The 136,012-nt window shown below is 46.2% G+C and overlaps 3 protein-coding genes and 1 long non-coding RNA gene across 9 annotated transcripts; 3 read left to right on the top strand and 1 right to left on the bottom strand.

Annotated features, from left to right (window-relative positions):
* Nucleotides 1-6,013: 6,013 nt before the first annotated feature.
* Nucleotides 6,014-13,426, top strand: LOC308581035 (UDP-glucuronosyltransferase 1A6-like). Of its 2 annotated transcripts, none has more exons than XM_081183474.1 (2): nt 6,014-8,043; nt 13,269-13,426. In XM_081183474.1, the coding sequence occupies exons 1-2, from the start codon at nt 7,186-7,188 to the stop codon at nt 13,284-13,286; spliced, it is 876 nt and encodes a 291-aa protein (XP_081039600.1). In that variant the 5' UTR covers nt 6,014-7,185; the 3' UTR covers nt 13,287-13,426. The 2 variants fall into 2 exon arrangements, with proteins under 2 accessions (XP_081039600.1, XP_081039601.1); XM_081183475.1 differs by having other exon boundaries at nt 6,019-8,043; nt 13,263-13,426.
* Nucleotides 13,427-22,457: 9,031 nt separating this feature from the next.
* Nucleotides 22,458-66,081, top strand: LOC308576653 (UDP-glucuronosyltransferase 1A6-like). 5 transcript variants are annotated; one of them, XM_081176337.1, is made up of 6 exons: nt 22,458-23,331; nt 53,513-53,644; nt 57,969-58,056; nt 60,045-60,264; nt 63,168-64,880; nt 65,207-66,081. In XM_081176337.1, exons 1-5 carry the CDS (start codon nt 22,474-22,476, stop codon nt 63,463-63,465), a joined length of 1,596 nt encoding a protein of 531 aa, XP_081032463.1. In that variant the 5' UTR covers nt 22,458-22,473; the 3' UTR covers nt 63,466-64,880; nt 65,207-66,081. The 5 variants fall into 5 exon arrangements, with proteins under 5 accessions (XP_081032463.1, XP_081032461.1, XP_081032460.1 ...); XM_081176335.1 differs by lacking the exon at nt 22,458-23,331 and adding an exon at nt 29,023-29,935; XM_081176334.1 differs by lacking the exon at nt 22,458-23,331 and adding an exon at nt 44,491-45,369.
* A 3,491-nt stretch (nt 66,082-69,572) lies between these two features.
* On the top strand, nt 69,573-73,343 carry LOC308582045. The gene is made up of 2 exons (XR_014005463.1): nt 69,573-69,714; nt 70,608-73,343. It is a non-coding gene; the product is annotated as an uncharacterized lncRNA (long non-coding RNA).
* A 9,191-nt stretch (nt 73,344-82,534) lies between these two features.
* On the bottom strand, nt 82,535-120,251 carry SH3BP4 (SH3 domain binding protein 4). The gene is made up of 5 exons (XM_081207502.1): nt 120,009-120,251; nt 96,181-96,446; nt 91,242-93,595; nt 87,159-87,347; nt 82,535-85,816 (listed from the first exon to the last, which is right to left on the bottom strand). The coding sequence occupies exons 2-5, from the start codon at nt 96,296-96,298 to the stop codon at nt 85,592-85,594; spliced, it is 2,886 nt and encodes a 961-aa protein (XP_081063628.1). The 5' UTR covers nt 96,299-96,446; nt 120,009-120,251; the 3' UTR covers nt 82,535-85,591.
* Between the last annotated feature and the right edge of the window lie 15,761 nt (nt 120,252-136,012).

The raw sequence follows: 136,012 nt of genomic DNA, 5'->3' as shown, positions 1-136,012 counted from the left end.
TGCTGAACTAACTCTTAAAGTAGAATACAAGAAGGGAAGGCGGGTGGAAGTAATGAGAATAAGGTCTTGAAAGGTACCAATGTAAAAAAGTGTTCTTTTTATGCAAAAAAATTTTTCCTGTATTTTTCTTTTTTTCTGATTTTCTTTTTTGATGTTTATTGCTTGTTTTTTCTGTTGTTTTCTTTTTTGTGGATGTTAATTTCTTTTTGTGAAAATCTTAATAAAATATTATTATAAGAAAAAATAAACTGTATGAATGTCAAAATGATGCAGGATATAAAAATAATACGGCATTAGTAAACTAGTGGAAAGGAATATGAAAATAATTGAATTATAAGAACAAAGATGAAATTTGAATAATATGTCAAGCTTAAATATTTTAATATTTAATAACAAGAGGCAAAATTGGAGACATAATTGGGGAAATATATAACTTAAAACAACTTTTGAAAGAAGGTGAAGTATTGCGGAATATGATTTTTTAATCAGGAACACAGAAAAGGGAGATGTAAGGGAGTCATGAAAGAGGGTTATGGAAATGACACTTATGAAAATGAATTATTTTCTTTTTTGTGCTTTTTTATGTACTTTTTAATTGTACAGTATTCTTGTATGTTTTTTATGCTTTTTTGTTTTTCCTTTTTGATTTAAGTTTGTTGTACTGTTCGATTTGTTTAAAACCTTTAATAAATATCTTTAAAAAAAAAGAAGAAGAAAGAGTTTGGGGTAGTGTTTCGACTAAGAAGCAGTATTTAAAATGTTGTTTCTAATTAATGTCTTTTTGCACATGAAAAAATGTACTTTTATTTTGAAAGACTCTGACTACCTTGTAATGTAAATACTGCAGGTTGGAGATGGGTCTGGGGCTGACACTTCAATATCCATGAAGAGGCTACCTTGAACTGGCCAGTACAGTGGTGCCCCGCAAGACGAATGCCTCGCAAGACGGAAAACCTGCTAGACGAAAGGGTTTTCCGTTTTTGAGCTGCTTCGCAAGACGATTTTCCCTATGGGCTTGCTTTGCAAGACGAAAACGTCTTGCTAGTGTTCCCCCCCCCTTTTTCTAAGCCGCTAATAGCCTTTTAGCCACTAATCCGCTAATCCTTTAATAGCCGCTAAACCTATAATAGCCGCTAAGCCTTTAATAGCGCTAATCCGCTAAGCCGCTAATAGGGTTGCTTCACAAGACGAAAAAACCGCTAGATGAAGAGACTCACAGAACGGATTAATTTCGTCTTGCGAGGAACCACTGTACAAGACTGCATGTTACCTTACTCCACCCCTCACACACATGTTTCCCATGAGTGGGTAAATGGAGGACAACTCTGTTGTGGGAAAGTGTAGCTATGTGTTTGAAGGTACAAAATAACCCTGAAACACATTACAGGGTAGATGAAATCCTCTCCCTCTTAACCTCAGACCACCTCCTATCCGCAGTATTAGTAGTGGATTACATTACAAGGTTGTCATAGTAGGATACGGTTTCTTCCCTTTCAAATTAAAACCACATTTTTCATGTGCAAAAAGACACGGGATAGAATCAGCATTTTCCATTCTGCTTGAGTGATGCTTGATATAAAGCTAGAGCACAAGTGAAAGACTCCATGTGAAGCTGTTCAGACACACACTAGATCATATAGCTGTATCCAGTGCTATTTTTGTTAAGTTGTGGGTGAACATATCAGACGACACAGTGATTCTTCAAACAGCTCTTGTTTATTCACAGGCCAGAACAGAACTGAACTGAAGGGTTCAGCCAGCCTGCCTATATAGAGCTCCACTACAACGCAACAGTAACCACTTTCTGTAACTATCCAATCACTGAAGTCACTTTCAATCATATGTGGACCTGAGTGAAAACTATCTACAGTATCCCCCTGCTGGCCCAGGGTGAGAACTTCAGTACATAACAATTTTTCTAGAAAAAGAGGTGCCAGAACTCACCATGAACTCACCCTTGTTCTAAATGTAACTTGAAAAAAGAGACATTAGGCATACCTTTGTAAACCCAGAAATCTTTAATATAAAAAAAATGTAAAAAGTAATTACTGTAAAGTAATTATAATGGCAATGGCGCTCAGCTGAGAAGTGCTGGAACTGAGATCTGGCAAGTTATGGCCCCCCAAAAAGCCCTGGCTGTACCCATGCATGCTGCCTTGTTCTGTCACAGCATAAATTTGAAAGGGCCTAGCCCCTTCATTGAAAATATGATGGGGGGCACCTTACTTGGTGCTCTTGGCTGTACTTATTGCATCGCAGTGAAGTCATCCAGGACTTTCAGATCAGAACACATTGTTTCTAGATAGCATTGAGACTTGGACATCTCTTTTTCTATACAGTATATAAAATATTCAGCAACTTTTTTTTATTTTTCTCAGAACTCTGGTACAATTTCTTACTGATTAACAATCTCCAGTTGGGGGGGGGTGTTGTATATAAAAGATAGCTCTGGAGCTAGCTTGTTTACCCAGTTTAGAGGTGAAGGTACTTTAGCACATTTTACAAAAGCTGTTTAAAACAATAAAGAACAGGATGATGAAAGAACAAGTTCTAGTTAATATAGCTTGAGAACAGCCACTATAAAATTGAGTTAACAGATTAACCTAGCATGAATCAACACAATCAGCTTGAATTTTAAATGCATTTCTTCCTATCCATAGGGAGGTAATCAGTTCAAAGTCTGTTGTTTTAACATTTGATCCAATTTCAGGGAGATATCTACTAAAGTCCTGATGCAAGGCAACAATGTGATATCTAACCAATGTTTAATTGCTAGTCAGATATTAGTACAGTCAGAGGTAAATAGAGGACAGGACTCTTGTACCTTTTATCTATACCGTTCCTTTGAAATATGCTCACCTTAAAAGAACTATAACTTTTGTGCCTATTCTGCAGCATGAATGAAGAGAGTGCCATTTTGCCCTTCAATTCAGGCAGCAAAATGTTCCGGACCAACCATGTGCTCCCATTTGTATGAACGATTGATATTAATTAATCAGATACAGAAACTGCTGGCTTCTTTTGCAAAATAGTCACTTCAAGAATTTAGTCTTACCTAATGCACCGTTTGTTTTAAGTTGCTTTATTTTTAAGACATGTCCTCTTCATCATTGCTGGCCAACAGAAGACAAACAGGATTAGAAAGACAACAACAACAATATCCTGCCCAAGAGTGGTTTCCCCACTCTGGGAGGCTTACAGAATGTATAAAACAAAATAAAACATCCAACATTAAAAACTTCCCAACACAGGGCTGCCTTCAGATGTCTTCTGAAAATTGTATTGTTCTTTATCTCCTTGACAGTATTTAAAACATGGTAGCCCAATCCTGTGCATATTTACTTGGAAAGAAGACATTGGAAAGCAATGACTTGGATTGCATTTATACTGGGGAGTATCACTTGTACTACTTGTGTGCATGGACAGTAAATGCAGAAAAGAGGGAGTAGATGATGGTAATGGGAAAAACAAAATACTGTCCTGTAGTAATTGATGCAGAGGTAAGCTTGAATGCATTAATCCTGTGTTCAGTACCTCTGGACCTATCAGGCAGGTAAGGGCAGAGAGTGGGATCGTAAGAGAGAAAGACACCTGCTAGCGTACTAGAAATAGCTCAAAAATAACCTGCTTTTGAAATAAAGCCAAAGTGATGAGCCAGCCATCTTGGCTAAGAAATGAAGACCAAAACACCTTTATCATGAAGAGTAGGTAGATGGGGCTTTCAGGCTTAGAAGTGAGGAGGGTTATTTTTAATTTTTATTGTGTACCCTAAAACACTGCATGTTGATGTAGCAGTCACAGGGGGGAAAGTCACTTCCCTTTAAAAATGTTAAAGGCACCTAACCCAGCACAAAAACTTCTATTTATTTCTAATAATTTTGTCAAGAAATAAAAATGTTACAGGAATTAATTGCTTTTTCCCTTTAAGTATCACACAAATGTTAAAGATGCCCTGTACAGCAACAAAAACCCACCTATTAATATGAAATTTGACGGGTTTCATTCTGTCTGAATGGGTACTATGCTCCAAATTTCATCCAATTCTATCAGAAATGTTGTAAGTTTATAAATATTTATTAATTTTCCAATTATAGTCCAGGAGGAAGTAATCAGGAGCTTCAGAAAATGAGGTGACATTTCACCTCAGATGCAAACCACATAATGTCAAATCATGCTGAGGCAACCTGTCATCTCAGCAACCTGTTATCTGAGCAAACAAAAGTGAGTTCGAAGGTGAATATCTTTATTTTATTATTTATGCACAGCCCTATTAGCTAGTATAATTGGTAGGTAGTTCCCCTCTAATATCATGCAGAAGATCCACTTTAAGAGCGAAAAGGCAGGAGTCAGAAATCTCTCTACTTTCATGGCACACAAAACACACTAGACTCCATGAAATTTCATTAACTAACTCAAATTGAAGACTGCTTAACTAAAAGTCTTTTATATAGATCTTTTTAAGCTTTGCTTCCATGTATTTACTACACATGAAAAAAGATATAGCCCCTGAGGTTATGTGCCCTGCTGCCTCCATTGCTCATATAACACATACACATTCAGTGACAAGTTAGCTGTAGGTGCTCCATACTGGCAATCTAATTTATTCTGGGGAGCTACTTCCTTTTACATAAGCACACCAAGCCCAATCAACTACTCTGAAGTGAGGCCTGAGCCCTCAAAATCCAGTTTAGATTACCAGACTTTGAGAAGTATAGCTTAGGTTTTACACACACACATCTCATCTCCAGTGTGTCAAATCTCCCATTGTCATGTGTAGTTTGGCCCTTGGGCTGAGCTGATTTCACAGCAGAACTTACCGTATTTTTTGCACCATAACACTCACTTTTTTCCTCCCAGAAAGTAAGGGGAAATGTCTGTGCGTGTTATGGAGGGAATGCCTACGGGTGGCGGGGGGGATCTGCTGCAGTCGTGAGCAGAGGATCCATGGTTCCCCTTCCTTCCCTCCTCCGTGGCTCGCTTTGAAACAGCAAAGCAGAAGAAGAGCCGCTGAGTGGGGAGGAGAGAGGGACAGAGAGCCTGCTTCTTTAAAGAAGCAAAGCGGAAGAGGAGAGGAGCCTTCTCCCCTTATACCCCTCTCCTGCATGATTAGCAGCATCCTTCTCCACACACCCCACGCGTGTTCCTGCTCCCCTTAAACCCCTCTTCTGCGTCATTAGCAGCATCCTTCTCCACCCACCCCACGCATGTTCCTTCTCCTCTTATACCCTCTTCTGCATTATTAGCAGCATCCTTCTCCACACACCCCACGCGTGCTCCTTGTCCCTTGAGTGCTTTTCCTTCCCTCCCCACTTAAACATGGTTACAAAGCACGGATCCACATGGATCCTCAGGATTTTTGCGTCACCCCAAATTCACCATCAGATCACATAGCATGTCCATGGCTACATCTTGCACCAAAAAAATCATGCACCCACTGTTGCCTGGGGCCGCAGTGGTGCAAAAACGTGGCTACAAAGCATGGATCCACATGGATCCTCAGGATTTTTGCATTGGGCTACTCCAAACTCACTGTCAGATCACATGTCTGTGGCCACAGCATGAACCACAAAAATCATACATCCACTGTTTCATTTAGAATATTTTTTTCCTTGTTTTCCTCCTCTAAAAACTACGTGCATGTTATGGTCGGGTGCGTGTTATAGAATGAAAAATACGGTAGGTTAGTTTAAGCTAACCTCTGAGCATGTCCATAGTTAACAGCTTTTTGTCTGTGCAACACTCCAGTTTCTTAGCACAGAGGCAGACCAACAGATGAAACTATGGCTTATCAACTCTGATCATAGCTGTCAACCTTCCCCTTTTTTGCGGGAAATTCCCTTATTTCAGCGCCGTTTTCCGCTGCTATCCCGGATTGTTAGAAATCCCGTAGACTGTCTCCGGGACAGGTGAGGCTGCTGATCCCTTATTTTCAAATCTGAAAGTTGACAGCTATGACTCTGATATTTCACCCGACCAAAGTAAGCACAAAACATGGTTTAAACCCGCATTCAAAATCACAGTTTCTGCTACTGATGATCAAAAGCTATGTTTTAATTATTATTTATTAAATTTGTATACCGTCCTTTATCGGAAGATCACAGGGCGATTCAGAACATAGAAATACAAAATGAGAGCATAAAATACATAAGAAAAACAAACCAATACCTCCCATCCCACACTTAAAAGGGCCTAGAATGTTAAGCAGCCAAAGGCCTGGTTAAGGAGTAGCGTTTTTGCCTAAAGATTCCACAAATCTCATTGAGGGGGCACACAAAAATGGGCCTCAAATGAGGATTTCAGGGTCTGGGTTGGTTCATATGGGGAGACGTGGTCCTTGAGGAATTGCAGTCCTGAGCCGTTTAAGGCTTTATAGGCCAAAAGCTGCGCTTTGAATTATGCCTGGAAACTAATTGGCAGCCAGTGCAGCCGGACCAGGACTGGTGTCATATGCTCAAGCCATCTTGCCCTGGTGAGCAACCTAGCTGCCAAATTCTGAAGTTTCTGAACCGTCTTCAGAGGCAGCCCTACGTATAACATGTAATAATCTAATGAAGAAGACACTGACTAGAGTACAGATGACAGGAGTTAGGCTGTCTCTGTCCAGATGGGGCACAGCTGGGCTACCAGCTGAAGCTGATGGAAGGCACCCCATCTATAGCAGGCAGCCTCCTATCCATCTGGTTTAGGGAATCACCCACTAACAGTGCCTCAATCTTATCCAGACTGAGCTTCAGGTTGTTGGCTCTCATCCAGCCCCCCTTCCTTTACAGACTTATCACAAAACCACAGTTTATAATCACATTTTGATCTGGTCTCTGAACTGTCATGTCTCTTATCAGCAGCTTTCCCTAGCTGTTACAAAACCTGTTTTTACTACTTTGCACTTCAGATTAGCCTATCACTTCCTTTCCTGGTCCTTCCTAGTCAGGGCCTTTTGTTAGTTCATCAATGAGCTGTAGCATTGCACCATTGCTTATGGTGCTTCATTTTCAGGGCAAACAGGAGGGCTTTCATGGCCATGAACTTTCATCAGATCATGTTGGACTAATGATTAATGCAGACGGGTAGAATATCTGGCTTATAGACTAAAGCAAGATTCGTTTTTTATTCCTGCGCTAAACAAGTACACAATACAGAAATACACAAGGGTTTCCTCTTATTGACAGACTTTTTCTGGATGAAGAGATGGCTTATCTTTTTCACCGGCCTATCCACTTGACTGCATGGCTTCTGATTGCTATCGTTAACTTTACTGAAGCTGGGAAGCTGCTGGTGATCCCTCAAGATGGAAGCCACTGGCTCAGTATGAATGCTGTTGTCAAGAAGCTCAGTGAAAAGGGTCATGAGGTAACAGTGGTGGCACCAGAAATCAATTTGCTCTTAAAGGAATCGAAGCATTATAAACAGAAAACCTACCCAGTGCCATACAAAAAGGCAGATCTTGATGCTGGATTTCGAAAGTTTGCTTCCAACCTTTTCCGTAAGGTTTCTTTTCCTTACACAATTCTTCAAGAATATCAGAACAACATGTATATAATAAATATGTTTTTCTACAACTGTGACAGCCTTCTGAGGAACAAAGAAATCATCAAGTACCTGGAAGAGACTCAGTTTGATGCGCTTTTCACAGATCCAGCTTTGCCATGTGGAGTCATCCTCGCTGAACACCTTTCCATCCCTTCCGTGTACTTCTTTCGTGGATTCCCATGCAGTTTAGAGCATGCGATTTGTAAATCTCCAAACCCTACTTCCTATATCCCAAGATGCTATACCAGGTACACAGACCAAATGACTTTCATCCAACGTGTGATTAATCTGTTTGTCAATTCTGTAGAAACATCACTTTTTAAAACTCTGTATAATAAGTATGAAGATATAGCTTCAGAATTTCTACAAAGAGATGTTCACTTACCAACACTTTACAGAAATAGCTCTATCTGGCTTTTACGGTACGACTTTGTATTTGAGTATCCCAGACCTGTGATGCCAGGTATGGTCTTCATCGGAGGGATAAATTGTGAAGAAGGCAAAATCCTGCCACAGGTGCGTCCATTACTTTTTATTCACAAATTCTTTAAGGATAAAAATTGCATTTAAGTAAGAAGTGCTTGTGCATGTAATAGTACACGTAAAGGATATGAATAATGAATTGCACATTGTGAACGTCAATCATGAGGGTTACATTTGCGTTATTTCCATAATGAATGGAACATCATCCAGATAACATTGCAAATGAAATCAAACCGTTTAGAATACACCAAGTGATAGAATTTAAGACATGGCTCCAAAACTAATGTTGTAGTCTTATGCACACCTACTCAAGAGCAAGTTACATTTAATTCAGTGAAACTTACTTCCAGGTAAACACACATAGGATGCTAGGGGTATATTATAAAAGAATGTTCTGATTACACTTTGTGAACTAGGTAAAAGTCTGGTTTATAGTTGCATGCATGACTGGCTGCATAGAAACTATATCAGAGTTGCTAGGGTCTTCTGCGTAATTGCTGGGAGAGGTCAATGGGACTTATTCTGAATAGACATATTGTGCTGTTGGAGTATGTTTTGTTGGATGTGTTGCAGCCGGTTGGACTTGAGCATGTGGACCCAGATGTATGAGTAGATTCAGCCCTGAGTCTGCATACCCAGGTTTCTGTGGTGGTCAGAAATTTGCACAATCTTTGCCCATTCCTGTAGTCTGATCTGGCCACAATGACACATCTTAGTTACATCCTGTTTGGATTACTGCGGGGTTGCCTTTGAAATGGAGTCAGAAACTTCAACTGGCCCTAAGAGGTGCAGACAAACTGTTGACGGGCTGGTAGTAAGGAGCATATGACCCTTGTTACAGCTGCTCCACTGGCTACCAGTCTGTTTCTGGCAATGGTAAACATCTGGAATTCCTAATAAACTGCAAGTCTAATGTCCATTAGATATGTCTACAGAGTTCCCATGAAGAAGATACAAATTATGTCCTGTTTTATTAGCCGTGACCCCCGCTAATTGATTTACAAACCTCGATTAGCGGTTTATTGCTGCCCGGCACGCTTCCACTCCAGCTCTTCTTCACGCCATTAGCAAAGCTTCGCGCAGCGTTGTAAAACTGTCACCTGCTGGATTCAGCTCCCGACAAACACACAGAGTCCCGTTTGTCTCTATACAGCATTTATTTCCAACATTTCTCAGGTATTTCCAGGGCTATTAGCAGCCATACCAAGACCACGTCTTTCCCCACAAAGTTCAAAGTGGGACTGGCAAACTTTGCCCAAGCTCCGCCCGAGCTTCTAAAAATGACGTCAGAATGGTGTAGCATCATGGGAAAAGCTTAACTCGTTAAGTTCCAGCTTCCACACACCCCCTTGCTGCACCTTCTGACAAGACCCTTTTGAGTTCAACACCTTCCCCTTTGCCTTGTGCTCTTTCCCAGCATCTTTCCCAGGCACCTGTTGAACCCCTTCAACACTCCCAGAATCACACTGTGCGAACCAGGCCCATGCGCTTGTCGCCTGGTACCTGTCCGGCGGAATTCCCTTCGTTGAGCGACTGGACCTTCTGGGCACAAACTCAGATGTTACCTCTGACTCACTGCCACCAGGACCTGTGTCCTCACCCTCACGGGATTCCCCCTCTGACTTAAAACGTTTTCGGACCTTCTCCATTACACTTACCGGAGAACTGGGCTCGCTTTTGGGTGTTCTCTTAACCTGTGGAGAAACTACAGATACCTTCTCCTGTTCCTGACTTTGGTCAGTTCCCTGATCGTCATCATCAGACTCAGTTCCTTCTTCCTCCTCAGAATCTTCCTGTTCTGAATCAGAAAGACACTCTGAGAGAACATCACGCTTGGCAGCAGGTTTTGACTTTTCATCCTGCTCATAGAACTCAGCGTGTTTGCTGATCAGTAACTTACTCTGATCACCTGATGGAAATGCAAATCTCCACGCATTCGCTGTTGGCTCATACCCACAGAAGATCATTTTCCGGAACTTGGATCCATCTGGCCCCTGCAACGCAGCAGGTACTGACACAGATGCATGCGATCCAAACCTGCGCAAAAAATGAATCTGGGGTTTCCTGCCATGCAACAGCCCAAACGGTGTGTCCCCTACCATGGAATTGTAGGTGCGGTTCCAGGTGAAGCTCACATACTTGATTGCCTCCAACCAAAACCTTGGAGGTAACCCAGAATCTTTCAGCAACACCTGTGCAGTTTTAACCAGAGCCTGACTCATCTGCTCTGCCTTCCCCCCCTGATTGGGTGCAGTCACTGTGTGACGTATTCCTTTCTTGCGAAAGTACTTCTGCAAAGCAGAACCTGTAAATTCAGCTCCCCTGTCACTTGTGACAGCTTGCACTTTGGTGGAAAACTTTTGTTCCACCTCCTCAATCCAACGTTTGATCAGCTGTGCTGCATCATCCTTGGATTTAAGACCATGTGTCCAGGAATTCTGGGTAAAATTATCCTGCATTGAGAGCAGATATCTTGACCCTCCCAGACTTGGTTCCTTCACAGGATCCCACAAATCTATGTGAATTTGTTCAAAAGGCCTAGTGGTTATCCTCTCAATCTTTGGATAACTGCATCCTTTTATCTTTGCCAGCTTGCAAGTTTCACAACTTACATCATGTCCACATTCTGAAATCTTACACCCTTTAGAAACTTCCGGCAGCACCTGTAGTTCTTCTACTGAACTATGAGCCGTTCTAGCATGCCAAATATGTGCACATTGCACATGAGCGGGAATCTCAGTACACAGGGCTTGTGCTTTCTCAACCTTCCCCTCACCCTCCAGAGACGTTTTAAGAATGAAAAGATCATTCTGCCCCTTTTTAACCTTGGCAAGCATCCTCCCTCCTTTGGAGATTGTGCACACATCATCCTGAAAAGAAAACGTAAATCCCTTTTTCAGTAAATAAGGCACAGATAACAGACAGTGGTGCAACCCAGGAACGGTACAACACTCCAGCGTTTCCTGCAAAACACGAAAATGCAGATTTACAACGTTAGTCAGATTTCCTTTCTGTCCATTTGCAAACAGTACAGATTTCCCGGCAGGTATTGCCGTGCACTTCCACCTCTCTACAGCAGGTGTCTCTGGAATCAAATTGCGATTAGCAGCAGAGTCAATAACAAAGCGAAACTTGGAATTTTCCACACAGCCGTCTTCGAACAAAGCCATGCTCGCTGCTATCTGATACGTCTCGTGTTGTTTTCCACGTCCTCCTCTTGCGTTCCCAGGCTGGCCTTGTCTCCCAGACTGGTTCCCATGGAAACCCGACTGATTTCCATGATAGGTGTCCTTGAAGGCTTCCTGCCCAGCTGCTCTCGCTTTCTGTGGGCAGTCTCTTTTCAAATGACTGTGAGATCCACACACGTAACACCGACGAGCTGCAAAAGCCTGAACAAAGCTCTCATCTTGCTTCGCCCCCCCCTTTTTCCCGGTGGAGCTTGCTGCGCCAGACTTGCTCTCCCTGAGCCGTCTCTCCTGTTCGTCAGCCAAGCGTCCTGTGACGTAGGCCAAAGTCAGATCCTGCGGACTCATAGATTCCAAAGTTAGACATAAATTGTCATAACTTTTGTCCAGAGAGCTTAGCAAAATATAAACCTTCAGTTCATCAGTAAAGTTCACCTGCAACAGCCGCAGTTCATTAAACACAGAGAGCATCTCTGTAACATGTTGTCTTATGTCCCCACCTGGACGCAGCTTCATTTCAAACAACCGCCTGGTGGTATGGATTTTAGCACCAGCCGTGGTTCTGTGGTGCACTCTTTCAAGAGCAGCATAAGCTTCATGCGCAGTTTCCAAACCCTCCACATGGGGCAACTGTGAACCCTCCAAACTGAGCACTATAGCTCCCAGGGCTTTCTGATTTTTCCTCCGCGAAGCATGCGCATCTGCAATTACTGCTGCTGCAGCTCCGGCGGCTGGCTGAGGCAGTGGAGGCCCTAGGACCGCGTCCCACAGACCCTTGGCTACCAGCCAGGCCTTCAGCTTTCTGCTCCATTCTCCCCAATTTTGGCCGTTTAATTTTTCGAAGGGTACGGAGAATGATTCATGGCCGTCCGCCATCTCTTTCCGTTCTCCCAAGGGGCCCCAAGCTGTACTTACAAACGCACCAGCTCCTCCGGCTCCTCAGCTCCGTGGAGAAACGACACCTCAGCTGCTCTCAGCTCTTGGCAGTTCTCAGCAACTTGGCTCCACAGCAACGCAGGCACTTCTCTGCGTCTTGCCGCTGCCGCTTGCTTGTTTGCTTCTGCCTGCACTTCCTGCCGTTTCTGCTCGACACCGCAGATCAAAGCTCCCGACAGTTTTACAAGCGGTGATGACCCATAACCTGTCCTGTTTTATTAGCCGTGACCCCCGCTAATTGATTTACAAACCTCGATTAGCGGTTTATTGCTGCCCGGCACGCTTCCACTCCAGCTCTTCTTCACGCCATTAGCAAAGCTTCGCGCAGCGTTGTAAAACTGTCACCTGCTGGATTCAGCTCCCGACAAACACACAGAGTCCCGTTTGTCTCTATACAGCATTTATTTCCAACATTTCTCAGGTATTTCCAGGGCTATTAGCAGCCATACCAAGACCACGTCTTTCCCCACAAAGTTCAAAGTGGGACTGGCAAACTTTGCCCAAGCTCCGCCCGAGCTTCTAAAAATGACGTCAGAATGGTGTAGCATCATGGGAAAAGCTTAACTCGTTAAGTTCCAGCTTCCACAAATTATAATGACGTACAAATTCCATTGCAAACACACATTTTAAATGACCAATTTCCTTTGTTACGGACAGAGGATATAATACTTCTTGATCTATCCACTTTGCAGTTACCTCTGGCTCCCTTTCTCCAATTACAGTCAAAGTGCTCAAATATAAATGTCTTAATTAAATTAGGTAATGGGGCTTGAGGCTTTTGTAGGTGGAGCACACCTATCTTGATCTCTTGTGATAAGCATGGTAATGCTAAAGGTACCTAAAGCAGTGCCATAGCTAGAGGGGGCAGCAGGGTTAGACAGGTGTTTTGCCCCAGGTGAAGCCTCCAGAGGGGCACCACAGAGGCTCCCAGCCTGTGTGTGTGTGTGTGTACACAAATGCTTGGGTGGGTGGGGGTGCAAACTGGGTTTTTGGCCCCAGGGGAAATACAGCCTATCTAAACAGCAGTGACCTAATAAACATGAAATAAATAAATACGATTGACTTAAACATGCTAAAATGATTCCAGTTGTATGCCCTGTATTCCTTTGTGGTACTTATTCCTTTGATAAGGTATAGGTTGGATTCCTACTGTAGGTCAGGCGTTCAGCAGTTGGACTTGATGACTTGGTGGGCTTCGTTCTCATTCTACATGGATTTCCTATTCTACCTAGGCTGGAGTTGTGGGCACAAAAAAGAAAACCACATACTTCAGCATTTTTAACTGAAGAAGACAACCTTTACAGTGGTACCTCGGGTTAAGTACTTAATTCGTTCCGGAGGTCCGTACTTAAGCTGAATCTGTTCTTAACCTGAAGCACTACTTTAGCTAATGGGGCCTCCTGCTGCCGCCACACTGCTGCTGCACAATTTCTGTTCTCATCCTGAAGCAAAGTTCTTAACCTGAAGCACTATTTCTAGGTTAGCGGAGTGTGTAACCTGAAGCGTATGTAACCTGAAGTGTATGTAACCCGAGGTACCACTGTATTTCACATTCAGGTTAAAAACCAGTGTAATCCATGCTCTGACATCAAAAGATGACTGTTGCATTGTAAATGCTGTGAACCGCCCTGACTGAGAGCAGTATACAAATTTAATAAATTAAGAAATAATAGAGGATTGTTGGTATATCCTAAGCCAGTTTTGTTGAATTTATAAATAAATTAGGAGTTTATTATTCAGTTTGACCCTGATTGATTCAGCACTTCTGAAATAGCCCAATTTGAACTGACCCAATTCAGAAGTCCTGTTGTTCAGCTTGGGTCAGATTCTGATTCTTGATTTGGGAAAACTGAAGCATCACACTTTCCTCTTTACTATGGTCTTCTTCTTCTTTTTAAGGCTATAACTTTTTCCCCCAGAATTAGATGAAATCAAGTGGGGGGACGGGGGACGGACAAGAAACTGCTTTGAATGGCCAGTTCCTCTGGCAGCTGCTCCTTTGCAAAGGCTCCAAGGTCCTGATGGCAAAATTTCATTCTCACTTTTCTCCCACCCCTGCCCAGTACAGTGAAATGTACAGCCTTAAGGTTAAATTACCTGACAGTTAGAATTCCATAATGGTTTTTGATTTTTGTGCAAAGCAGCCATACATATGCAGCTACTTGGAGTTAAAACATGGCCATACTAACATGCCATTTTCCCAGTCAAAATGACCCACAACTTGCTTCTCACTCCATGGAGAAAAGAGAGATCTCCTGCTTGTGGGGTAGAGAGAGCAGCTTTCTGCTCCAGATTTGAAGCTTCCAAGTGCATAATGGAACTAAGTAATGAGGGTTTAGGGCAGCTGTCAGGGAGATAAACGTAAGGGAACAGCTACCAGGAAGTGAGTTAGCAGAAACAGACTGGGGATAGAGAAAGTTGGGGAGTTGAAAGCAAGTTTGTTTGAAGAAAGTTGGTTCATATTACTCCTGTTTGATCATTCACGTAACTGACATCATGTGGCATACCGCTTGTCAAATATCACTTGGTAAGCAAAGCAAGCTGATGCAAGCATATGTATGAGTAGTGCTGCCTGCAGTTTGACCCTCAGGGATTGATTTGGAACAGCAAGCAGATCACGCCACAAACACGTGAAGAAGAGCATCCTGTATTAAGGAGGTCACTTCCAGACAAGAAGCCAGCTATGTCTGGTACATTATTTTAGCACTTTTGGGCACCCATGCTTGTTTGTTTGTTTTTTAATAATATTTTATTAAGTTTTATCAATAGAAAAGTTTAAAATTTTTTAGAAAAATACATAAAACAAAAAAAAAAAGTTACAAAATACAAAGATACAGACATTAAACACAAAAAATAGAAAGAAAAAAAACACATATACAAAAAAACCAAAAATCCCTCTTTCTTAGTTTCTCATCTTTCATTAACTTATTTTCCTGACTTCCTCACGTCTCCCGTTTTTGTATCCCTTTTAGAAATTGGTTCAGCAAATTCATGCTGTCAGAGCTGCTTCAAGATCCTAGCTCACAGAGGATCACGCTAGCCAGCGGTCATTAAGTAAAAGTCTTTATTGAGTTACAGTTTCCATTCCCAAGCTGCTGCGTGCAACTCTACGTCTAATGGCTAGATCGGCGAAGCTCCGTCTGAGTCTCCGCCCCTTGTGCACCAACTTAATATCCTAGCCCTGCTCCACCTTTTCCGCCTGACTGTTCTCCTCTGGGTCCCTCTGCCCCCCGGGGTCTCTTCCTTCCGGGATTCTTCTGACGCCGACCCCCCGGAACTCCCTGTCTCCTTGCGCCGGGCTTTAGGACCTGGCTCCCTTTCCTGGCTGCCTACTGCGTCACTTTCCTGTGCATTTGAACTTGGCGCGCGCGCCCAACCTTCCACTTTCCGTCTGACCGTTTCTTCGCTCCCCGATGGAGGTGTGGCCACTCCTGACTCGTGCCCTCCCCCCTGTTGCGAGCTGCCAGCGCTTGATCTCTGGCGCTCTTCCTCTTCCCTGCTCTCTGGCTGTGACGCTGGCCCCGATTTCCAACTGCTCTCCTCGGAGTCCCCTCTGGCCCTATCTTCCTGGGGTGTCCCCCTAGGCTCCCCCCTTGCCCTGACCACTGGTGCTCCTTTCTGTGAATCTTCTGATTCACTGGAAAGACTCGGAGATCTCGGGTCGTCGTCATCACTCATCTTTTCTTCTGCCTCCTCCCCCTCGCTCTCTGTTTCCTCCCTTGCCCTTGCCTCTGCTCCTGAACCCCTGACATCCATCCCCCCCCTCGAAGCCCCCCGTTCCCCCCTCCCCTCCTTCCGGTGCGGGAACTGGGTGCTGCTGTGTCAGAGGGACGAACGTCGGATACAGTTCGCTTCCCGTGGCGGGCCTCCATCTGAAGTCTCCCGGTTCTGCCTCCCTGCTCTCGTCGACGACGGTCACCTCCGCTTCCATCTCTGTGCCGCCGTGCTCGAAACCAGGGTCGTCCCCGAAAACGTCCATGTCCGTCTCTCCCTCACTTCCTCCTGGCGGCGTTGCTCGTCCTGGACCTTCCAGCCACTTCTTGCGCCACTGCTCCTCTGGTCTATCGTCCCAATAATATGAGGGTTCTGAGGCAGATCCCGAGGGTGACCCCTCCGTGGAACGGGCGTCTCGTATCGGGTCCTCGTCCGAGTCGAACCCCCGGAACGTGCTGGCAGAAAGCGTTGGCGTGAAAAGCCAGTCGTCGAAAAAGTCTGCTGGCATTGGTCTATGTGGGAAAAGGGCATGAAACTCGTCTTTGAGCAGAGGTTCGTCCAAGGCGTAGCCCGGCACCCAGCTGTTCGCACTGGCCGGGGTGCCCTCCTTGGCGAGAAGGTATTCTACCCCTTCTTCCCCCCATCTGGAGTCCAAAATCTCCGTCACTTCGTTGATGCGTTCCTTCTGTGCCACTCCCGCGTGCCCGGTTCCTTCTCTGAGCAGACTCGGTGCCGTTCCGGGTTCCTGAAACCTGTGCGGTGCCTTGTAGGGAGTGAGCACCGATCTGTGGAACACCGGATGCATTCTGGAACCCTCCGGAAGCGCCAGCCTGAAAGCCACCGGGTTGACCTGCTCTTCGACTTGGTAGGGCCCCAGTTGCTTATGCCCCAGCTTCTTCTTGGCCAACGACCTGGCCGGCACTGCGTGGGCTGCTAACCAGACCCAGTCTCCCACATGGATCTCTTCGCCAACCCTTCTGTGTTTGTCCGCTTGCACCTTGTATGCATGTTTGGCCAGCTCCAGGTGTCGCCGCAGCTGATCGTGGACCTCCTGCAACTCCGACGCGAACGCATCTGCTGTCTGCGGCTCCCCCTCCCCCATCCTTTCCAGTCCCGGGAAGGTTCTGGGGTGCCTCCCGTTGTTAGCGAAGAACGGCGTGACCCCCGTGGACACGTGCTTCGTGTTGTTGTAGGCAAACTCGGCGAGCGGCAGGTAATCCACCCACGTCGCAGGCTGTTGATTCGCATAACATCTCAGGTACTGCTGCATGATGGCATTGACCCGCTCCGCCTGCCCATTGGTCTGCGGGTGTCTCGCCGACGCCAGGTTGATCTTGACGTTCAGGAAGCCCATCAGCTTCTGCCAGAAATTCGAGATGAACTGTCGCCCCCGGTCGGACAGAATAGACCGTGGCAGACCGTGAACCTTGAACACGTGGTCTATGAACAGTTTGGCGGTTTGCTCCGCCGTGGCCACCTTGGCACACGGAATGAAATGTGCCATCTTGGAGAACAAGTCCACCACCACCAGCACGGCCGTCTTGCCCCTCGAGCTGGGCAGATCCGTGACAAAGTCCAGGGCCACTCTCTCCCATGGTTCGACCGGAGTTTGCAGCGGTTCCAACAGTCCGGCCGGCGGTTTGTGCACCGGTTTGGCCCTCTGGCAGGTGTCACACCTCGCCACGTAGTCCGCGACCTCCCCTCTCATTCCGGGCCACCAGAAGTCCCTGGCGACTAATTCCACCGTCTTCTCCTTGCCAAAGTGCCCGGCAGTGGGCGCGTCGTGCAGCTGCTGCAGTACCTCGGCGCGAAGTTCGTCTCCCGGCACGTAGATGGCCCCTTTACGAATGAGCAATCCATCTCTCAGCTGGAACTCGTCGGTCGCTGCCGTGCCCCTGTGCACCTCTGCCATCTTCGCTTGCGCGAAGGAGTCATCCTGCAACGCTCGCCGCACCGCCTCCAGGTCCACTGTTGCCGCAGCGCACGCCCACACTGTTGGTGCGAAGATGTGCATGGCGGCCGCTGGCTTGGCGTCCTCCAGATATTGTGGCTTACGAGAGAGAGCGTTCGCCATGATGTTGGTGTCCCCCGGGACATACTCTATTCGGAAGTTGAAGTTCGCAAAGAACTCAGCCCAACGTATCTGCCTTTGGTTCAGGAACTGTGCCGTGCGCCAGTGCTCCAGATTCTTGTGGTCCGTGCAGACCTGCACCGTGTGCTTGGTGCCGATCAGGAAGTGTCTCCATGCTTTGAATGCTGCATGAATGGCCAGCAACTCCCTGTCCCAGATGGTGTAGTTCTGTTCGGACTTGCTGAGCTTCCTGGAGTAAAACGCTCCCGGCCGCCAAACCCCCTGCGGGTCTTTCTGCAGCAGGACTGCTCCCACGGCTCTGTCCGAGGCGTCTGTCTCCACCCTCATCGGCCTGCTGGGGTCGACATGCAGCAGCTGCTCTTCCGACGCGAAGAGACGCTTGAGTGCCTGAAAGGACTGCTCCGCCTGCTCTGTCCAGATGAACTTCTTTTTCTTGGAGCTAAGCGTGTCCGTGATGGCCGCTGTCTGCATAGCGAAGCCTTTGATAAACTTGCGATAGAAGTTCGCGAAGCCGACAAACCGTTGGACCTCCTTCCGGTTGCGTGGGCTCTTCCAGTCCAACACCGCTCGAACCTTGGCGCTGTCCATGGCGAGCCCCTTGTCAGACAACTTGTAGCCCAGAAAATCCACCTCCTTCACGTCGAATTGGCACTTCTCCAGCTTGGCGTAGAGCCTATGCTGCTGTAGCCTGCTTAGCACTTCTTTGACGTGTCTGTCATGCTCCTGCTGCGATTCCGAAAAGATCAGGATGTCATCTAAGAAACAGACGCACGTCTTGTAGAGGAGCCCTGCTAACACGTGATGCATGAACGCTTGAAAAACGTGGGAGCCATTTTGCAATCCAAAAGGCATAACTCTATATTCGTAGGTGCCCAGAGGCGTGAACATGGCCGTCTTCCACTCATCCCCTTCCCGCATGCGAATGAGGTTGTACGCCCCTCGCAGGTCTAACTTGGTGAACACGCTGCCCTTCCGTACCTTTGCGAGGAGGTCGTCGATTCGGGGCATGGGGAAGTCCGATGGCTTGGTCACACTGTTTAAGATGCGATAGTCCACCACAAGTCTTTTTTGGGGCGTGTCCCGCTTCTTAACAAAGAATACAGGACTGCCCCCCGCTGCCTTGGACTCCCGGATGAAACCGCGCTCCAAATTATGATCTATGAACTCTTTGAGTTCCTGCAGTTCGTCCTCAGACATGGAATACAGCTTCCCTTTAGGCAGCGCCGCCCCCGGCAGCAGGTCAATTTTGCAGTCATATGGTCTGTGGGGGGGTAGCCTGTCTGCCTCCTTCTCGCAGAAAACCTCCAAAAATTCTGCGTACTTGTGGGGAATCGCTTGCAGCGTGCCTAGCAGCAGCTGTGACTCCTCTTCCTCTCCTTCCTGCCGGGGAACGATGCAGTGTTCAGCACAAAAGGAAGAGCCGAAGGTCAGCTGCCTCTGGTACCAAGCCAGCGTCGGGCTGTGCTTGTCCAGCCAACTCATGCCCAATACAATGGGCGTGTCCGATAGTTGAGTGACGTTGAAGCTGATGATTTCCTTGTGATTCCCAAGGCGCATCACCATTGGTGGCGTCTGCTTCACCACTTGCCCCCCTAGCAGCTCCCTGCCATCCACCGTGACCACCTGCAGGGGCAGCGTGGCCGGCAGCAACTGTATAGCGTGCCGGTCTACAAAGTCCTGCCCTATAAAGTCCGCATTGCTACCCGAGTCAATGGTGATTCCATTGGGCAGCTGGAGCGATGCGGTGAGCCTCACTACTGGTTTGGGCGGGAGGGGGTCCATGGGCTGCGAAATTTCTGGGGACTTCTTCACTGACACGTCTGGCTGGGCCCCATTGCCTCTTCCTCTAGCCAGACATCGTCGTTTCCCTGCTGTGGTCCTCCTTGTTGCGTTGCTGCAGTTACCATTGCTGAGGCTGCAGTGTGCTTGTGGAGCCTCCGGGGACACTCTTTCGCCATATGCCCTGGATCCTCGCAGATGTAACACTTCCTGTTCCCTCTAGGAGGCTTCGCTTTCACTGTTGTCGGTGCTAGGGCTCTGGCTGCTGACTGAGCCCTTGCACTTCCAACCTCCATAGGTTCCACCCCTCCTCCTTGTGGAGGCGTGGATTGCGCACGTGCTGCTTCTCTGGGAAGGAAGGAGGAGCCCCTGGCTGGTTCGCGCCCTCCACGCCCTTCGTCCCTGCTCCATGGACGTTCTTCCAGCCGCACCCCCACCGCCAGCGCCCTCTGAACGATCTCCTGCGTGGTCCGGGGTCTCTCCCCCCTCGCAATTTCATCTTTAACAGAGCCGTGCAATCCCTCCCAAAACAGGTCTCTTACAGGGGCCGAATCTCTGTCCCATTCCAGAGCACTGACCAAAGCGAAAAAGCGGGCATGATACTGCCTTACGCTGGCCCTCCCTTGTTTCAGTCCATGTATCTGCTGCCGAGCAAGATCCACGTCAATGCTTGATAAGAAACACCCATCCATCGCTTTAATAAAGGCATCCGCATTTTGGAGCGCCGGATCCTTATCCCTCCACAAATTGCGCAGCCATGCTTTAGCTTCCCCATGCAAATGGGACATGATGAACCCCACCTTCTCTTGCTCATCTCTAAAGTCTTTTTTCAGCAGTTCCAGTGCGCACATTACATCTGCTCTAAAGTTGGGGTACTGCTGCAGGTTCCCATCAAAGTGAGAGACCAGACCACCTGTTCGTCTCGCCAACCCAATTCCCTCCTGTTTGGGTGTCAGTTGCCCGTGCTTCGTAAGCATGTCCAACCTGACCTGGAGATCCCTGCAGGCGGCAGCTGCCTCCTCCTCTCTCTTCCTGGATGCGAGAGCCTCGGCATTCAGTTGTGACACTGCTTTTCTGAGTTCCTCTATCTGCTGCTCAGCCGTCATGTTGTCTGCCGTTCGTGAGCTAGCTAGTGGGCACCTGCTTCTCTCCTCTCCTCGAGGCTGTAGATGCCCACAAACTGCAGACGGAGCTTACTGTCAGAGCTGCTTCAAGATCCTAGCTCACAGAGGATCACGCTAGCCAGCGGTCATTAAGTAAAAGTCTTTATTGAGTTACAGTTTCCATTCCCAAGCTGCTGCGTGCAACTCTACGTCTAATGGCTAGATCGGTGAAGCTCCGTCTGAGTCTCCGCCCCTTGTGCACTAACTTAATATCCTAGCCCTGCTCCACCTTTTCCGCCTGACTGTTCTCCTCTGGGTCCCTCTGCCCCCCGGGGTCTCTTCCTTCCGGGATTCTTCTGACGCCGACCCCCCGGAACTCCCTGTCTCCTTGCGCCGGGCTTTAGGACCTGGCTCCCTTTCCTGGCTGCCTACTGCGTCACTTTCCTGTGCATTTGAACTTGGCGCGCGCGCCCAACCTTCCACTTTCCGTCTGACCGTTTCTTCGCTCCCCGATGGAGGTGTGGCCACTCCTGACTCGTGCCCTCCCCCCTGTTGCGAGCTGCCAGCGCTTGATCTCTGGCGCTCTTCCTCTTCCCTGCTCTCTGGCTGTGACGCTGGTCCCGATTTCCAACTGCTCTCCTCGGAGTCCCCTCTGGCCCTATCTTCCTGGGGTGTCCCCCTAGGCTCCCCCCTTGCCCTGACCACTGGTGCTCCTTTCTGTGAATCTTCTGATTCACTGGAAAGACTCGGAGATCTCGGGTCGTCGTCATCACTCATCTTTTCTTCTGCCTCCTCCCCCTCGCTCTCTGTTTCCTCCCTTGCCCTTGCCTCTGCTCCTGAACCCCTGACACATGCCCTATTAGTTTATCTATTATTAATCCCATCTTACATTTTACCTTGTTGCTAGAACCTCTTCAATTCATTTCAATGTCATCAGCATTCAAAATTTTTACAACATTTCTGCAAATAAGTTTTAAATTTCCTCCAATCTTCTTCCACCAACTCTTCTCCCTGGTCTCAGATTCTGCCAGTCATTTCCGCCATCTCCATATAGTCTATTAGTTGCATCTGCCATTCTTCCAGGGTGGGTAGCTCTTGTGTCTTCCAATGCTTTGCGATGAGAATTCTTGCTGCTGCTGTAGCATACATAAAAAATGTTCTATCCTTCTTTAACACCAATTGGCCAACTATGCCCAGGAGGAAGGCCTCTGGTTTCTTCAGGAAAGTATATTTAAATACCTTTTTCAGTTCATTATATATCATTTCCCAGAAGGCCTTAATCCTTGGGCACGTCTACCTTCAATTTCTTTACATTTCCAACATTTATTATCGGGCAAGTGATATATTTTTGCAAGCTTGACTGGAGTCATGTACCACCTGTACATCATTTTCATAATATTCTCTCTTAGGGCATTACATGCTTGGGCACCCATGCTTGAAGAGGATTTTGTGCGAGCTACAAAATCAGGCCAAATTTCTAACTGATCCAGTGCAAGTATTTCACCAGTGTCACTGGGGAAAGTGACTCTCATTAATCAACAACCTTGTGCTTTATACCAATCATTAACAATATGGGCAGGTAAATCCAAGGTTAACGGCGCTGCTCAGGATTTAAAAGGTAGCGTTACATAACAAATGTTGGCTGACATTGAAGATGGATTCCGCCGTGCCTCGCTTTCATGGCAGTGCTGTCTGTTTTGTCTTTGTTCTCATCTGCTTTGGAGAGGCAAAGAGGCTGCTAGTGATACCTCAGGATGGAAGCCACTGGCTCAGTATGCGTGCTGTGGTGGAGAAGCTCAGTGAAAGAGGGCATGAGATAGTGGTGGTGGCTCCAGAAGTTAATCTGCTCATGAAAGAATCAAAGTATTACACAAGGAAAACATTTGCTGTGCCGTATACAGCAGATGATCTTTCCCAGCGTTTCCGTTCATTTGGCAACCAACCCTTTGATGAAGTCTCTTTTCCTGCCATGATTTTAGGAGCATATAGGAGCTTAATGCATCTCATTGAGATGTTTTTCATTAATTGCAAAAGCCTTCTGAGGAACAGAGAAGTCATGAAGTACCTGGAAGAGACTCAGTTTGATGCACTTTTCACAGATCCAGCTTTGCCATGTGGAGTCATCCTCGCTGAACATCTCTCCATCCCTTCTGTGTACTTCTTTCGTGGATTCCCATGCGGTTTAGAGAATGCTATCAGCAAATGTCCAGACCCAGTTTCTTATGTCCCAAGATGCTATAGCAGCCACACTGATCACATGACATTTGCCCAGCGAGTGTTGAACCTGCTCATTAGCTTCTTAGAGACGCCACTTTTTAAGAGACTGTACAATTCTTACCAAGAGCTTGCTTCAGAACTCTTTCAGAGAGACGTTCACTTACCAACACTTTACAGAAATGGCTCTGTCTGGCTTTTACGATATGACTTTGTATTTGAGTATCCCAGACCTGTGATGCCAAATATGGTCTTCATTGGAGGAATTAACTGTGAAGAAGGCAAAATCCTGCCAGAGGTAGGTGCTATGTATCAATGGTTTTGAGCTTAGATCTGTGTTGCTACCATGCTCTTTGCTACGAACACAGCCACACTTGAATGAATTATCATAGTGAGATGTTGATTTCTGTACTCCTGTTTGAAAACAAGTTTGGTAGGGGCATGAGATGGGACATTTGTGGCTGTAGCTCAGCAGTTGTGGAGATAAACCCTTGCTTAAAGAAAACTGCCTGGTCCTGTGATTATTTGATCTGAGAAACATGGCCGTATTGACTTGTTACAGCAGGGGTTTGTCAAAATTGCATTTCTGGTGCTTGTTGATATTGAGGGACAGTGTATAAACTATATCTACTGTTTTCCATTTCATTTGTGACTTTTAACTGTTATTATATTTTTATGTCACAAGTTAGTTGCAACCTCTTTAATAGGCCCCATGCAAGCTACACTGTTATTCAGGAGGGATGGCAAAGGGGGGGGGGGAATGAAAAAGTTGTTATTTGAGTACGATACAAACCAACACCCCCACAGAGAACTGGATCAAATTAAAAAGAGCAGTGTAGGAGAAGCTGGGGAGAAGGAGGAGAGAGAAATAGAAGAAATGGGTATGTGTGCAGTTATATCCCTGGCCTTCTTTACAAACTATATGAGAAACATGTCAAAATGGAGGGGGAACAAGAGTGCCTGGGTGGATCTAAAAAGGAAGCCATTCCTTGAGCACAATGTTTTACTGGGCAAGGATCACACGATGAGCAGCTACAGGGATGGGGCTCAAAGGAAGGAGACTCAAGAGCGTCAGCCTGCCTGGGTTTATGCCACTAACTGCTCCCCTAAAATTACACTGGTTTCAGAAGTCTAAGCTCAGTTATAGTCTTAGAAAGAAAAAACAAACGAACTAAATGCATTTGCAATGAAGTATCAAGGTGCAGAAAAGGAAAGAATTAATGAGATGTCCTTGACAACAGGGAATGCTTGACTCTAGATGGATGCGTACATTTCAAGCACCCCCACCCACCCACCCCAGAAAAATAAACCTGGAAACTGTGATTGATTAAGTGTGCTGGGAGCTGTAGCTCTGTGATTAACAAACTACAGATCCCAGGATTCTTTGTGAGGGGAGCTTTAATTGAGTTTGCAGCATTATTGGGAGGTCACAGAGGTTTCAGTAGCCAACTGATAAGTGATACAGTGTGGTTTTGATTGAATTATCAAACAGGGAACACATGACTTTCGCTCTTCCAAGTTCAGCTGTCAAGTCAGCAGCAAAAGTCTGGGGCCTTCTCCTCTGCATTTCAGTAGGGGGTGTTGACTGGAACTGAGAAATGCATCCTGTCCTAACTTGTTAGCTCTTGCCGGGGATCATTTCCAGATAAAACAGAGAATTGTGAACCAAGGGGATAGTGTGAGAAGGAACAGAAAATGGGGGCAAATTTTTATTTTAGACTTTGGCAGCCTAACTGCAGACCTGCAGCCCCCAATATGGACTGGCCAATCATGTTACATCACTCAGGAATCAGGTGGACTCTTAACGCGTCACAATACTGGATAAGGAAAGCTCTGGTCTAAAGAGTTGTGGTAGCAAGTACTTAATGCCCTGATAAGGAGTGACAGCCCCACTACCTGCCAGTACATTCCTGCATGTGTTACTATGATGGATGATAGGATATTGTGCAACTTGACACCCAGTCACAGCACACCAGTATACAGTAGGCCTGCAGCTTACACAGGGGTACATTTCAGGGATTGTGCCTGTAATAGGTATGAGTTACTCGTGCGTAAACTGGTGCCTTTCTCGGTTAATTTGCCTTGTTAAACCTTTCTGACTGCACAGCCCCTTCTCATGGCGGCTGCCTCAGTCACTGGCAGAATCCGTCAGTGGGCGTTTCTTGAACCTCTTCCAGCATAAAAGTTGTTTGACACCCAGTCTCCTCCTCCTCTCACTGCGCAGGAGTCTTCTGCTCAGGGTAGGCGTGGGTAGCGGAGGACCTGGGCTCTCCTCACTGATGTCCAGTGAAGAGTCCCGGAGCCCTCTCTCCAATTCCCCCGTCTGCCTCCCTTTATCCCCGGTGTTGCACTGATTGGCTTCCCCCTCTACTGAGCTGTTTCTCCCCCTGCTGCTGGGTCCTTCGCCAGCATCATCTGGGAGCCTCCCCTTCGCCTCTCGCTCCAATGTCAGTTCCCTGACAGTGCCTAAAGCTAAAACCATGAATAGTCAATATCAGTGGCGTAGCGTGGGGGGTGCAGGGGGGGCCGGCCGCACCGGGCGCAACATCTGGGGGTTAGGGTTAGGGGGCGCAAATCCACGGGTTAGGGGGCGCAAATCCACGGGTTAGGGGGCGCAAATTACTTGCCTTGCCCCGGGTGCTGACAACCCACGCTACGCCACTGGTCAATATACAATGGCAGGTGGTATTGCCAAAGTACTTTTTCCTGAACACCCCTCCCCTTTCTGCCCCCTATTTATTTATTTATTTATTCATTCATTGCCAAGTGCATAAAGCTGAATGCGCACAAGTTAAATGTGAGTAAGTTGTGGGCTTACTATACAGGAGAATCAAATGGGGCTATATCCCTTGGCTTATGCTGTGCATACTTAGAGCTCGCAAGGTGGGAGAACATGGGCTTTGAGGGTCATTGAAGGAGCCGTGAAATAGGCAAGTTTGCTGGTGATACAAAATCTTCAGTGTGATGAAAACAAAAAGAGATGGCATTCAATGTAAGCAAGTGCAAAGTGAAGCATGAAAGCCAAAGAAGTGTGGGTGGGACATTTTCTCCTAGTCTACTGGCCACGTTTTCTGCAGCTGGGGAGAAAAGCCTTAACTGTCTCCCCATTTGTTGCCATCTCCCCCTAACTGCACCCCATTTGGCAATTAGTCTCAGTACATGGGAACTTCCCCCAAATTGCTGGGCCAGGATGAGGCACAGGATTATGAGACAGCGGCAGCTACCTCCAAAATCACACCCTTCCTGCAGAACAATTAGACTAATGGGGAAATGTGACCTTTTTTAAAGACTAACTGCAGGGGGAGAAAGGGAAAGAAAAGAGAAATAAACAAAGAAGAAGTGAGGTGGAAGGGAGTTTTAAATTGCTGTGATTGGAAGCGAGGGAGGGAGGATGCTGATGGGTAAAGGTTTTCTGAAAGTAGCATGTATGTGTGGATAAATATGTGTTAATTGGAACTTATTTTGATTTTGGCCTTGCCCACCACTGGCATGAGGCAGTTGCCTGTGAAAGGATTGTGACCTGTGACTTAAAAAATGTTCTCTGCCCATGCTCTAGATTCTGGCAGCAGAGTCTGGCTACAGATCTTGGCAGTGGTTTTGTAAATATATATGGCTTCCCATTGTTCCGTTCTTATGGAGGCATATTTGTGTAGTATCCTCTTTTTGTTAAAGTGGAGCTTTTGCTTGGGAAAAGTCTTCCACTTCAGTGTCAGGGGTCTCTGTGGAACAAATGTTGGTCTTAGCCATTCTCATCCTCCCTCAGAATCTATACATTTATTTACAATATACCCCATATTTATGTTAACATTGCCAAAGCTCGAAGTTACAGTATTGGCTGTTTGCATTTGCAATTACATGCACATTTCTCTTTGGTGTTTTGTACAATAAGCTTGGTTTCAGATCCTCTTGTCTCATTGGGAGGGGTGGAAAGGCAAAACCTCATCAGGTGAGAACATCACTCACTGCTTGAGGATCTGAACTGGCCGCAAGCCCTTCCTGTGTCCTGGAGACTCCAGTATAGGAGAAGCCTTTTTGCCAGCACCTTTGAAACCCCAGGAGACCACTTTGCCATCCTTGGACTCTAGTCTGGAAGCCCCAGCCGAACAGTGGTCTTCCCAGCGCCATCACTCAGCTGCTCCTGAAGTAAGTTAGAGCCAGGGCTGGCCCAAGACATTTTGTCACCTGAGGTGAGCCACAAAATGGCTCCCCCCCCCCCAATCCACCAGTGAAAATCAAGAACAGAGGTGTAATAAAGATCCTCGTAGAGAACAAGGAGGAAGTAAATATCTATATCCAGAGCGGGGTGGGGGGCATCAAATCAACCTTACCCAATGGTTGAAGTGGGAATCAAAGACTATTTTGGGTTGGGGGGGCTGTTCTGCATCACATTGGGTGGGTGCAGAAGCCAGGAGACCCCAGAGGGCAACCCTCACCATTTTCTTGCTATGGGTGGGAGACGAGCAGTGCCTCCTTTTTGCAGAGAGGCCTCTGTAGAGGTGGCCTGGGGGTGGGCTGCCAAGGAGGCAGCCTCCAAGTATCTGCCTCCAAGTAGCAGCCAGCAATGCATTTCCTGGAGACTAAATCTGCTGCCCCTGTGGATCTTGCTGCTCTCTCAGCCTGAGAGTCACATGGAGCTATCCAAGGTGCTGTCTTTGCTGGTCTGTGGCCGAAATAAAATTTGATGCTGATACTATGTTTTCTTTGAATTTGGCCTTATCTGACCTCTGTGTTGCCTGACTTTGATTCAACAGAACCTGAATTATTACTTGTTTTCCTTACTAACACACAAACTCACAACTAACATATCTCCGATGTTTGTGTTACAGCTCAATTTGGCTAAGATAAATGGGTTCTTTAAAAAAGTCCAGCATTCCCTTCCTCAGGGTGAAAGCAGGAGCTCCCACATCCCTGGTGTCAGGCCGCCAGCTGGCCAGGAAAGCAAGAGTGGGGAGTGATAGGCGCAAATGGGGAGAAGAGAGATGTAGCTCAGCATGGCTCGTGATAAGGCTGGCAATGGCGGTGTTGCTGTCATAACTGCATCCCAAACATGGCACCACACAATTAAAAGAAATGTATCAGACTTTGTGAGGAGTAGGAAGGGAAATTATGGGTAAATCTGAGGCTATTGGTGAAAAAATCTCACATTATCACTGCTCAGATAATGACGAGTCAGCTCAGCAGCTGAAAGACTCCTGCAGAGCACAGTGTTATATTAGGTGGTGATGAAACTGTGCAAGAAGTTTATTTAATATGAACATTTAAATTAAATAGCGTGTCACACAAATACAATCCTATAGAGCAATGATGTTTTCAGTTGAAGAATAAATAGGATTCATTATGGAAGAACAAGAACTATCAAGTCCACACTGATAAATTCCTAGCAGGGTTGGAGAAATATCTTGCTTCCACTGGCCTGATCCTTCTCAGGGCTGACTCTGTGGGCCAAATCATATGACACCAGGGGCAAGGTGCTTTGAGTCCTGAAGTTGAGACTTAAAAACACCTTGCAGAAGCTGGTAGAACAGGTATTCCCCCTTCATTTTAGCATGGATTTCAGTGCAACCCCTTCCTGAATCTCTCAGCTGCCCACCAGCTGTACTTGCCCATCGGCTGACATCATTTATGACAATGGCATCTGATGGATGCAAGAATGGGATTAAATAATGCACTGACTCTGTGCCTGTTCTTTAGCTTTAGTGGCTCTAACCACTACTCATTCGCTCAGTTCTTTTATTATAATTACAATGGAAAGTTTTTATTGTTTTCAAACATAACAACTGCAAAAGTATTCTCTGTAACAATGCAAGCAATAACAAGAAAATGAAGGGTGGCTAAACATTTTGTGTAATTCCAGTAGTACCTTTTATGAGCTTTAGCACCTCCCAAAGTAAATGTTTAACTAGAAGCCTTGGCTTTTAGTTAAATGTTTACTTCAAGAGAGCACACAAGGTCAGACTTTGCACTCCAGTATATAAGGGGCTGGCTTGGAGCACACACCTGATACTTTCTGAGAGAGAAGCAAGCAGACAGACCAAAAAATGGCTCCTATGGCCTGCTCCCAGGCATACGTTTCCATCCTCATGCTGCTTCTATATTCTTCGAGTTTTGTTTCTGGTGGGAAACTCCTGGTGGTACCCATGGATGGAAGCCACTGGCTCAGCATGCAGTCCATCCTGAACCAACTCAAGAAGAATGGGCATGAGATAGTCGTTGTTGCACCTGAAATCAATATGCACATAAAAGCGTCAGATGATGTTTATACTTTGAAAAGTTATCCAGTGCCCTTCACCCAAGAAGAAATGGATACCTCTATTAAAGAATTTGGAAATGACAATTTTCAAGAGCTTCCTTTTTTGGTCAGGTTTTTTAGAGCAATTGAGAGAATGAAACAGACAAATGCTATGTTCTTAGCTGCTTGCACACATTTACTATACAACCAAGAACTGATGAGCTATATCAAGGAGAGCAAATTTGATGCTCTCTTTACAGATCCTATGATGCCTTGTGGCCAGATAGTTGCTGACTACTTTGGCATCCCTTCTGTCTTTTTCTTACGAGGAATACCATGTGGTTTTGACTCTGAAGCTGCACAGTGTCCGAGACCTCCTTCTTATGTCCCAAGAGGTATGACAGGAAACTCAGATCATATGACGTTTGCCCAGCGGGTGAAAAATATGCTGTTCCACCTGGCAGAATACTTCCTCTGCAGCTTTGTCTACTCTCCTTATGCAAGCCTTGCTTCAGAGTTTCTGCGGAGAGATCTGAGTCTCACAGAACTTCTAAGCCATGGATCCATTTGGCTGATGAGAATGGACTTTGTGGCTGAATATCCAAGGCCACTAATGCCAAATATGATTATAATTGGAGGGGTAAACTGTGCTTGGAAGAAGCCGTTATCTCAGGTTGGTAATGCTGCTTCTCCTCCTCCTCCTCCTCCTCTCCTCCTCCTCCTCCTCCTCCTTCTTCTTATTTTATTTTTGTTGTTAAATTTATTATGACAGGATTCTGAATTCTGTAGAATTTCTTTTATGAGTAGAAGCATGATTTTTAGACTTTCTAGTCAATCACCAGTTTGGTGCAACCAGTGCTATTTTTTCTTTTGTGGTACAGTTTGATATTAATTCCAACCACCACCATCCCAGCAAAACCCCCCCAAAAAACTCAATAGAAAACATGCAATGAGTTCACTAAATAATCTATAAATAGTCTATAAAATATACAAAATATCTATAAGTGGTAAGAACTCTCCTAATAACACCTCATTAACTGAACTGAAAATGCATGCCTGAATGAGATTTCGCCTAAAGGAGAACAATGGCACCAGGCAGCGCTTCTTGATGAGGCCAAGAGCAAGCCCCCTTTCCCCATCCATGCCTGCAGCGTGCGCTGATGTTGTGTCTAGTTTCTGGGCAGCCACAGCTGAGTCAGAACAGCTCATCCCAGCTCATCCACCCAGGTTTCAGGAACACGAGCAATATCGGTATTCTCATTATCAATCAAGTCATAAATGGCTCAAAAATTATGTTCCAATTTTCTTCATGAGCCAGATTGCAACAATGATTATCATGAACGATCTCAAGCAACTTTGGCCAAGGAATTTGGGGAAATGGCATAATTCAATTGATGCCGAGCTGAAGTTTTGGAAACACCTAAGGCTTAGTTGCCTGGACTGGATTGCAGCAATTAAGACCTCTGTTTTACCAAGATTCCCATTTTTGTTTCCAACCCTCCCTGTAACTATCCCCTCAAATATCTTTGTTAAATGGCAATTGTTGCTTAATGGATTTATCACTTGGGGAAGCGTGGTCATCAACCTTTTATTCAACCGTCAGTCAGAAAAAAAAGTACATTTGTCAATACACAGTTAAAAGCTCCAGGAAGATTTTAGAACTTAGCCAACACTAAAATGGGCTAAACAGATAGCCCCATATCAATACAATCAATTAAAGTCTTGTGATGCTTAAAAGCTAAAAAAAGAAATTTGGCCACCAAGGAAGGTATAGCTCTAGTGACGTTATTCAGCAAGTGTAAAACCTGGTTTTCTCGGATAGGAAGCTAGACTGACATAGGAGTGGGTCTATAAAATTTTGTCTAAGCTCTGCATAAGAAGGGCAAGTCAAGAGAATGTGTTCGGTGGACTCAACACACCCATGGCACAATGACAGGTTCTCTGGGCGTATGGTACTCCCCTGTACCTTCCCCACAATATCGCAGAGTCAAGGACATTTAATCTAGCCGCTGTAAGAAGTCTACAGTATTCCACATAGTGAATTTCTGCAAGGTAGGGGGCTGGTATGGTCCGATAAATCTGGTCCCCTAGGAACATCCCTGGTTTTACCTGGGCTATGTCCTCTTGTCTGGCAATGCCACTCAGTCTCCGGGAGATCACAGCTCTAGCTTGATTGTACGTCACAGACTCAAAGTAAAGGTGAGACAATCTGCTGGATTGAACCTCGTTAGTGACCTCCCTTTCCCACGATGATTGGAAATCGTCCCTCAATATCAAGGGGGCAATACCCACTGGTTTAAAACAAAGCTTGAGCCATAGCCAGAGCTTTGTCTTCAAGGCCACATGCCGTATAGCTTAACAGCCGACCTCTAATCTCATAACCGCACCCGCTACCGAGGGGGGAAGCCTAAGGATGGCTCTAAGGAATCGCGTTTGGATAGAATCCAATTTCAAAAAATCCCTACGGGAGCCTAAAGAGATGCCCACCAAAAGAAGGGGGAGGACTTTCATTTGAAAGAGTCTCAAGGCTATCTTCACTGATTGAGCCTGATTCTTAGCATATAGGGATCTAATCTGGATGGCTGCTTTAGATGCATTAGTTGTTATATAGTCTCTATGTGTGATGGCCTGGGATTCCGAGTCTGAGAGCGATTCGGAGGAATCCCAGCCGGCACAGGAGTCCCCGCCTCCAGGGCCGGCTGAACTGGGGCAAGGCCTAGATGCTGAGGAAACTCAAGAGCAGGCACCAGGTGAAGCCATTCTGGCCCCAGAGGTGCTGGAAGACTCAGTGGCCACAGGTGAGCCTCCTCCAGGGCCCAGTAACCCTTCGGCCTCTCCTGATCTGCAGAGGCTTAGGGCAGAGAGGCGAAGGGAACTGGTTGCCCCCAGGAGGAGTGCTCGCCTTAAGGCCAGAGGAGGCGGGGCTCCCGGGGGTCGGGACTGCCCCTGACCTTAGAAGAGGATAAAAGCCCACTCATCCCGGCCCCAGGTTGCGGGAGCAACGTCGTTGTTGGCTTCGGACCTTCCTGTGATCCTGATCCCTGCTCGGCCTCCTGTTCCTGACTAACCGGGACTCCTGTTCCCTGCTCGGTTTCCTGTTCCTGACTATCCAGTACTCCTGTTCCCTGCTCGGCCTCCTGTTCCCGACCATCCGGTGTTCCTGTTACCTGCTCAGCCTTCTGTTCCAGCGTTCCTGTTCCCCGCCTGTCTCTCTGCATCGGACCTCGCCCCGCTTCGTGTGGACTCTGCTACACTCACGGTACCTTACCCCCGGGACCAGCACAGTTTGCTCCCGCCACACCCGCACTCCCCCTTCGTAGGGGTGCGTTCGGGAAGAGCCAGAGGCCATGGAGGACCAGGCGGCTGCACTGGTGACTTTGGCCCAGGAGAACCAGGCCTTGACCCACACCGTGCAGCAGCTCAGTGACGCGGTCGTGGCACTTCAGCAACGCTTAGAAGCCCTACCGGCTCCTGGGGCCGACGCCCCGGCTCCTGGCAAGTACCCAGTGGCTTTGCCTGAGAAATTTGATGGAGCCCCGGCCAGCTTTCCTATGTTCCTGGCCCAGGCCAAGTTGTATATTCAGGGGCGAGCCCGGAACTTTCCTGACGACTGCACCAAGGTGCACTTTTTGATTAGTTTGTTAAAGGACCAGGCGGCCAAGTGGGCGTTGCCGCTACTCAGGCAAGACTCCCCCTTGCTAGCAGACTATACGGGATTTTGCAATCGTTTAGAGGCCGCGTTCGGCAACCCCCAGAAAGAGAGTCAAGCCAACCGGGCGATTCGGTGTTTGAAACAGGGCAAGTCCACGGTGGCCGCATATACCACGGAGTTTCGGCTGTTGGCACAGGACTTGACCTGGAATGATTCGGCACTGCGGGACCAGTATCTCGAAGGGCTTTCGGACGAGGTACTGGACCAGTTGGCCACAATGGAACGCCCCACCACGCTAGACACTCTCATTCAACGGAGTCTACAAATAGACGACCGGTTGGAGAATCGTCGTCAGGCCCGGGGTCGCCGACACTTCCAGTTCACGGCACCAGCTTTTTCCGGCAGCCCCACGGTCACAACTGAGTTAGCGGAGGAGCCTATGCAGCTCGGGGCAGTGCGGCCACGCCTTTCCCCCGCAGAGAAGGCGCGGCGTCGGGAGGGAAATCTCTGTCTTTACTGTGGCGGAAGTGGACACTTCGCTCGGTCTTGCCCTGAGAAACGCCAGCCGCAGGGAAACCGCCAACCCCAGTAGCTGATGGCCCTAGCTACCGGGGGTCCCAAACCGCACAGAATGGGGCCGCACCAATTGAATTACAACACCTTATGGTTCCGGTACATCTATACCCTCCAGGAGGGCCATGGATTCTTACCCATGCGCTGGTGGATTCGGGCGCAACCCACTCGTATATGGACGCTGCTTTTGCTGCCCAGCATCGGGTACCACTTCGGAACAAGCCAGAACCGGTGCAGGTGGAGGCAATCGACGGACGGCCCCTGCGTTCGGGTGCCGTCACTCAGGAGACCCAGCCCCTGGTCCTGTGCCTCCAGCAGCACCGTGAGATGCGAACTCTGGATATTGCCTCCATGCCCCGGTTCCCCCTGGTGCTTGGGATGGACTGGCTGGAGGCTCACAATGTGCGGATTGACTGGGTCAAACGGACTGTACACTTCCCAGACCCCAGTTCTCCTGCTGAGACTGAGATGCTAGCAGCTGCGCCCACGGAGGAGGTTGCGGCAATGCTCCCCGCTGAATACCGGGACTATCACGACGTGTTTGAGGAACGGGGGGCAGACCAGCTGCCGCCGCATCGGTCCTTTGACTGTGGCATAGACCTCCAGCCCGGAGCGCCTCTACCGGTGAGTCGCTTATACTCGTTAACAGAGCCAGAGCGCGAGGCTTTACAGGACTTCTTGCGCAAGAACCTGGAGCGTGGGTTCATTAGGCCTTCTACCTCGCCCACTGCTGCGCCAGTGCTCTTTGTTAAAAAGAAATGTGGGGAGCTCCGCCTTTGCCATGATTACCGGGCCCTGAACAAAATTACCATCCCGGACCGGTACCCTTTGCCCCTTATTTCGGAGTTACTGGAGCGGGTGCAAGGGGCGCAGGTGTTCACCAAGCTAGACCTCCGGGGTGCCTACAATTTGATTCGGATCCGCGCCGGGGACGAGTGGAAGACCGCATTTGGGACCCGGTACGGACAGTTCGAATACCTGGTTATGCCCTTTGGTTTGTGCAACGCGCCTGCTGTGTTCCAACGGTACATCAACCACGTGTTCCAGGACTTGCTAGACAAGTACGTGGTGGTGTACTTGGATGACATTCTGGTTTACTCCCGTGACCCGGCGTGCCACGAAGACCATGTCCGGACCGTGCTGCAGCGCTTGCGCGAGCATTGTCTGTACGCAAAGCTCAGCAAGTGCGAGTTTGATCAGCGGTCAGTGGACTTCCTGGGTCACCGACTCTCACCAGGTGGGGTGCAGATGGATCCTGGGAAGGTGGCAGCGGTTCGAGAATGGGCGGCACCTCGGAACCGCAAGGACCTACAACGTTTCCTGGGGTTCGCCAACTATTACCGGACCTTCATTGCGGACTATGCTCACCGCACCACCCCGTTGACCCGACTACTGCGCCCCAAGACGTCGTTTTCCTGGGACGAGGAGGCGGAGGAGGCGTTTCAAGGGTTGAAGGCCTGTTTACAGAGAGCGCCAATCTTGCAACATCCGGATCCTTCTCGACCCTTTGTGGTAGAGACTGACGCCTCCAGTACGGCTCTCGGTGCCGTCTTGTCTCAGCAGCACGGACCGGAAGCGCCACTTTTACCCTGCGCCTTCTATTCCCGCCAGCTCCTCCCAGCGGAGCGTAACTATACCGTGTAGGAGCGGGAACTACTGGCCATCAAGGTGGCCTTTGAGGTTTGGCGCCATCATCTTGAAGGAGCACGACACCCGGTGGAGGTGAGAACCGACCACCGGAACCTGGAATACCTCCAGACCACCCGCAAGCTGAACCAAAGGCAGATCCGGTGGGCGTTGTTCTTTTCCCAGTTCCAGTTCCGGATCCGCTACATCCCTAGCTCCCAAAACCAGAAGGCGGATGCCCTGTCCCGGAAACCCGAAGACAACGTAGACACGGTTCAGCAAGCAGCACCCACCACGATCCTACCACCAGCTGCATTCCTGGCCACCCAGGAGGTTGAGCCACTGCAGGCTCGGGTGCGGGAACAGCAGCGGGTCGACGCTTGGGCCCAGGAACGACTCCGGGAACTGGCCGAAGGATCATGCCCTCAGTATCCAGGGCTGGTCTCGCATCAGGGTCTTCTGCTGCACCACGGGCGCCTGTACATCCCATCAGGGCCGCTGCGGGCTGAGATTCTCCGGATGACCCATGATGCTCCAGCGGCGGGGCACTTTGGGCGGTATCGGACCACCCATCTGGTAAGCCGTGAGTTTTGGTGGCCCCGTTTGAAGGCCGACGTGGCTCGCTACGTCGCTGGTTGTGACGTCTGCAGGCGGGCCAAGGGGCCTACGGGCCGACCCCCCGGCCTTCTTCAGCCGCTGCCGGTTCCACCACGCCCTTGGCACACAGTTTCTTTGGACTTTGTAGTGGAGTTACCCCCGTCTCGTGGCTGCACCTGCCTTCTAGTTTTCTCCGACCACTTCACGAAGATGGTGCACTGTGCCCCCTGCCCATCCGTACCCTCAGCTAAGGAAACTGCGCAGCTGTACCTTCAGCATGTCTTCCGCCTGCATGGCCTACCTGAGCGTGTAGTGTCCGACCGTGGCGTTCAGTTCACGTCCCGGCTTTGGCGTGCTTTGCACCAGGCCCTCGGGACAGAGGTCTGTCTCTCATCTGCTTACCACCCACAGACTGATGGCCAGACGGAACGGGCGAACGCGGTGCTGGAACAGTACCTCCGGTGTTACTGCAGCTACCAGCAGGACGACTGGGTCGACCACCTAGCGTTGGCGGAGTTCGCTTATAACAACGCGGTGAATGCGTCCACCCAGCAGACCCCGTTCCAAGCCAGTTATGGTTTTCATCCGCGGTTGTTTCCGGATGTGCTGCCGGCATCTGCGGTCCCTGCGGTGACAGAGTGGCTTCAGGAGCTCCAGTCCCAGCAACAGCTGTTGATGGAGCAGCTGCGCCAGGCCAAGGAGGCGTACAAGGTCCAGGCCGACCGCCACCGCCAGGTGGGGCCGGAACTTCACGTCGGGGACCTGGTGTGGCTTTCCACTCGCCACCTCCACCCTTCTCGACCTTCGCGGAAGCTGGACGCCCGGTTCACCGGCCCGTTCCCTATCGTGAACCAGGTCTCGCCTGTGGCATTCCGTCTCCGGTTGCCAGCACACCTGAAGGTTCACCCGGTATTCCACAGGTCCCTTCTGAGTCCGGTGGCCCCACCCGACGAGTTCCACCCGGACCGTCCCCGACCGCAGCCAGTTTTGGTGCAGGGAGAGCCTGAGTACGAGGTGGAACGCATTCTGGACTCCCGATACCGCAGGGGAAGGCTGCAGTATCTCATTGACTGGAAGGGGTATGGGCCAGAGGACCGTTCCTGGGAACCAGCGGCCAACGTCCACGCGCCTGCCTGCATCCGAGAGTTTCATGCGGCGTACCCCAGCAAGCCGGGTCCGGACCCTCAAGTGAGGGGGGGGGCTGGGAGGGGGGATGGTGTGATGGCCTGGGATTCCGAGTCTGAGAGCGATCCGGAGGAATCCCAGCCGGCACAGGAGTCCCCGCCTCCAGGGCCGGCTGAACTGGGGCAAGGCCTAGATGCTGAGGAAACTCAAGAGCAGGCACCAGGTGAAGCCATTCTGGCCCCAGAGGTGCTGGAAGACTCAGTGGCCACAGGTGAGCCTCCTCCAGGGCCCAGTAACCCTTCGGCCTCTCCTGATCTGCAGAGGCTTAGGGCAGAGAGGCGAAGGGAACTGGTTGCCCCCAGGAGGAGTGCTCGCCTTAAGGCCAGAGGAGGCGGGGCTCCTGGGGGTCGGGACCGCCCCTGACCTTAGAAGAGGATAAAAGCCCACTCATCCCGGCCCCAGGTTGCGGGAGCAACGTCGTTGTTGGCTTCGGACCTTCCTGTGATCCTGATCCCTGCTCGGCCTCCTGTTCCTGACTAACCGGTACTCCTGTTCCCTGCTCGGCTTCCTGTTCCTGACTATCCAGTACTCCTGTTCCCTGCTCGGCCTCCTGTTCCCGACCATCCGGTGTTCCTGTTACCTGCTCAGCCTTCTGTTCCAGTGTTCCTGTTCCCCGCCCGTCTCTCTGCATCGGACCTCGCCCCGCTTCGTGTGGACTCTGCTACACTCACGGTACCTTACCCCCGGGACCAGCACACTATGGGCCAGAAAAGACCTATTTGACCGTATTACTTGTCCCAAATATTTAAAGCAGTTAACCTGCTCTAAGGGGATCCCATTCATCGACCATTGATGGAGTCTCGGTCGGGCAGAGAAGACCATGATCTTGGTCTTAGCATAGTTGGGTTGGAGCTCATGCTGATCACAGTATTCATGTAGAGCTTGCAGCATTCTCCTCAGTCCAATAGGGGATCTGGCAAGAAGTGCGGCGTCATCCGCATACAGAAGAACATTCAGAGATCGGCCTGCTAATTTGGGGGGGTGGAAAGCATCATTGGCCATGTGGGTCACCAGTGAGTTAATGTAAAAATTAAACAATGCTGGGGCCAATAGACAACCCTGTCTTACCCCTCTAGTGGTGGTAACAGGGTTGGAGACTAGGCCTTTATTGTCTAGCCTGATTCTCAGAAAGGTGTTTGTATGGAGGCTGATAATCAGATGAAGGAGACGACGATCAATCTTTGTAGCAGCCAGTTTTGTCCATAGCTGCTTTCTAGAGATTCGATCAAATGCCTGCTTAAGGTCAATAAAAGCCACATGAAGAACCTTTGGGGCTTTGCCGGCATACTTTTCCGCCAGGTGATTCAAGGTTAATATTTGGTCTGTGGTAGATCTTCCAGGGCGAAAACCCGCCTGTTCATCGGCAATGATATTGTCGTCCTCCATCCATTTCGATAGTTTGTTCTCCTTGTAGGCCTGCTAACCAAGTTTGCTGAATTTGGGATTTTCCCAATAATGCCCCTACAGTTGTTAAAGAAGCATATTTGTGGAAAGATTCCAAACCCGTTGAGACGATTTTAAAGTTTGCTCAAAAGTGCAGGAAGCCTGGGCGAGTCGAACTTGAGCAACAAGCGCTTAAATTTTGGAGTCTCTGGCAGCCATTCTAATGATAGAAGACCACCCTGGGCCAAGTAGGACCTGGTCAACCTTCGCAATGAGATCACAGCAGCTTTACAATTTCTCCAGGCATAATAGGGGAAGCAGGAGTGAGCGATGTTCAAGCATATATTGTTAGGGGTGAGTTGGAGGTTTACTAGCTGCTGCCCCCTACTTAGGCTCTGTGCCTCATGATTATCAGGTCCCTGATGATTTAATGGCGGATTCAAAATCGAGACAGGGGTTTTGGTGAAGGCATTTAGTTTTCCCTCTAACATATTGATGGAAGGTGATAGCACCTTTATTTCGTCAGCCAAGTGCAGGCAAAATTTCTGCAAAGTCCTCAGCTCCACTGATCGTACTATATCACATAAAGATTTACGATGAGGGTCGGAGTAGGGAGAGAGGCCATCTGGGCTGGAGGTCATATCCAACAGCGATTTGTCTCCTGGCAAGGGAGTATTAGAAGTCGTTGCAGGGTCACATGGGCAGTCTACCTGCTTGGAGGTGTTTAAAAGGTTGTTTGGAGTCATTGCAGGATCATGTAGGCAATCTAACTGCTTGGAAGTAACAGGTGAAGGAGGCACAAGGTTGCAGAAAAACTCCTCCAATGATGAGATAGAAGGCTCTAAGATCTTGGGTAGTGAATCCGGCCCAGTAGGCTTCGAGACCTTAGACATAGGTTCTGAGGCATTAAAGGAACGGTCTTCCACAGAAGAGGTACAGCCACGTTTTAGATTCATCATGCTAAACCCCTTGAGCGGCTCGGTTACCCAAGAGTCCTTCAAAGGTTAAGCAAGAGCTGGTGGAAGGCCAGGGAAGTGCGGCCGGTGGCTGCCCAAGTTACAGCTAATCAGGTTGTTAGTGAAGCTTATTAAGGAGATTTATGGCGCTGGCTTTGCAAGCTTCCACAGGGTGAATTCCCGGCGTTATCATCAAAACATTATCGTGCCAACTTCCAGAGAAAAATAGGAGCTGAGTAACTTACAGCAGGAACTTGGAAAGGGGGGGAGCTCTGGCAAGCGCGTCTTACTTCGTCGCCATCTTGGGAGTACTCCCGGATGAGATATTAAATCACTTCATGCCCGGGGAAGCGTGGTCATGTGACCAATAAGACCCTCTATAGACCTTGGATGAAGGAAGGACTGAGAATGCCTGATCCTGAAGTACTATCATGAGGCTTTTCATCTAAAGAAGCTAATTAGAATAGTCAAAGAGACCCTATGAATTAATTCCCTCTAAGCGCTGTGGGTAAAAGCCTCAGCGCCTAGGGCTTGCCGATCGAAAGGTCGGCGGTTCGAATCCCCGCGGCGGGGTGTGCTCCCGCTGCTCGGTCCCAGCGCCTGCCAACCTAGCAGTTCGAAACCACCCCTGGGTGCAAGTAGATAAATAGGTACCGCTTACCAGCGGGAAGGTAAACGGCGTTCCGTGTGCTGCGCTGGCTCGCCAGATGCAGCTTTGTCACGCTGGCCACGTGACCCGGAAGTGTCTCCGGACAGCGCTGGCCCACGGCCTATAGAGTGAGATGGGCGCACAAACCCCAGAGTCTGTCAAGACTGGCCCGTTCGGGCAGGGGTACCTTTACCTTTACCTTTAGTCCTTCAATATGTGTGCTGCTGTTTCTTAGTATATCTAGACCTATATTAAGGGATGTATCTCATCTTTTTTTGAAGAGAGCATTGATAATGTGGAGGAAGTGTAAGGGTTCTCTGGCCCAGGGCACCTCTCTGCTCTTTCCATATTGGAATCATCCAGCCTTCAAACTGGAAGAGGTATGAGCAATTCCACTTGTGGAAAGATAGGGGTTGATATAGAATCAACATGTTTTTACATGAGTAGAATGTGTGCTTTTATTTAAAATGCATCTCTGGGTTATTTGTGGGGCATAGGAATTCGTTCATTATTTTATTCGTTCATTATAGTCTGGCACACCACATAGTCTGAGGGATGGTGGACCGGCCCACGGCTGAAAATGGTTACTGACCCCTGCAATGGACGAATTAAGACCATTTGAGTTGAGTTGTTGCTGGATTGTATTTAGGTGAGCAGCACACAGAAGGTGTGTGGTGATAAAAAGCACCACCTAGACATCACCATGTACATGACGAAAAATTTAGGAGCGAGAAATTTAATAAACTTTAAAGAAAAAAAGAACAAAATATTCATCTTGCTGGAATGTAGTAACCTTTAACATCTTCAGCAAGTAGTTATGAACTTTTATGACCTCCGCTTGTTACAAAACCAAAGTGTTTAACTGTGATGAATCATCTTCTATAACTGTAGTAACTTAAGATTTCGTTAATGTAAATAACTCGACTGGAATTCTTATGATTAGATAATGGTCTAATGCTGGTGGCTATAGGTTCAGCAGAGTCAACACGTTAAACACTTACTTGATGAGTTCAGGGCCACTGGCAGAGGAACGGGAGTGCAAAGGGAGCAGACTGCCCCCGGCACCACTATTCCGGTAGGGTGCCATCGCGGCGCCCCCTGGACACGCGCCGTACATCCCCACGTGTGCGCCAGGTGCCACGCCCCCCAGGTGGCGCGTCACACCCCCAGAACATGTGCCACGCCCCTGCGGGCGGTGCACCATGCCCTCGCGGGTGGCATACCAGACCCCCGGGATGCGCGCCATGCCCCTGGGGGCAACGTGCCATGCCCCCAGGGCACACACCATGCCCCTGCCTGCTTAGGTGAATTTTACTGTACAGTAGGTCAGAATGTTTTAAATAATTCTCACTTCTGGAAAAGGTTGTTCAAGTATTTAAAAACATATCTCAGATTATTTCCATGTTTGCTTCTACTTGTATGACAGAGAGCTAGCAGAGCAACTTTGATGCCATATCTTAGGATCCCATGCTCCTTGGGTGGAATATCTTTCCTTGATTATAGTCTACTTCTTGCATAGACTTCCATATGGTTTGAATTCTGAAGCAGCCCAGAATCCAAGCCCCTTGCCTTATATCTCAGGAACTTACACAGTTTATTCTTTTTTATTTATTTTATTTTTTAAAATATTTTTATTGGTTTTTAACATGCAAAATTATAAAACATACCACACAATTTATCACAAATACATTCTTATTGGACTTCCATCAGCACCTCTGATAATCCTCTGTCTTAATCACTTCCTATGCATTTCCTAACTTACTATTGTCTTTACATCTCTTAACATATCACGTCTCCTTCTCCATTTTTGCAATATTTCTAATATTATTCCTCACAGAACTTCTTGCAAACCTACAAACGTCATCTGGTCGTCACAAATACTTTTCAAATAATCCGTAAATTTACTCCAGTCCTTGGTAAACTTCTGGTCCCGCCGGTTTCGGATCCTTCCCGTTAGTTTATCAAGGAACTTATACAGTTTATTCAGATCATATGACATTTACTGAGCATGTAACAAACATTTTAATGATGGTTTAAAATTCTTTATTTTGGACTTTATTTATTTATTTATTTATTTGTAAAATATGTGTATCTTGCTTCTGAATCTCTGGAGAGGAAGATTACAATCTTGGATTTTTTTTAAAGTAAAACATCCCTTTCGTCGCTGAGGTATGAATTTGCATTTGATTACCTCAGACTGGTGCATTTGATTACCTCAGACATGGTTTTAATTGGAGAGATAAACTCTGAACAGAGAAGGCATTATCCAAGGTTTGAAACACTTTCTCATGAAATTACTATATATCTGCAATTTTACAGGACCTCCGTCACCTGCATTATGCTATGATCTGTGCCTTGACTAGTGTCATTAAGGAGGTAGCAACTCTACTCAATATGTTGGGATCTTTGACAAACTGATTTGCTTTTGTTTCTGCTCCACTGATGCCAAACATGTTTGTCTGGAGCTAAGCACTATTTTCATGTAAAAAAAGGATAGTGGGTGATACCCAGTGCTGAAGCTTCACCAATGCAATGGACTTTGTGCAGGCAGTGGAACTCTGTCCTTTCCTATTCCCTTCCAGCCCACCCCTGCCCCAAAAAACCCCCTCAAAATCAACTCCAGATGGTTGGAAGTCCCTCCGTTGCATATTCTGGAGATGGATGTGGGAAGCAGAGGAAACACTCATTGCACGAAGCAAACAGAGGGAGAATTGAATACATCTCAATATATATTTAAAATAAAAATATTAAAATGAATGTCTGTTACCATATGCTACACTGGCTTGCTGCCATCGGACTAAGAATTTTTTTTTTAAGTAACAAGAGAGGATGATGCAGCAATTGGCAGTGGCTACTCCTGGTGCTGATGCTGGGTCTATCTGCTGCTGCCTCTGCAATCTGCCTCGCTCTGGGTGGTCATGGGGGTAGGCTGTATAATACCTTTAATTTCTGCCTTTCCTCTCTATGAGGAAACTCACAATAATGAGTTGCTAGCTGTAATGCTTGATATCAGAAATAAGATATTCCAGCTCCGCTTGTCCTCTCTTTTACATAGGAATATGTACAAGAGATTATGTTTTCTTTAATATTGTTACCGGCCACCCCAATTCCTGCTGAGCCGTGCACAGGATTCCAGAAGTATTGGCCCTAAACCAGGGTCTGTGCTCCTTTGGGGAATTGAAGACACACTGCAGGCTGTCGTAGCTTTAAGAAATATGGTTTATTCACCTCTTTACACCTGCCTGGAGGGAGTCCAGATCTTACCGTATGGTTGCGTCAAAAGAGGCTTGTTCCCCACAGCAGTGCAGCCCTGGAGTCCAAGGCCTCTCTCCCAGCCTCCCTTCAGCCAGCCTGCCCAAATGGTTCTGTCCTTTGTTCTCAGCTATTCCAAGCCTTGTGCCAAAGGCCCCAAACTCTTCTGTGACATCACACCCAGCACAGGCACCAACTTCTAGGGGCCAAGGCAGTTTCGGCCCCCTGAATTTTTAAATTTTTTTTTGAGGGGCAGCCCCCCTCAATATTCCGATGGTGTTGCACATGGGACATCAGCACATTGCACAATGTCACATTGCCCCCCAATGCAGAGGCTGGCTCCTTGGACATCCAGTTACCCTGTCAACCTTCCAACCCCACCTCCCCATATCTGTTCACACCTCAGGGCAGGGGAAAGGACTCTTGCCTTGCCAATGGCCCTGTGTTGTTTTTAATGGCCCTACATTGCCAGATTATTTTGCATAAGCTAGCCCAGGAATACTTCTACAGCTTGTATTTTGCCTTCATATCCCAAATAATCAGAATTCTACCATTTATTAATTTATCGGGTTTAGGGAGGTCCCCTTTCTAGCACCAATAAAGTTGATGCTCCATAGGAAGCTCACAAAAAAGAGTACAATATATGACATTATGGTAACTATACTGCCTCACCTCTGCGAGCTACAGGATAAAACTACAAACTTATGCTGAATCATCTGCAGGCAAATATTGCTACTGAAGAGATATGTTTCGTTAATGTACAACATAAACTCATTTGGCCCTATTCTTATCTATTTAGTAAGTTTGAATGTAGCCTCGGTCATAAGATCAGCGGAGGACATTAATTAAACATTTACCTGACGCTTGGAATCAGTGATGCTGTGGGCTACACCAATATTATACTCAGCAACATCTGATTTTGTGCATTAGGCATACAGTATATCAAAGTCAGGGCTTCTTGTTACCATGACAGGAACGATGAATTCAAGGTCTCAACAAGCCACTGGCCTTGCCTTTTTGTTCTGTGTTGCTTGTTCTAGTTAACATTTTAAAATCTGAGGGTTACAGAAGCACACCACATAATTGTGCTAAATCATCTTCAACACCTCTTGCTGCTGGAGAGTTTTCTTTTTTGTTGTTGTTAACGTACAACATGAACTTGGTTGGCCCTGTTCTTATCTGTTCAATGTTATTTCATGCACAGCCTTTGGTCCTGATAAAAGTAGCATCAGTGAAGGGCACACATTAAACATTTACTTGATGCTTAGTATGAGTGAGTCCATTGGCTGCACCAACATTATACTTGCAACATCTGCTTTCATATATTAGGCACAAAGCGTATAAGGAAGTCAGGACTTATGGATACCACGATGGCCAGGCTGAATTCAAGGTCTCAACTGGTTACTGGCCTTGCCTTTTGGTTCTCCTTGTGGCATTGTGCCGAAAGTGGGAAGCTGTTGGTGATGCCTCAAGATGGAAGTCACTGGCTGAGCATGCAAGTGGTAGTTGAGATGCTTGCGCAAAAAGGACATGAGGTTGTGGTTGTGATGCCAGAAAACACTTTGGTCATGCAAACGTCTTCTGAGCATTTCACTGTAAGAACACATTCCGTGCCTTACACCCAGGAGCAGTTGGACGAATTTTACAGGGCAATAGGTGAGAATATTTTTAATAATGATCACCTCCTGGAGAAGGTTGTTCAATTCTATAGAAATATATCTCATAGTGTTTCCATGTATGTTTCTGCTTGTCGGCATCTTTTATACGACAAAGAACTCATCCACTTCCTCCAGCAGAGCAACTTCGATGCTGTGTTTTCTGATCCTGTGCTGCCTTGCGGTCCAATCCTTGCTGAATATCTTTCCTTGCCTAGAGTCTACTTCTTGCGTGGACTTCCATGTCATTTGGACTTCCAAGCTGCTCAGTGTCCAAGCCCCATTTCTTACATCCCACAGGATTATACAACTTACTCGGATCATATGACATTTACTGAGCGTGTGAAGAATGTTTTAATGACTCAGTTCAATTCTTTAGTTTGCTACTTATTTTATGAAAAATATGAACAGCTTGCTACTGAGTTTCTGCAGAGGAAGATTACAACCTTGGAACTTTTTAGTAAAGCATCCCTTTGGTTGCTGAGGTATGACTTTGCATTTGATTACCCCAGACCTGTGATGCCCAACATGGTCTTTATTGGAGGGATTAATTGTGCCCAGAAGAAGCCATTATCCAAGGTTTGTAACACTTTATCATGACATTTGTAGTTATTTTATTGGTGTTACGCCCTCTGTCTTTCTGTATGTCAACTACAGCAATTTATTGTAGCTCAGTGGTAGAGCTTTCCATCAGAAGATTCCAGGTCCCCTGGGGCATTTCCAGGTAGGGCAGGAAAAGACCCCTTTCTGAAGCCCAGGAGAGCAGCTTCCAATCCATGCAGAATATACTGAGCTACACAGAACAGAGGTCTGACTCAGTAAATCGAGATTCCTATGCAGTTCTTTTTTTCTAGACAAAACAGTGCTGGGTGGGGGTGGGTCGCACAGAGGGTGAATATTGCCCTCTGCGCCCTCTATTCTTCACCTCCAGGCGAGCACTTGTGGGACACGCAGAGGGGGGCATGACGTGACATCACAAAACACTGGGCCCCCTCCATGTGGGAGGCAAGGGGGCGCTCCTGAAGCCAGGGAGCAGGAGCTCTAGGAGGCTGAATCAGTGGAGGATTCAACATCCCTTTTGAATACAAAAGGCAGATGTTGCAGGAAACCCACAGAATTGGGCAGGGGTCTCAGGAAGACATGCATTAAAGATTTATTTGAACTCATCAACCAAATATTTTGCTTCAGGACAATTGCTTATAGGTGGATATTTTTGATGGGGAGGATTGCTTCCTTCTCACATAGCTGTTCACAAACTTGAACTACAGACCTGAATGCAGAGGGGACTGGTTTAAATCAAAGCAATTAAAAAAAAATCACAGAGAGGACCAGCTTAAACAATTACAACAAATTGGCAATCTGAAAATCCAACTTTTTTCAACAAACATGTCTACTAACTGGTTGCTATAACTTTTGAAATTAGTGATATTGTAGTTACCTGGTTCAGAATGCGAATAACAAACTTAGTTGGTCTCTGAGGTGCTACTGGAAGGAATTTTTTTATTTTCCAGTGTGTGTTGTGTGTTTGGGAAAGAAGTGCCCTCCCAGCAGTGGCAGTGCTGCTGCTCAGCGGAATGGGGGTGGAACAGAGAGTGGCAGCAGCAAAGTCCCAGAGCTCTTGATTTGTGGTGGCTGCAAAGGGGGGTGGGGACAGATGGCTAAACTGGGGGGGGGGGGCAGATAAATACCAGTTCAAGCCAATTTCTGATGGGCAAAATAGAGGCTTGTGGGGTGTTTTTCTTGTCTTTTTGCAGAGACATGGTGTATATTTTTAAACAGAATTAACACTGGCTTCCTGTGCCAGGGCAGGCCTGCACAAGACCTCCGTGCTCTTGTTGTTGTTGTTGAATATTGTTGCAGTAGTTATAGCCTTCAGGTGTGTTTTTGTTGTGCCTTCAGTGTGCAGCAGCATTTTGGTCACTGGAAACGAAATGGCTTGTTTGTAGTCAGCTGAGCAGCATATACAGGTAAGGGGTATGAAAATAAAAGCCCCTCCTACCCAGAGGGGTACATGACAAACTACCTTCCCCCAAAAATAAAGTGCACCAAAGACTCAGCTATACAGCTGCAAATAAAATATTTACGTGTGTTTTAAGTGTAATATACAATGTGACACTAGATGGCAATAGTGAGCCTTATGGAAAATTCAACGTATTTTTAAAAACACTTTTCAAAAAGCATTTTCAGAACAGTTTTTATATGTGTGTAGATTCCATCAAAGAAGCTTCCCTGTCAGCAGTGACTACATTTTTGTACTGGGCCATTTTTCCTCGGTGGATTATCCATGGATTGGGAAAATCTGGATTAAATGTGTAGGAATTTGGGGCTGCCATTTTGTTAAGGATGATGTGTACACATTGAAAAACCTTGCTCACATAACTAAGAGCAAAGGCACAGTAAACGGGCATGGGGAGAAGCCCTTTATTTGTCTGGACATGTTCCAACTATTGATTGGTAGATAATCATTGCTTATTCTAGTTAACATTTTAAAATCTGAGGGTTACAGAAGCACACCACATAATTGTGCTAAATCATCTTCTACAACTCTTGTGGCTGAAGAGTTTTCTTTTTTGTTGTTGTTAACGTACAACATGAACTTGGTTGGCCCTGTTCTTATCTGTTCAATGTTATTTCATGCACAGCCTTTGGTCCTGATAAAAGTAGCATCAGTGAAGGGCACACATTAAACATTTACTTGATGCTTAGTATGAGTGAGTCCATTGGCTGCACCGTTATATACTTGCAACATCTGCTTTCATATATTAGGCACAAAGCGTGTAAGGAAGTCAGGACGTCTTGATACCACGATGGCCAGGCTGAATTCAAGGTCTCAACTGGTTGCTGGACTTGCCTTTTGGTTCTCCTTGTGGCATTGTGCCGAAAGTGGGAAGCTGTTGGTGTTGCCTCAAGATGGAAGTCACTGGCTGAGCATGCAAGTGGTAGTTGAGATGCTTGCGCAAAAAGGACATGAGGTTGTGGTTGTGATGCCAGAAAACACTTTGGTCATGCAAACGTCTTCTGAGCATTTCACTGTAAGAACACATTCCATGCCTTACACCCAAGAGAAGATGAATGAACTTCTGAGTTTGATGACTGAGAATGCTCTTAAGAATCTGAATTTCCTAGAGAACATGGTACAGTTGTATATAAACATATCTCCAGTTACTACCATGTTTGTTTCTGCTTGTCAGCATCTTTTATATGACAGAGAACTCATCCAGTTCCTCCAGCAGAGCGACTTTGATGCTGTGTTTTCTGATCCTGTGCTGCCTTGCGGTCCAATCCTTGCTGAATATCTTTCCTTGCCTACAGTCTACTTCTTACGTGGACTTCCATGTCATTTGGACTTCCAAGCTGCTCAGTGTCCAAGCCCCATTTCTTACATCCCACAGGATTATACAACTTACTCAGATCATATGACATTTACTGAGCGTGTGAAGAATGTTTTAATGTCGATGTTAGCTTCTTTATATTGTTACTCATATTATGGAAAATACGAACATCTGGCAACTGAATTTCTGCAAAGGAAAATTACACTCTTAGAACTTTTTGGTAAGGCATCCATTTGGCTAATTAGACAAGACTTTGCAGTTGATTACCCCAGACCAGTGATGCCCAACATGGTCTTCATTGGAGGCATTAACTGTGCCCAGAAGAAGCCATTATCCAAGGTTTGCAATTCTTTATGGTGAAATTGTTGTTTATTTGCCACCTTTCGTGACCTTTTGGCAGTTGCCTTATCCTTCATGAATGATATTTCCTATTGTGCATCTACTTAAGTGTTAGGACATAGACATCCTAGTTGCTCCATTGATGGAACAAAGCTTTTTTCTTTTTTTTCATTACCACCAACTCTTTAGTGCAAATGTAGTGGTAGATTCCAGCAATAATAATTTTAGAGAAGAGCTAAGGCACTTTCCGGTTCGTTCATGCACCAAAAACTCTGTTGTTCCAATTATTGTTCAGAACTGAAAAGCCTGTTAGCTTTACTGCTTTCTTGAGTGTCCATGTTGCTTCAGACCTGCAGGGGAAGGGAATTCGTCTGAAAGGCCCAAGGAAGAAACTGGTTAGGCTGGTACTTTTACAGGTGAGTTCTACCCCCTAACTGCCACGGACTGAGCTGGAGACATGTTCCCCATCAGGTATCTGTTCTGCCCCTGAGCTATGGTACTGTCCTTTGCTGTACTGATCACCTACCTAACTGCTGAAAATGCCTTTCAGCAAGCTGAGGGTTTGTGAAATCTGCTGTGAGAAAAACAGAAAGTGAGTTTGGATAGGAGAAACAGTCCCCCACATAGCTAGAAGGAGTTTTGAGCTGTTGCTTAGATGCAAAGGTAGAAGCAGAAATGCGAGCCTAGCATTGCTTACAGTGATGCAGGTATTTTCTTTCTTTCTTTCTTTCTTTCTTTCTTTCTTTCTTTCTTTCTTTCTTTCTTTCTTTCTTTCTTTCTTTCTGAGAGTCATAACCCCTGCGTAAACTGTGGGCTTACTGTATACAACTGAACAGATAGTGAGGAAGGTCATCCAATCTGCAAGAGGAGAAACATATGTATGGTATCTTTGCTAATCTACCTTCAAGAACTGTAGTCATCATTATTTGAAACCCAAGAATTGTTCAGGTGAGCAGTGATAAGGAAACCACCCATGTGACACCCCCCCCCACAAGTGCAGTAAGGAGCTTCCAAGCCGTCAGCAACTGTGGTTTTGTACTTGGCCATTTTTACTTATCCAATTATTTAGGAAGTGGGAAATCTAGATTAAATGGAAATTGGGGGGATGGTGCTGGCTTTTTGCTCAGAATGATGTCAAATGGAGATTGCAAAAAACTCTACTAATACACATGACTAACAGAAAATTGACAGTAAACTCCTGTGTGGAGCAGTCCTTTGTTTGAGTATTTCCCAAGTGATCTCTGGATTGTACTGCTTATTCTTAGTATTTTTTTAGTTTGAGTACAGTGGTACCTCGGGTTAAGTATTTAATTCGTTCCAGAGATCCATTCTTAACCTGAAACTGTTCTTAACCTGAAGCACCACTTTAGCTAATGGGGCCTCCTGCTGCCGCCGCGCCGCCAGAGCACAATTTCTGTTCTCATCCTGAAGCACAGTTCTTAACCTGAAGCACTATTTCTGGGTTAGTGGAGTCTGTAACCTGAAGTGTATGTAACCCGAGGTACCACTGTACTGTATTTGATTTTTAAAAATAATAGTCTTATTTGCTGGCTAAAGGGTTTTGGGGGTTTATTTTATTTTGTTTTGTTTTATTTTATTTATTCAATGTGTATACCACCCTTCTTCTGAAGACTTCATGGGGGTTCACAGCATAAAAATACAGAACAATACCACAAAATACATAACAAAACAAGAACAAAACCCAAACAAACCAATAACCCTGATTCCACAAAAGGACGTAGACTGTTAATTAGCCAAAGTCCTCGTTGATAAAGAATGTTTTTGCCTGGCACCTAAAAATGTATAATGAAGGCACCAGATGACATTCCACAAACAGGGAACCACTACTGAAAAGGCCCATTCTCATGTTGCCACCCTCCTGGTCTCTCGTGGAGGAGGCACACGAAGAAGGAGCTCAGAGGTTGCAGGATCTGAGTCGGTTCATACTGAGATAGACAGTCCTTGGGGTACTGTGGTCCTGAGCCATTTAACCATTTAAAACATCAACTCAGTTGACATTGCTCTTATAATTGGATATACAGTAGTACCTCAGGTTACACACGCTTCAGGTTACATATGCTTCAGGTTACAGACTCCACTCACCCAGAAATAGTGCTTCAATAGAGGCCCCATTAGCTAAAGTGGTGCTTCAGGTTAAGAACAGTTTCAGGTTAAGAACGGACATCCGGAACAAATTATCGTATTTTTCGCTCTATAACACGCACCAGACCATAACACACACATAGTTTTTAGAGGAGGAAAACAAGAAAAAAAATATTCTAAATGAAATAGTGGATATATAATTTTTGTGGTTCATGCTGTGGCCACAGACATGTGATCTGACGGTGAGTTTGGAGTAGCCCAATGCAAAAATCCTGAGGATCCATGTGGATCCATGCTTTGTAACCACAGAGGAGGGAAGGAAGGGGAACCATGGATCCTCTGCTCACGACTGCAGCAGATCCCCCCTGCCACCCGCAGGCATTCGCTCCATAACACGCACAGACATTTCCCTTTACTTTCTAGGAGGAAAAAAGTGAGTGTTATGGTGCAAAAAATACATAAGTACTTAAGCCGAGGTACCACTGTATGGGCTATTTGTCCTGACAAGAGGTTCAGCAGAGGCAACAAATTAAACATTTACTTGATGCTTAGAATCTGTGATCCTGTGGGCTACACCAGTGTTTTATTCTGCAACATTTGTTTTCATACATTAGGCACACAAAGCGTATAGCGAGTTCAGGGCTCCTTGATTCCATGATAGGAAGGAGGAATTCAAGGCCTCATCCAGCTGCTGCTGGCCTTGCCTTTTGGTTCTGTTTGTGGCGTTGTGCTGGAAGTGGGAAGCTGTTGGTGATGCCACAGGATGGAAGTCACGGGCTGAGTACAGATGTGGTAGTAGAGACGCTTATGCAACAGGCTAGCCTGCAGACTCCTTATCACCCAATCCAGGTTGGTTTGTAGAACCGACCTTTGACCAAGATTTAGACATTCCACACTGCCTTAATAAATGTGTCACAGAAAATAAATATTTGCAGAAGAAGATAGGGCTAAAGGCTCACAAGAGGCTTTGTTTCCTGTGCTGTTCGCAATGGTTTTTTTACATTCATTTCATTTTGGGTTGGAATTATGCCACAATGCAACCAGCAAGAAGATTTCTATGCGTCAAGGCATTTGTGTTTTGCTTACTCTCTTTTTCTGGAGCCTTACGGATGGAGGAAAGGTGTTGGTAATACCCCATGATGGCAGTCACTGGCTCAGTATCCATCCAGTTATGGAACATCTTGAGCAGAGAGGACACCAAGTAGTTGTCGTTGCTCCTGAGACGAACTTATGGATAAAGTCATCTGTACATTATACATTGAAAACATTTGCCGTGCCCTACTCAAAGGAATACTTGAAGACAGAATTCCAAAAGCTTGGTCACAGGATTTTTGCACGTCAGCCTTTCCTGGAAAGAATGACTGGGACATTTTCAAGAATAAGAAATATTACAATGCTTCTGTATAATAATTGCAAGCAGCTTCTATACAACAAAGAGCTGATTTCTTACCTTAAAGAAACCAAATTCAACATTGTAGTTATGGATCCAGTGTTTCCATGTGGGCAGATCTTGGCTGAGTATTTATCTCTTCCTTCTATTTACTACTTGCGGGGAATTCCATGTGGTTTAGACTTTGCGGCAACACAGTGTCCAAACCCACATTCTTATGTCCCAAAATTTTTCTCAGGCAATACAGATCACATGAACTTTAAACAGAGAGTGAAGAATTTTTTAATCGGCTCGCTGGAATTCATGATATGCCATTTTCTTTATTCACCCTATGGAACACTGAACAAGGAATTCCTGCACCAAGATGTGACAGTAGCAGACCTTTATAGTCAAGCATCAATTTGGCTTCTGCGCTATGACTTTGTTTTTGAATATCCCAGACCTATCATGCCCAACATGGTCTTCATTGGGGGTATAAACTGTGCAAAGGAAAATCCACTAACTCAGGTCGGAATCCACCTCTCCACTCCCCCTTACTGAGACGGTTCAAAACTTCAGTTTAAAAATGGAGGATGAGAAAGGGATTAGGATTGAGATATTTCAGTAGACTGGAAAAGTTAATAGCATGGTGCCATCTCCCTTTTGACATAATATCAGAATGTCTGCGGCCATACTACCCTGAACACGCCCGATCTTGTCTGGTCTCGGAAGCTAAGCAGGGTCAGGCCTGGTTAGTACTTGGAAGGGAGACTTAATATTGGAATCAAGAGGCACAATGCAATTACCAAGCAGCAGATTTAAAATAATATGCACAGAGGCCCTGGGCTTATAAATCCTAATGCCTAATACCTTAGCTGAGCTTAGCGAACCGCCTTATTATATCATATTTATGTCAGCCTGCTAACTTGCTTTGCTGATGTGGAAAACTTTATTATTTATTATTTTTATTGGTTGCTGTACTTATTGCATTTGTGTTTTCTGTTGTAACCTGCTCTGTGATGACTTCTGGGATGAAGAGCAATTTAGAAATATCCTAAATGAATGAACGCATATGATACGTTGTTACAGAGATTCCTGAAATTCAATATCCTGACCAATGTCTAAGACTGAATGTGAGGGCAGGTAGACCATTAGGCTGGTCTAGGACAATTCTTCTCAGGGGCAAAAGAAAAATGTAAGCCAGGGCAGGGGAGAGAGGAGGAGGAGGAGGAGGAGGAGGAGGAGGAGGAGAGGCTGCCACTATTACAGTAGTGCAAAACAACAACAGCAAAAGTAAGTGGGGGGAGAGGAAGAGTCCCTGCTGGGGAGGGGCAGAGGAGAGATGGGGGGAACAGGAGGGCCTACACAGAAGGATTTGTTCTGGACCCCACACTGCCCCACCCCAGACGGATCTGGTCCTAGAAATGGTCTAATGTTCACACACACACACACACACACACACACACACACACACTTACCCTGCAAAGGTTACTTTTTCATTTAGCTTTTTGGGAGAGATGAAAATATTCCCACGTGACGCAGAATGCTGACCAAAAGTTTCTTTGTTTGTTTTGCCTAGGAATTTGAAGCCATAGTAAACAGTTCTGGCGAACATGGCATTGTGGTGTTTTCCTTGGGTTCAATGGTTTCTGAAATTCCAATGAAAAAAGCTATGGAAATTGCTGAAGCGTTTGGAACAATACCTCAGACGGTAAGAAGGAAAAATGGTAACCTCTATTCACGAAGGATGTTAAATATTTTGGTTCATTTTGCATGTGTTGCTGTCTGCTTGAAAAGTGTCTCCAAAGCTGAAGTTGACACACAACCCTTTGCCTCACTCCAACAAGCAATCTTGCAGCTTGACACAGCATGAACCGGGAAGCTGTTCACATACAGCTCTTTAGAAATATTGCCATGGTAATTTAGATGCCAGCTGCTGGCTCAGACCCTCCTCAAAAGCTACAGCTGATATTGCTGCAAGAAGACAACAGGGGAACAAGATGTGAATAGTTCCCTGACAGTTGTCACGTTTGGCTGCATTCCAGATAAGGCTGCCAGAGTTGAGCCCTCGGCGGGTTCCCCTAATTGTACAGCAACCGCAAGTGGAACAATGCAGAAAACCCTGCTGATCTTCATAACCAACATTCTGCAACTAAATTTCAGATCATAGGGACTAGGTCTTGTTTCTTTAAGTTGGGGAGGGTGGGCTAAAAGATTATCCATGCACACCACCTCAAATCCAGAGGCTAGAGACATCTGTTGGAAAAAGTTTTAGTGATGATAGATTGTAGTATAGCCATGTCAGCTAATCAATTACCAGTCCATAAACTGGTGAAATTTTGCCTCTTCTGCATTTTTTTGCTACCATAACATGAGACTTCTTTCCTCATTCCTCTGAGAATACAGCTCCTTCACTGCTAAGAAGTGAAAGGAGTCAATAGTAAATGGATTTCCCAAACTTGCCTCATCCTTCTTGGAAGTAAGAAATCGCTGCTTTAGCGGCCTCCATCATGTTGCCCTTTCTCAGACTTCCAGATGCCTTTGACTACAGCTCCCATCTGCCCCAGCCAGCCTGGCCAGTGGTCAGGGAAGATGGGAGCTGTAGTTCAGAACAACTGGAGGGCATCGCGGTGGTGTGGAAGAAACCATGTTGCCGTGGTAATATAAAAATAGGCTCTGTCAGTGCCTGGATTATTATTTATTTATTTATTATTTAATTTTTTGTTAAGTTTCAAAAGAAAAGGAAATAAATGGTTTACAAAATTCTACAAAATACAGTGTTACCAAACAGGATCTGATGAAAATATACAAATTCTTTATAAAATCATAGATCACTGTTGGACAAAAACAGACATAAAATAAAACCAAAATAAATAAACTACAGGTAAGTGAATGTGTGGGAGGTAGTGACTGGAGCTATTTATAGCACAGACATAATGGTTAAACAAGAGAAAGTTACAAAACGTAGACCCTGTTATACCAAGGGAAAGTGATTAAAGTATTCAAATGCCCTGAGTCACTGAGCCATATTTATTTCTAGGCTGAGGGCGTCCTTTGCCATGTTTCTCTTTGCTTACAACTGAAATGAAGTCATACTAAACAAATACAAAATCTTCCTTCTTTCTTTGGCCCCTAAGGATTCTCAGCTTATTAGTTAGTTTTTCTAGCAGGGCAATATCACACAGTAAGATTGGCCCCATCTATTTCCCCCCAAAACTGTGATGGTCATTCTAGCGGCAATAAGCAGCTGTACTATCAGCACTTTGTGCAAATGGTGCAAATTTTGATTACCCTCAAATATAAGCGTAAAAATAAAAGGGTTAATTGAGATGTTAGGATAATGTGGCAGCTTAAGATCTTATCCATTTCTCTGAATGCTGTTGCTGAAAATTCTTGCACTCTAACACAACCCCACCATAGGTATGACCCAATTTGTGAACATCCCCTCCAGCACCTTGGGTAAGCTGATGAATTTATATACAAGAGTCTTCTAGTACATTCAGCTGATATATTACGAAAAGGAGCTTTTTCCCCATGGTAAACCAAGTATATCCAGTTATGTCACATTCTAAATCTGTCTTCCAGGACATTCTTAAACCTGTTTGGTGTCTGGGATCATATTTGAGGAAAGCTTTTAAATATTTGAAAGTATTCCCTTTGAATATTGTGAAGAAATAATTCTTATTATTTTTCAGTGTCTGGATAATCATGACACTAATTCCATATTACTTTATCCTAGCCTGAGATCCCATGCAGACTCAGACCATTGTAGACTTATGAAATGGGTTGGATTTAGACACAAGACCTGGAATGAAATCCTAGCTAACTCTTTGGCCTGGTTCACACGTCATGGCAAGGCAAACTATGTGATGGCTCTCGAAGAGGAACTCACACATGCTTTTCTCCTCGTTGGTTTTTTAACCTGAGCTTGGCATGGCAGCTAAGCCAAGGTTTGGCATAGAATGTTATCTGAACTGAGAATTGTAGCTAAGGTCTCTGTTCCTTAACTACATTCTGTAACCAAGGTCTGTCCACATACCGTATTTTTCGGACTATTGGACGCACCGGTCCATAGGACGCACCTAGATTTGGGGGGGGGAATAAAGGGGGGGAAATTTATCCCCCCCCCGCCAGGCGCGGGGCTGGGGCGGGGAAGCCCGAGCTTCCCCCTCCCCCAGAACGGGACTGAGAGCCATGCCGAAGCTGCGCGCAGCTTTGGCATCGCTCTGGGAGCTTGCGGGGCTGGGGGAGGAGGAAGCCTTCCGCCAGCCTCCAAACCAAGTCGGGGGACAGCGGGAATGGCGCGCTGCGCCTCTCCCGCTGTCCCCCGAGTTTGCGGGGCTGGCGACGGGGAGGAGCAGGCTTCTCCCCCCGCCAGCCTTCTAACCAAGTTGGGGGACAGCGGGAAGGGCGCGCTGCGCCTCTCCCGCTGTCCCCCGAGCTTGTGGGGCTGGCGGTGGGGCTCTCCTGAAGCCTGGAGGTTGTGGGGCTGGTGGGGGGGAGAAGCAGGCTTGCTTCTCCCACCCCCAGCCTCCAGATCAGGTCGCGGAATAGCGGGATGGCGGAGCGCTGCCATCCCGCGATTCCCCGACCTGATCTGGAGGTTGTGGGGCTGGTGGGGGGGGAGAAGCAGGCTTGCTTCTCCCACCCCCAGCCTCCAGATCAGGTCGCGGAATAGCGGGATGGCGGAGCGCTGCCATCCCGCGATTCCCCGACCTGATCTGGAGGTTGTGGGGATGGTGGGGGGGAGAAGCAGGCTTGCTTCTCCCACCCCCAGCCTCCAGATCAGGTCGTGGAATAGCGGGATGGCGGAGCGCTGCCATCCCGCTATTCCCCGACCTGATCTGGAGGTTGTGGGGATGGTGGGGGGGGGAGAAGCAGGCTTGCTTCTCCCACCCCCAGCCTCCAGATCAGGTCGGGGAATAGCGGGATGGCGGCGCTTCGCCATCCCCCTATCCCCCGAGCTTGTGGGGCTGGGGGGGGGGGAGAAGCAGGCTTGCTTCTCCCCCCGCCAGCCTCCAGATCAGGTCGGGGAATAGCGGGGTGGCGGCTCTGCACCTCCCCGCTGTCCCCAGCTTTTGGGTGCAGGCTGCTGCCCGCAAGCCTTGCGAGCCCGCGGGACATCCCGCCGGGCTTGCAAGACTTGGGATAGCTTCCTGAAGCCTGGAGAGCGAGAGGGGTCGGTGCGCACGGACCCCTCTCGCTCTCCAGGCTTCAGCAAAAGCCTGCATTCGCACCATAGGACGCACACACATTTCCCCTTCATTTTTGGAGGGGAAAAAGTGCGTCCTATAGTGCGAAAAATACGGTAGTTTCCTGGTTTGGATGAAATAAGGTACTATGGTTAATCTTGGCTTGATTTCTTGTGCTAAGAAGGGAGTAGCAAAGGGGTTGCATGCAGGGGCAAAAGGCTTGTTAGTATCTCAGCCTGTGAAGCTATGATCATCCAAACACAGCCACTGGGTGTTAAATAGACCTGAATTCTCCATCAGTAAATTGGGAATAGTACTGCTCTAAGGATAGTTGATATATGTTATTCAGTTTTGGACAAAGAATAGGACTATAACCTTTTAAAAATATATTAATTTTAGTCCATTCTTTTAAAAATATTTATTATTTATTTAATTGAAATCATATTATTCAATAACATGTTTAAAAAGAAATAAATAGGACATAATATAATTGCATAAAAATAAAAATTAAACACACACAAAATAAAAAGATACAAATATGCATTCACAACCCCTGGGGAAAATAAGAAGTATTGATATTTCATTCTTCAGTTAAACTTATGTATGGGTAAAAACTAGAAGTGCACTTTCATTCTTTTATATACAGGCAGTACCTTATTTATTTGTTGTTAACCGATATCCCACCTTTCCAACTAATGGGGCTCTTTGAAGAGGAGATATGAGATATGAGAGAATCCCTACGTAAGAGATATGAGAGAATGCTTGTTCAAGTGCAATTTGAAGTTTTTGTAAGTGAAGTGAAAAGATACATTTCCTAATCTATGTGTTTCCTTCCTCGTGAAGGTGCTATGGAGATATACAGGAGAAACACCCCCAAATCTTGCAAAGAACACAAAGCTCGTGAAGTGGCTACCACAAAATGATCTGCTTGGTATGTCTGGGACAGGAATTTTGTTGTTGTCTATAACCAGCCTGTCAGGGAACTGACATCAGAGCATAGTGGAGAGGGGAGGCTCTCAGATTCTGCAGGAGAGGGGACTAGTAAGGGAAGAGAGAGAACGTCCTCTGGGGAAAGAAGTCTAGGTGACACCAGGAAGAAGGGAGAGGCAGAGAGCACTTCGGAGGGGAGGCTCCGAGACTCTTCCAGTGAAGTCAGTGAGGAGAGTGGAGGACCACCGCTTGGCACGCCCACTCTGCGCAGAAGGCTTCTGCACAGAGAGGCGAGGAGGAGGTTGTCCGTTAAGGAACTCTTATGCTGGAGGAAATTTAGGAGACGCCCACTCACGGATTCTGCTAGCAACTAAGCAGCAGCGCCAAGGGCGGCTCAGTCAGGGAAAGACACAACCACCCCTAAGCAGTTTGGAAAGGCTGGAGGTTTACACACAAGCAACCCCATTTCCCGTGACACAGCCCTTAGTGCTGCTTCAATGCCATTAGCCTCTTAGCAATACCATGAGAGAGTGTATCTAAATACTGTTTAGCAAAGTGTAAAGTAATGTGATGTTGGACGGACATGCTCCCACATTGCTCTTGGTCATGTACACTCATAGCAAAGCCCTGTGGCTGCAAAAGCTGGGCTAGGAAAAGAAAACCCTGCCGGGTGCTTTATGCTCATAGTGTGCATAAAAAAACTAAGGAAATGGTTGAAAGGACAGTGGGCACAGATGCCAAAATGTGAGCCATGAAATAGAGGTGAGGGGGAAATTTCATTCAGTTCGCATTTAAAGGCAAGCTTACTTCATTCACACTATCCAAAACAATCTGTGAACTGAATCACAGCCGTCCTTCAAAATTCACACGGCTCTGTATTCCGCAATGCAGGTAATGTACAAAATGTATATACTATGGTGAGGCATGCATAAAAATGCTGAAAGTAGTAAAAATAACCTACAGGAATCCATTATATTAGGAGAAATTCACACTAAAACTGGCAAGTTTTCGTGGTAAATAATAATAATAATAATAATAATAATAATAATAATAATAATAATAATTGCAAACTGGCGTAGAAGTATGGAGAACTGAACATAAGACTGGTAAGATGAGAAACTGGGAGAAACCAAAACTGACTGATTTGCTCATCCTTACCCATAACCACTTGCTGGAGTGAAAATTGCATTCAGTTCTGTTGAAAACAATGACTGACCAAAGTACCATTGGCTTTAATGGAATTTAGCCCCAAACTAGACAGGATACTGGAGGCAGCTGATATCCTGCTTACTACAGGTGCACGCTTGGTCCTAAGAGGACAGGACTCCTGGTACAACCCAGGACTTGATGTTCAGTGTCCCACATCTAACATTACATGTGGTGTCAAATATGGGGCAGGTGGGTGTGGTTTGAAGAAAACAGCCTCACAGGCCAAATCTGGTGGGTCAATTCTGGCTCTCAGGCCAAAGGGTCTCCACCCTTTGTGTTGAATTGAGGGATCAGGGATGGAGAACCCAAGTCTCTTTATCTGGCCTTCAGGACTCAACACCGGCCATGCCCCCAGGCCACATCCTTCACTGGCCCTACTCTGCACCCTACCTGCCTGGACTGTGCCCTTGAACTGTGATAGCACCTCTTCCTTGCCTGGGTGGAGAGTGGCAGGACCCACCACTGGTCTGGAGTCCTAGAAGGCTGTCCATAAAGGAATGTGACCCTTTGGCTGACAGAGGGTCCCCACCCCTGGCCTAGATGGCCTAGAAGGGGGCCACTTCTCTCCTCCCACAGTTCTGTACCATCCTTCTGAAAGACATTTTGCTAGACTGTACATAACTGTCCAAGGAGATCAGCTTAATCATATGGCTGTTTAATTTGAACTTCAATTGGCTGCTTCCATAAAAATGCAATTTTAAAACTTGGTCTAGATACGTTGTCATTAGCAGAATGATAAGTCTGTTGGTATTTCTCCACCTCCTGCTCTTTCCTCAACAGCTCATCCAAAAGCCAGAGCCTTTATCACTCACGCTGGCTCCCATGGGGTCTATGAAGGAATCTGCAATGCAGTACCAATGGTGCTGATGCCGCTTTTTGGAGATCAGATGGACAATGCAAAGCGGATGGAATCTCGGGGAGCAGGAGTGACACTGAATGTAGTGGAAATGACTTCCAAGGATTTATCTGATGCACTGAAGGCAGTTATTTATGATAAAAAGTGAGTAATGAGTGGTACAAAATGAGTGGTACAAAACTCATTTTAGAGTTGGCCCAAAGTACCGTATTTTTCACTCCATAAGACATACTTGTTTCCTCCTAAAAAGTAAGGGGAAATGTCTGTGCATCTTATGGAGCGAATGTGTGGTCCCTGGAGCCAAATTGCCCAGGGGCAAAAAGCAGATGTGCTTTTATTTTTAGAAAGAGGGAAGGGGGTGTTGAAACAAAGTCGCTGAGCAGCTGACCAGCAAGAGATCGGGAGAGAGATAAGGGACTCTAGCGATAAAGGAGGCTGCCTGGGAGGGGGGAGGTAAAGACAGCGAACTTGCAAGGAGAGGAGACAGGAATACTAAAACAAGCAATGAGGAGAGAAATTAGAAGAAAAGGAGGAGCAAAAAACTGCTCCAGCTAAGGAAAAGACACTAAGGCAAACAAGAGGGAAGGGGGTGTTGAAACAAAGCCGCTGTGTCTTATGGAGCTAAAAATATGGTACATTTAAAATCAGAATATGCAAGGAAGTATACCATGGAAATATACAGGGGTGGGAGGAGTGTTCTGCACCGGGTGTGGGGAGGTTGTAGGATACCACGGGCGTCTGTTGGGTGGCAGGGTGGCTGCTGGGGGTGGACTTCCTGGTGGGATGGGAGCTTGAGGGCAGCACGGTGGTTGCTTGGTGATTCGTGCACTGCAAGGGGGCAGAGCCACTGCTTGTCATTGAAATCAGTGGGGGTTGCTACACGGCTGCTGGTGACAGGTGAAGAAGAAAGTCTCTTCTAAACAACCCCTCTGTTTTTACTGCTTTGATTCTTTATCGGGACTCTGGGTCCTCTGCAGTAGTGGTTTTAAAAATGTCTTCTGTCAGACTGTGGCATTCTCAGAAGCTAATCAGAGCATTATCAAAGAAAAGTTAAGTAACGGCAAGGTTCCGTAAAAGAAAGCTTTCCCTACAATGAGCAGCTGCAAGAGAGTTTGGAGTATCTTCTAATGCGTAGTGCTAGCTCCCCCAAGGGGACAATAAGTGGGGGCAGGGGGGAGGGCCAAGAAGCCGCGCCAGTGCTCCAGGTGAGCCAAGTGCCCTGGAGTATTCTCCAAAATCCTCCATAATGCACAGGAGTTTCCAGGGGTTCCTTCACAGACAGGTTGATCTGGAAAGCATTCCACATTCCACATCCGTCACAAAACACTGTCCTGCACAATATTCCATCTCTGCTCCTTGGCAATGCTGTTTCTGCCAAGGGTAGCCAGCAAATCTGCCGTTTGGTATTATACCCTCTGCTCAGTGGCGTAGCGTGGGTTGTCAGCACCCGGGGCAAGGCAAGTAATTTGCGCCCCCTAACCCGTGGATTTTAGCACCCGAGTGCGAGCGCCCCCCCCATGTTGCACCCGGTGCGGCCGGCACCCTTGGCACCCCCCACGCTACGCCACTGTTCCAACGTTCAGCTTCACTGGATGCCCACGAGTTATATTGTACAGAGAGAGGGATAAAAACTTTCCTCTCTGTCCACTCTCTCCTTGCCATGCCTTAGTTTTGCAGGCTTCTCTCCTGTTGCCTCTTGCTTGCCTTTTCTCTAAACTAAAAACAAACAAAAACAAACTAAAAACAAACCTAATGCTGCCGCCTTTCCTCAGGGCACCGGCACCCTTGCTTAGATTCCCTCTACCAAAGCTGAAAGCAGCCTGAAGTTCCTCCTGATCGTGAATGGGAAACAGCTGGCGAAGCCGGCGGCCTGCCAGGGAAGGGATCTCTTCCTAACCTGCTCCACGGAGCCCGTTCCTTGCAAGCGCTCCATGTCCCTCGGATGGCGAGCGCCTTTGGAAACGTGGAGCAGGCGCTTGCCGGCGAGCAGCCCCCCCCCCGCCCCTTCCCAAGCTAATCCTTTTAAAACTGAAAGCCCCTTAACCCGCTGGTGAGAGGCTTAGCCGGGCCTCGCCCGCCCACCGGCTTCCTCTCGGAGGTTTTTGGGGAGCGCAGGGCGCGGCGAGGCCCGGCGGCGCGTCGGGGTGCGGAGGCTGCCCGTGCCGGCCAGGCGTTGGTGGCGGCGTCGGCGCTGCTGCAGCGGCTGCTCCTCCTGCGAGCAGTGAGTGGAGCGCAGCCGCAGCGGCGGCGGGGGGCGCGCGCGCGCTAGGGCGCAAGGCTGGCGGTGGCTGCGGGGAGCCCGGCGGAGGAAGGAACTTGTCCCTTCCCTCTGGACTCGCGCCCCCCCAGATGTTGCGCCCGGTGCGGCCGGCACCCTTGGCATCCCCCACGCTACGCCACTGCCTCTGCTGATTCATACAATCCTACTTCCAGTAGGGTGGTTTACGCAGTCACTGTGGGGTAACTGAAGGGAATGGAAAAGGACGGCCTTGCAGGAACTGTCAGGAAGCAGCAGTGAAGGCAGGGGGCATCTCCCTCCACATTGGGAAGTGGCCCCATTCTTGACTACCTACCAGCTCCTGCTTCCCTCAGCAGGCCACATTCTGTGTTTAAGAGACACTGACTGAGATCATCCCTCCTCCAACTGCCACCTGCTGGTGGTCACCAGCATCATCAGTTGCCCCACAGAAGTTCCTGGACACTGCATCATTCTCCATTTTTATCTCCAAGGACCTGTGATTAGCAGCAGCTGTCACGTAGGAGACAGATCAGCTATGTGAAAGATCCACCAGAGAAAAATTAGGGTTCAGCTACTAAAAGCACCGGAACTCTGGCCTCAGTCACCCTGTATAAGCTGTATAGAGAGTATCCCGAAGTGTGTGCATCAGCACACACAGGAACAGGGGAGGGGTTTGCATCCCATGTCCCCAGTCTCTCAGAACAGTATCAACCCCACTTGGATTTCAAATGCTTTGGAAATCTGCTTCTATGCTGTGTGTTTTATTTCCCTGTAATATTTATTTCCTAAAAAGGTTCTTTTCTTTTAGGTATAAAGAGAACATCCAGCGTCTCTCAGCTCTCCACCTGGACAGGCCCATTGAACCTCTTGACCTTGCGGTGCATTGGGTGGAGTTTGTGATGAAGCACAAAGGGGCTCCCCACTTGAGGCCGGCAGCACATGACCTCAACTGGATCCAGTATCACTCTCTTGACGTCATTGCCTTCCTCCTGGCTGTTGTACTCCTTGCCCTATTCATCTCACTGAAGTGCTGCCTGTTTTGCTGCAGAAAGTGTTGCTGTAAAAGTGGAAGGATGAGCAAGAAAAGCAAATCAAAATCACACTGAAATGGGGTGGAGCATGTGAGATGAAGAGGAACAGAAGAAACTGGCTCCTGCTCTTGGGGTTCAGAAGGCAGAGGTAGCCAACACGATGCCCTCCAGAGGTTTTGGATTACAACTCCCATCAGACCTAGCTAGCATGGTCAGAGATGACAGGAGCTGTGGTACAAAATATCTGGCGGGCACTATGTTGTCTACCCCTGTCTTAAAGCATCTTTCCTCAGTCTCATTCCCAATTTGCAGGAGCTCTTAAAAACACATACATGATGATTTGCAAGGTCACTTCCATGCCTATATATGAATTCAAACTATTTTAGTCAATGAACAAGCAATCTGATAGCCAAGGGGCCTGTGAACTTCCATACAGATCCCACAGTTCTGTAGTCAACTGATCTGTTGGGGAATCAATTGCTTGCATAACTTATCTTGAACTGATGGGTCGAGGTCCACACATGGGGTCAGTGGTGCCAGCAGTGTTTTTGAGGGAGGTTTATTTTAACAGGAAGAGAGAGATGGAAAACACAATGTTCAGATAGCAGAGAAAGGAAGCTGGGCTACCTTTAACAATGGAGTGAGAGAGTGGACTCTGACAAGTGGAGCGCATTGCACAAGGCTGATAAAAGCTGCTTATGGGAATGCCGCCTTCCATAGGAACCCCCCTGCCCCCTCATCCTGGAAAGAGAAGAACAAGGTATGGCCTTATAATGCCAATAAATATAAGGAGAAGGAGGACAGGCATATGCAATATATTTAAGGTGGAACCTGCTTTGCTGGGGGACCTGAGAAGGTTGGCTATTAATGGCATACATGAGCCGTTCCCGTGTTAGTTGAGTGGGCTACTGGTGTCTAAAGTCAATCCAAGTCCAAGCACTCTCAAAACATAAATGCCGTCACAGATGACCCTCTCCCTTTGAAATGGCAGCACAGCCGCGTTTGTTGGCTGCAAGTGTTAATTAGAACAAACTCCTGTTTCCCCTCCTACTTTAGAAATGTTGTTGTGACAGCATCTCCTGTAATATTAAGAAGACAGTGAACCTCCTTGTGAGCACCTTACTAATACTGCCAGTTTGGCTGTCTATAAGGGGCCCTTTTCAGAAACCTCCTGTACACAGAAACAGAAGGCCAGTGGTCCGTTGAATCCAGCACCCTGTTTTCATGGTGGTCACTTTGGATACCCGTGGGAAACTGGCAAGCCAGGACCCAGGCCCAAGAGCCCTCTCCCCTCCTGTGGGTTCCAGCAACTGGTATTCAGAATTATTACAGCTTCCACCCATGGAGACAGAGCAGGGCCATTATGGCTAGTGGCCATTGGGAGTCTCCTCCTCCTCCATGAACATGTTTGATCCTCTTCTAAAGCCATCCAGGTGGGTGGCCGCACTGCCTCTTGGGGGAGGGAATTCCATAGTTTAACTATGAGCTGTGTGAACAAATACAGTGGTGCCCCGCAAGACGAATGCCTCGCAAGACGGAAAACTCGCTAGACGAAAGAGTTTTCCGTTTTGGAGGTGCTTCACAAAAAGAATCTCCTATGGGCTTGCTTCGCAAGACGACAATGTCTTGCGAGTTCCTGCTGGTTTTTTCCCCTCCCCCCCTTTTTCTAAGCCGCTAAGCAGATAAGCCGCTGATCCGATCAGCAGATAAGCCGCTAATAGCGCTAATCCGCTAATCCTTCATTGGGCTTGCTTCGCAAGACGAAAAAACCGCTAGACGAAGAGAATCACAGAACGGATTATTTTTGTCTTGCGAGGCACCCCTGTACTTTATCTGTCCTGAATCTTCCAATATTTGGCTTCGTTAGGTCCATTATGTCTAGTCTTATGAGACAGAGACAGATATTCAGAAACATGGAACAATAATTTTGTGAGATTCTTGCATTGCAGGAGGTTAGATTAGATTACCCTTGGGGTCCCTTCCAACTCTAAGAATCTGTGATGTTTAGTTGGAATCTCCTTTATTGTGTCCTGAAGCCATTGGTTTGAGCCCTACTCTCTGGATCAGGAGAAAACAAGCTTGTTCCATCTTCCATGTGACAGCTCTTGATATTTGAAGATGGCTATCATATCTCCTCTCAGTCTCCTCTTTACTAAGCTGAACATACCCAGATCCTTCAACCATTCCTAATCAAGCTTGGTTTCCAGCCCCTTGATCATCTTGGTTGTCCTCCTCTGCACATGTTCCAGCTTGTCAATATCCTTCTTAAATTGTGGCGCAGGTGTGGTCTGACCAAGGCAGAATAGAGTGGTACTCTTACTTCCCTTGATTTGAACACTAGACTTCTGTTGATGCAGCCTAGAATGGCACTAGCTTTTTTCCCCTGCTGTATCACACTGTTGACTCATGTTCAGCTTGTGGTCCTCTAAGACCCCAAGATCCTTTTCATATATACTACTGGCAAGCCAGGTGAAGCTCTAATTAGGCCAGCAGTTGCACCTTGGCTAGGTCACCTGGAAGAAAAATGACCAAATGCAAGTATTATTCAGATAAATCAGTCTCCTAACTGTATGTATTTAACATACCTTCAAAGTGAGAGTTTCTCCCCCATTTGAAATCACTGTGCCATGCTAATTAATTAAACTCTGCTGATCTCTGTGACTGCTGTTCTGCAAATAAATCTCAAATAATGTTGTGTAGTTCTTCTTTCCTTAAGTTGAAGCGTGCATGACAGATCATTCATGTTGAATGCTTGAAATATGGTGACTGGGAACATGTATGGATAGGTAGTGACAGATCTGATATCCAGTCAGAACAAAATAGAAGCACAGATTGCCAAAGGAACAGCTTCTATAATGCATGTGCATCTTTTTCAATTGTTGCAGGGAGCACAAATGCTATTACTTCCACTAATTCTTCTGTTGCAGGAAAAGAACATTTTTTAAGTTTACCTTTTCCTTTCTTTATTTGGTTATATACTATGCACCCCGATCCAGTATTATAGCCCCTTCCCCCAGTATGAACAGTCATTCTCCATTTCCTGGAGTTAACTACTAGTCCCTTGAATAGGACAAGGTATTGATTGCTCTTCTATTGTAGGAGCTAGACCAGGGGTAAGCAAGGTTTACTGGCCATGGGCCGGATCACTCCCATGGACCAAGACTGTGTGTGTGTGTGTGTGTGTGTGTGTGTGTGAGAGAGAGAGAGAGAGAGAGAGAGAGAGAGAGAGAGAGAGAGAGAGAGAGAGAGAGATGTGGAAAATGAAAAAGTTGCTCTGGTGGATGCATTTGTCGTTGAAGAATAATGCTACACTATTTACTATGTCCAGTAGGTGGTGGTAGAGGTAATTTTTTTAAAAAAATTCAGCTATGCAGTTGCACACTTCTTTTCCCAGTTTGCAGTTTTGCAAAATGTGGCTTTAAAAACAAACAAGGCTTCCTCAAAATACTTAGGTGTAGGGAAAAGCATGAACATACCATGCATAATGTTGGCATATGTCTGTTCTCTGCCTGTATACAAGCTGTACATGTATATCATGTGTACACACAGCAAAACTGATGTGCCTTGATCATCACAGGTGCTGAACTATATGTGGTTTGCCCACCTTTTCCTGCTTTCCAAGTAGTGAAATTATTTTCATGTTCGACATGGCCCTTAGTTTTCTTTTTGGTTAAAAACAGCTTTGGTAAATTGTGTTTTTACTTTGGGAGTAAGCTCCCTGTAACTCATGGTACTTAGAGAATGTTCCTATTTTGTGGGTGGGATTCAATCACACTGGCAAATTGAGGTTGCACAGTTCAATTGAATTTGGAGCTCTTGAGCTACAAACAACCTTCCAACAAAAGACAAAACAAAACCCCAGACTTTTGTAGCAAGGAAAGTGACAGGAAAATGCACTGTAAAGTTTGAGGCAACTGCTTGATGTGTTTGCAGGGAGGTTAGACAACATATCAGGATGAATGCTCAGTCAACAGACTGTCTGAAAATGACCTCAGTGAGGATTGCTGTGGATAAATGTGCTAAAAATTGCGCAGCATGTCACAACTGAGCTGTCTAGGCTAGCTCCCAAACAGAGCACATCAAATCTAGTTATTTATAACTAAAAAAAGTATCTATGTGTACATTAGACAAACATGTAAGAACATACTTTCTGATAGGTCTGATAGGTCTGTCAAGAAATTGGATCGTTAAGCATGAGTGAAAGCAAAGTAAACCAACTCTTACATTGCTTATCAATCCACAATTGGTTCAGGTTCAGTATCCCATTTGACTTCCATCTGAAGCAGTGAAACAATGCCTTCTGCTACCCTAGGAAAGGTCAAAGAATCTTTTCAATTTCCAGTTCACTCTACAGTGGTTCAGACTACATAGACATAGAAAACTGTTCTGGGATCTCAATCGCAAGAAAGATAACGCAATGGAGTGTTATTGTTGCAAAAGCTTTCCTGGACTCATGCATCAGTTATGAAGGGCACAGAGTTTTGTTACTTGTATGAGTTCCCCCATCACCCTGCCCCACTCACTCAAAATATTTGTTTGCAATGACTGAGACAGGATCAGGGCCCTTCTCATGTTTGCTTAGAAAATAGAGCCAAAATTCATACCTATGTGAGCCCTTCATAAGCCTAGCATACGACTACATTTTGTAACCAATACGCTGCAACTTCACAAGCTGCAGCAATAAATTTCCCTTTCAAGTTAAATATGTGTGAGCCCTGTGGAACATATTGCAACACAGTCACCTTCTACACACCACTGCTTTAATGTATTTTTAATATTTGTTGGAAGCCGCCCAGAGTTATTATTATTAGTCTCCATGTACCTTATATATATTGGGAACTAAGAAATATAGATGTGTGTGTGTGTGTGTGTGTGTGTGTGTGTGTGTGTGTGTGTGTAATTACATCTTTCTATATACATTTCTATATACATAGAAATGTAAGGTGTCACCATGTTGCAGTTCCCATGGGTGACTATACAAACTGCAACATGACAATAGCAGGCAGAGCAACCGTGCAAAGCAGGCAGCCTGGCAGCATGAGTAGGCAGAGTGAGCAGCGGCGGATCATGAGATTAGACGTAGGGGTAGGCAACCTAAGGCCCGTGGTCCGGATACGGATCGCCTTCCCAATCCGGTCCGCAGACGGTCCGGGAGTCAGCATGTTTTTACAAGAACCAGACAGTGTTGGGCTTTGGCTTGATACTGATGACCCTCAAGTCTGAGTATCAGTTACTAAGATTGGTGGGGCTCTGCAAACTTAGGGTATTTGCTGAAAAACACTGCTATTGGACTACTGGCTAATAGCTTGGAGTGAATCAGGCAACGTTGGGTTTGGGGGTGATACCTATGACCTTCAGTTTCAGTTTAAATTACTCACTTGGGGGGGGGCTGAAAATTGTGGAGTTTTTGTGGCAAAACTGTTCCCAAACTTTGGCCCTGGTTTGAAGTGATTTGGATGCTGTTGGGTTTTGGGGTGTTAACTACGAACCCTGGTTTGAGGGATCAATTTCTGTTTCGGGGGGCTGCAAAATGGCTGCAAAACAGCTGCAAAACATTGGCACGGGTTTGGAGGGAATCCCAAATTTTGGCATTCATAGCATCCAGGGACTTTCAGGAATGCAGGTTCATCCACAGGTCAGGAAAAGAAGTCACGGATGGCAATCGGCTTTTGTTCACAATAGTAAAAACACAACTGAGTTCATCTTGTCCATGGTTAGGCAAACTAAGGCCCAGGGCCGGATCCGGCACAATCGCCTTCTCAATCCAGCCTGTGGACAGTCCAGGAATCAGCGTGTTTTTACATTAGTAGAATGTGTTCTTTTATTTAAAATGCATCTCTGGGTTATTTGTGGAGCATAGGAATTTGTTCTTTTTTCTTTTTTTCAAAATATAGTCCAGCCCGCCACATGGTCTGAGGGACGCTGGACCGGCCCACGGCTGAAAAAGGTTGCTGATCCCTGGATTAGAGCAAGCTGAGGGGGGATGGGGAGAGGGGAGTTTGGGACAAACTCTGAGAGGATAGGAATTGGGGATGGGATGGGAGTGGCAGATCATCTGGGATGGCTGGGGTTGGAAGGAGTTGGGGGAGGAGAGTGTTTGTCAAGGGGGTGGAGAGTGGGTGTGGTGAGCAATGTGAGCCGGGGCAGCAGCTGCAGAGAGGGGGCACTGTGACCTGCAGTGGAAAGAGCAGCGGGGCTGTTGAGCAGTCAGCTGGCTCAAGCTAGGAGGAGGGATCCAAAGGGTGGAGATGGAGGGCCATGAGAGACAAGGAGCGAAGAGAGACAGAGGATGGAGATGGGCAGGTCAGCAAGTGGGTGGCCCAGGTGAGGCAAGGAGGGGGGAAGCTGAGGAGGGAGGTGTGGACAGGTTAGTAGGCAAGCAGTCCAAGCAAACTGCAGAGGTAGGCAAAGTCTTGGGTGTTGGGGGTGTGAAGAAGTGTGAAGTGTAAAGGGAGGGGCAAGGGGGTTGGTAAGATGGGGGTTGGTGGGTAAATGAGCTTGGCAAGTGAAGTGACCAGGATCACAACCACTACTAAGTCCACCTTAAGGAGGTTTCTTTGTATGTTACTCTTTTCTTTTCTTTTAATTTGGCTTTAACTTATCTTACTTCTTTGTACTTTACTTTATTATTAAGTTGCTTTGAGGAATTTCTTTTCGTATAAACAGTTGTGCCCATTGAAAAGATGCCTAATATGTTGCTGTTAGAGACACGGGAATTCTGTCAGCGGGAGGTGGGGAGTTGGCCACCCTACCAATAATAATAATAATAATAATAATAATAATAATAATAATAATAATAATAATAATACTTTATTTATTTATTTATACCCCGCTCATCTGGCTAGGTTTCCCCAGCCACTCTGAGTGGCTCCCAACAGAATATTAAAAACACGATGCTATGTGGCACATAGCCTAGGGTTGCCAACTTTTAACCCAGCTCCTATAATTCTCACTTTTAACCTGCCAATTGCTGCTGCTAGCTAATTGGTCATCCTAGAAGTATATCTACAGTATAAGAAGAGTTAATAACAGCAGTCACACCCCTACTTTCTTCTTACCTGAAATAGATCCTGCCTCACTTTGCCAGGGCTTTTGTTTGGTTTTGGTTTTTTGCAGAGAACATTCCAGTTTCCTTAAAGCAAACAGTTGTCACTTGATTTCTTTTCTCTCTCATCCCTGCCAAACTCTCTGGTCAACATTTTGTTTCCTGGTAACAGCTGAGACACAGATAAACATCTGACACATTGCTGGCATTGCAGCAGCAGCAGTTTCTAGTTCCACAACAACAGAAGTCCCTGATATCCGGTCTTGAGAAGAATATGAAGAAGAAAAAAGATAAATATTCCTGTCTTCCCACCCACAGATTTCATCTAAAAGTGATATAATAGCAACCTTCAACTCAGGTGCAATTCATAGATCTTATCTGCTTGATTTGAAGTATTTGTCAGGAAGGTCTCTGCAACCTAGCAATGAATTTGCAAATGTTATACTCAACTGAAAATACAAAAATTGTGAGTGGGAAAGATACATTTGCTCCAAACATTCATTACAACTGTATTCAGCCAATATCATAGATGCACATTATATAAATTGGAGGGGAGTGAGTAAAGATAATTGGTCCTAATAAATTAATATTGGCATTTCATTTGAAGTCTTTCCCTAAGAATTATAGCTTGCATTTTTCACACCCGCCCTCTGTCTCAGTGACATCTGTGTTGTGCAGTGCTGATTGGTGAGTCAGCAGAGGTATTTAAAGATCACTTTTCTCTTTTTCTAGGTCACAGTGCTCCTTCTGAGATCTAAACCAGACCTGCCACAGATGTCAGTCGGTTTCTGCATGGTAGCTTTTATCTTTGTGAAGGCAAGAAGCTCTCTGGTTCTCGTGTGCTGGTCAGGGCCTGTGGACTTTGTCAAAATATTGATACGCTACATCTTTCCCTAGAGCACAGCGCTCATGACAGAAGGGGTAGAAAACCGGTTAAGAGCAAGTTGGAAATAGTTATAAGTTTTGGATTTGGGAACTGGCAAAACAACCTTGGGCACCTCTGGAGATATTTTGTACTCAGATCAAAGCATATTCTATGTACACATCTTGACTTCCATCCAGCGCCAGCATTCCTCAGGAGATAGGAACATTTCTGACATTCTTTTGAAACCGGCAAGGAGTAGGCCATTCTTCATGTCCCCTTAGCAGAACTGACTCTTTATGGAGATAGAAAATAGAGAGTTGCACATAGCCTTAACCTTTCATAAAGATAGAAAAATTGGCTGTTTTTCTGTGTGCGCAAAATTCACCTTTCTACATGTTGGTATCACCAGGGCTGGCCCCCCACAGGAGGTAGACTGAAGCAGCCCCCTGGAGTGGCAGAATCCCACGGTCAGCCTGCCTGGCCACCACTGAGCTGCTGGTTTCTGCCAAGATCTTGTGAGCTCTGTGGAAGCCACGGCAGTGGTGCAACCACAATAAGCAAGGTTTGGGCAGGTGTGTGTGTGCCTGTGATGGCGAACCAGAATGGGCCACCCCTGGGTATCATTTGATGGTGAATACCTTAGATACATTTTATCTGTGTTGGAACCATACATCCTTGATTCTTCCTTTATCAGTTTTTTATTAATACTCCTGAAGGCTGACATTCAGTCCCCAAACTTACCTGACAAGATTTGGCAGTGGAACATGAGTGGTAATAGCAAATAATAAGGTGCCCCTTTAGACATGTGTGAACTCAGGACATCTCCTTCTCCATGGCGTAATCAGGGTGTACTCTTAGAGAACACCTAGGATTGGGATGACTTGCCTTGATCTAGCACCAGCGAACCTCCCCACAAAATAATAATAATAATAATAATAATAATAATAATAATAATAATAATAATAATAATAATAATAATAATAATAATATGTTTATATGCTGCCCATTTAACTGGGCTATCCCAGCCACAAAAATATAATCTAGCCTCCCTGCAAACAAATCAGGATGGATATTCAATAAACAGGTTGTCTGGAAATGCCCTAGGTTGAAAGAGTGGTTGGGATAATCAATAATGCCAACTTTCTCCAGATTCCCACCATATTTTATGCTTACAGATCTGAAATGCAACACAGAGAGCCCCAACCTTCTTAGGTGAGATGTTTGAATTGGGGAGCAGAAGGATACAAGAGGGTCTCTTCCAATGGTTTCCTTCTGTGTCTACCTGCAAACCTAATTTTCTCTATTCTAGCACATGCTAGAATAGCCTCAGCAGGGTGAGAATGATGTGTGTTGGCATAGCTCTGCCTGCATTGGGAGGCCCATAGTCACTATTCCTAGACCCAGCAGGCAGCAGAACTGAGCTAGCTAAGTGGGAACTTCAGGAGCTGCCAGGTGGGATGTCACTAAGGAGGCTTTCACTATCTGAACGTGCAGACTGGTGGCTCTTGGTGATACCAAATCAGCTGTTGCTCTAAACTGCATCTGGCACTGCAGATGACCTTCCACACATTCCATATTCTGTCCACACTGGTGAATGTGGCATATCACTCTTGCTGAGTTGGAAGGAAATACCCACTTCTGAACATGCCAATTTAAAAATCCATTTTTGTTCAATTTTTAAAAGCTCACTAATTTAATTTGTGCTAAAGCATTTTTAGGCACTCTTGTGTAAAAACTTAAAACTGCTTAAAACTCTTTTGGTTTTGTTACTAACTAAAAGGTTGACTGGAAAGATGGCTTAAAAAGCAACAGCCTTGCACTGAAACCCCTTTTCAATTGCAGAAACTCACACACACTTTAGTGCAAATTAAAGACTGATTATAAAAAACCATGCTGCTAAAATGGCACAAACAAAAAAATGTAATAGTGTATGTGTACAAAAATAAATACATAGCCACAGGTAAATTATTTCATCATGTAGACAATAGCCTGTAAAAAAAATGAAGAAAGTGTTGGTAATTCAGAATAAACAGCAAGTTTGTGCATGCTGAGATTTTTCAGATTATTTTGCTACCCTTCCTAGAATCTCTTGCTTATCTTCTACCAACCCCCCTCAGTGGCAGAGGAAGCCCCCCCACACACACACCTGTGATAAGATTACAAAGCAGGGAGAGAATTTTGCTCAGAAAATCTGCCCCCTTGACCTGCTGTACCCATCACTAAAGAAGAGAGGAGTAAAGGAATTTTTCTCAGCCCTGGCCGGAGAGGTCAAGGCTTGAAACTTGAACCTTTTGCATGCAAAGCAGAGGTGCCACCACAGAGTGGCAGACCCTTCCCCATAAGTCCCCGGATTCACCAATCTGTCCCTGGACAATATCTGTCCCTGGATTTTAATTAATGTCCCCGGATTTATGCCTGGGGACTTCTGGCGAGGCAACATGGCGGGCGCCATGGCAGAGAGCAGCACCAGAGGTCCCAGCCATGTCAAAGTTCCAGCCAACCAGTCCACTGGTGGGGGGGCTATTTAAACCGAGGTGCAAGCCAGGGAGCTTCCTTCTGGCTCACCCTGAACTTCTGCTGCGGGCTTTGCGGGCCTGAGTTGGGGGAGGGGCGAGCGAGGCTCTGAGGCGGTGAAGAAGAGGAGGAGGAGAAGCATAGAAATGAGCTGCAGCGCCCCTTGTCCCCGGTGGTGCTGCGCTGCCTTCCTCCTCCGGCACCAGCAGCCTCTCTTGGGGGGAGGTGTTATGTACTGAGTTGAATAGGATCCAAATGCACCAGTCTGATTGGTCCTAGAACAATAGGACCCAGATTGCCGCAGTCTGATTGGTCCACAGGAGCCACCCAATCCAGCTCCAGGTGGAAGTGAATCCGCAACCTGATTGGCCTACAGGAGAATCCCGGAATTAGCCAATCATGTGGGGCCCATTGTGTAAATAATGTATATAAAGTAGACGTTCTGGGGAAACTTCCATTCCTCCTCACCACTATGAGCTGAATAAAGAGCATGAAATCCACTCTCGACTCCGAGTATATTTCAGGAGGGCTGTGTGCAAGTCGGCTGTTTGTCCACCTCTGGTAACGAGACACCATCACCACCAGTTAAATCTCCATAGAGACTGCACTCGCCCTCCAGCGGTCTCCCGGTTACGGGAGCCGGTGCCTTGTGTGTGTGTTTTCATGCGCAATTTCCCAAGACCAGCGAGGGCCTTTACTCAACCTCTCTCCCCACCACCAACAACCTCTTTTTGTGTTTGTGTGTTTGTAGATGGCCTTGTGTCGAGGTGCGCGCCCAACAACTTTGGGGGGCCGCGCCTAAAAAAGGTCAAGAACTCTGAGCAACCCTTTCCTAAAATAATAAAGCATGAAATTAAAAGGGGGGAAGAGTGTCCCCAGAATCCTTGAAAAAAATATGGTAATTGGGCAGAGGGCCTCATTTGCAGCAGGGAGATGGTCTTTTGTTTCCTTCTAGCTTTCTGGGATTGAAGTGGGTGGCTGTGAAAAAGGTCCTTCAAATGACAACTTATCCTTCATGGAGGGTGGGGGAAAGAAAGGAACGCCAGGGTGGTCATGCAAAAGGTCTGGAATGGACTAGACCAAGGCTGTGGCCTGCATGGTGGTTTTCCTCTCACATTTCCCTCGGTGCCAGAGACTGAGCACGCAGAAACCTACTGACATCCACTGTTGCCTAGCAACCTTCTGTGGTTCATTTATTTTGCCCAGAGACTCAGCTGGTATGCAGGGACGGTCAGGACAAAATTACAGGAAATGCATAATTAACTATCAGCAAAGAGGTACTGAATATGGGGTACGATTCCTAGGCCAATTAAATGCTAAAGACTGTGGAAGATTGTGAAGCTGCTTTCTGCTTGAGCAAACCTGCCTGTCTTGCAACTGATCCCTGGTTAGAGCAGCTGCCCGTGAGGCGGTTCTTTGGCACACCTTGGAGCAATTGGGGAGGAAAAGAGAGCTGGTCCTTGACGCCTCCATCCCTGCTCAGGAGGTCCCAGGAAGCCACCCCCCTCTGCCCTCCGCTGTCCCATGGGGGTGACAAAAGAAGGTGGGAGCCGACTAGTTTCTCACAAAGGAATGAGAAGAATGACACCTCATATCTCAGGTTCTAGAAATGCTAGAAATACTCCTAAAAATAATTAAAATTAAATCTGGGGATCAGGAGATTATGGTTCATCCACAGGGATTGGGCAGCTGCCCATGGCTCCTGCTCTAGACTTCTGTCCTGGTTCCTGGTTCCTGAATATTTTCAAGAGTTAACATGGCAAAAACCTGTGAGACTCCTGCTTCTAAAAGGTGAATCTTCTTCTTGGAAAGTGACTGAACATGATGCAATGTTTTGTGTGTTTATGTGCCTTGTTTATGCCCTTCCCTATTTATCCTCTCTTTTCATTCTTTCTTAACCTTGCCCACCCTAGGCATCAAAAACTGTTTTAGCTGAGCAAATCACTTGTGCCCCTCCTTCCACTCTAAGGGACCTACTTAATCTTTCCACTTAGTGGGGTAATGATAACCACATTATTACCAGGTTATGCAAGTAGGCTGAGGTGTGAGTTGACAATACAGTGGTACCTTGGTTCCTGAACAACTTGGCTCCCGAACAAATTGGCTCCTGAATGCCACAAACCTGGAAGTAAGTGTTCCGGTTTGTGAACGATTTTTGGAAGCCGAACGTCTGTTTCGGCTGTCGGCATTGTTTCCAGCGCCAATGAGCCAATCAGAAGCTGCGCCTTGGTTTGCAAACGTTTTGGAAGTCAAATGGACTTCCAGAACAGATTGAGTTCGAGACCCAAGATACTAGATGTTCTTATGAACTAAGGAGCACTGGCGGAGGAAGAGGAGTGTGGGAGTAGCACACCGCCCCCAGCAGCGCGATCCCGGTGGGGTGCCATTGTGGCTGCCCCCCCTCCCATGCTGGGCGCCACGCCACTGCAGGTGGCATGCCCTGCACCAGGACGCACACCACACCCCTGCAGGCAGCATGCCACACCCCCAGGACGCACACCCCACCCCAGAACACACACCACGCCCCTGCAAGTGGCGCGCCAGCCCAGCCCACACCTGTTCTCCACCACCACCACCACCCCTGGTGCTGGAGCATCAAGCTCCACCACTGCTAAGGAGAAGGGCTTATGACTGATGACTGGAGCAGCTATCAGGTTGCGTATTGCCCCTCCAAGTTACTGTAAATATCATGTTGGAGTTTGAAAAGTGGGGTTCAAATGGCACTCAACCACAGATTCCCTCGATGTTCTGAAAGAGCAAGTCTATCTTCGTGTTTATGCTGGATGGGCAAAATAGGGTCACCTCTGCCAACTTCCCATGTGCCAGTGGAGGAACGAAACAATACACCAACACAATGAATCTGCAGCAGCATAACAATACCATTGTGCTGGAAGCCACAGAGAACAGAATCTACAAAAGCAGTATTTGCCTGAAATCACCTCATTGGGTAGATAAATAAATTTTACTATCCCAGATGAAAGTCTTTAAACTCTAACCACCTGCACACCATCGTGGTTCTCATAAGCTCCAGGATCTTATCAAGAAAGCAAGAAACACAGATGAAACTGCAGACAGAAGGTAAAGAGCAATCATTAAGCCTGTTTCTGTACCTTCCAAATCCTTCTCAAACCCCTTATCAGACTTTTAAGCAACCTTGATAAGGTCCTGACATCTGGTATGCAAAAAGAATTTGCTTCAATTTCCTTGCTTGCCTTGGTTCATTGACTTTATCTGGCCTCAGAAATCCAGGTCAAATGCTTCCTTTGTGAAAACATCCAAAGTTAATTTGCTCCGTCAGCACCTATAACATCCAATGGATTTTAAAAGCTTGCTCCTAATATTCCAATTCTAGCATCAGTTGATTCCTGTAAATCATGGAAATGCACTGCAAGAGTTCTGAAGCAGAATTGGGCCCAAAAGGCCCTCAAAGAAGGTCTTTTGGATTGTAAATAATTGAGTGCAGCACAATAGAAATCAGTTACGGTATATGAATTTAGTCCCCAAGTGATAGCATTGAACCTCTTGAATGCAATTCATTGTAACTCAATTGATTCTTTGTTCAATGAAAGCAACCTTAAGGTTCATTAGAGATTGTCCTGGGAGGTGAAATGTTCCCTTACTGGCTTTTCTACATTGTCATTTCTAATACCAGACTGGTAAATCCAATGCCCTTTTAAAATGTGTCGAGGGGTGTTATTGAGTTGTTTTTGTTTTCATTGTGTATTTTGTGTTTTTATGTTGTGATTTTATCCTGTGAGCTGCCCTGAGACCGGCAGGTACAGGGTGGTATACAAAATTAATTAATTAATTAATAAGGGTGATTTCAGCGCGATATAGGAGGGAAGTCCTGAGCTCAATGCTCATCATCTGCTTTTCTGGTGGGGGAAGAAACATTTAACGAGATGCAGGTTTTTTCAGTAAAAAAGGTAATTAGAAGTATTACAGTACAAGAACACTTTAGTTTCAAAATACAGGAGGAAAGTGAGGATATGTACTTCCAAGGTGAACTTAACTGCAGCATTTTCCCTTCAGTTACTGCTCTGAATATACAATAAAATCAAATGGCTTTAAATGGTCCTTGAAGTTTGGCTGAAATACGTATGATGATTCATTGGAAAGAATAGCATTTTTAAAGACCACGGAAGGTACACTGTATGCCAGCAAAGGGCAAAACATAATAATCAGCCAGGCATGAAAGTGCGGAGAAAAGGTTTACAGTCCCATTGGCTACACAGTGAGAGCACATTAAAACTCAAGAGCATAAAAAGCATGTTTTTCAGTTTCTCATGCTCATTTGATTTCTCTTTGTTAACAGAATCCATGAATATAGAAACTTCTATTCCATCATCCTTTTCAGTGTGTTTCTCAGTGTGTACATGCATAACTATTTACATCCCCTTGCTGCATCCTCCCAGTACATTTGCCACCCTCCTTGTAGACAGCAGGGGCAAGTGGAATGCTCCATTATATGCAAACTCAGCCTCTCTTAAGTCTTCTGGCGTGTCAGATTAAAAATGTGGGTGCTCCCATGGAACACCACATGGTTTCATGCCAAGGACAAATGCCCAGCCCTCATCAAACCAAGGAATACTCTTGCATGCTCATTTCATTTATGCTACAACTACGTGTACTGGCTGGACTTAAAAGCAAATAAGGAGTCGGTTATTTTGGTTAAAGAAAATGTGATGAACCCGTGATTTGCAATCAGCAAGGCCAGGCCCTCAGAGCTGCAGGCAGCCAAAGAAACGAGCATTGAGGGAAGGCTTCAAACAGAGCTGTGAAGTTTTACCCGTTTTAGTTAGAAGGTGACAGCAGCACAAGAGTAGCTGCATTTCCGTTCCTCCCCACCCAGAGTGAGGGCAGCGCAATGCAGGGACTGGCTACCCTTGCCCCTTCCGGGGGCATTGGCATGTCAAGTCAGATTGGGTACTTGTCACTGTGACACGGTCACATTCACAACTCCTCCCCCTCCTGCCGCCTCCAGAAAGCAGCAGCTCAAGTCCATGTAGAGCGAGAGAACAAGCCATAGTGACTATACCAGCAAAAAAGGGTAATAATATAATTCTTTCAGCATAAAAGCCCCAAGAGCAAATCTTTAGAGCAATACGGATAATGTGGCTTAATTTTGATTCGTGGTTTATGTCCAACATATCCAATTGTTAATTTTAATTATGGATTAAAGGATTGCAATGCAATACAATGCATTACAAAAGAAGCTTATGGATTCTTGTTGTAATCCAGGATTCAGTTCCTAACCCTAATTAATCATTTTTCATAAGTAAGCTATCCGCATACAGAAAATAAGCCACAAAGCCCTGACAGCTTTCACACACATCTCCAGCACGTACACTAACACAGTGTTTCCCAACCTTTTTTGGGCAAAGGCACACTTGTTTGATGAAAAAAATCTCGAGGCACACCACCATTACAGCCCCGTGACGTCAGCGCGCAGCGTCACGCCGGGAGGGACGCACGAAAGTGTAAGTTTCAATTTTTCCCTCCCCCTTGCCGGGGAACCTCCAAGCTTTGGGGGTGGGGGGGGGGAGGAGGCAGCAAAGTGAGGCAGGAAGGAGAGCGCAGCTTGGCTGGGTGAGCTTTGGCAGGGGCAGGGAATGAGAGCCGCGAGGCGGGCGCTGCGGACGGAGGCGCTGCCCGCCGAGCTCGCAGGCAGCCAGGCAGGCAGACAGCGAGAGCCCCGCGCTGGGCGGCCTCTCCTCGCTGCCGCCGCCCCGCCTCTCGCCGCCCGACTCGCCCGCCTCCCTCCAGGCAACATCTCGCGGCACACCAGGCAACATCTCGCGGCACACTAGTGTGCCGCGGAACAGTGGTTGGGAAACACTGCACTAACAAACAGTACAAAGGTCTGCACATATGATAATGTGGACTGGATAGCCCCATAACTATCCTTGAGATTTCCTGGGAACTAAAATATGGTGGGTGGTACCCAATGTAGCACAATGTAGCACCCTTCATTGCAAGGATTTTCATTTGCACAACAGGACTTCCTCCCTCTCATCCTACAGTTTCCCCAAAGTCCCCTCTAAACTCTGGAGTGGTTTTGGAGGGGGCACAGGGCACACATGGGGCGCAGAGAGCCTCCTTGCAATGACCGGACACAGTAGTTTCATACTGCCCCCTGAAGCATTGTCCAGGTCTTATATTCTAACAAGAAAAGGCAGGCGTTAAAAAAAATAATCATGACTGTAGAATGTTATTTTCTGCTTACAGAAGTTGCATGTACCTGCTGTCTTGCTGTCAGGATTGCTCCCTTGTTGGGAAACAGAAGCAGAGGTGGTGTTAGTTGTAAGCAAAATGCTGAACCCAAGACAAAGACAGGTACAGGTTGCTAGGATATTGATGTTCCGTTTCACCTAAACAGATGTGTGGAGCTGTTGTATGTCACATGTCTCTTTACATTCCAGCACAGCTTGCTGGGAACTTCCGTTTGTGTACAGCTTTTGCCTTACGCTTCTTGCTCTTCGACATGAAGGAGAGCGGCCATGTTTTCTTTGTCTTGATCTATGCTGAATAAACTGCTTGTAAATATGCTTTACATATGCCTCTGTCAGCCCTTCCGTTGGGAAGAGATTGTTATCTCTGCTCACTTGCATGCTCAGCTTCTGAAAGGCTTGTGAAGCTCTCAGTCGCAGTTTGGATGCAGAACCAAGGACTGGAGTTCGACCGGCAACCAGCCAGTTCGCTGGAACCAGGTGGGCCTGCCAATTGCCCCCGTTCCCTTGAGCGCATCGCAACACAGGTACCCACCTGTGGAACTGCATTATGAACATGTCAAAGGTGTGCTCTGTGGCTGGGCTATGGATGCCAGCATTCAAGACCATCTATAGGACAGACACACCAGTTTTATTGAACTGTGTGAGTCCGCCAGGGAATGGGAAGTTTTGTGCCTCCCTATGTTGTTGGCTACAGTTTTTATCATCGCTGACTGCTGGTCATGCGGGCTGCGCTAAAGGGATTTGGGAGCCGCAGGTTGCCCATCCTCATTGTAAGTGGCAGGTAGGTTGTAGCAGAGAGCACTACATATGACAACTGCTTTCAATTAATTTTCTACTTCTGCAGATTCCGACCAGTGTGCCCTTTGCCCACTTTATCCTCAAAACAAGCTTGTGGGAGGAGATAGAGTGACTCATCAAAGATCAGCAACAACCTTCATGGCTGAGTGGGTATTTGAATCCAGGTCTCTTTGCTCCTAGAGTGAACCACAGGGCCCCAAGGGCACCCAGTCCACCAACAGCCATCTAGTACAGCCTCCTGAAATTCAGGGATCTCAACTGAAGCATCCATGACAGAGTTATTCAACCTCCGCTTAAAACCCTCCAACCACCTCCCAAGGCTGATCGTTCCACTGTCCAGAAAGTTCTTCCTGATATTTAGTCTGACTCTCCTTTCTTGTAACTTGAAGCCATGGGTTCGAGTCCTACCCTCCAGAGGAGGTGAAAACAAGCATGCGACAGCCCTTAAGATATTTAAAGATGGCTATCATATCTCCTCTCAGTCCCCTTTTCCAGGCTAAATTTACCCAGCTCCCTCATTCCTCACAAGGCTTGGTTTCCAGTCCCTTGATCATCTTGATCGCCTTCCTCTGCACATGCTCCAGCTTGTCAATATCCTCCTTAAACTGAGGCACCCAGAACTGGAGACAGTACTCCAAGTGTGATCTGACAAAGGCAGAAAAGAGTGGTACTATTATTTCCCTTGATTTGGATGCTAGACTTCTGTTGATGCAGCCTAGAAAGCATTAGCTTTTTTTTGCTGCTGCATCACACTGTTGACTCATGTTCATTTTGTGGTCCACTAAGACTTTTCATATGTAGTACTAGTAAGCCAGGTGTCCCTCATCTTATATTTGTGCAGCTGGTTTTTCCTGCCTTACATTTATCCATATTGAAATTCATTTTGTTAGATTTGACCCAGTTCTCTAATCTCTCATGGTCATCTTGAATTCAGATTCTGTCTTCAGCGGCATTGGCTACCCCTCCCAGTTTGGTGTCATCGGCAGATGGAATGAGCCTCCTCTCAAGACCTTCATCAGAGTCATTTATAAAGCCGTTGAACAAAAAGGGGCCCAGGACAGAACCTGCGACACCCCACTTGTCACTTTCCCAGGATGAGGGTTGTCACTCTTTGGGTGGTCAGTCAACCAGCTACAATCCACCTAACCATTATCACGTCCAGTCCACATCTTACCAGCTTCTCTGCAAGAATAGCATACAGGACTTTGTCAAAAGCCTTATTGAAATCAAGATAACTACGCCCACAGCATTCCCCCACACCCACCAAGCTTGTAACTCTTATCAAAAAAGGAAATGAGATTCGTCTGGCATGCCTTGTTTTTGGAAATGAGCTCAAAGTTGTAAGCAGTGGCATTGAACTGCTGAGCCTGACACAGAGGAAGTTACCTGTTCAATGAATGTTTGTTCCTTATTGATTTAAGTCATACTTCTTGGGTATATTTATTGATGCTAGGGGAAGAAAGCTTTCAGGTGGGAACTGGAACATCTGAGCCCATTCAGTTCTGGTGAGAACCTGACACCACCCCAGAAAGGGTCTCTGCAATAGTTTTCATTCCAGCCTTCACAATGACTAAAATCTACATCTGATGTGAAAGTTCAATGAGAATATGCAGAGTGGTCATTGCTTCAAAGCACAAACACCCAAAGTCTGAGTCAAGCTCCCCCAAAATGAATCACACTGAAACAAAGCAGTGTTCAAATATCTGCTTTAATTGTAGTTTTGACAAGTTTTTTTTATTTTAAAAAATGTACAACAAACTACTTGTACAGTGTATTAATGTAAAATCCAAAGCAAGCTTACAATGTAAGGACATACTTTGAGTGAAAGGCATTTGGCTGAACATACAAACCACTCCAACTATGTGCTAGGACCTGACTTTTTTTTTTAGTCAAAACAGAAAATCAGTCATGCAGCAATTGCATCAAACTAATCTAGAAAAGCTGCTGTTGTGATTTGATAGTATAGGTGTTGGTGGTGTGTAGTAACATCCAGGGGAGCTTTTAGACTTTAAGTCAAAACATGAAAAAGTGTGTAAGACCTGAGGTAGTTTGATAAAAATGGCAGAAAAAGGCAAACCAGACCATTTCCCTGCCTCCCCCCCCCAAAAAAAAAATATCATGGAATATTTCATCCAATTTATGGAAATGAACTCTCCCCCAATAGCCAGCTTTAAACTCCCACTGTTAAAATTGATTAAAATCTCATTGCTGTGGCTCGATTCTGCTCTTACAAGACACAGAAGTACAAACTAACTCTGTGACTGAATCTGTAGAGTCCACAATCACTGTAACCAAGTTTCACGGATGAAAGTTTCACGTCTGGCACAGAGGCAGGTGCAGAATAAGGCTACCTTGAACACATTATCATTAGCTCAGTGATTGCGCACATACAGCGAGAACGTTTATACACAGGAGCAGACCTGCATTCTCACATCCCCATCCATCTGTGGGGAGCCTAGACTATCATGTGCAATAATATTCCCCTCAGGTTTCCGTGTATCCAGAGAGAGACTAACCATTCCATGGACTTGTTTTATTTCTGAAAAATATCACAATGAAAGAGAAGCCCCACCCCCCAGGCCAATTAAAAATATTTTACTCTTAACTGCTCTGGCTTGCCATCTTGCATCATATTTTTGTATGGGCTACAGTACAAGGGGGGTTGTTTTTCCTTCCCTACACTCAAACATGCTACTCAGGATCATGTGCAGATTCTGGTTTTGTCAAGAGAGAAAAACAGGCATGCTTTGGAAAAATGACTTCCATGAGCACGGGATAATACCACTAGCCTAACCAACTTCAAACATGTGATGTGAACACTTGCATAGGAATCTGCTTCAATCTCTTGCAACAAAACCCCAAGTTTAAGGTGCTTTTCATTAGACAGAGTAGGAAAGTACATAGGGAGGCCATTTAAAAGGAGCCGGCTAAGAAAGCAAATAAATGACAAGCACTTTCCTCACTAATTAAACATGTACGCAAACAATAGGAACACCTTTCCAACAAGCTTGGATCATGCTTTCTTCAAATTCTGGAACTGTTGATAGGAAAGTTGTGTTGTATAACCCAAGTTGCTTAAAAGGTCAGCTTGTTCCAAAGAACAAAGCTGTGACATATTTCTAAAATGGGAAAACAGGTTTAAAACATTACTAATAGTGATCACATTCCCTTTAATATTCAACAGTGTCTTGGGAAATTTAATAAATGTGTTATGAAAATCTCTTTTGCAAAAAACCAATTCACACACTAGAAACAATGAAAACACTTCCCACATGAAGTATTTTGGAATTAAGAGGTAGACTTAAAGGGCTTCACAAAAACCTTCATTTGAAAGTTGTACAACTAGACTTCTTTCTATAGCTTTATATAGTACATGACATCATCAGCTCTTGAATGCTCATACAGCACATAAGGTGAATCCCAGTGACCTAAGGGCTAATAAATGAACAGAATACCCTTGGGAACACAATGAGAGAGTGCTGTCAAGTCAAGCATTTCTGAGTGACCAACTAGGCACCTGATCAGAGGTAGGTCTAGTTCTTACTTAAGGTGGAATATGTGTCTAGGCTGAAAATACTTCAGACTGCATGTGCAGGGCCTCACATGGCAAGTTGCTCTTCACAACTTGTGCTCCTCCAGATGTTTGAGGCTATACTGCCCCCATCCCTATGCGCACTGAGGCTGATGGAGCTCAAGAACCTTTGGAGGTTGCAGGCGGCTGCTCTGTGTGTTTTGGGGAGGGGGAGCGGATTATAGGCTTCCCTTTGAGGAGACAGTTTTCTGCATCCAGAGAATGTGTGGAATAGAGACACATTCGGTCATGTGAGCTTCAAGCGGTGCAGCCTCAACACAGGGCAATGACCCTCGAAAGAACTAATCCCAAAACTTCAGCTCAAACAATGGCACACTTAAGAACCACTATCAAATACTTGTTTCTGCATTTAAAATAATACAATGTAAACTTCTGGTGAGAGTCACCTGCGAGCAGAGATGGTCAAGACACCACTGTTAGAGGATGAACCTGTGAAATGCTATTTGACCATAAATGGTATCCATTACAATTTTCTAAAACGTGAAAGGGGATGGATCAGTCCTATAATCTGAAATTGTTTCTAGTTATTTCTAATCATAGATCTGAAGCAGCTTGGGCACTAGCACACAGTCCTAAATTTTAGGTAACAAAATCACTTCAGTGGGGGGGGGGGAGGAAGTGTGCTTTTTCTTCCTTCCAAAAAGGTGTACATAAAAGCAAACCATGGAGAGTCGTTATAAGACTGATAGGATCACTGGATGGGGGGGGTGGGCGTGTTAGCACACTAATGTATAAACTGTTTTCAGAGCGGCACATTAGAAATTGCAAATGCTTGCAAGATGCCTGACTGTGCTTCACTTTAATGCATATCAATGACTCATTGAGGAATGATAGTTTTAAAGGGGGCAAAAATGTGTTTCATGTTACACAGAAATGGTAGCTCTCCAAAGTAATTTCAACTTTCAAGGCTGATATCTGCAAATGCCTAAAAAAGTTCCATTTTAAATGTTACAAATTAAGAAGAGCTGTCAACCACAGAGCATAGAAAACAAGAGTCTTGAGTGTCTTCTGCACCAGGGAGAGGCAACAGTAAGAAGTTTGCAGTCTGAGCACAGAAACTATTGCTCAAAACTTTGGCTTTGCAGAAGTGTCTTCCCACTGTGTTTTAGTTAAAAACATACAAATAAGAAGCATCGAGAAGTTCGGGCTCCCCTTCATATAGCATAATCATCATGGTCTTGTGGGCTGAAGGCAGATGCCCTCAAAATCTCCAGGGAGTTGACTAAAATTAGTGTTCCAGTGAGATGCTTCCAGCGTTTTGTGATGGGATTTTTCATCTTGTCAAGGCCAATGTGCAGCTCTTGTGTCACATCGCGATAACTGTCTCCCATCTGATTGCTCCATGTGAGCATAAAGTCATACGCTGGTTTCCACATTGCCTGCCAAAGACAAGAAACCAGCATTAACACAGTATACAAGACCACTCTGCCATGAGGATTTATGTCAGCCAAACCAAACCATCTTGTGTACACCGTCTCTGCAGTCTCTTGTAGACCCAAGAGCAAGGGCTGTCTCATTCTTATAACTGGACCACATGTGGGATAAAAATCCTGAAATATATACCGTATTTTTCGCTCTATTGGACGCACCAGACCACAGGACGCACCTAGTTTTTAGAGGGGGAAATCAAGGAAAAACATATTTGGATCGCGCTCGCTGCCCGGGCTTCCTTTTTAGCCTTGCGCAGCCTCCCACGACTGGATTTCTAGAGGAGGGAGAAGGGACTGACTGGCCGCGTCAGTCCCTTCTCCCTCCTGGGGAAAAGCCCGTAAGAGCCGCACAAAGCTTGTGTGTGGCTCTTGGGGGCTTTTCCTACTTGCCTCCCCCCCCTGCATTCACTCCATAGGACGCACAGACGTTTCCCCTTAGTTTTTAAGACGGAAAAACTGCGTCCTATGGTGCGAAAAATACGGTACCTAAGATATTCATCCATGTGAATCAACACATACAGGCTGAAGTGGCACAGCCTTGACACCAGCTGTGACTTCAATGAGAACTAGACCAAAAGAAAGGCAGGAATTTCAGTCCTAGAATAAACCATATCAGAAAAAAATTATGAGAAATACTGCAGTAGGCTAAGCTACATTTCTTTTTATTAAAGGGTTTCCCGCAGAACCAAACGCTAGAGGACAGAATAAGGAAAAGGTCTCGGACACAGCACACTAAGTCCAGAAACACTGCTGTCAAATTAGATGCTCAGTGTGCTGCAAATTTGGGTCTAACTCAATTTTTCAGCTGACAAATGGCTCGGTATTCTTGTAAGTACTGAGGGGTTTTCAATAACTCTTTCAACATTACAAATAGTGGCAATAGTTAGCTGGACGGAAAGAAACACCCAGTGCTGTGTGTGCCAACTTTCCCTGTTCTGTTGAACCACTCCAGCTAAATGTGAACATGGAAAACAGATTAAGTCTGAGGGTGGCCGGCATTCAGATTGTAAGTACTAGGAAGAGCGTGCCATTTCACTTTGATACCTTTTTGCGATAAATACAACACCTGCAAGACCATGGAAGAGGAAGAACACTCAAGGCGGAATGCGTTTCTTCCTGTGTGGCCACTTTTTTTACCACAGCAAACATACAACAAAAGGTGCTGTGCACTTTTGTCATCATTCAAGATCAAAAAGGGAGCTGTACATAATAGCAAACTGTTTTTCCAACCTATAGTGCCGAGTGAGCCATCCAGCAAAACCCAGAATGCATTACACGAAAGCTTTCTTACCTCACTATCCACAGCTCCGTTCTTGTCTCGATGGGGGGCTTCATAAGCATCCATCTGTTGCTTGGAGACCTTGGCCAGTTTCTCAGCAAGCTCTCTCCAGCGCTGGGCCACTTCCACAGCCGTAGTCAGAAGCACAAAATCCTGAATTAGCCTCACAACCAAGCCCTGGCAGTCCATTTTCAGCAAGGCCTGAAGGAATGCAGAACAAGTCAGGTTAGCCATGGATACCCAACCTCACTGGAGCATCAGGCCATTTCTGTAGGAGATCAGAAGATAGAGAAAAACCACTACTGTTTTATATTTATATTCCCCTCTCTGTCTGGTTATATAGATACTCCAAACAGGAGTTCTTAAGCCAAGCAAAATAGAAGTGTGTAACTAATTTGTCCAAGATGTTCAAAGGTCTGGAAACCAAGCCTTATGAGGAACAGTTGAGGGAGTTGAATGTGTTTAGCCTGGAAAACAGGAGACTGAGAGAAGACAGAATCATAGAATCGTGGAGTTGGCAAGCCCCAAGCATTGTCTAGTCCATCTCAACTAAACATCCACGACAGATGGTATCCAACCTCTGTTCCACTGTCAAACAGATATGATAGCCATCTTCAAATGGCTGTCACATGGAAAACGGAGCAAGCTTGTTTTCTTCTGCTCCAGATGGTAGAACCTGAACCAATGGCTTCAAGTTACAAGAAAGGAGATTCCAACTGAACCGCTGATGGTAAGAGCTGATGCACAGTGGAAAACAGACTCTCCTTCACTGGAGGTTTTCAGGCAGAGGTTGGGTGGTCATCTGTCATGGATGGTTTAACTGAGATTCCTTCATTGCAGGGGGTTGGACTAGATGACCCTCGGAGTCCCTTTCAACTCTACAATTCTGATATTCTATTCTAGGACCTTGCTATTCCATTAAATTAAATGTAAATATCCTATTTTAATTACGTGTGTGCAAAGGCACTGCAAAACTAGCTTATGCATTAGGATATGCAGCACAGACAGGAGAATCCCTGTGGTCTGGCCTTCAATAATGTGCATTAATTACATTATAGCCCACATGCTCTTAAAAGTGATTACTACACTCCTGCTGGGATTAGCAAATTTGACAACAGGAGTTTTAATTCCTCCTAATTGTACTATTTCAATTTCTGGGGGGGGGGGGAAGAGGTTGTGGATCTCTTCTGTGTGCTCTAAAGTTACCATTTGCCTGGCACTTGGCTATTACTTCACAGTAGTAGCAATGCTCTTCCTTAGCATTTACTGAAGTTCCTGCTTTACACCAAAGCAGCAGGCAGCATAGCAAAGAAGAATAGCTTAAATTCAAAAGCCACACTTCAAAAGAAGTGCCGGAAGAATGTAATTCAAATGTATGTACTCTTCAATATTTAGATAATGCCTCAAAAGTGGGCAAACTTTCATTTCCAAATAGCTGATTGGATATTAAGCAGCTTATAGGTAGTGGAGTGACAACATGTTCCTGCACCAAGGAACTCTCTTTTTTTTTGGTATGGACATATTAGGCATGGTAGGACCATTGCAAGGGCCCTCAATTCTTAAACAAAGCGGATTCTCTCCCCGCTAAGTTTCCCCCCAAGCCATTAAAAGCTGAGTGATAGTCAGGGCACCACACACTTATGTCTCAGTATGAAATGATGGGAGCTGGAAGTTAATCTTATTAAGGCAGACATGCTGCCTTCTACATGTTCCCCCAAACTCCAAAACCAAGCCTGAAATGAGCCCTATTTCCAGGGGGGGGGTCCCCTAACGCCATTGAAAGAGTTTGAATAGTCTGGCTTCTTGCCCTGCTCTTGCTCTGCTTCACAGGCCTACAGGACATGGGCAACCAACTCATCTTCTGACTTTCTAGAGCATTTCCTCCCCCATGAACTCCAACAGTTGATTTCCCAGCAGGCAGAAGTAGTACAGTGGTACCTCGGGTTACATACGTTTCAGGTTACAGACTCCACTAACCCAGAAATAGTGCTTCAGGTTAAGAACTTTGCTTCAAGATGAGAACAGAAATTGTGCTCTGGCGGTGCGGCGGCAGCAGGAGGCCCCATTGGCTAAAGTGGTGCTTCAGGTTAAGAACAGTTTCAGGTTAAGAACGGATCTCCGGAACGAATTAAGAACTTAACCTGAGGTACCACTGTATCTTCCAGTTTACAACCCCTATTTGTACACTTCTTAACATCCTGCCAAGGAGAATATCCAGGTAATCTGATAATTCATTTGCGTTGATGGCACTACACAACCATCAGGCCTTTGAGAACTTTTGCGCTACTCCCACTGGCAAAGCAGAGCTCCCTCCTGTCCTTTGCTCACACCCTCTTCCTTCCTTCCTCATCATTCTATATCACAGCAGCTTAACCTAAGGATTCCCCTTCAGGCAACCATCACTTTATACTCTCCTAAAGGGACCCCTGACCATTAGGTCCAGTTGCGGCCAACTCTGGGGTTGTGGCGCTCATCTCGCTTTACTGGCTGAGGGAGCCGGCGTACAGCTTCCGGGTCATGTGGCCAGCATGACTAAGCCGCTTCTGGCAAACCAGAGTAGCACACGGAAACGCCGTTTACCTTCCCGCCGGAGCGGTACCTATTTATCTACTTGCACTTTGGGCATGCTTTCGAACTGCTAGGTTGGCAGGAGCTGGGACCGAGCAACAGGAACTCACCCCGTCATGGGGATTCGAACTGCCAACCTTCTGATCGGCAAGCCCTAGGCTCTGTGGTTTAACCCACAGTGCCACCCGCGTCCCTGCACTTTATACCATCTTCTAAAAGACCTTTCATCGTTAAGGTAGAATTCTTGTAGGAATTAAACCAATCAACATGTATTGTGTATATGGCATGTGTTGTGCATCATGGTTTTAGACACTGGGTGTTCAGTTTCCTTTAAACATTCTTTTTTACAAAGGGAGCAGCTTGATTGCAGCTTTAAATGGGGGTTAACTACTGTATAACACTTCCCTGAGCACACAGAGTTTTCTATACTCTTGAGGAAGAAGTAAAATAATTATATCGCTGGTTCCACAAGATGGATTTCTGGAAGGTCATTTTTACTTAATGAAAAAAGTAGCGCTTTTATTAAGAAGGCCCAAATCCCGAGAGACCTGGCTTTCAATTTGTCAGTTGCAGTGCACTTCCTTGCTCACTGAAGGAAAGTTTTAATGAGCAATTTCGGAGGGGGATACAACCCAAAGATGAAATTTACCTGCGGTTACTTAATCCTAAAAATGCACCTCTGAGCTGGGGAAGGGAGCCAGTCAAAGATTTTTCTGTGATTGTCTCTTGATTTAATCACCTGAGATACGTTTATAAAAATGGCAAGGAAATGCATATTGTACAATGCCATGTATTTGCACTTCAGTCATTGAAAGCAGAATGGATAGCAGCCCAATCCTAATCATGATTACTCCTAAGTAAGCCCCTCTGTATCTTAATGGTAGCTACTTCCAAGTTTAGGTCTGCAGCCTAACACAATCAAGGCTGCAATCCTAAACTTATTTACCTGGAAGTAAGTTTTGTTGAATTCATCATAACTTACTTCTAAGTAGACATTGTTTGGATTGTGCTATTAGTAATGTACAAGGGGACGCTCAGCCATTACCTCAGGCACCCTCGTTTCTTGAGAAGCACCTGGGTGGTACTTAAATACCGTATTTTTTCCTCTATAAGACTCACTTTTTCCCTCGTATAAAGGGGAAATGTGTGTGCGTCTTATGGAGCGAATGCAGGCTGCGCAGCTATCCCAGAAGCCAGAACAGCAAGAGGGATTGCTGCTTTCACTGCACAGCGCTCCCTCTTGCTGTTCTGGCTTCTGAGATTCAGAATATTTTTTTTCTTGCTTTCCTCCTCCAAAAACTAGGTGTGTCTTGTGGTCTGGTGCGTCTTACAGAGCGAAAAATACAGTATATGGCAACAGTGAAGAAGAGCTGGTTTGGGTGCTCAGTTGTGCTAGAAACAAGCAGCAGCTTTCACGGCCTTAGTTATTTTCCCCTCAGCCTGTTCAGGGGAGCTCTTAACACAACAGAATGCTGGAAACCAGGTGACCATTCCTGATTTAACACTTCCAAAAACCAGAATACTTACTGACATCAGTTCCTTCTGGAAAGATTTCCTATCCTTACTGTCAGAATTATTACAGTCTTCTTTCAATTTCTCCAGCACAGAAGCCACACATTCTGGCTCACTGTCCAGCTCTGCTCGACAGAAGAAAACAAGTGGCAAGTTGCTGTATCCCAGAGCATCTGCAAACGCACGCCAGCTGCTAATGTTTTCCATGAGCAAAGTCCTTACTGAAGCATAGATATAGGTGAGAAACTTACAAGGCCGCAGGATTTGCTCCAGCAACATACTGGTGGTGAGCTCGGGCCCAGAGAAATAATTCGGCTTGGCTTTCCCAACAACTAAAACATTTTTGGTATGGACAAGACCAATTTTACCCTGATAGTAACCAATGTACCATTCCTTTGTCCAGAGTTGACCTTTCAACTTGATTTTCTCCTCACTTAGCAATGCTATGGCATCCCCTTTCTTATATTCCAAGAGATAATGGTTTTTGTTTTGCCGCACTACAGTTTTCAGTAGTTTCCCATATTTTAAGCTTGCCACTATCCGATCCTGGAAGACAGGGTATTTGCTGGTGGTTGCAAGAGGAGACAGGATTATTTTCCCCACTTCATTTTTTTTCAGGAACCTTCGCTGCCCAGTTGACCTGATAGCACTTTTGGGAGGAGGCTGTGGTGTTTGGACACAGAACTGAGTCAATATGGCATCCTTAGCATCTTTGACTTGTATTCTCAGGGTGAAGTCATACAGTTCGTTGGGATCATGTGACATGATGGGGAATATGAGGCGGCTGACTTTGCCCAGTTTCATCTGGAAGCCCCTCACGATCTTTGCCTGCTCGCTGGCTCTTACCTCATAGTTAGTCATGTTTGAAAACATGCACAGCTTTAGGTCTTGCGGCCTCGCTAAGGTGAACTGGTGCTTCCCCCACAACTGCAGCGCCACTGCCGATGTGCAATGCGCATGACGTGTAACTTCATTCACCAACAGTGTCTTGGGGGCACAATCATGTCCAAAGATGGCCACCACAGTTTTAAAAGAAGGGTGTATGTGCTTTGGCCCATAGACTCCAACTGTGATTTTTTTACTAATGTAATCCCAGACAGTGTAAGGATATGGAATGTTCTGTCCCTGGGCCACAGTTGCTATGTACATGCAAGGCTCCAGGTTTTCCAGTTGAACCTGGATGGTGTCTCCATAGCAACAGCCAAGTCGCACCGGTGTGTATGGACCGTCCTTCATGTCGCTGCGCAGGCACTGCACTCCCACCAAACTCTTGCTCACTGGGTCATTCTTCACTTCCGCTGAAATTTTCATCTCCAGCAGGATGGGGGTTCTGGTTTCCATGTTGCTCAGCTTAATCTCTAGCACAGGGCTGATGGTGCTGCACTTGTCGCTGTTGAGCTCAAGAGGGGGGTCCAAGAGAGCCTTCATGGAGATTTGTTGTGTGTCGCCAGCACCCACATGCCCTTCAGGAAGACGCATGTTAATATTTGTATCTGGAAGCTGAACTGCTCCCCCAGAACTATCCAGCTTGCAAACTATGTTGGTCTCCACAGGTTGCGTCTGACCCCAACCAGGGTTCTGGCCCAACAGATCCAGGTCGTGGCAAGACCTTGCTAATTTTCGATGGTTCAGCCATGCAGCTCGGAAGTCTTCTCTGCTCTGGAATTCCTCTGGGGTAGGAGATTTCAACCCTGTGAAGAAGCCTGAGGATTCTGGGTTTTCTGACTTTGCCTGGAGTACGGAGAGCTCCGATAAACTGTAGGAGCGCTTGCTTCTGAAAAAAGGATTGTCCCGCCTGCTTGGCTGCTCAAACTCAAATCCATTCATTGATGGACCCTCATCAAGATGGTTACCTAGACTGCTGTCAGTTGCAGAACTTGACCCTGTAAAGGTGGGCACCCCTGTGTCAAACAGCAACAAATCCACAGTGGTTTGGTGGGAGCAATCCTTGTTCCTATCAGGCATTATCTGCAAATTCCCATTCAGAAAAGGGTTAGTCTGCATGTTATTCATAAAAGGGTTGTTTTTGGCTAAGCTCAGGTTTAAATCTGTCCAGTCTCCAAGCAGGTCAAGCTCTTTGGCTCCCTCATCGGAGCTTTCAAGCAGATGGTCTATCATTCCACTGTCCGTTAATGAAGAGTTCCGGTAGTTTACAGGCTGAACGTAGGAGGCTGGGATGTAGCCCATCTCTGTGGTATTGTGAGCATACCACCACTCACCTCCTGAGGTATCTAAGACATAAAGGTGGTCACCCTTGGAGAACTTCAAGGTGGTGAAATTGTTGGGGCAGTAGTCTTTAATTGCTACAACTTCCTTTGCATTTCCAAATGACGTAGGATTGTCTATCATCAAGGCACTAGGAGAAGGCACTGCAAATCAAAAAGCATAATGTAGTGAGCAATAGCAGGTAAGAACAACCATCTACCAGCATTGCACCATTATACTGTAGCTCTTTTGCTTGTACTCTGAATCAGGATATTTGCATGCATAAACACACACATGCGAGCGCACACACACATTATTTTTCAAGAGATTAATGGATTCTGCATTATTAGAGACAAAGGCTGCAATCTTATACCAAGTTTACCTAGGAGTAAGCCTTGTTGAACTCAGTAGGGCTCATTTCTGAGTAGACATGAATAGATGTGCATACATTGCACTGTAAATCTCTATTGGGAAAAGGGTGTGATATGCTTGAGTTAACTACTTGCAGATTTGGAGATTAATGTGTGGGCAAATTCATCACTAGATCCACAAGGAGACGCTGTGCTAAATGTGGGCAGTGGCACACAACAATGGAAAAAGAAGCTGATTGAGAATGACATTGGCCATGAACTGATTCAGCTTTGTTATACAAGGCTTTAACGAGTATTTGTTGTACAAGCATTTGCAAGTATCAGGTTACTCCTATATCAGATAGTTATTTTTTTAAACAACTGCCTCATTAACTTACAAATCCAATTCCAGGCTAGCAAGAGCCAAATCTAAACAAACAGCTGCATAGGTGAAGGTCTGGCGGAAACCTGAGGGCCCCATCCACTTTCACATTCTTTCACATTCTCCAGTACTGAAATGCAGGTTGCTCCAGGTTGGAAAGAGTTAACAGAGCCTTAATGGTAGTGCAAATTTTATCCAAGTCATGGAAGATAATTTGTCCATGCAGGAAGGCTTACACATTCAGTAGTGAGATGGCCTGATCTCAAAGGCTCACAGTAATAAATTCAAAGGAAAAACAAAATATGAGATTCCACGTTGCTGAATCTTAAGTGGAATTAAATCTTACAGCAAAGAGGCAAAGTGTTATATCATTGCCGAAGAAGGCTCAGAGCACCACGTACCAAGGGAGGAAGCTGCTGCATGATAAGAACGTTAATGCTTCAAGGTAACTTAGACAAGGGGGAAAGCCACACTTAAGGAATGCTTTGCATCCATTATTCTTAAGGAAGATAACTGCTGAGCAGGGCAAAGCAAAGCAGAGCTGATGTAAATGAGTAGGGAGAAATGAAGATACTCATCTGCGGCTGAGAAGCTTAGAGGTCTTAATGCACACAAATCTGGGTTACTAGATAATCACCGTCTGAGCATATTAAAGGAGACAGCGCATTAATCTTAGGGCCTAAAGGAACCCTAAAGTCACCCAGTCCAAATGTCCACATCTGTTTATAAATCTCTATCCCAACTTTCCACCAGACACAATGCAATAAATCAGCAAGGAAACACTCTCATATGTGGCTGAATGTAGGGTCCAGTTTCAAAGAAAACCAGAACTTAAGGCCAATTCACACATCACATCCTATACAGAAGGCTCCTCATGGTAGAATTAAAAGTATTGCTGGCTTAAAGAGCATTGTGTGTGATGACCCTGTACATATGTCAATCCTTGCATGCCCATGCAGTGTGCTGGCTTCGGGAAGCCACATAAATAGCATCCTAATGCTCACTTATGCACATGTGTAGGATCACACACACTCTCCGCTCCAGGCATGGAAGGATAAATGTTCAACATCTATTATGCAATGCTTTGAAGACCTTACTGCCCTTGCTGGAATTGAACAAACTTCATATAAACACCAACCTTGTTTGGATACCCACTCAGACATTGGGGGGGCATATATGGGGGGGCACTGTCTTTTCTGTTTGTTACTATGTTATGCATTTTTCTACTTTTATATTGTAAACTGCCTGGCGATCCTCAGGTGGTATAAAGGTAAAGGTAAAGGGACCCCTGACCATTAGGTCCAGTCGCGGACGACTCTGGGGTTGCGGCGCTCATTTCGCTTTACTGGCCGAGGGAGCCGGCGTACAGCTTCCGGGTCATGTGGCCAGCTACAAGAGCAAAAAGCATGAGCTAGGGCAGGGGTCACCAACCCCGCTGAAGATTTCCACTGCTGCTCCTTGGGAAGGGTCCCAAACTCTTAACCTTTCGTTTTTTAAAAAGAAAAAAGAAGTGTCTAGTCCTTCCAGAAAGTTATGGGGCAAAATGCACAGAAACCTACTAAGCAACTTCTATGAAATGAGAGTCAATATGGTGTGGCTGCCTTGCATGTTTTTCCAGGTACTGTGGAATGCTCCCTGTTGCCGTTACACAGCACTGGTGGGTGTGCATGCGCAAAATCAACACTGTCTGATCTCCGCAATCAGGACCAGCAGAATGTAGCTGACTTCCCATGGTAGGCAGAAGGTCGTCAGGGCTGGCTGTCTTTCTGATTTATGTTATGTCATGCTCTCCATGGTAGCCATTTTTTATTATACCATGCTCCCTGCCCCATAGCTGCTAGTTTGTGACTGGTGCTGCCAGTGCTCTCTCACAATTTGAAATATGCCCACTGGTCTGAAAAGACTGGTGACTACTGAGCTAGTTTGGTGACTTTACTGTGATGGTGCTTCCAGACTCCCTTCTCTTGTAGGCACTTCAGTTTTGGTGCTCCAACTTACGTACAAAAAACCCTCTCACCTTTGACGGAACTGAAGCTGGTTTCAGAAAATTCTTCACTCAGGTCAATCAGTGTCCCCTCAGATCTGCACCGGGGGAGCCCGCTGGCATTGGCAGCACGAATCCTCTGAGCCGCCATCTTGAGATTTGTGCCCTTCCCTGAGAATCTAGTGGGCCATCTTCTCTACAAGAGTTGTGCCATTTTTCTTCAGAAGCTTTAAGCTACCAGTGCGTTTAGGGTGCTCTTTGTTTTTTGGGGGGTGTTTTTTTTACAACTTGAGACAAATCTGAAAAGAAAAAGAGTGGAAGAGTTACAACATGGTTTCTCTTAAGCATTTCCAACTTTGACATTAGAGTCTGTTGTAGAAAACTTCTCCAATTTCACTCTAAAGTTTATAGTCTGAAAAACACATCTGAGTGTATTATTTTACTACAACAAATGGTGGGGGAAACTCAAATAATCTACTTTTGGCTATTCATGCAGCCATCAGGCAAAAGCTGGGAGGGCGCTATAGGATCCTGTTTCCCCACTGCAAAGTTCCATATTACTGACTTTAAAATATGTTGAAGGAGGGGTAAGTTTCTTTACAACACCTGCTCAAGTCACTCTAGTATAGAAGGTTTTCTGTCCCATATATATCCAGTATGACCAGAGGCAGACTTCAGTTTTGACCAGTATACCTTTCCAAAGCAACATAATGGTTCCTATTCAATCTGTTTTCTTTTGGCCAGGGTAGAACAATCAATAAACCTGTAGCCCTCCAGAACTTGCTGGCCTTCCACACCTCTCATCCTTGACCACTGATCATGCTGGCTGGTGCTCAACATGGCCAGGACTGCACTGAACTACCGTCTAAGCAGAGTAAGTTTGGGCTACAAGAATCTAAGTTATGTTGACACAGAGATCTCCTCCTTAGAGAGGACCTTCTCCGTACTCTACCTAGTTCAAAATAAGCAGCCCACCAATGGGATATATTTCTTTGGGGTGTTCCGCAAGATTCTCATGAATACTTTTCACACTACTGAATCAGTCTTTCCAGCAATTTGGCTTGGACCACTGCTCAGATTTAGCATAGATAAAATCCAAAGGAGAAATGCAATTCATCAGGTGAAAACACAAGGAAATATAGATGGTCACATTTTCCAGCAACTTGTCCAGGGTGTGAACAGTTAACCAGCTATGTAGCCAAGCCACTCCCAAAGTAGTTATTCTACCAGTGCTTCTCAGCCAGAGTGCTTGACTGCTCTCCATAAATGTTTCCCACATTTAGTATCCTAGTACCAACAGGTGCATAAAATGTAGCGACAATTACTTTTATGCCTAGTAACTGCTGTGATGATGCCCCTGGTCAAAACCTTTAACCACTACCAGCAATCTTAACAAAAATTATTCCACTTAAGTCCTTGTTTATGAATAGGAACATTCAACTCCTGTTTCAGTTAAGTAACAATGACATTAAAGGTAAAGGGACCCCTGACCATTAGGTCCAGTCGCGGACGACTCTGAGGTTGCAGCGCTTTATTGGCCGAGGGAGCTGGCGTACAACTTCCGGGTCATGTGGCCAGCATGACTAAGCCGCTTCTGGTGAACCAGAGCAGCGCACGGAAACACTGTTTACCTTCCTGCCGGAGCAGTACCTATTTATCTACTTGCACTTTGACGTACTTTCGAACTGCTAGGTGGGCAGGAGCAGGGGACGACCAACGGGAGCTCACCCCGTCGTGGAGATTCGAACCGCCGACCTTCTGATCGGCAAGCCCTAGGCTCTGTGGTTTAGACCACAGCACCACCCGCGTCCCTCAACAATGACATTAGATGCGTATTAATGACTAAAGGTAACGAGTTGGATCCAAAGAATTGCAAGCAGAAGCGAAGAAGCACTGGTCAGTGCTATTAAAGGCATGCTGGCACCGTTAAACTATTGCTATTGGGCAGGGAAATTCCACAGCAGTCGTCCTCCTGCCTTTGCATGCAGAAGCTTCTGCGTAAACTGGGGCACATCTTTGGGTTCAGGTTGGAGTTCCTTACACTATCATGAGAGTGAAGATGCCTCCCACATGCACAGTGTCTCCCTCGGTTCCAAGACCAGGGGTTTGTTTTATTAATAGTTTGCTGATGTTTCCAGTTTATTTTGCAAAGTGCCAACTAGGGTTGGGTGATATCTGGTTTTCAACACCGCAATATATCACCAGCTAAACATCGTGATATACCAATATATCACGATGCCTGAAATAAGAATGGGAGAGATGGCTTCCTTTAAATGTTTTTTTTAAAAAAAACTTTATTTTTTAATACGTAGGAAAGCATCATCTCCTGAAATGACTAATCAAACAAAAATAAAATTAAAAGGAATCCTCAAAGATACAGAAAAACAAACAAACCCCAAAACATTTTAAATGGGAACCAGAAGGTCTAGGTTGATCGTATGGAAATACAGCCTTTGAATGATCCTTTGCCTAAATAAATCCAAGTCAAAACCCAACCTCAGATAGACAATTGCTGTACAAGGAAGCTCTACTTTTGACAAACAATTTACTTTTATTGGAAGGGACGGTCATTTTCTCTTTGGTCATACAGTCATAAGAGTTCTTAGGATTCCTCAAATTAGCTATTACTCTCTGAGGAGATCTACACACACACACACACTTTTGTATTATTTGGAGATACTAACTTTTCCCCAGCCTCTTTCAAACAACAAACATTAGCACACCCTTTTTTCCCTCCTTTCTCAGAATTGGTCATGTTATAGGCTGTGGAGGTCAGGATGTTACTTTTAAAGACAAGTTAAACATGGGGGAACTTTTAAGCTTCAAAATTTATGGCAAAAGTTTTTCTTAATATTTCTAAACCTTAGAGTGCAAATCTTGAGTTCAGCTGAAGCCTCTGGAAGCTGCCCATGCCATAACAGACACAATGTCAAACAATATATTGCCTACTTTTTATGCAATATTCACCTTTAAGAACATATTGTTGAGGGGTGGGTGTGTCCGCACAGGTGTGTGTCAGGGTGAAAGAAAGCCCAGTTTCACCCCTGCAAAAATACAAAGCTGATAATGAATGAACTGCAGCTAAAATCTCACATTTATTTTTCACATGGCCTAGTCCTCATCTGCAGACTGCAATAAATTGGCAGGCATAGATGCAAACACAGTGCTTGCATGAATATGGGGGAAGGAAGAAATGGAGTTGACGTCAGAAGAAAACAAAAAGGACAGAAAATAATAATTATGTAAAAGCAAGTTACAGCAATGATTAACAAGGCTGTGTTGGTGTTAAGACACACATCCTGGCATTGGTAAGCTAATTAACACATGAAGGATAATAAAAAATCTTGTCATTTCAAGTTGCAGGTGCTAGAATTGAGTTTCTGTTCAAAAGGCAATTCAGCAGTTTCATCCCTTCAAAGCTCCTGGCAGGCTGAAATGTTTTCCTGCTGGTTTCTGGACATTGCCATTTCAGATGTGAGTTTTCCGCCTGTTTATTTCATCTGAATTGACAAGCTGCATTCAAAAGAAGCAAACTTGAAACCATGTTTTCAAGTTTTGTAGCAGGATTATTTTAAGCCACTACTCTAATAAAATACATAAATCACTCATTCTAAAAGACCAAGTACCACATAAAGAGGTTCTGGTTTTGTATTTTCCCCAAATTTCCAGTTTTTCGATTTAGAAAAAACTTTCCCCACCCAAAATTTTCCAGTTTTCCTCGGTGTTCTCCTCTCAGTACAGGTGTGTATTAAAATATATATATTAAGATTTGGCAGCCCATCCCACAAGTTTCAGGCTGCAGGGCCATGATCTTATGTGCAACAATTAAATATTCAACGTACTGATAATCATTCAATTTTTATGTTAAAAAATTAAGAGAGATTTATGTCTGCTAAATGTCAGGGACTTCTCCATTCCTTTCAGAGTTACAGTGGTACCTCAGGTTACAGAAGCTTCAGGTTACAGACTCCACTAACCCAGAAATAGTACCTGAGGTTAAGAACTTTGCTTCAGGATGAGAACAGAAATCGTGTGGTGGAAGCAGGTGGCCCCATTAGCTAAAGTGGTGCTTCAGGTTCAGAACAGTTTCAGGTTAAGAACGGAGCTCCGGAACAAATAAGTACTTAACCCGAGGTACCACTGTACTCTGCTTGAGACAGGCAAGAAGTCCAGGGCAGAGGAAGCACGTCAGCAATAACCCTCCACCAAGAGGCCTTCAAAGGAACCTGGTTGTTACCAAAACAGTAGAATAGAATCAAGATTTCAGAGCTAAACAGTAACGCTAAGCTACAACATATCAACCTGAAGACCATTTCTAAAAGTGAGCAAGGCTTCATTTATAGCATGAGATGGGTTGGGACTTTTGCTCTGGAAGCAGAGACCCCTTAAACCCCATAGTTGCCTAGAAACTGTTTCATGTTTCCTCAAGGACAGTTTAAAACTGTCATTTTGAACTGTTCCCTCTCCCCCCCCCCCAATCCCGTTCAGCAAATAACTAAGAAGGGGGAGGAAGTAAAACCCATGTGCGGGGGGGGGGGGGTTGGCCGGTTTGGAAAAACATATCCTTATCTCATTGCACCCTGTAGATCAGTTTTGACAGGTGGGTGGGACAACACATTTGTCAATCATGTGGTGTCAATGATGTCGGGTGACTGACACCTGTCAAAGTTCATTGCATGGTGCTTCCCAAACACCCAAATGGAAGCTGACTCTACACGCTTCACAAATTCACTCACATGGCAGAGATGCCTGATACTGTGGCAGCCCCAGAGAAACAAGAGTGTGGCCCTTGGCCCCCCATCTCTTAACTGTGGGTAGCAGGGAGCCATAGCCAGCTCTTTGCCTCTGCACTGGCACAAGAAGGCGAAACAGTTTCGCTGCAAAGAGCAGTCCAAGTCTCATCTACGGAGAAAGCTAAGCCAGAACAAACCAAAACACGGATTACTCCAGTTAATGACACAGCTGACTGTGATGGATATGAAATGAGAATGGATTAGTCTTTGTAAAGAGCTATTTACTAAAGGGTAAAAGGTAAGGCTCAAATCTGTGCGACGGGGTGAGCTCCCGTCGCTGTGTCCCAGCTTCTGCCAACCTAGCAGTTCGAAAGCATGCCAGTGCAAGTCAATAAATAGGTACTGCTGTAGCGGGAAGGAAAACGGCATTCTTACAGCTCTAATTGCATAACTAGCTCCCCCCACAGCAGTTGATATATATTGAAACAACAGAATTTGCACCACTTGTACACATTTTGCTCTTGGCCATGGCCTGATATGAACTAGTACAAGGATCACAGAGCACAGGGTGAAGAAAAATAGATCAGCGTTTTAGTCAGGTACTGTTCTTAATCAGCTGCATTAATTAAATTACAGTTATTAAATCTTGCCTGGGATATTATTAAATGTGCAAATAAGATTCAGACACGTAAGGTGTCAGATTGAAGGCCACTTGGCACCTGCTGAGTTTGTGGCTAGAGGGGAAATCTGAGCCGGAGACATAGTTAATAATCCATTATACTACAACAGATTATCCTTAATGGTGAATGTCAATAACTATAATACTCTGAGGGGGCAGGGGTTAGAGTTCTCATCTTAAATTGGGTGACTGTCCTCAGAAACAACATTCTGTTGAGAAAGATAGATGGGTTGACATGCATTGCAGGGGTTGGACTAGATGACCCTGAGGTCCCTTCCAACTCTACAATTCTATGACTCTATGTATTTTAAGACAGGACAACATAATGCAACAAACTCTCCTGAGCCCATGCATCCCAGACCAATGCCTTTTGTTGAGATAGTTGCCAGTCATATTAGAATCCTTTCCTTACATTTCGGCAGAACATCAAGCAAACTGATCAGACAACAGCATCAAACAGGACAGTGTGGTCTGAAGCCTAACAGGTCATATTGTTGTGGCATACAAGAAACAGAGAGAGCTGGGTGCAGAAAAATCCAAAAGCCCATCATTTGGAAATTCCACTATTAGGATCAGCCAAAGAATCCTAAAAGAAAGTTTATTTAGAAGAACACTTACATAAAATAAATATCAAAAGGAGTCAATCTTTTTAAACAAATGTTGGAGGTAATGAGCTTGAGAAGAAAATATTTACTTTCCGGCACTGCTGACATAAAATGTGTGTCATCACAAGACAAAGATAAGACTCTTGCAAGGAAGCACTCAGAAGCAACCCTTACTCAGAACACCACAGAATTTAAAGAAAAAAGAGAAATGGTTCATCATGGTGTCATAAAGTGGCCACTACTCTTGTGTAGAGCTTGCAGTTATCAATTGTCAGATGACAACCTGGTCCTATAAAGAAGAGGAGACTCCTTTTCCCTTCCAGAAATGCACAAGAGCTTCATTCAGTGCAAAAGTAGAGGGTTCTGTTTAGGAAGCAGACTTAGGACTGGCCCATCTAAACAAGGACATCTCTCCGACTGGCCCTGGCCCACCAAAGTCTCAGGCAGTGTTTGAGAACTTTCTAACTGGGGGTGACAAGTATTGAACCGGAAACCTTGCACATTACCATTATCATTTATTAAACTTCTATACATTGACGATCACAGGGTGATTTTCAATGTAAAAACACAAAATGCATGCCATAATAGCAAACAAAAACAATACCGCCACAGTTTTCAAGGCCATAGACCGTTTAATTAGTCGAAGGTCTAGGACTCCAGCAATGTGGGAATGCTTTACAGTCCTGCAGGTCTCTCAGGTGCAGTTAATCAGAGCAACAGTAAAGTTTCCCAAGGAAATTTGTGAGTCTTTGGGAAGTTTCCTGACTGAAAGAGTGTTCCAGACAAGCTGAGGCAGCAAGCCAGGTCACAAGACTGGGAACTTTGGATACAGATTTCAATTCTTTTAAGCAATGGTTGAAAAGGCCATTACATATTATCTCAAATTCTTGCAGTAACAAATGGTTTTCCTTTAACTAGCAAAACATTAACCATTGCCAGGAAAAAGCTGAGTCAATTCTGATTGCAGCTTGTGCAATGTGAATTGGGTCTCTTTGGTATGATGCAGTATTTCAGAGAAGATGCAGATTCGTGTGTCCTCCACATCCCGGGCTCCTTTAGGAGCAGGAGCAGGATACAAATTGAATAAATGATAGAATGATGCTGATTGTGTTAGTTTTCTTCATGAGGAGTATACTCCAACAAGAAAACTAACTCATCCCGCCCGCCCCCCTTCTGCTTCAGTCTAGTCCCTTTACAACTGCATTTCATAGAATCAGAGTTGGAAGGGACCGTGAGGGTCATCTAGTTGGACCCCCTGCGATGCAGGAATATGCAGGTGGCCTGTACCAGCACCCTGTTCTAACCCTTTAAAACTGCTTTTCCTCTGAAATTTAACCGAGTTGAACTGGTTTGAAATCCTGCTTGTTCAGATCCTGGTGGAACAGGCACACATACACAAAAATTGTTACCAAGGAAGACTATAGGATAGATAGCATATTGCTCATTCATCCCAGTGACAAGTAGGAGACTGAGCTACAGTACACAGCACACAGGCTTTTAAGAATTACAGTAAACACATGGGGAGTGCAACAGTAAACAGGACTATGCAACACAGTAAAGGGGTCATCAGTGTCTTGTCATTAATGGTGTTCCTCTGCCTTCACATCTGCTACTTCAATCATCCCTGCAACATGGCGAGACAAGCTACTGCAGCTACCAAATGTTTTATTGTCACTTTGAGACTTCCGGGTTGACGCGATCTGGAAATGGCGGATTCCCTCCGAGCTGCGGAGGGAATCGGCTCTACCGAGGACGGGTCTTTGCCGCGCCGGCGACGCGGGGACCCTTAAAAACCGCAGGCGCGGAAGCCTGCGGACTGAAGACTCGGCGGGTGCCTTAAGCGCCCCCCCTGATCCACGAAGAGCCTTTTTAAAAGCTGCGGAGAGGATACGGGGGTGGCGTGGCACTGAGAGTCGACCGCTACCTCGGTGGAGCGAAGCCGCGAGCCATGACCAGAGAGCGCTGACTTCCTTCCTTGAAAATCTGGACTGAAAGAATTACCCGTGAGTAAGACGGATTGGGACTTTAAAAATTTTACCTTGAATTGGAGACGACCGGGGGGTGTGCTAAAAGGAAGTCCGCACCCCCCCCCCTTGCAGACGATCTAAGCAACGACATAAGAGCTAAGCTGGAGAGCCTACCCTTGGTGGGGTGAGTTAAAAAGGACACTAACTTTCAAGATTTAGCTAAAGGAAATTTCGTGCTGGAGAGTGGAGTTTTGGAGACCCTCTTTTTGTTTTAAACAACCCCCCCTCCCGGGCTCGGGAACGTCCTGCCTTTGTGCCTGTGTAAGAGCTGCGGAGTTTGAAAGCTGTCAAAGCTGCCAAACGGGCAGTTTAAAGTGGAAAAATCGCTATCTAAGATCCCTCTGGATTAAGACGAGTTATAATTGAGCCAAAATTGTTGGAAACAAAGTAATAATAATAAGTTAAAGGACTGTTGGAGAAAAGACTAATAAGTAACCAGATTCCCCCTAGGGGGAATTCTGTGAAACTACAATGGATACAATGGCTGTGGATGGAAAGTTACTAGTGGAAATCGAAAGGATGTTTCAATTGGTGGGAATCTTACAAGAGCAGAGCTTGGCCATGAATAAACAACTTATGACTATGACCTTGGGAACAGGCAACTCTGCTGTTTGTATTGAGGACCTGAATGAGAAAGAATCCACAGCTGAATGGGAAACAATGTCTACAGAGGTGGAAGAGACTAAACAAGAAAAAGAGAAAGTAACTTTGGGAAGCAACAACCAAAAGCTGATATCTGTGGAACACAAGCAAGGAGACTCTGGGAACATATCTACCACAAGTCTGCGAAAGACGCAGAAGAAGAAGGAGGAGGTTCTGGGACAATATGGAATACAGGAACTTAAAATAAAGAAATATGATTGGGGCCTCCGTTTGGACTTTGATTTTGAAGATACAGGCTTTGTGGAAATTCTCCAGCAGTTGCTTTCAAATCTCCTTGTGGGAAGAGAATATACTTTGATGGTGAAAGATCTTTTTCCAGACTCGACGACTGACATAAAGGACTACCAACAAGACCGGCGGAGAGGGACTGAAAGAGACTTGAAAGCCTCGGACGTGAGGAACCCAGGCTGAGAATCTTGACTTTGGATTTCTATTGGGAAGGGACAAAAACCGGGGATGGGAGGGAGGGAAGAGGAGATTCTTAAAAACTCTTAAGACTTTTAGGTTTGGTTAATATGACTTTTAATTAAGATAAAATGAAAAATCGATGGAAGAGAACTTAAGTCCAACTTAGGAAAATCAATTTTTTTTTTATTAGAAAAGAGGTAATAAAATGAATAAGATGGTTAAGAGGAGAAATACCAACTTGCCGATATAATCTTGGGAATTGGGATGCACGAGGGGGGGTGGGGGGAAGTCAGGGAACAAGGTTATGAAACGAGGATCTGCTGAATTTATACATGTTTTTGTCTTGTGTTATTTTTGTGTGTGTGTTGTTTTTATAAAAGCGGAAAACCCAATAATTTTTTTTTTTAAAAAAAACCAAATGTTTTATTGTCACTTTGACTCAAGACTTAACAGTTCTGTATAACTCCATGTGTAGTTGCCACACGGAAACTGTTGAAATGATGCTACAGGCGTACTTCAAGTTCTGTGGCGGGAACAGTCAAGTAGCCTGGAGAAGAGGAGGTTAAGGGGTGATATGATAGCCATGTTCAAATATATAAAAGGATGTCATATAGAGGAGGGAGAAAGGTTGCTTTCTGCTGCTCCAGAGAAGCGGACACGGAGCAATGGATCCAAACTACAAGAAAGAAGATTCCACCTAAACATTAGGAAGAACTTCCTGACAGTAAGAGCTGTTCGACAGTGGAATTTGCTGCCAAGGAGTGTGGTGGAGTCTCCTTCTTTGGAGGTCTTTAAGCAGAGGCTTGACAACCATATGTCAGGAGTGCTCTGATGGTGTTTCCTGCTTGGCAGGGGGTTGGACTCAATGGCCCTTGTGGTCTCTTCCAACTCTATGATTCTAAGTACTAAGGCCTACTAGCAACCACCAATGCTGCTGATGCTGCCAGGCTAAAAACTGACCTTTAAGCGCACATTTCATAGAGATTCTGTGCTAATTTGTTCGTTGCCAAAATACTCTGAAGGATTACACTCACTTTTTACTACAAATTTAGGGAAGGTTCACAGGCTCCCAGAAATAAGAGATGTTACATCTTTGGCTAGCCCCATTTTACTCTCAGTGGAGAACAAAATTCCAGACCAAGCAGTTTTCTATTGAGTAAAATACTTTTTCTATTCTCCTTTACTGCCCTGGATTTCTTAGTCTGTCATTCATTTCTTCCACAGATAGATGGGAGTAAATGGAGAAGCACTCTCATTGGACCCAATATCATCTGGGAGCTCTTTCACAAGCTTCTCAACACTGCTTATGCAACTGTACTCTGTTCAACTGTGCAGCTGGCTCCATGCACAAAGTGCCATTGTAAGATTGCTAGGGAGCATTGCTTGGCGAAGGAGAGCCATGGGCAATGCAGAGTTGCAATGCCAATGTCTCAATCGACAGAAAAAATAGCAGCCAGTCAGATACCAAGCAAGGAAGTGGTAAAAACACAAAAACTTGCTCTGCTGAAAAATCTTTAACCTCCCAGAATGTCTTTGCTCAACTACAACCTTTCTTTAACAGGCTACAAATCTGTTACATACTGTACTGGATTTGACACAAGACACATCTAGACAAGATAGCTCATTAGTGATCTGCGTTTACCATAGATAGGATCCTGTGGGAAAGATAACTCTCCTCTTCACTTACAAAACTTCTCAAGCCAGTCAGAATGAGGAGGAGGAGGTACTGTATTTTTCGCCCTATAGGATGCACTTTTCCCCCTCCAAAAATGAAGGAGAAATGTGTGTGCGTCCTATGGGGCGAATGCAGGCTTTCGCTGAAGCCTGGAGAGCGAGAGGGGTTGGTGCGCACCGACCCCTCTCGCTCTCCAGCCTTCAGGAAGCTATCTGCAAGCCTTGGGAGCCCGGCGGGAGTTCCCAAGGCTTGCGGACAGCAGCCTGCAACCCGAAACCCGGGGAGCGCAGTGGGGGGCGCCCCAGGCTTCGGGCAGATATCTGCAAGCCTGGAGAGCCCGGCGGGAGTTCCCGCCAGGCTCCCAAGGCTTCGGATAGCAGCCTGTTCTGGGGGCTGGGGAAGCTTGGGCTTCTCCCGCCTCCAGTCCGGCAAGCTCCGGGAGCGATGGCGAGGTTGCGCAACCTCGCCTTCACTCCCGGACCCCCAGCCCCGAGGCTAAAAACGATGCTTGGACAGCGAGCGGGATCCATCTCGCTCGCTGTCATGGCTTCTTTGCTCTTTGGGGCTCGGAGGGGAATTTTTTTTTTCTTTATTTCCCCCCGCCAAAAAAGATAATAAAGTGCGCCCTATGGGCCGGTGCGTCCTATAGGGCGAAAAATATGGTAGCTATATCTCAGGGTGTAAGCCATGCAGGGTGTAAAGCTAGGGCCGTAGAAGCTTGTTTTATGGCTTCAGATTCTTCAAGAGAAACCTCTGGCCCAAGGCTGGCATAGCTTCATCAAAGCTCTTTTGCCATTCCTGATTCACTGTATTCTGCTAGTTGACACAGGTCAGAGAACGTCAATGAAGAAAAGAAGGGGGGTGGGGGATGAGAGTATTGTTTACAACCTAGCAGTTCATGGAATAAATGCTGCATATCCACAATCTGTGCAAGCCAATCATACTCGTAGCTCTTGTTTCTGATAGAGCCATTGAAGCAGAGCAACAAAATCCATTTATCAATGTTGAAAGTTTAATTGTTGGTAGTATTTGCTTATGCACTCATCTAGCAGAATCATACAGTCAATAAAAGGCCTGGATCCACCAAGTCCCTTTGTGCAATTATGAGGATGCATGTTTGCATGACCATAATTATAAAACACACACACACACACACACACACACACACACAGCATGAAATCTGCCAGGTTTGTGTTGATTTGACCATGCTATTTCCTGCAGAATTAATGTGCTGGCTACATGACAAGCTCTTCCAGTCCTCAAAGATATACTCACCCCTTTCCCAAGTGACCACAAAATTGGAAGAGAAGGCCAACAGCGTAGAGAGGCTGGACCTGGAAGTTGCTGCTTTGGCTCCTCCAACTAGTAGATGGGTATTTCTGTCTAAGCAGAGAAGTGACACACAGCATAGCCTTGAACACTTTCAGCAGAAGGCTCTTCCTACCAAGCCACTGTTACACCAGAAGCAAAGTCTGCAGCCTGCCATGAGATGAGCACAGCTTTCAGGGCTCCCATCACCTCTTCCTAGTTCTGCTTTCCCACTCACAACTGGTCACATTTAATCTCACCACATGAGCAAGCTGTTGTTTAAATCCTATTGGATGCCCTTGTGATGTTTTGCTCAGTTTTGGGTTGCATTACTGGCAAGCTCAATTTCTTTGTTCTGTCTTAGACCAACAGACAGAAAAGATGTTTTACCAAGAAATGGAACGCCACTAGTTCAAACCTCACTATAACCATACATCTACTAGGTGACATACCTCTCTCTATCTATCAGACCCAGACCTTATTTATAACATGGGGTGATAATATTGCAAAGAGGATTGCACACAAAGCTAAACTGTGCCCGAACAAAGCGCCATTGGACTATCGTGCTCCACCTTCCTCCTCCACCAGTGGCTAAAAGAACAACTTTTGCAGTTAGCTTCACTTTTCAAGATTCTCCCTGGCTACTTAATGTTAACATTGGGAAAGTGTTGCGCCTAGAAGTGGGACATATTGCAGGGACTTTTCCTGAACACAAGGTCGAGTTTGGGCTCTTGCTTAGCTGAAAAATAAACTTGTCAGCTTAGAAAAGCACAAAACAGGCTATTTCCATTATTTGGTATCCTTTTATTCCATTCATTGAAACAGAGGCAACAACCACTGGCCACACACGGAGAGACAAGTCTGGACACTGATTTACATCCCAAATGAATTTATGATGTAATGTGCTCATTCCCAGCAATGTTTTTACACTGCCAAGTGCCTGTAATTTTTTTTGTTCTTGTTTGAAAGCAACAAAGTGTGTGTGTGTGTGTGAATATTAACATATGAACTCAAGATCCTGGTTTAAAACAAACCCTGGCAAGTTTCATAAGAAGCTAACTTCAACCCCTGATTTCAATCCGTGGGAGCTAAAAATGGTTCCACTTTTGTCTGTATCATGCTGCCAAATGCAACACTCATTTTCTTGCATACTCTGTGTACAGTCATTTGCGTTTATGTTTTACTTCTTAGAAATTTTGGAAATTATGACGAATATTTTAAAAAGCATTGCTGCTCAGATGCAGCTGGGCTGCTTATCGTCTTCCAAGACTGACTTTAACAAAACAGAATGTTTGGCAGGATTTGTACTATTGTGAAGTCAAGCAAACCCAAAACAGCACAGTCACACAATGAAGAGGAAGAGCTATAAACGGCATATTTAAAAGGTGGGCCTAATCAAAGAATCATAAAGTTGGAAGGGTCCCTGGACCATCTAGTCCACCCCCTGGGATGAAGAAATATGCACCCATATGCGGATGAAACCCATGACCTTGGCATTATCAGCACCATGCTCTAACCAACTGAGCTGTGGCTGGTTCGACAGCTGCAGCCATTCCTGGATCACAGTAGTTCATTGCAGTTGGATTACTGCAATGTGCTCTATGTAGGGCTTCCCTTCTGCTTCATCTGGAAGCTGCAGTTAGCGCAGAATGCTGCGCCACAATTGCTGACAGGAGTGAGTCTCAGAGGTCTGAACTGGTTGTTTATTTGCTACTGGGCCGGGTTCAAAGTGTTACTCTTAGTATATAGAGCACCTAACAAGGTCGCCTTACCCTACACATGCCCACATGACCACTTCAACAGAATTGGCACTACTGCAAGTGCCACAAAATACCCGTTCTGCTCGGCTGTTTGGTGTGGCAGCACCTGCACTTTGGAACTCCCTGTCTACTGAAATCAAGCAGGGGGCTTCACTGCACTCCTTTTGGTACCTACTAAAATATTCCTGTTTAGACAAGCCTACCCAGATGCTTAGGAACTGAATGTGAGCGTCTCCTGACGGAGCGTCTCCACCCCCATCATTCTGCCCGGACACTGAGATCCAGCGCCGAGGGCCTTCTGGCGGTTCCCTCATTGCGAGAAGTGAGGTTACAGGGAACCAGGCAGAGGGCCTTCTCGGTAGTGGCGCCTGCCCTGTGGAACGCCCTCCCACCAGATGTCAAAGCAATAAACAACTATTTTACTTTTAAAAGTCATCTGAAGGCAGCCCTCTTTAGGGAAGTTTTTAATGTTTGATGCTGTACTGTTTTTAATATTCAGTTGGAAGCCGCCCAGAGTGGCTGGGGAAACCCAGCCAGATGGGCGGGGTATAAATAATATATTATTATTATTATTATTATTATTATTATTATTATTATTATTATTATTATTATTAAATTTAAATCTGTTTTAGCATTTTCACTTTTGTATGTTTTAAAGTGAGGTTATAATTTTTTTCTTGATTTGACTGTTTTATCTTTTGAAAACCACTTTGAAAGGTTTTTTTCCCCAATCAAGTGGTTATGAATTTTATGAAATAAATAAATAATAGGGACCGTATGTCAAATACACTTTGAATTAAAGGAAGGCTTAAGAGAAGCCTCTTGTACTGACAGAGTTAAGACAAACTGTTAGTAAGAGCAGCTAACCCTTTCTTCCCAACTCCCACACCTCAGTTGATGATTGACAGTTGTAGTTCACAACAGTGCAAAGAGTTTGGAAGCTACAAAAAGCAAATAGAGATGAAAAGAGGATCAAAAGGGGAAATTTGTATCAATCCAAAGTCAGTAGAAATGTATATTCTTTGAAAACTGTTGTTGAGGGGAAAGATCTCAACCATATATATTTATTGTGATATCCACAGGCTTTCCCTCCTCACCCAGATGCTTGACAATATACCTTTGAAATAAAAAACAACAAGCAAAAATAGGTTGTTTGGCTTACAGTATCCTGCAGAGATCTTTAATTCTGCAGGATACCACTGTATATAAATTCTTTTCCCTTTCATCGCTAAAGAATGGCACGGCGAAGAGTGTTACGTAACAGAAAACTAAGAATAGTCCCCAAGGGGATAGTGACAAAACATGAGAAGAATGATCTGGTTCTTTGCCAAGCCAGCTTTCCTTTATGCTGCTATGGAAAAAGCACTTCTGAAAATGAGCAGCTTGCTTGGTTGGCGGTCACTGAGGGCCAACCACACTCATGGGGCAGAAGGGAACACGGCTGCTTCTTGACTCTTGCTAAGGCTTGCGCACAAAGGTCCCCCCTGAAAAATTAGGCTGTCCTCACACACTCTCAAGCCTAGAGCTGCTGCTGTTTTCCTAACACTGTCCAAGAAACACACACTGACTGAAACATAGAAATGTCCTCTAATGCTTATCCATTTAGTTTAGTTGTCTCAAAGACCATCTACCAAAGGAACAATACAGTGGAACCTCGGTTGTCGAACACTTCGGAAGTTGAATGGTCTTCCGGAACGGATTATGTTCAACAACCGAGGTTCCACTGTACCAGCCTTAACACCCTATGCAAGATAAAAAAATTCCTTCCAGTAGCACCTTAAAGACCAACTAAGTTAGTTCTTGGTATGAGCTTTCGTGTGCATGCACACTTCTTCAGATACACTGAAACAGAAGTTGCCAGACCCTTCTATATAGTGAGAAGGTGGGGAGGGGTATTACTCAGAAGGGTGGTGGGAATGGGAGATTGGCTGGTAGCTGAGATGAGCTATCCCACCACCCTTCTGAGTAATACCCCTCCCCACCTTCTCACTATATAGAAGGATCTGGCAACTTCTGTTTCAGTGTATCTGAAGAAGTGTGCATACACACGAAAGCTCATACCAAGAACTAACTTAGTTGGTCTTTAAGGTGCTACAGGAAGGAATTTTTTTATTTTGACTATGGCAGACCAACACGGCTACCTATCTGTAACTGGAACGCTATGCAAGGACACCAGAGCCACACTCAGATGTGATGGCACAGCTATAGCTTGTTCTATACACTGTTGAACAGGACACAATCTGTCTTGCAGATTAGCAAAGAAACCATGGTTTGCTTCACCCAATGTTGGTTTGATGCCCCACCATCTCCTCTGTGAACACCTGGCTGACTGCAGTCAGTCACTGTAAGAAAGAAGACCCTGGATTAGACAGAGCTTTGCTCTGATCCCACAGGGATGAATTGTTATCCTGGTTGTCTTTGCAAGGGTGGAGGGTTGCTACAGCCTCACTGCACCACCATTTCCCCTACCCATAGCAGGCTACAGAAACAGGGTGACCACTCTCAGCATACCCCCCAGGCCAACCAGTCCTCAAGCCTCCCGGCCTTCCTAAACACGCCACACAGAGGCTTGCTGTCACTGTTCCTTAACCCAGAGTTTCCCAGCCTTGGGTCTCCAGCTGTTTTTACACTACGATTCCCATCATCCCTGACCACTGGTCCTGCTAGCTAGGGATAATGGGAGTTGTAGTCCAAGAACAGCTGGAGACCCAAGTTTGGGAAACCGGCCTTAACCCTTCGTCTCAAGACATTGCCTACCTGGGCAGCCCCTCAGACTTCTAATGAAATCTGCTAGCAGCCCTAAATTTGTGAAAATTAAAATCAAGTGCAAGCAGAACTTGGTCAACAAGGGAGAATTGAGAGCATGTCCTACTACCACAAAGAGTGGAGGGGGAAGGGCAGCAATAGCCATTTTAAAAAAGAAAGAACAGAGGACAACGGCCTTGAAATTTTTTTTGAACAAATGCTCAAAATATCAGGCCCCCACCCAGCAAATTTTACCCATGATTAAACCCCACTGGAAGCAGCGTTATTTGATTGGCTTGTGACCACGTAACTCTCGCTGCTACCAGTGGATCGTGGTCATGACTAACTTTGGCTGATTTATGTCCTTATCTTTTTGGAAATGGTTCTCTCTCCTCAGGGCAGATTTGGAAAGCAGTGAAGAAATCATGTTTCCCCCTCCTACTTGCAGAAGAAGAGATTACACTGCACTAGAGGGCAGCTCTGCTAACTAGATTACACAGGATTTAGTTACAAATCCCTATCCTAGAGTATTTCACCTGCAAAATGGCTTAGGTGTCTAGCACACGGTAGAACACTTTGGTGATTTCCACAGATGGCAATGTACTTCACAAAGTGCAGGAAGTGGCCCAGGACAGAAAATACAACTCTAATGGCGTGACATTTTTAAGAACTATAACAAATAAAATAAGTTAGAAGCAATAAATGGATTCTTTCATCACCTCAGCAGTATACATATTGTGTTTCCCTACAGTTTTGTTAAGGTAGCTGAAGCAGATAAGGCAGCCTGCAATGCTGGATTCACCCCCCCCCCCCAAACTGCCACCATTCTAGAAGCCTGAAGAAGCTACTTTAAAACGTTCTGCTTCTGGCACTTCCCTGCTCATTTTATTTGGCAAAGAGGTGTGCTCTCGGAGGCTCCGGTGCTGCAGTTACTATTCCAAACATGGTTGGTAACCCTTAAATATAAACTAACTTCCAATCAATGTTCTAATCCTGTGCAAAACACATTGCTGGAGTATTTGAACACATTTAGTTTCAATTCAGCTGCACGGATTTAATCTAGGCAGGGAAATCAATTCATATATGAATTAGCGGTTTCTAATTTCTGTGGCATTATTACAGAGGGCTGATCTCGGAAACAGACTGGTTCCAACTCCACCACCACTGCCTTTAATCTCCCAACACTGCTATAGATGGGTAGTCAGACTAAAGTTTCACAGTGTAGCAGCAGCTAGACCATATCAGCCACACACTCAAATACTGGTGTCACCCCAAGAGCAGGGTTGCCATATTTTGAAGAGAGAAAAAGAGGACACATTTGTCAGCGCTGGGGGGGGGGTGCGGGAGTGGGCACATTCTACAATACCCCTTCAAAATATACAAACACAAGGACCTAGAATCATAGAATCATAGAGTTGGAAGAGACCACAAGGGCCATCGAGTCCAACCCCCTGCCAAGCAGGAAACACCATCAGAGCACTCCTGACATATGGTTGTCAAGCCTCTGCTTAAAGACCTCCAAAGTAGGAGACTCCACCACACTCCTTGGCAGCAAATTCCACTGTCGAGCAGCTCTTACTGTCAGGAAGTTCTTCCTAATGTTTAGGTGGAATCTTCTTTCTTGTAGTTTGGATCCATTGCTCCGTGTCCGCTTCTCTGGAGCAGCAGAAAACAACCTTTCTCCCTCCTCTATGTGACATCCTTTTCTATATTTGAACATAGCTATCATATCACCCTTTAACCTCCTCTTCTCCAGGCTAAACATGCCCAGCTCCCTTAGCCGTTCCTCATAAGGCATCGTTTCCAGGCCTTTGACCATTTTGGTTGGCCTGGTCCTTTCCGGCATCGTGCAAGACTCACACAGCATGTATATGTTTTGCACTTGGTTCTTTAATACTGCGTAGGCAACATAAAGAGTAGCCCACTCCCGGACATTTTAGAAAATTCAAAAAATCCAACCATACAGAAGTTTTACCCCTGAGAAAGAGGACACGTCCTGGAAAAAAAGAGGACATATGGCAGCCAAGAGAGAGAAAAGGGGAAGGGAAAAATTGATTCTAATGTGACAAAAAGACCAAAATGCAGAACTTGTCTATCAGTGAAATCTGATTAAATTATGCATAATAATTCTGTGCGGCAGAAAATTAAGATCCTGCAAAAGACTCCAGTGTTTGGAGAAAGAATGGAATCAAGCAATATATTTTTATTCAGGGATTGAAACTTTATGCCCAACAAAATGAGCTACACTTACACTGCGATTGCCAGCAGAATGGACAGCTATCTTTTCCTTACTACTTCCTTTCAACATGATGACTTAATACTATTTGCTGCTGTAGTTGCATACTTGACTTTATCTTATAAGACTTGACATAGATGATCACTTAAGGCTATGGAAAGCCACTTAAAAATGAGGATCCGAGTCCAGAGGATGGGGAAGTTGTGGTTCTAAGCCTCCCTTCCCCCTCCCCACCCCCTCCACCCTCCCAATTGATCAGTCTCGGAAAGCTAAGCCAAGATCCAAGAGCTACAGTGGTGCCTCGCAAGAAGAAAATAATCCGTTCCGCTAGTCTCTTTGTCTAGCGGTTTTTTTGTCTTGCGAAGCAACCCTATTAGCGGCTTAGCGGATTACTGGTTTAGCGGATTAGCGGCTATTAAAGGCTTAGCGGCTAAAAGGCTATTAGCGGCTTTGCGGCTTAGAAAAGGGGGGGAGCGGGGGGAAATCGGAACACTCGCAAGACGTTTTCGTCTTGCGAAGCAAACCCATAGGGAAATTTGTCTTGCGAAGCAGCTCAAAAACGGAAAACCCTTTCGTCTAGCGGGTTTTCCGTCTTGCGAGGCATTCGTCTTGCGGGGTACCACTGTATTCTGAAACTTCGTTCTAGTTGCTTTCAGATTTAGAGCATAACACAAAAAACCAAATGGAATCTATTAACTTCAGGTCACCATTTGTGATTGCAGATCTCATGTCTGGATTATACATAATTCCTGCTTCACAAAATGCTGAAGGGATTTTAAAGATAGCATAGGGACACCATTTTGCAACACTGTTGACATTACTACCAGCCTTTCCTGTATTTGAAAGTCAGACATGTGGGATAAATAGGCAGTTTTAACTTCTACCAGTGTTAGCAAATGAGATATATAAGCTAATTGCCAAATGGCACCTTAAACCTTGGCTACGGTTGCCACAATGCAATGTCTAGGTGTCATTTTTTGCACTGAAATTTATTGTTTTGCAAAAAATATTTTTCATTTCATTTCTACACAGCTTTATATTTTAAAGAATAATCTCAAAGCAGTTCATGACACATTAAAACATCAAATAAAGCAATCCGGAATAAAACAATTGCAAGCTTCAAGGAAAATATTTCAGATCTTTCTCTAAGTGACGTTTTGCTTTTCCCATATTTATTTATTTACCTACTTAATTTATAGAGCTGCCCTTAGCAGAAGGACTCTAGGGAGCCAGTCTGGTGTTGTGATTATTAGAGTGTCAGACTAGGCCCTGGGAGATCAGGGTTCAAATCCCCACTCGGCCACGAAGCTCACTGAATGACCCTGGGCCAGTCATGGCCTCTTAGCCTACTTTGCCGGGTTGCTGTAGGGATTAACTGAGAAGGTGGGTGATCCATGTATTCCCTGGAGAAAAAGGTGGGATAGGACTGCAATAAATGAGCTCTTCTGCTCACCTGCTAAGAAAGCTAGAGGGGGCACTGGGTGGAGATGTCAGTCAGAACTTTTTTTATGTATGCTACAACAGCAGCAAGATTACTTATTGCAAAGTATTGGAAGACACAAGATTTACCCACCCTGGAAGAATGGCAAATGAAGATGATGGATTATATGGAATTGGCAGAAATGACTGGCAGAATCCGAGACCAGGGAGAAGAAATGGTGGAAGAAGACTGGAAGAAATTTAAAGACTATCTGCAGAAATACTGTAAAATTAATGAATGTTAAAATGATGTTGGACTGAAAATAAGTGGTTTTGGTATTAAGGCTAATAAGAATATGTAAATATAGATAGTTATACGGAAGAAAATTTATAGTTATAATAGGTTAAGAATATAGAGTAAAGATAAATGAAAGAGGGTAAGGATTTGCTGAAAGGATTTAATAAACGGGAATACAAAAAGGGGAGGTGTGAGGAGGTCAAGGAAATAAGCAAATGAACCTAAAGATATTGAAAAATGGATTATTATTTTTTTCTTTTTTTTCTTCTTTTTCTACTTTTTTAAATGTCTTTTTTTGTTTTTTTTTTGTATTGTTTATCATACTGTTTTTCTTTTGTGTAAAATCTCAATAAACATTTTATTAAAAAAAAAGGAGATGTCAGTCGCCAACCGGGCATCCAGAGATCTCCACATGGTCGCAACTGAACCAGCGCCAGTCGCAAAATGCGCCTGGCTAACACTGCCTGGAAGATGAGGAGCGTCCACAAGTACAGGAGGCTTCCTGTTTCAGATGTAGCAGCTGAATGTCAGAGCAATAAGAAAGAGCTGTGCAACGACAGCCCAGGACTGAAGGACTTGCAGCCCTCATGCTACTTGTGTTTCCTCTTCACGGCAGTCATGGCTGTAAAGGACCAAGATGTCCAAACAGTCACACTGCTGTGTGGGGGCAGGAAAAATAGTTACATGCAATATGATTGATAATCAATTACCCTTTATCCTACAGGGCCATGTTCACAGGTCTATGCCAAACTATGCATTGTCCTTGCAACTCCCCCATTGGAAATCTTGCAGTCCCGCAACAGTGAAATAGCACCTACTTTTCAAGCAGCATACTGACCAGGAGCAAAATTTAAGACTATTACCAACCCCACTCCCGGCCTCACAATACGGATGCATTTTGCTCATTGTACTTTCAGCTTCAGAATAATTACTGTATTTTTCGCCCTATAGGACGCACTTTTTCCCCTCCAAAAATGAAGGGGAAATGTGTGTGCATCCTATGGGGCGAATGCAGGCTTTCGCTGAAGCCTGGAGAGCGAGAGGGGTAGGTGCGCACCGACCCCTCTTGCTCTCCAGGCTTCAGGAGAGCCCCGTCGCCAGCCCCGCAAACTGGGGGGACAGCGGGAGGCGCAGCGCGCCTTTCCCGCTGTCCCCCGACTTGGCTAGAAGGCTGGCGGGGGGAGAAGCCTGCTCCTCCCCGTCGCCAGCCCCGCAAACTCGGGGGACAGCGGGAGGCGCAGCGCGCCTTTCCCGCTGTCCCCTGACTTGGCTAGAAGGCTGGCGGGGGGGAGAAGCCTGCTCCTCCCCGTCGCCAGCCCCGCAAACTCAGGGGACAGCGGGAGGCGCAGCGCGCCTTTCCCGCTGTCCCCCGACTTGGCTAGAAGGCTGGCGGAGGGCTTTCCCCTCCTCCAGCCCCGCAAGCTCCCAGAGCGATGCCAAAGCTGCATGCAGCTTCGGCATCGCTCTGGGTCCTGTTCTGGGGGCTGGCGTGGGGGAAGCCCGAGCTTCCCCCACCCCAGCCCCGCGCCTGGGGAGGGAATAATTTTTTTCCCTTTATTTCCCCCCCCCAAAAAAAATCTAGGTGCGTTCTATAGGGCGAAAAATACGGTATGTAAACAGCAGTCCATCTTTCCAGATGGATTCACTACCTGTGAAGGCAAGGAATTTAACTCTGTGTTTCAGTTTCCATCTACAAATGGAAACTGAAGCAATTGCATAGTGAAATTTCATGAGTGCAAAACTAGGGCAGACCTCAGCTCAGACTAAGGAAAAAGTAAGGAAATATAAATGCACCCTAGTTATAGCTAGGAGTCTTCTCCTCTTGAAAGCAGTGGGGAAGCAGGCATATTGACACAGTGCAAGCCAGAGTCGAGAAGTCAGACATGCTGGCTGGATGCTAAAAAGAAAGAAAACAGAGAAGGAGAGAAAGAGTGCTAAGCCCAGGAACAACTTCTGTCATGGCTAGTAAGCTGAACACCCCAGGGACTTAAACAGAGAGCTAGGACTGGTAGGCATTAGCATGAATGTGATGAAATGAAAGCATATTAAAATTAGAAAGCACTAAACTGCAGCTAAATCACTGGCTACTACTTGCTGGAATCCAAGTTAAATGTTAATAAGTAAATGTATTCCAATAAATTGATAGCCTGGGGGCTAAGAGCACCACTGCAGAATAGGCATCACTCAAGAGCTGGTGGAGCCACATGGCGTCTGGATAGCTCAAACATTCCAGGTCACAGATGCATGCTCTTGAGAAATATTCTTGAAAGCCACCACATTTGGGCCATAACATTCTTGCACGCAGAAAGAAAACAGCATCATTGTCCTATTGACAAAAACAAAAACAAAAAAACACCTCCCTGGTGCCTGAAAAAATCAAATTTGCAATACTGGGTTTTTTTAATGTGCTAGAAAGGGGCAGGATGCAAAAAAATGCTCCATAGGCTTCTGGAAATCCTGGAAAAACAGTCTCCACAAATAAAAAGACTAGACTTTTAAGACCCCTGCACAAATAAAAATCAATATTTGTGTGCAGTGATGGCAGACACGCATCTGGAAAAGTTGATTGCTAGATAAAACCTACATCCTTTTGTTCATGTTGTTCTAGCAGCATGGTTTGGAGAGGAAGACTACACATTACACACAACAGTCTGTAAGAAAACCCCAACACCTTTTATCTTAAAAAGGGGGCCCTGAGCTGAGATGCCACAGGGGTGTGTATCTGTGACACATACAGTGGTGCCCCGCAAGATGAATGCCTCGCAAGACGGAAAACTCGCTAGACGAAAGAGTTTTCCGTTTTGGAGGTGCTTCGCTAGACGAATTTCCTATGGGCTTGCTTCACAAGACGAAAATGTCTTGCGAGTTCCTGCTGGTTCTTTTTGCCTCCCCCCCCCCTTTTTCTAAGCCGCTAAGCCGCTTATCAGCTGATCCGATCAGCAGATAAGCCGCTAAAAGCTGCTAAAAGCGCTAATCCTTCAATGGGCTTGCTTCGCAAGACGAAAAAACCGCTAGACGAAGAGAATCACAGAACAGATTCTTTTCGTCTTGCGAGGCACCACTGTACCTGCCTATTCCTCCCACCACCTGCTTTCCCTCTTCTTCAAATTACGGCCCCTTGCAGGTTTCTTTCTCCACAAATATTGCACTAGCAGATAACCACAGCTAACCAGTCTTCTCCCCGGCTCAAAGATACATAGGTTTTTCTTGCCAGGTAATTATAACTTATGAATGACAAAACATAATAATTAATAAATCAAATAAGTAACAAATCAAAAGGATTTCTCCTAAAGTCATTCTCTCACCATATATGGTGGACCCAGGGAGGCCCTCATTTGTGTGCGCTCTCCATGTGGGGTCCAGACAGTGGCAATATGAGAACGGGGCCTTTTCTGCAGTGGCTCCCCATCTGTAGAACGCTCTCCCCAGGGAGGTTCATCTAGCACTTTCACAGTATATCTTTAGATGCCAGGGGAAAGCGTTCCTCTTCAACCAGGCCTTTGGGTGATTTATTTTCTACAGCCTTTTAAATGTGCTTGTAGGGTGATGGTCATCATTTTGTTGTTTTTATTTTAACTATTTATTTGTGCATTTATCTTGTGAACTGCCCCGAGATCCTTCGATGAAGGGCGGTATATAAATCTAATAAATAAAATAAGAAGAAGACCTAATTACAAACATTAGCTCAATAAACATTAGCTTTCAAAACTGCTGGAACCCAGGACAGATTTTCATATTTAAGCATGCCTATATGTGAGGACACCTCCTCTGCAACATCCGAAAAAGGAGAGGCCTTGCAAGTCCTGGGCCGATGCCTAGACTCTGTGGTGAGCCAAAAAACTGAATCCTGGCGAGACAGAGGCACTGTGAGTGGGTGGTTCACAACCCTGGATAATTGGTCAATCGCCTGCTTTGGACGGGGCTGTACTTTCCCCAAAGAGCAAGCTCGTAGTGGCTCATGGACTCATCTTTGTTGCTAGAGGCCCACGTGACCTTGGTGGCTAGGTGCGCTTCAACTACCAGCTTCAGCTAGCAGGACAGATGTTGGTATAGCCTGACAGCTGTCATCCATGCGCTGGTAACATCCAGGCTGGATTACTGCAATGCGCTCTTTGTGGGGCTGCCCTTGAGGTGGGTCCAGAAGCTGCAGCTGGCAGGATATTGCCAACAGGTCACTCCACTGTTGAAAGAATTGCACTGGCTGCCAATCAGCTACTGGGCTAAGGTTAAGGCGCTGGTTTTGGTGTACTGGTGTCCATTGCTGCCCTGGCCTCCTTTGGCTGGAAGGGCAGGATATCAGTTTAATGAATAAAAATAAATAAATATCTGAGCCCCACCATATAGTTAAAAAAGACCTCAGAGATTCTTAAGCAGCAAAGCAGACTGCATCTAGAAGCAGCTGCAGTGTCATCCAAGGTTTACTTGGGCAGAGTTTGCAGGCTCAGCTGCAGTGGCCTGTGTCTGATCCACACAGTCCATGAAAGGCAGAATTCTCAAAATCACTTCAGGCAGTTTGCTTATCTTGTCACAAACAGAGCCATGACTAAGCCTCAACAGTTAGAGGGAATAAAACAAGTGAGCAGAGGGTTTGTTTCTTCCACGCTGTCACCACACATAAATATTAAGGGACCTTCTCTTCAAACGCCATCATTTGCAAGCAAGGGTGCCAACTTGAGTAAAATATGGGAGGGGGCAGGTAAGCCCCACCTCACATAATTAACACAGTGTGCGCACACACACACCATTTGAAAGGCAATGCCCATCAACTTGGGGGGGCACAGCCCCTCAAATATTTTATTGGGTGGGCCAAAAGGACATTGGTCCCTTGGAGTTGGCTCCTATGTATGTAGGATCAGGACTGACCCAGCTGTCCGAGCCATCACTCATGTTGGCATGCAGCTCAAGTGCTGTCCCTCAGAATCCCCTCACCTGCCCTGTACTTTTAAAGCATCATCACTTCAAGCAGTCCTGGGCTCCCCCAAAGAAGCCTGTCAAGGAGAATTGTCAGGAGACCCCTATTCCCCCCAGAGCTACAATTTCAACACAGTGACAATCAATCCCTCTTCCCAGGGAACTCTGCAGATTGCAGCCCTTTGAGGGGAACGGGGTCTCCCAACAACGCTGAGCACCCTTAACAAACTATAGTTCACGGGGTTCTTTCAGGGACTGTTTGAAGTGCTATGGTGCTGCCTTAAATGTAGTGAGGTTAGGGTCTAAGAGAGGGATGGGGAATCTTGCACCATCCAGAGGTTGTGACTCAAAGTCCCGTCACTCTGCCCCCAGTCAGCATGGACAAAGGTCAGGGCTGATGGAGCTGTGGTGCAGCAACATCTGCAGGGTTCTCCATCGCACTGTAACACATCAGAGTGCATTAAGCGGCATTGGTCACTGTACCACCAAATCTTCCGATGTACCAAGAGTCCTGGATTTGTGTCTGCTGCAGCCTCTTGGACAGGCAAAATGTCTGGAATGGGACCTGTCTAGAATTGGATACTACCAAAGTTCTCTCAGAACTTGGAAGGCAAATAGCCCGATCAGAGTGATGCCAAGTAAATGTTCTGCTGCCCCCTGCTTTGTGGGAATAAGTAGGGTGAGTGGAGAACAAACTAAAGAACTAAGAACTGATTTGCCCAGTACAATAAGAGAGGTCATATCTACTTTCTGACTCCTCACCAGCGGCCTTAGCCAACAGCTTTGAAAGTTTAGCTATCCCCATGCAAATACTAAAATGTCATAAAAAGATTGTTTTTCTAATCTGGACTGAGTTTCTAGTTTTATAGTACATTATAAATACTTAAATGTTTGTATCATCATCTCAGTAGATGTAAAGGGGGTTGGGGACAGCACATAAAACAGGAACTGTTTGCACTGCTATTCAGGTTGCTGCAATGATTTACACAACTAAAGAACAACCTTTTGCCCGTAAGCACTTTTTTTGCTACTACTAGCTATAGTAAAGTTTTTAAAAAATAAACAAAAGCATCAGCAGAATATAATGTCCTGTAAATATCATGGAGGAATGGCCAATTTTTTCTGCTGCTTTGTATTAGAAGATTTGGAGGCAACTTATAATAGGCTGCTTGGAGAAGGATACTAAACAATGATAATTTTATTTATATCCCACTCTTCAGAGATAATTGAGAGCAGTTCACGCAATACAGCAACAAAACCTAGTAATTTAAGTTATTTAGCAAACACAATGAAAACCACAGCACACCCATCTATAATCTATAATCAACCATACAAAATACAGCCGTGGGCAGAAACAAGCCAGACCACCAGCCAACACAGAATTACCCCTCCCCAAAGGAACCGGGTCATCTTGATCACATTTCCCCTCCTGGTTTTACTAACATTCCCCCTTTGCGGTGCTATGCAGGAGATCCTCAGAACAAAGCCTGGTTCAACTTTTGGTGTAAAAAATCGACTTCAGAGTGGGGTTCAAAAGAACAGCCATTGTTTTCAACACATCAGATAAGCCTTCTCCACGTGTACTCGACCGACTTCACTAGGGCTCACTCCCACGATCACCGCCTCGGGGAACTGCGGCGGGTTCCTCTTCTGGATCCGCAAAGCCACACGGGGCGCCGGAAGGAGGCGCCGTCCGGGGCCCAAAGGGAACCCGCCGACCCCACGGGGCCAGAATCTCCCTTCTTTGCATCCAGCTGCGAGCAAAGCCGGGGCAGCCCCCCGGCCTCCATCCACGTCGCTCGCCCCCCGGCTGCTCTTCCCATTCTCGAAGGAAAGGAGACCACCCCGAGCCGGGTGAAGGGCGCTCCGAGCGAAGGACCGGGTGCGGCCGAAGGCGCCGGGCGAGAGCCCAGGCTGGCCGGGGAGCGGCGAGTCCCCCTCGGCCCGAAAGGCGAGCAGCGGCGCTCAAGGGAGCTCCCTCGAGGGGCGCGGCGCCTGGGCCCGGCGCCTGGGCTTCTCCGCCCCCGCTCCCAGCTCGCATCCCGGTGGGGCATTGCAGACCCCAGCCAGCATGGTCCAAGGGAGAAGCCCCCCCAAAACAACCTTCCGCCCCCGGGTCCCCGCCCCGCCCCACCTCGCTCTCCGCCTCCCTCGGGTCCTCCGCGCACCATCCCTCCAGCCGAGAAGCTGCACTTCGCCCCCCGACCCCGGACTTGGAGGGAGATGTCGGAGTCCCAGCGCCCGCGCGCTCCCTTACCTCCTCCGCCGCCCCGGGGCCAGCAAGGAGGGCAGCGCACCGGCGCCCAGTCCCTCGCCTCGTCTGGCCGGCCGCGAATGGAGCCGAGCAGCAGGCGAGGCTGGCCAGCGAGCGAGCGAGCGAGCGCCTCGGCGTCCCCTCGACGTCCGCGCAGGGACCTCCTCGCTGATGTCACTGGAGGGGCCGGGCGTGGAAGGGGGACGCCCCGCCGGGAGGAGGGGGAGGAGGAAGGCGCCCGGCGGGGAGTCGCACGGCGCCCCTCGCCCGCCCGCCCGCCCCCTCGGCCCCGCGGGAAGCCAGCGGAAACCCCCCCCCTCCGCCGGGCTCCCTCGCCTTGAAGGGGACCTTCAAGAAACAACAACCGAGCGAGCGAGCGGCAGCCTTGCCGTTTCCCCCGTGGATTTCGGAGGGCTGTGCAAGGGGCGCCCTCCGCCTTTCGGGGGGGGGAGGGCCAAGCGCCACGGCCTCTTTCTCCGGGGTCAGGAGAGCGATCACGGAAGAGACGGTGGAAGGAGGGTCTGATCCCCCCCCCCCCGGGTAGGACTTGGAGGCAGAAGGCCAGGTCACCCCACTGGGGAATAAAGAAGAGGGTCGCCACGGAGCTGGAGAGTTGCTGAAATATATACATTTTACAAATAACAAAATTCCTTCGGTGGTTTTCTTTTTTAACTGTTCTCCATCCATTCATGAGAACTGAACTTCCTTCTGAGAATTATGGAAGGGGAGAGAACATGGTGGTGGGATTTTCAGAGGGGGGGGTATAGGCTTGCCACCTGTCCTCTTTAATACAGGATTGTCCCTTATTTCAAAGTAAAACGTCGTGTCCTATATTGATTCAATACAGGACAGTTTGCCCATTATTTCTCCTATTTCCTCTCTGCTCCTGTACTCTCTCTTTCTCGGGTGCGCCAAGTTAAGGATCCCCTCCAACTGCCTGCCTCTACTTTTGCAATTGGCTTGGCTGGAGAAACGGTCTCTCCCCTCTTTCTTTCCTTCCTTCCCTTTTTTCTCCTTGCTCCCTCTCCTCATTCCACCTCAAGGAGGAGCAAACCAGGACCAGGCTTTCATGTTGTCCCTTCCAGTTCCCTGCAGCTTGGGCTGGGTTAAGGTGGCCATTGCAGAGCTGCAGCCTGGGAGCACTGGGCCCCTCGGAGACAAACAGGTTCTGAGGCTCCAGAAGCAAGCAGTTTGTGTTGGTGTAGCCCAGAAGCCCCAGATCTGAACATACAGTAGTTGTTTATCTGCATTATATTTGAGAGAGGAGGGTGGGAGAGAAGTAGCTCCCCACAAGGCTCTCCCACCCCCCAACCTGCCACTCTGTCATATTTTCTCTCTTTTTCAGAAATTTAACATGTGGAACAAAGCTCTCCCCCGCATCAGAATATGCCCGCCTTTATTTGTTTATTTTGCTCTGGCCTGCAAGTGTGTGAAAGGGTTTGTGCAAAGCACAGGCAGATCTACAAAATAATAATAATAATTGTTTGTGTTTCTGCATGTGACAAATTCCAGAGAGGCCGTATGGCTGGGCTGCAGTAGATCATAATGGAGTGCTTTGAAGTAATTTCAGCACCAGGTGGAAAAGAAAATTGCCGCCCCCCCTTCCACCCCCACCACTCCTACCTGCCTGCCACCATCCTGTCCTGTATTTTGCTAGAACAAAGGTGGCAACCCTAGCAGAGAACCATGTATTTGTGGCCCTTCCCATACCTTCCAGGTTGCCAGATCCTCTCAATGGTCGGCAGCCTTCCTGGGTGTCCACATTTCTTGAAAGCCTCCGTCATAGGCTGGGTTTTTCCTGTAGGAGCAGGAGGGCCCCTACCATGTGCCTGACAGCTGTTTATTGTTTTTATTCAATTGAAATATGTTCACATTTAAAGAAATCAGTGCAGAAAGCTCCTTCTCCCTCCCCCCCACCACACACACATGGTGAAAGGAAGGGCTGCCCTCAAAAACAAAACAAGCCAGTGCACTGATCTCAGGTATTGCTTGCCAGCTTCCCATTCTTCAATGAAAGCCCTGGGGTAGATGTTGTGAGGTTACGCCTCCCATGGAGTTTTCGCTAAGATCAGTAACTGGAGGCATCCAGGGAGACTGCAGAGCTGTGTGGAAAGGTTTCCTAGACATACATCACTCATGGCCACCGCATACTGATAAAGTAAGCACAATGCCACAGCAACAAAATTATAGAAAAATTCCAGAACACCTTCCAAGTGAGGCAGAAAAATGGAAGTTTATTTTGTAGATGAAGAAAACTTTCAATAAATTGAAGGAGGGATTTTGGCACACTATTTTGAAGTAATGCACATTACTATCTCAAGATGGGAAACCCTAAGTCCATTAAGTTCAGAGTCTTAAAATTACTTAAATGCCTCATTTCCCTCCTCTATTCCTGACTCTTGTTAAGGTCCCATCTGCACAGGGGCTTTTGTGAATTCAGTCCAGGCAGCTAATATATTCTCCTCTGCTGCAGCCACGGAGGAGCAGCAGGCATCTTTCAGAGAAGCAAAGCAGACTGCCCAAATATCTCAGGGCTATTTATATCCTGCCCATCTTACCAAAGGAGCCTCAGAAGTTACTCATTGAGTTCAATAAACTTCCACACATGTGGGAATAGGATTGCAGCTTCATATATGTTCCCGTAACTAGCTAGCCAGGAATCAAGTTTGCGACAGTAGCAGAGAGTGCAGGTGATAGGAAGCTGAGCTAATGGTGAATTTCCCCCTACATTTTAGAGAAGCAGGCATGATGATTTCATCTTTGTATGCTTGATAGAATCCATCCTTTGCAGCACTGCAGGTTTGATAACTCCAGAACAATCACCTACTGCAGAGCGATGCAAGCGGGATCTGCCAACCCAAAACAGCGTAAGAGCCATGATGTGCTTTTGTCCCATCTCCTGCAATCTGCTACTTGCACCATCAAACAGTGGAGGAGAGAGAGGGGGGAAATGATTTGTCTTCTTTTGATCAGCTTCTGCATGTATTTGGAAGAGCTTCAGTTTCCTCATTTGCCTTTGCATCACCATCTATTCCAAGAATGCAGTGATCAGTGAATGGCTCTTGGCAGGGGGAAGCTGCCCTGCTAGAACCGGTCAGAGGAGACATGACACTTCTGCACAGGCTCTTGTACTGCAAACGGACAAATTGGCTGGAGAAAGGTCCCCCCCCCCCCCGGCTACCATATCAGTGTTGTAGGGAGGGTGAACATAATTTTAGCTAGGATTGCCATATTCCCCAAAGTAAAAATCCAGACAGAGTTGCTGAGTTGTTTCTTAGGAACATACCCCCCCCAAAAAAAAAAATTAAATTTGGGGCTTTTCTTTGATTTTTTTTCAGATTTTAAAAATAAAAATAGCCTAACTTGCCATATGTCCAGGTTTTTTCTGGACATTTGGCTAATTCAGCAAATATCCGCCCAGATACCATTTTTCTGGGCAGCCCTATTTTAGCAGTGTTTCCAGTGTGGAAGTATATTCACTATGTTTTTGTCAGACATATTATTCTCTCTTGAGTCTAGGTCAGGAGAAACATGCTTCATGTTTTTAGAAGCTGGATGAATATACTGTAGCACTGTAGAGCTGGGAACTGGTCACTAAGCATATCTGTTTTAAAAATTATTCAATTTTTTTAATATATATGTTTTTAAACTCTAGTCATTGATCTGATTTATTGCCTGCCCTTCAGCATGAGGTCCCAAGTGGGTTGCAAAAAAATTTAAAGGCAATATTTACAACACTTAAAAAATTACAATCAAGAAAATTTGGAGGATGCTGAAAGGTGTGTCTCAGGTGCCCTTCTGTGGGGAGGGAGTTTCACAATGTGTTTGTACAGGCACCACTTGGGAAAATTTTTTAAAAAGACAATAGAGCTGGCCAGTTGAGGGGTGGGGAGAGACTACTGAACTGGCTGGTCTGTAAAGTGGACTGGGAAGCTGGAGGACAGTTGGGCTCCATCAGCTGGAGAGAAACAGCTCCAGGGGAAACCCCCTTGCCCCTGTGCAATTCCAAGTAAGGAGGCAAGCAGGGGGTGGAGCTGGGTGCCTGGGGCAGGACCACACTTTCAGGCAAATGCCACTGTGGGTTTTCAACATCAGTTCTAGAATATTTTCAAGTGAATTGGTTTTATTTTTCCCATTCAACTTTCCCTGAAAAACTGTTCTGTGGAATGAAATGTTCCTGACAATGCAAGTATCAGTAATCCACTCCATCAGTTCATGCAATGCAGCTAATGATTAACAATGTTGTTGTTGCATCTTTCACATAATAGCTCCATCGCTGGGAGTTTTCAGCATGTGCTCATTTTGTTTACGCTGGCCTTTTCCAAGCAGGCAGGCAGCTGCGAGCAGTCAGAGATGAAGTCATCACCACATGGATGTTCACCTGAGCCCATTCTGAACAGATTGCTTAAAAAGAAGGAAGTGGAAGCAGCTCTTAAAAGGCTAAAAATAGGAAGGGAAGAATGCCAAAGAAAAGACCCGCTGCATGTATGATCTAGCCCAGTGAAGTCCTTGTAAGTCCCATTTCTGTCTCTTTCCCAGTGAGCTTATAATAGTGCTTCTTTCTGGCAGAATAATGTCTAGAGTCAAATGAAGCAGGAATCTGCAGCTGAAAATCAGAAACGATACCAAAACCTTAAAGAGAGATTCAAAGATACAGTGTATAACACTGAAAGGATGTTTTCTCTCCTGCAAAATAATCGAGAACACAGTGTATCCCGTTAGATGATACACAAAACCACAACACAAGATCCCTTTTATTGTTGAAGGCCTTAAATAGGCTATTCTTTATTGCATGCATGTTCCATTAATAGTGTGCTATTGTACTGCTTTGTGTAGAGAATTATTGTTTTCAAAATAATCACTGAAGGGCACATTTTGCTGCTGCTGGTGGAAAGCTTGCTACACTTCACTTTTTCTTTTTTATATATTAAACTGTAGGAAGTATGTTCACTGTGAACCTAAAGAGCTGGAATGGTTTGGAAATGTACCCATTGACAGGATGTTAGGAAGCAACGTGAGACTGGTGCAGAAAGCTCTCAAGTAATAGTTCCTCCACCCTCAATCTCATTTTAGGCTGAGAGGCAGACGGGATAGGAGATTGGTAGATCTGTGTTCAAAGAAAGAACTGCCCAAGTCCCACTGAAAAAGCAGAGCTGAGGGAGTGTGAAAGAGAAGAGTCACAGAACCAAAGGGGGAGGGGTGCAGAGTCTCCTCAGACCTTCACTTTCCAAGCAGAATAGGCAGGATGGAGGGAAATGAGCCTAAGGTAGGGGGTGAGTTCAGTGTCGTTCTCCTTCCTGTTAAAATTAGAACCCTCTCCTTTCTTTCTACACACAGAACCCCCACTGTCACGTACAGGTGAGTCTAATAATAATAATAATAATAATAATAAATAATACCTGTCCATCTGACTGGGCTGCCTCAGCCAACTCTGGGCAGCTTCCTAAATCGGTTGCTCTCCTTTCTATCCAAAGAATGGACTGCTCCTCCCAAACATACAGTGCATTTCTTTCCTTTTCAGGCAATAGCAATGCATGCAAGCCAGACTCTGATGAGTAGGCATGGCAACAGACAGGATATTAGTACTGCATACAAGTCCCCACATCACACACACAATTTGTCTGATTTTCTGTGGGGAGAAATACACACTGGCATTTTGAGTTTAACAATGTTGAAACTGAAATTGAAATACTTTATTGTCACTTGTACAACTTGTATACAGTGAGATTACACCAGCACCCCCCACTCAGCTCTCTTAGTCTTAATTCCCCACATTTACTGACGCACGCACACCAAACCCGAAAGTCGGTTGCCCTGTTATCTTTTCATTCAGCAGCCTAACAGCCCATGGATAGAAGCTGTTCTTTACCCTGTTGGTGCAACTAATCATGCTTCTATATCTTCTGCCTGAGGGCAGGAGATCAAGAAAGTGCCGGCCAGGGTGTGAATCATCCCTGAGAATTTTCCTCACTCTCCTGAGGCAACATTCTTCCGCTATTTCATCCAGTGGATTCATGGGACAGCCCACAATATCTTGTGCTGTATGCTACAATCATCATCATCACCACCCACCCCATCCCACAATAAACACCCAGCTGGAAGCACCCTAAGTTTTGATTGATGCCAGTCTTGTCTGTTTAGTGTCAACAAGGGTTGCAGGGGCCCCACCTCTAAGGCCAGCCCAAGACATTTTCGTACTGGATCTTAATGGTACTTATCCTCCTAACACAGAGCATAACTCACCAGGAGATTTCCCTGCATAATTTTTATTGAATGAGCAGAAGCTGCACAAAACGCATACTGTGTTCCTGCTCATTTCGGAGTATTTTGTTCCACAAGTCAGGTCAAGCTGGTTCTTACCCTGCCTCGCTTAATGACATCCAAAATCTTCTGCCTGAGGAGTTGCTTCATTGTAAGGCTGCCTTCGCCTATCCCTGCCCTGAAGTCTTGATTCCAAACTTGTCTAGACTTTTCTCCCGTATATTCAGAACAGGATGCTACAAGCAGCCACTGATGTTACATGTAGTAAAATACACAATCAGAATCTGAGAAAGCACTTGGCTACTCTGTTGGATTCTCACTGCACAGCACAGGCCCAGTTTTCTCAGCATGGCTTTGTTTGATACGCCTGGTGCGTGGAGCTTACCCTGCTAAAACATCTAAACATCCCATTGCTGCTGCAGTATCACCTAAGGTGGCCTAGCAAAGGAATATTGCCTGAAATGCCGTCTTCCTCCTGTGAACCACATGCGGCCAGTTCAACAAGCTGTTTCCAGATGAGGTGCTTTTTGTGTAATGGTTTGTTTAATTTTGCGGGAGGTCCATGTGGCACTAGATCATCCACACACACACACAGTGCTACACCCATCTTTTTGGTTATTGAAAAAAATGTGTTACGGAGAGAAAGAGCATAATAACAGCACAATCTCTTTGCAGGTGTGAACAGAAAAATATACAGCTGAGGCCAGGTTAGGGGAGTGGGGGGGTGATCCCTGGGAAAGCTGGATGGTGTACTGAGATGCTTCTTCTTTCTTGATTTCTCAATGCCGGTGAGTCTTGGGGAGGACCGCTCCCCCTGCAAGCCCACTCTCCACCTTGGGCCTGGGGGCGGCCCCCATACTCCACCTCAGCATATAAGGCTCCAAGGAGGCCTCGGGACATCGCTGCTGCTGCTTTGCCGGTGAGTCTTGGGGAGGACCGCTCCCCCTGCAAGCCCACTCTCCACCTTGGGCCTGGGGGCGGGCCCCATACTCCACCTCAGCATATAAGGCTCCAAGGAGGCCTCGGGACATCGCTGCTGTTGTTTTGCCAGTGAGTCTTGGGGAGGACCGCTCCCCCTGCAAGCCCACTCTCCACCTTGGGCCTGGGGGCGGGCCCCATACTCCACCTCAGCATATAAGGCTCCAAGGAGGCCTCGGGACATCGCTGCTGTTGTTCTGCCAGTGAGTCTTGGGGAGGACCACTCCCCCTGCAAGCCCACTCTCCACCTTGGGCCTGGGGGCGGGCCCCATACTCCACCTCAGCATATAAGGCTCCAAGGAGGCCTCGGGACATCGCTGCTGTTGTTCTGCCAGTGAGTCTTGGGGAGGACCGCTCCCCCTGCAAGCCCATTCTCCATCTTGGGCCTGGGGGCGGCCCCCATACTCACCACCGCCGCAACTCTAAGGACATTGCTGCTGTGGCAGCAAATGTTTAAGCGTGTTATATATTTTAAAATGTTTTAAAGGTGTTTTTACTTTTTATTTTGTTGTACCACCAGAAACGGTGGTTTTTTATCCATGTATTTTTATTTCGTTTTGCTTATTTTGGGTTGGGGTGGGATGGTTTGTTGAGTGGGGTGGGGATTGGTTTTGTTTTGGTGTATTTTTTGTTTGCTTTTATATTCTGTAAATGGAGGCGAGTATGAGGCTTGGGATTCCTACCGTGGAGGGGCGAGGGAGGTATGGCGGTGGGGGCAGATGGTATAGGCGAAGGGGATCGAGATACGGATATGCTCGTACCCCTTCCAATCTGCGCCCCATCCCGAGAGACGAGGGTAGGGTGAGAAAGGATTACTCACCTCCGTCACTGGTGTTGTGCAATGCCAGGTCTATAGGCAACAAAACCGCCACCCTGCGAGATTTCATCATCTCGCAGGGGGTCGACCTGGCTTGTGTGACGGAGACCTGGGTGCGCGAAGGGGTAACTGTTACCTTACGAGAGATGGCGCCCCCGGGTTTCTCCGTCCTCCACCAGTCACGGACTGTGGGCCGGGGGGGAGGGGTGGCATTGTTAATCCGGGAAGATTGTTCTTTCAGGGCTCTACCACCGCCATCGATCCCCGGCATTGAATGTGTTGGCCTAGTGTGGGGCTCCGAGGTGAGCTTGGCTGTCTGGCTGGTGTACCGGCCACCTAGCGCACCAGCAGCCACCCTGTCAGGCCTGCTGGAGGCGGTGGCTGGCTGGGCCTTGGAGTTCCCTAACCTATTGGTATTGGGGGACTTCAACATCCATGCCGATGCCACTCCCTCCTCACAGGCTCTGGACCTGGTGTCTTCCATGGCGACACTAGGGCTCTCCCAGTTTGTTTCGGGCCCCACACATCAAGCAGGCCACACGCTGGATCTGATCTTTGGCGTTGGTATAGATGTGATCATGTTTCCTTCAATGAAGGTGCCATGGTCTGATCACTATGCTATGAAAGCCAGGATTGATGTTCCACCCCCACCCTGCTTAGGTGGTGAGCCGATTTGGGCTCGCCCGCGGAGGCTGATGGACCCTGATAGATTCCGCCAAGCCTTGCGGGACCTTTCTCCCCCTGGCGACTCATTGACTGAGCTTGTTGAGGGCTGGAATACCCAGCTCCTGGCAGCCATCAATGAGATCGCACCTAAGCGCCCTCTGCGACCCCGCAGAAACCGGGCTCCCTGGTTTACTGAGGAGCTCCGGAAAATGAAGCGGGACCTCAGACGGCTAGAGCGAGTATGGCGGGGTGCCCGTGACGGAGCTTCAAGAACATCTTATAGGGTTTTTATGAAAACCTACGAGATGGCAGTGAAGGCCGCTAAGAAGTCCTACTTCTCGGCCTCCATTGCATCCGCTAGCTCTCGCCCGGCACAATTATTTAGTATAATTCGGTCTTTAACGTCCCTCGAAGGACAGCCAAATTTAAATAACAATTCGACACACAGCTGTGAGGCATTTGCGAGCTTTTTTGCGGAGAAGGTCCTGTCGCTCCGCCATGACCTCCCTGCCAATTTGGATACAATAAAGGAACTGGAGGCCCCTCGACTGTCCTCGGGTCCAGTACTGGACCACTTTGACCGGATATCCCCAGCCGATGTGGACAGACTCCTCCGAGCTGGAAAGCCCACCACTTGTCCTCTCGACCCGTGCCCGTCTTGGCTGATTAGAGCATGTCCAGACGAGGTGCGGGCCCCCCTGGGGGATATCATCAATTTGTCCCTTGGCACCGGGACATTCCCAGGGGAACTGAAGGAGGCAGTGGTGCGTCCGCTCTTAAAGAAAACATCATTAGATCCCTTAGATCTATCCAATTACCGCCCAGTTTCGAATCTTCCATTCCTGGGTAAGGTGATTGAGAGAGCGGTTGCTGAACAGCTTGGTAGGTTTCTGGATGAAACATCGGCTCTGGATCCATTCCAGTCCGGCTTCCGCGCTGGTCATGGGACCGAGACGGCTCTGGTCGCCCTAACAGATGATCTTCGTAGACAGCTGGATCGAGGCGGGTCGGGGCTGCTGATTCTTCTAGATCTGTCAGCAGCTTTCGACATGGTCGATCACGAACTTCTGGACCACCGCCTCGCCGACGTGGGGATCCAGGGCACAGTCCTTCAATGGCTGCGCTCGTTTCTCTCTGGTCGGGGACAGAGGGTGGCGCTTGGGGGGGAACTGTCATCCCGCCACTCCTTGGTGTGTGGAGTGCCTCAGGGTGCGATTCTCTCCCCGATGCTTTTTAACATCTTTATGCGCCCCCTCGCCCAGCTTGTCCGGAGTTTTGGGCTGGGCTGCCATCAGTATGCTGATGACACCCAACTCTATCTGTTGATGGATGGCCATCCTGACTCGGCCCCAGACACACTGATCAGATGCTTGGAAGCTGTGGCTGGATGGTTACGTGGGAGCCGGTTGAAGTTAAATCCTTCGAAGACAGAGGTCCTCTGGCTGGGACGGGACGATATGGGATTGAGGGGGCAACTCCCATCTCTTGCGGGGGTGCAATTAGTGCCAGCACCGTCCGTCAAGAGTTTGGGTGTAATCTTCGATACCTCCCTCTCTATGGAGGCGCAGATTACAGCTATAACAAAGGCGGCATTTTTTCATCTCCGCCAAGCTAAGCAGTTGGCCCCTTACCTCTCTCGCCCTGACCTAGCCACTGTGATCCACGCGACGGTCACCTCCAGACTGGATTATTGTAACTCGCTCTACGTGGGGCTGCCCTTGAGACTGACCCAGAAACTCCAGCGGGTGCAGAATGCCGCAGCGAGACTCCTTACGGGGTCCTCGCTGCGAGATCACATTCATCCGGTGCTATACCAGCTGCACTGGCTCCCGGTGGAGTACAGGATCAGGTTTAAGGTGCTGGTTTTAACCTTCAAAGCCCTATACGGCCTAGGACCCTCGTATCTACGGGACCGCCTCTCCTGGTATGCCCCACAGAGGAACTTACGGTCCTCAAATAAAAACATCTTGAAGGTCCCAGGCCTCAGAGAGGTTAGGTTGGCCTCAACTAGAGCCAGGGCTTTTTCGGCTGCGGCTCCAACCTGGTGGAACGCTCTGTCACAAGAGACAAGGGCCCTGCAGGACTTGACATCTTTCCGCAGGGCCTGCAAGACAGAGCTGTTCCACCAGGCCTTTGGTTAGGGCACAGCCTGACTCCCTCCTTTGGCAATCTTTACAATACTTTAGTTTATGGTTGCCATCAATTCTGATTTTAATTAATTCTTATGATGTTTTTATAATGTTGCACTATTTTAGTGTTGTCAGCCGCCCTGAGCCCGGCTTCGGCTGGGGAGGGCGGGATATAAATAAAATTTATTATTATTATTATTATTATTATTATTATTATTATTGTGCATTTCCTTTTGTTTCCTGCACCACAAGTCCTTTCTTTAAAGACTTTTGCCTGTTTTGCAATACTTTGCCTGTAGCACTTCAGCTCTCACAAACTCTTAATTAATTACTTCCTCTCCTGAAACAAAATGCCCTCAATCTCTAGGCTGCCTCTGACTTTTTTTTTAATGGTAAGACCACAACAATATAAGGTAATTTTATTTGTGAAATTGACCAGAAAAATCAAGGGGACAGTTTGACATTGTCTAGAGAAATCCAGCAGGCAATTTTCCTGGCCGAGTTAGAATCTCCCCTATACTCTCCGTGACAGGATCCCCAACCCACCCTAGGGCATTACCCATGGATTGCAATTAAGCTCATCATCATTAAAAATAAATAAATCATAAAAGCTGACCACTATTTTGAGCAGACAAGCACTCTTGTCACTCTTTAAAAATAAAAGTACACAATGACACAGTTCCCAAAGCAATTCTCTGGTATTCTGTGTACCTTTTTGCCCATTCTATCTTTCATGATCGCCGAAGAATTGATGCTTTTGAATTATGGTGCTGGAGGAGACTCTTAAGAGTCCCATGGACTGCAAGAAGATCAAACCTATCCATTCTTAAGGAAATCAGCCCTGAGTGCTCACTGGAAGGACAGATCCTGAAGCTAAGGCTCCAATACTTTGGCCACCTCATGAGAAGAGAAGACGCCCTGGAAAAGACCCTGATGTTGGGAAAGATGGAGGGCACAAGAAGAAGGGGATGACAGAGGACGAGATGGTTGGACAGTGTTCTTGAAGCTACAAACATGAGTCTGACCAAACTGCGGGAGGCAGTGGAAGACAGGAGTGCCTGGCATGCTCTGGTCCAGGGGGTCACGAAGAGTCGGACACGACTAAACGACTAAACAACAACATATTTCATGGGAGAAGATGCATCCGCTTTCTCTAGCAATGGATTGCACCCCCCCACCCCGCTTCATTCTCTCTCTTCCTCTCCCCTCCCTGCCTTTTCACACTCCTGGAGCAAGGCTTATTTCTTCCTCCTTATATTTGCACAATAATCCCTAGGATGGGGCTACTAGGAG

This window comes from Podarcis bocagei (genome assembly GCF_964188305.1).
Source record: "Podarcis bocagei genome assembly, chromosome: 1".
NCBI lineage: Eukaryota > Metazoa > Chordata > Lepidosauria > Squamata > Lacertidae > Podarcis > Podarcis bocagei.
The sequence above is the reverse complement of the archived record's forward strand: the minus strand, read 5'-3'. Positions and strand labels throughout refer to the sequence as shown.

Bases quoted from the DNA above. Each gene is read 5' to 3' on its own strand.
- LOC308576653 (XM_081176333.1), top strand. From the start codon at position 51,553: ATGGTTTTTTTACATTCATTTCATTTTGGGTTGGAATTATGCCACAAT. The intron at 52,462-53,512 runs GTCGGAATCCAC...TGTTTTGCCTAG, and splicing joins AGGAAAATCCACTAACTCAG to GAATTTGAAGCCATAGTAAA. The intron at 60,265-63,167 runs GTGAGTAATGAG...CTTTTCTTTTAG, and splicing joins GCAGTTATTTATGATAAAAA to GTATAAAGAGAACATCCAGC.
- SH3BP4 (XM_081207502.1), bottom strand. From the start codon at position 96,298: ATGGCGGCTCAGAGGATTCGTGCTGCCAATGCCAGCGGGCTCCCCCGG. The intron at 93,596-96,180 runs GTGAGAGGGTTT...TTTGATTTGCAG, and splicing joins CAGCTTCAGTTCCGTCAAAG to TGCCTTCTCCTAGTGCCTTG. The intron at 85,817-87,158 runs GTAAGAAAGCTT...TGTCTTTGGCAG, and splicing joins ACGGAGCTGTGGATAGTGAG to GCAATGTGGAAACCAGCGTA.
- LOC308581035 (XM_081183474.1), top strand. From the start codon at position 7,186: ATGGCTTATCTTTTTCACCGGCCTATCCACTTGACTGCATGGCTTCTG.